Source organism: Adiantum capillus-veneris, chromosome 8, assembly GCF_014529385.1.
Source record: "Adiantum capillus-veneris isolate H3 chromosome 8, ASM1452938v2, whole genome shotgun sequence".
Taxonomy (NCBI): Eukaryota; Viridiplantae; Streptophyta; class Polypodiopsida; order Polypodiales; family Pteridaceae; genus Adiantum; species Adiantum capillus-veneris.
The window spans coordinates 122,042,329-122,186,507 of record NC_140938.1 but is presented as its reverse complement, the minus strand read 5'-3'; positions in this window follow the sequence as shown (position 1 = coordinate 122,186,507).

Genomic DNA, 144,179 nt, shown 5'->3' with positions numbered 1-144,179 from the left:
AGATACATGTCCCACAGTATGCATCTCTCCACTCTTAGGTAGACAAACATATCCCATATTTCTATGTAGTAAGATCAATGATGTGACTTAATCTAATCCTTGATGGAGTGTGTGGAACTCACAAACAATCTCAGATGCAGGCCAAATATCATATTTATCTACATCCAAGACAACACTAAGTCATCTAGTGATGAGCAATGATGTTTCTTTGGAGTTCAAAACACAAGAGTAACTAGTGTGTCACACAAAGATGAAGAGGGCATAAGCTATGTATCTCTCCACTCTCTGTTTGATGAACAGAACTCGTGTGTACGTGAAACAAAGGATAGGTTGAACTAGTGTGTCACACAAAGATGAAGAGAGCATAAGCTATGTATCTCTCCACTCTCTATTTGACGAACAGAACTCGTGTGTACGTGAAACAAATGGTAGGTTGATCAGATCTAAAATCGAACAGCCTATAGGTCACTCTGGAGTGAGAGGTGTAGCATCATCCCTACTGCACACCACCAATCGACCACTAAACCCTAAACTCATCCCTATGGTGAGAGATAGACAAATGCACCACACAAGTGAGAATCTAAGTCTATCCTAAAACCCTTCTCTGCAATGAGACAAGTGGTTCCACAACACGAGAAAAGTGACTAATTTCTACACACTTCTGGAGTGAGTCAGATGGCTACACATCACGAAGTGGCCTATAACCTGCAAGCCAACTCTCTGATGAGAGTAAAACAATTGCACCACATGAGTTTGGCACAAAACACAAAAACAAGTTAGAAAAGAGTAGGAAAAGTTGAAAATACTACCTCAAGCTCTGCCTATCCCAAAATCCTCCTCAAGCTCTAGCACTGCTTTCGATTGAAGCTGACTCAAGCTCTAGAACTGCTTTCGATCGAAGCCAGCAATGGTTTCTTATATAAGATATTTTTTTAATCAAAAGCCTTCTTGATCAAAAGATATTTGGATCACAATATCTTTCCATTAAAAAAAAAACGGATATACGGGATTTTGGCGTATAATGGAGTTTTATACATATAATTTTTTTGGTACGAGCATATAAATGCAACGTAGGTTCTAGACCATTCATTCTTATTAAGAGATTGTGTAATGGTATTCATTATTTTAGGTTCTAGAAACCCATTGTGCATAAACTTGTTGAACAATTTAGAGACTTCTTTGAAAGCTATGAGAAGGAGTTACTAGACAAATATATTATGAGGTGGAGTATTCCTAATCAAATATAGTCGCATTTTTATATGGGCAATTACCTTTTTATTTGATAAATTCAATAGTAGTGAATTGAAATTTACCTCGTTTCCAACTATATCTTGTTGTAAAGTCCCCTATATATGGTTCTAGTAACGTAATTTTTAGTGTAAAATAAGTTGTACTAGTTGTAAAGGGTTCTGCATTAAGTGAATTAGTTGCATCAAAGATATCTTCTATTTTAATCATATCAAGGGGATAAATGTCTTTAAGATGTTTGAAATTTATTGTTTAAGCTAAGAATATCATCTATATATCTTGTGGTATGCATGATTTGTGTGCGTTTTTCTTGTGCTTTAGAGTTATGTAATTGCCTAATATACCATTTGTATTCAAAGTAAGCTAGGTAAATATTACACAGTATCGATAAACAAGAGAATCCCACAGGAATTCCTTTTTTTGTTTAAAACATTCTACTCCAAGCTAAATAATGCTATTGTTGAGTAGCCATTGGAGATGTAGTATTAATTCCATCTGGTTAAAGTGAAGAGGAAGAGTCAAAAATCTTCCTGTAAAACATCTTCTTGATATGTGATTGTAATATTTTTAGGCAATTACCAGCCTGGTAGGCAAGAAAATCTTGAGTAGTAAGAAAGAGGCTCAAAACCAAATTTTATGCATTGTCTGTTTGTGAACAAAATTCTGGAATTATACTCACTTAAATCCCTTTTTATGGATTTTTTCCATAATGATAATAATTCCATTCTTAATACTGTTATGTTTGGTTGGAAGTACAGAGATCCACTAAAAAATGGTTGTACAATATTGACTTATTAAGGCAACACATCATACTTACTTGTAATTGCATTAATCATATTGAGTTTACATCTCAATTTGATAAATTTGCGTCGCCCATTTGCACTTCAAACCTAGACATTTGCAAGGATCATGAGATTCAAGCTTTGCAAGATTAAATCATACTCCTTTTCCATCACTTAACCCTCACTTAGCTTTTGTTTACCTTCTTGACTGCTTGATCGACTTGGTTAATAAACTCCAACTAAAGTCAAAGGTGCTCCATCCCCTCTCTCAACTACTGTTTTACACTTTCTCGAACAAGATAGTAAACTTGAACCCACTGTGGCTTAGCATTGCCACTACTTGGTATACTCTAAATATACTTACAAAAATTAGAGATCTCATATCTAAATTCTTTTATTGTGGGACTTGACAAGGCTGATAATACAACTACTATTATATGTAAACATCTAGTGCATTTAGCATCACTAGATAGAATGAATGTAGACGAATTCTCCATTACTTCTCTTAACCCAAATGATACAGGAAATCTACTTACAACACAACTTCAAGCACTAGGTTACAAACCTAGTAACAAAATATTATTTGTACTCTTTCCCACTTACAAAGCACACAAACATAAATTTAGATGGATCTCAGATGCCTCAAATGGAATTTATACAAAAATCAAAGACTACATGACTAAATAATGTCTTAATCTAATCCTCAAAAAACTAGAACACCATTGTGCAACTAGACTAAAAACAACTCGCAAGTTTCTTAGGATCAACCATAATCCATTTTGGATAATCAAGAATAGTATGGAGCTATTTTTAAACCTCCCTTAACAAATTATGTAGGTCTATAAGACATTAACAAAGCTACAAAAATATTCCCATTTTTGGACCTGTTGGTTTTCTCTCTTTTTTAGAAGAGCTGGTTGATCTCACCTTTAAAAATAGAGCAAAAACACATTACTTTGTTATTTATCTCATCAAACAACCAACTTGGGCTAAAAAATACACACAGATATTGTAAATTTTTTGGCTAAATATCGCTAATTCGGCTAAAAGCACAATTTGAACCCAGGGTTTTGGCTACAATTAGGAGTAAAATTTTATATATTATCGCCAAAAATATGAGCATTAGGTAAGATGTATAAACTTTTATAGCCAATTTGTAATGCTTTCTCTAGAGAACATATTGTAAATTAGAAAAAATATGCTAAGATTTAGAAAATTACCTCTTATAAATGAAAATCATACCACAATGTATTAATCATTTTGACTTAAATAGTGTTTGAGAAGCTAATTTTGACTTAAATAGTGTTTGAGAAGCTAATCTTGTTTCTAATGCTATTATAAGCCTTGAAAAAGTGAAATTTTTTTTCCAAAATTTATAGTTTATGGCCAAACAGTTGAGCAAAAATCTTAGGAATTTTCCCAAAAAAAAACAATGTTCCTCTACTGGTATATCTTTTAGTTTTTCCTCTCCCAAAGTTAGAACTAGAAGTAATAGAGGGAGTGAAAAGAGAAGTAAGCGAACTAGGAGCATTAGTCAAAGAAATAGGTCTTTTTAGGGATGGGGTAGATTTGACTCTTCCTCATGTATTGGGTTTAAGAAAACTAAGAAGAGTCTTCACTCCTTTGTAATTGCCATAGGATGTGAGAAAATGTACAGGTTCATCCTCTTTAAGCTCCTTGAGAACTTCAAGCATCATGTTGAAGAAGTAAATGAATGTAATCTCCCAAACCAAGAACCTATTAAGTGAAACTCTACAAATTTGTCAGGAAATAATAATTACAGGTGATTAAGTACGTACCACACAACATGATCAAACCAAATGATACTTGACTTGCATGAAAATTTGTAGTTGAGGAACTTACAAGGATATTTGATATATGGCCTATGAATATTCAAAATTGAATCTGAGTAAGAGTCTTTGTTTGACTTAGAGAAGGCCATCCTACCTTTTGTGCATCCGTAAATCCCAGTATTGGTGGAACATTTGGCAGGATCCAAAAAATTCATGGCAAAGGGAGCATTCATTAACTCCCATTTATCCAAGAACTTAGTGCTTTTAAGAATATGAATCTGACACTCATCCATGCAGGAAACATGTAAATTGGCTTAAAAAATCTAGGATTCAAGTGAGATAGGTGTGAAAAAACCATTGTTGGGGAGGGAAGGTACAAAGTTGATTGTCCACACTTGCTCCTTCTACCTCAACTGTTTTTGGAGGAAGAAAAGGAAAACACTTTGAGACTTTAAGAATCATCTCCAAAAGTGTAGCCTGTTGAAAATTCTTAACGGCTTCTAGCACTGCAAGATTGCGAGTAAAAATACTGCTTGACACATTGACAGATGGAGTTGCCAAGGCCGAGTTAAATCCACATAAATTTTTAAGAAAATTGGTTAACTCTGCACTTGATGAAAAAAAGGTTTTTTCATCAAATATATATACATTTGGAATGGAATTTTGATGTTTTAATTAAATCTAAGAAGAAAAAAATATAGCAGTAATAGTAGTAGTTTCCTGCTTAGTTCAATTGAACTGCTTTTGAATCCACAGATAAAAGAAGTCAAAATCCTTACCTACAGCCGTCATGAAAACAAAAAAAATAATCAGTATTTATTTTATTAATGGACTGCAAGTATAGGAAGGACCCGACAACTGTCATCCATGTCCCTCTTATCCATGCATTCAAATCTGAGTGACAACAAGAAAATCTGTCTAGAGCCATGTATGCCTATGGAAAAAGATAAGATTAAATACCTGGAAAGACAAGATTCTCAAAGCACAGTAATTTGCTAGGTATGAGCAGGAATAGTTTTTCAAAGAACAATACTAAGATAGGGTAAGAACAGGCCGAGTTAAGTCCACATAACTTTTTAAGAAAATTGGTTAACTCTGCACTTGATGAAAAAAAGGTTTTTTCATCGAATATATATACATTTGGAATGGAATTTTGATGTTTTAATTAAATCTAAGAAGAAAAAAATATAGCAGTAATAGTAGTAGTTTCCGGCTTAGTTCAATTGAACTGCTTTTGAATCCACAGATAAAAGAAGTCAAAATCCTTACCTACAGCTGTCATGAAAACAAAAAAAAAATTCAGTATTTATTTTATTCATGGACTGCAGGTATAGGAAGGACCTGACAATTGTCATCCATGTCCCTCTTATCCATGCATTCAAATCTGAGTGACAACAAGAAAATCTGTCTAAAGCCATGTATGCCTATGGCAGAAGATAAGATTAAATACCTGGAAAGACAAGATTCTCAAAGCACAATAATTTGCTAGGTATGAGCAGGAATAGTTTTTCAAAGAACAATACTAAGATAGGGTAAGAACACGCCGAGTTAAGTCCACATAACTTTTTAAGAAAATTGGTTGACTCTGCACTTGATGAAAAAAATGTTTTTTCATCGAATATATATACATTGGAATTGAGTTTTGATGTTTTAATTAAATCTAAGAAGAAAAAAATATAGCAGTAATAGTAGTAGTTTCCTGCTTAGTTCAATTGAACTGCTTTTGAATCCACAGATAAAAGAAGTCAAAATCCTTACCTATAGCCGTCATGAAAAAAAAAAAAAAATCAGTATTTATTTTATTCATGGATTGTAGGTATAGGAAGGACCCGACAATTGTCATCCATGTCCCTCTTATCCATGCATTCAAATCTGAGTGACAACAAGAAAATGTGTCTAGAGCCATGTATGCCTATGGCAGAAGATAAGATTAAATACCTAGAAAGACAAGATTCTCAAAGCACAGTAATTTGCTAGGTATGAGCAGGAATAGTTTTTCAAAGAACAATACTAAGATACGGTAGGAACAGGCCGAGTTAAGTCCACATAACTTTTTAAGAAAATTGGGTAACTCTGCACTTGATGAAAAAAAGGTTTTTTCATCAAATATATATACATTTGGAATGGAATTTTGATGTTTTAATGAAATCTAAGAAGAAAAAAATATAGCAGTAATAGTAGTAGTTTCCTGCTTAGTTCAATTGAACTGCTTTTGAATCCACAAATAAAAGAAGTCAAAATCCTTACCTACAGCCGTCATGAAAAAAAAATTCAGTATTTATTTTATTCATGGAATGCAGGTATAGAAAAGACCCAACTGTCATCCATGTCCCTCTTATCCATGCATTCAAATCTGAGTGACAACAAGAAAATGTGTTTAGAGCCATGTATGCCTATGGCAAAAGATAAGATTAAATACCTGTGATGAAAGACAAGATTCTCAAAGCACAGTACTTTGCTAGCTATGAGCAGGAATAGTTTTTAAAAGAACAATATTAAGATAGGGTAAGAACATGCCTATACTCAAGCCCACATGGCTATGAGAAACACCTCCCAAGCAAGGTTTTAGCATTGTGTTTAGATGAGTTAAGAACAAAAAAATGGCATTAGTTTTCATGGTTTTGGAGAAATTAAAGTAAAATTGAGTAGTCAACAATAAATTTTTTTATTTTAATCTATGTTGTTATGTTATTGGGGATCAGTGCCTCCTTCGTGCAACAATATCTTATTTGATAGAAAGATTCGCTTTCACACCATAGGCATAGCATTATGCTATAAGTGAACAATATGACCGGCATATGGTTGGTTCCACGGCAGTATGCATTAGAGACATTTCTAAAGTGCTACTATGAACGGTTACTTAAAACATACTTTCTTTGTCAAGAATAATTAATTAACAAAGATTTTTTGATATCTAAATAGAAAAACAAGCATGGGTTATTTATATTTATTTTCTTAGGAAGGAAAAACAACCCAGATTATGCAATATAAAGGAGACTATACACCTGAGAAGAGGAGGACAAGTCGACGGCTGCAATATCTGTTTGTTTTTCCGGCATGACAGTCGTCGATTTGAAAAATTTGTCGATAGACATGGTTGAAAATGTCTCAAAATGTACTATGGGCACCCTCCGTTCTGATTGAGGGGGGGAGTATATGTCTCATGAATTTAACGCATTTCTGGCTAGTTTTGGGATCAAACACCAATGTCCAGTACCTTATACACCTCAGCAAAATGGTGTTGCTGAGAGGAAAAACAGGTCACTTATGGAAATGGCACGATGTATGGTCAAAACTCAAGCTTTGCCACATGCATTTTGGCTTGAGGGCATCATGTGTGCCACTTATGTACTAAACATGTGTCCTACAAAAGCTTTGCAGTCTATTACTCCATATGAAGCATGGAATGATAGAAAGCCTTCTATTGAGCACATGCATGTTTTTGGCTGTTTGGAATATGATTTGGTGCCACAAACACAGCATTAAAAATTGGATGATAAGGCTGTCAAATATATTTCTGTTGGTTATAGTGCTGAAAGCAAAGGTTACAAGTTGTATCATTCACAAACAAAGCGTATTTTGGTTTCACGAGATGTTGTGTTTGTGGAAGATTCTGTTCAGCCCTTGCTGTCATGTACTAGAGACAGTAATGTAAGCTAACAGGACCTTATGACACTTTTTTTCCTCTTTTCAGTGGTGGAAGTACGAATGTAAATTCCAATGAGGCAAATGTACAGCCTATGGGGGTTTTAGAAAATGTTACAGATCAGCCAATTACTGATGTATATGTACATGATGAGGAAAGGGCTGAAAATGAGCAGGCTAGAGGTATGCCAAAATGGTTGGTGCATACATTGTGTGACAGTAAATTGGATGCACCTTTGTCTAGTCGTACTCATTCAGGTTCTTCCATGCCTCTTATGCATCAGAATGTTATGCTTTGGCTGTGTCTATCTTACATGATGTTGAGGAACCTCTGTCTTTTGATGAAACACAGAACTCAAAAAATTGGATGGCTGCCATGCAATCAGAATATGATGCACTTATAAAAAATGACACATGGACTTTATGTGACTTGCCTCATGGCAAAAAGGCCATTGGTACAAAGTGGGTTTACAAGTTGAAACACGCCGGATGGTGAGATTGATTGCTATAAGGCTCACCTTGTTGCAAAGGGTTATGCACAACAAAAAGGCATAGATTATGAAGAGAATTTTTCTCCCACTTGTTGTATGACTATTGTGAGTTTTCTATGTGCATTGAAAGCTCATTTTGGTTGGGATGTACATCAATCCAATATTGTTACTGCTTTCTTGAATTTTGACTTTTTTAAAGAAGTCTATTTTAACGCAGCCTTGCGATTTTGTCAAGAAAGGACAAGAGGATAAAGTGTGCAAATGTAACAAATCTTTGTATGGGTTGAAGCAATCTCCTTGTGCTTGGTATGAGAAGGCTGACACTCATTTGGTCAAACGAGGCTTTTGTAACAGTCAAACAGAAAGCACATTGTATGTCAAGCGTAAGGGCGATGTACTTCTCATTGTTGTTCTTTATGTGGATGATTTGCTGATCACTGGTCCCAATGAGGCACATATTTCTGAATTTAAGGCTGATTTGAATGCTACTTTCAAGATGAAAGATTTGGGACTGTTGCATCATTACTTGGGAATACAGTTTAAGCAGTGTGATGGTGGTATTTCCTTGTGTGAGAAAAGTTACATAGAGACATTGCTATGTAAGTTTGGACTTGAGGATTGCAAACCTATTGCCACTCCCATGGAAATAGGTTTGAAGTTAAGTCTACATGATGCTGGTGATCTTGCTGATGTCACTCTTTACCAAATTGCTGTTGGCTACCTCATTTATGTATGCAACACTAGGCCGAATATTCAGTTTTTGCAGTCTCACAGGTAGCAGATTTATGCATAGCCTAGGTTATAAGCATTGGCAGGCTATCAAGAGGATTTTCCGCTACTTGAGTGGCACTTTACATCTTGGATTGTTTAATCCCAAGGGGGGATCATTGCCGCCAGACTTACATGCTTTTTCAGACTCAGATTGGGATGGTTGTTTTGACATGTGAGTGTCCACAAGTGGTTTTTGTTTCATGCTTGGAAATTCATGTATATCATGGTTGAGCAAGAAGCAACCTACTGTGGCCACTTCCAGGTGTGAGACTGAGTACAAGGCAATCTTCAAAGCTACGGTTGAGTGCGTATGGCTCAGAGGCCTTATGGCTGATTTGGGTATTGGAGAGGACAATGCCAACACTATTTACACTGACATTTAGAGCACATTGGTAGTTGCAAGGAACCCAGTTTTTCATGCTTGCACCAAAGCACATTGAGATGCATTACCACTATGTCAGGGAGAGGCTCTCAACAGGAGAGATCAGCTTGGCTATGTGCCAACATAGGACAACCTTGCAGATCTTTTCACAAAGGCATTCTCTGGTGAGAAGTTTGAAGTTTTCCACAAAGATTTGGGCTTACTCCCCTTTGTGGACTGATCATGTCCTCTGAGCATGGCACTTCCCTTTACTCATGTGTCAGCCCTCGTTCACCACATCACTCAGGGGGGATTTGTTACCATATACATGTGGTAGTGATGTGTGTGAATACACTTAGGACCGCCGAGGCTTTTTTTCCCTCTTTAGGAGGTTTTTTCCCCGTGCATTGTATATACACCCATTCATTCTAGGGCTATCAATATTTCCATTGCACACTAAGTAATATACTCTCAATTGTGTGCGTTGAGCTTCCTTCGTCTTCTCCAAGCTGTGTACTTTTCTATGCAACCATAATTCAAACAATTTCTTGAGGAGAGCTTTGTGCCACTGTAAAAGATTCATGTTATGTTAGTTCCTTGATCCATTCTTGTAAACACCGCCACTCAACTAGCATATTAAGAGGTCACCTTGTATCATGACGGGTTAGATACATGTTCTTCAAACAAAAACATGTATGAATTCAACATTTTCTAGATGTATGATAAAGACACTTGCTAAGTATATGCTATACAAATTTGCAAGTATTTCCATCAAACTGGGAATAAACAATTCTAAAATATACATTAGGATGAGATTACCCACCTCTAATAAGCATGGATTTGAAGATCCTACCTACAAGATGTAACAAAGAAGGTTGTTTTAGAGGAAAAGTGGTGACACTTTACCTCTCTAACCTGCACCCTTTCACTATTTGTGCACAAAAGAAACCTTTGTGCCAAGCACTACAAAACAAGTAAAGAAAACACCTTACACTTCAAAGTCTATGATAAGAAGAACACAACCAAAAGTAAGAAGTATATTGTTACCTTGCACCAAGGGGTATTTCTTTCCAATATGTGATGGTATTGGCAAGCTTTATAATGTGCACATCCTTTTTCTGCAATTGTTGTTGGAGAGTTTCAACCTCCCTCTTTGAAGGGGTAATACTTTCTTATAATACCACTATTTTGAGCTGAAGATCTTGACATTTGTGCATCCACGAATGCAAAGAAGCACTTGCATCCATACACAACCAATTGCAATAGCCTAACAACCCTACTTCTCCCCTCCCAAGATATTGAAGAACCATCAACATTCATCTCACCAACAATACAACGTTCCTGGGATGACCTCTACTCACCCTCAAGTGCTGCCTTTGGTGCAAATGTCGTGGACAAGCGAATATGTACGCTTTTGTTGTGCGGAGTACATGGTGGTGGAGACATACGATTTGTGATGTTCGTGAGCACCATGGTAGTTTTTGTGTGAGGAAGCAAAGGATGAAAAGAGAGAGGGGGGAGGGAGAGGGAAGAAGATAGGAGGAGAGAAGGGAGCAGGGGGGGAGAGGGAGAGAGACGGGAGGAGAGAAGGGGGCAAGGAGGGAGGAGAGAGCAAAGGTTTTTTTTGGGGGAGGGGGGGATTTTTTTAAAAAAAAGTGAACTTAAAAATTTATTTTTTGATATGTATATATTGAGGCGGTCCGGGGCGGGCAACAAGAAGAGTGGCCTCTAGACACCCTTCAAGGCTCCCGTGCTGCTCAATGGGGCTGGGGCACAACACAACACAAACCAAAACAACAAATCCACAGCCAAATCCCAACTACACAAGGGGCACCACCTAGTTTAAGAGCGAACTAGGACGCAAAAGAGGAGAATCGTTAGAGCAACCCACAAACAAGCAAGGAATTTACACTAACCCTAACACCAATGGAATACTCTCACACCCTAAAACACGAGAGAGAGAGAGAGAGAGAGAGAGAGAGAGAGAGAGAGAGAGAGAGAGAGAGAGAGAGAGAGAGAGAGAGAGAGAGAGAGAGAGAGAGAGAGAGAGAGAGATAGTGCTCGGGCTGCTTTGAAACGTATCGGCAATGATCAAGCAAACACAACTATATATTTAAGAAAGAGAGAGAAAGGGGGAGGGGGTGCTTGTTGCATTAATACCTTCTTACAAATCTGTCATGACAAATCAAAGTGAAATTAGTATCTGTTCAACATAGCTTGCGTAAATTTCACCACGACACATCACAAGAAAAGCCACCCCAATCACTGTCTTAAAGCCAGGGGAGTCCTCTCCACCCTGTCGCCCTCTTACAGTATGTGGGATTTATGGCTAGGTTGATGACAACACCAGAGAACAAGCTATCAAGAACTTAACAAAAAACACCAAGACACTTACGCATCATTGTTGTTCATTACTTCACGTTGGAAGGGAGACAAAATATCCAAGCTTAGTCCAAATCCACCCTCCTTGATTCAACAAATGTTGGGCTTACACTAGTAGGAGAAATGATAGATTTCCTACTCTCAATTGAATGATCACTCTCTCTCTTACAATGGCATAGAGTTCCCTTGCTAATCCCCTATTACAACACATGCACATGCATAAGACAATGAGCTTCCACTCAAGAGCTCCTTCTAGAGAGGTTGAGCTTGGCTTCTCAAGCTATAGCATAGTGCTCTTGCTTATGGCTCCCCCTTTTGTGCTAGCTACACCCTCCTTTTATAGCAATTTTGAAGGCTAGGGTTACTCCTCTAACCATGGTTGGGTTAGATTTTCAGCAATTTATCTATTTTCTTTTGCTTGGAATTATCAAGAAGTTGGTGGGGAAAAGAGAGAGGAGAGAAATGGAGGTGATAGGACTTTTCATAGTGGGTTAGTGTTAGTAGAGTTAGTATTAATTTACAAATGGAATTGGATATTTACAATGGGAGTATCCATGTAGGATACAAATAAGGAAGAAAAACTCTCAAGAGGTAGGAAAAGGTGGATTTCTTACAAGGTTGATGCTCCAAGTGTCTTGAGTAGGGCCGATTTTGACGCTTGTTGACGGTCCACTAGCTTTGACGGTACATTTTTTCTCCACTCTTGACCTTCCTTGAGAGACAAGGTAATTGAAGCTAAGTAATCAACCACCATGATGCTGTCTTTTAAGAGAAGAGGCTGAATTTTGTGGTTTTTTTGATAGATATGGGTAATTTGGAGGAGGAAAAATGAGACTAGGTGGTCAATTTTGGAATGGAATTGGGTGTGGGAGGTGTGAGTTTACCATGGTTTCTCTTATTCTTCAAGGTTGAAGAGAAGGTGAGTAGGGTGCAGAGAGGAGTGGTGAGAGAGATGGGGATGATGAGTGGAGAAGTGTGTGTGAAAGAGGAAAATGATAAAGTGGAAGAGAGTGTGTGGCTGCATAGCATGGGAAAACTGGGGTCCACTAAAAAAATCATAGCTCACAGCTCGTAGCTCAAAAAAATATGAAAAAATTTGAGGCAAAAGTTCAGCCCACGAGCTACAACTTTTGTTTGTATCACCTTTTCAAATTCGGAGAGCAAGTGAACTTTAAAAATTCAGCAAAACCGACCATTTTTTTCCACTGCAAAGGTCTTTGTGGGATCCTTCTTTGGATGATTCTTTTGAATACCTCCAAGAGTGAGCCCTCCATAGTGCATGTATGCATGCCACCTACCCTTGACCTTATTTGGTAGGTCTATAATTGAAGATATTGTTGAGATCATGATATAAGTGAATAGTACAACTAAGAAAATCAAATATTGAGGGGTCTAAAAAATATGTACATGTCAAATATAAATAATATAGGTGGAAAAATATAAAGGGGTCAAAATAAATCTCTCTCATTATAAGTCTACCATAAAAAGATGAATATTTTTGGTGGTCTAATTTATGAGAGTAATAGAGAATATATGTAGGAAGGAAAAAATCACAATAGTGAAAAAAATATACACATAAATAGAACTAGTTTTTTTGGATTTTTGTTGGGATGGAGTTACACCAAAAATAAGAGAATCTTACATGAAAATATTTCTATATGGAATAAAGAGTATGAAAAATGGTAAGAAAAATTGTGGTAATGGTGAGGCAATGTACAGAGCATAAATAACACACACCTCGGTAGAAATATTTAAATAAATATCAAAATAATTATGAAAAAAATCTTTTATTTAGGCCCTATATACAAAGAAATATTTACATACGTATGGGCCATAATATACTTATTTTTTTAATTTTTTTTATTTTTTTTTATTTTTTTTGGCTCAACTAGCCCAATGACTAGCTAATTGAGGGTTTTTTAAGAAGATATGGGAAAAGTCCCGTGACTCACGCACGCCTATGTACAGTGAAATGGTAGGGATAGCCACAGTGTTTGGGTGATTTTGGTAGGGTGAGGTAACTCATTGTGGCAATTACAAAGAGCCGAAAAACGGCTATCAATATGTTGGGAGGGGAGTTTTAAGTCAAAATTAAGTAAAAAAGACACTTTCGGAAAAAAAGTCAAATTTTGCCTCTTAGTGACCCACATTTTTGCTGATGTATCCACACCCCTTTAGTCCCTTCACTTTCAAAAATATAGACAGAGAAAGTGACTTCCTAAATCCACATCCTACATGTGTCAAGAAAAAGGCTAGAAAAGCCTACTCAAAACTAGCTTTTTGAATGTCCTCATCCCCTTAACCCTACACAATATTTGTCTTAATCCCTAAAAATTAGGATTCCTTACAAGACCATATTTCTCCTAATGGGAGAGGCTCTTTGTAGGAGAGATCGATTTGGCATATGTTCCTATGCACGACAACCTTGTGTAATGTCAAGGGAAAGCCCAAGTGGGGTGTTGAAAGGACGCCCTTTCAACAACGTTTTCATTAAGATTCCTCAAAGATTCTAAAGATTCCACATGAAGATGGTGATGAAGTAATGAAGATGAAGATGGATGCTACAACATGAAGATACGAGTTCATGGACGTCATCGAATATCCCGTTATTATTATTTTGAGCCATTACGGCCACTTTTGTAATGTTCACGGGAACCTCATATTTTAAATCGGCACTTGTATTTTGGCCGCAGATGCTTGTATCATGAGTAAAGCCAACTCAGTTTCTTGTAATTAAGCTCTGTAGAAGCCTAGGGACAATTCAGGTCATTTGGCCCGACATTAGGTTTGAAGGCTTGGTATATAAGCTAAAACCTAAGGCTTTGTAAAAAAACACATTACTTTATCTCAATTAATATACAGTCGTGGGTTCTGCAGCACACAGTAGTGAGCTTCACGCACACACACCGTCGCGCACACTAATCACATTGCAGATATGAGAGTACGAGCGTGTTAGCATCGAGGAGCTCTCCGCGTCGACGCAATCAATGCAAGACGAGGACCACATCGCGAGCCCGCCTGCTACGAGCTATATTTGGTCGTAAGTACCTCAAACAACATCCGTTCTGAATGATCGAGTAGTCGTTAGAATTAGGGCGAGAAGCTCTTCGTGTTGATGTCTTTGTAGATTAGTTCCGGACACTTTGGAAATTGATGTTTTGAGTCTATCGCGACAGCGATTAGAGGTCTTACAGTTATGGTTTTCAGGGTTTAGGTGTTTGGCCACATAGGATATGTCCTTGTGAGTCTTACCCTCCGATTTCGAGTCATTCCGATATGATTTGAGACTGTTTCGAGCTTGTAGTGTTTCGTAGGATGCGTTGTCTGTTTCTTTGCTTTATGGTAGTGTTGTGGTAGGATTAGTGACTGTAGAGTGTTGTTCGTGTCTAGCTCAGGGTTGACAACCCAGAGATTGCCTCCATGTCCTAGTCGGGTCAGCTACGTCCTCGGATTAACAGTTTGTTGGTCTGTGTTCTCGCTGTGCTCCATCGTCCGTCGCGGCGTACCCGCTAACATTGGCGCCGTTGCCGGGGATGAAGCGCCTAAACTAGCGTAGACCGCATCACTCGTGTTTGACAGTATAACGTTTCTCTAGAGTTTTCTAGAGTGTTGTCACCATTTGCCTTCTTAGTGGGAAGTCAGAGAGAGGATCTCTTGACTGAGGGATAGCCAGGGAGCCTGCGTCTCGCCGAGGTGGTCCACCATGAGGTTGAGGTATGGTTATATTATTTTGTTGTGTGTTTAGATTAGGTTTTATGGTTTGTGTGTTTGGTTATGACTTATGGTTGTGAAGAACTTGAAAGAAAAAAAAACGCAAAGAAAAACGCAAAAGGTAAGCAGGAGGCTGTTTGCTTGCCAGAAAGCAAAAACAACCATTCAACCATCCAAAGTAGGACTTTAGGTAGTGTAGGACATGTGATGTTGATCTAGAGCAATTTTGACATGAAAATGTGCTTGAAAACACAAAAGGCGGAATTGTGCTGATTATGGTAAAAGTGCTCTAAAATGGTCGTTTGAAAGCCGATTTGAGTGCTTGTTTTTGCATTGGAGACCTTAAGGTAAGGAGAAAACACAGATTTAGTCCAATCCACAAAAAAAAAAAACCTAAAAAACCTAGAAAACAAAAATCTGAAACCAAATCTGCAATTTTCAAAAAACAAAAAGTTTGACCTCAAGACCTTGTTTTGCATATGTTCTAGAGCTTGTATGTGAAATTTCAAAGCATTTGCATCAGTGTTTGTGCATCTAAGTGGGTATTTTCTTTTTCTGAGTGTAAGGAGTATTTGGGTGAAATGCTTGAATCCAAAGGAAAAGAAGTCCAAATTGAATGAAACTTTGGGGATAAGCTTCTAAGGGCATTGGGAACCAAACTCTCCAAAAACAGAGAAAAAAATACTTTCCAGTGGCTCTCTGCCTAGTCTATCGTGATAGACTGATGAATTGAAGATAGACTCACAATCAGGCAAAACCCCTCATACCACAGGTAAAACACATCAATACAAGTCTGCTCCCAAAAGTTGAGTGTACTTGGACACCTGCTTGACCACTAAACCTCAAGTCTGATGTTTTGAGTCAGACTTCAGAGACAAATTGGATAAAGGGACTTGACCAAATTTCCAAACCTTGTGAAACTTGGTATACATGATCTACAGAGGGTAGGGAACACATCTGTGAAGAGAAAATTGGGAAAAAATGTCATTTTAGCATACTTGGTGAGTCTATCGCGATAGACTAAGAACCCAGTGATAGAAACTGAATTTTTTAAAAACCTCTGTGGCATAGCTTGGAAAGGTGCTATCAAGGACACATAAAAATTTTGAAGTCATTTGGACATCAGAAAGTGGGTCTAAGACCATTTGAGAGGATTCAGCTTGTAGAAAACACCAGATTTGGTCTAACTGACAAAGTAAAAGTCCAAACCACTTTAAAATTGGCAGGAGGACTAAGGAGAGGTATTGGAACACAGTGGTATAGTCAAAGTTCAAGTTTGACCTATAAAAGGGGTACTTGCTGAGTCTATCGCGATAGACTCAAAGCAGGGCCAAAGAAATTGAAAATTTCAAAACCCTCTGGAGCATAGCTTGTTTAGCCTCTCAGGAGGTTACACACAAAATTTGGTGCATTTTGGACATTGGGAAGTCATCCTATGTCTATTTTCTAGTGATTAGATAGACTCAGAATTCTAGAGTTGGAGTTAGAGACCTAAGAAAAACTCCAAAACAAGTGAAAATTGGTGAGCAAGGTCTACAGAGCATAGGGAACACAGTGGTAAAAAGAAATCTGGAAAAATTTCAAAACTGAAGAACTTGCTCAGTCTATCGCGATAGACTAGGGTTTTTGCACAAAAATTGAAAATTTTGAAAACTGACCTCAGGGCCTTGTTCTACATGTTGTTGTGAGCCTATGGTTAAAATTTGAGTAAATTTGGAGTATTGTAAGTGCATCTACGAGGATTACTTCATAAGATCAGAAAAGAAACCGTTGTTTGATGCAAGTTACAAAGGAAAAGTATTCCAAATTGGTTGAAACATGGTGAGTAGTATCTCAAGAGAAGGGGGAACTCAAATCTGTAAAAACAGATGAAAAATTGTATCCCAGTAACACTCTGGTGAGTCTATCGCGATAGACTCAGAAATTCACTGTAGGAAAATCAAAATTCAAATTTGACTTCATATTTGGGTTCAGAAGGCCCATTATACCCTATACACAAAGTTTGAGTGCATTTGGACATTTGCAAGGGGTACTTGGTGAGTCTATCGCGATAGACAAGTGAGAAATTTTTTTTGAAACCAAGTATACCATTGGGTTTATCATTTCCTAAGGAGTGCACACACCAATTTTGGGCTCACACTGACCACTTGCAAAACATCTTTATTTGTTGACAAGTATGGATGAGAATATAGAGCTGTAGAAAGCACAAATCCGCGAACCAAATTAGAGATGAGTGGATATTTGGTCAATGAAGGACCTCATATACATCTACAAAACACACGAACTTCTAAGAGAATTCCGAAGACGGGGCCACCACCTGGATTTCCTCCTAGAGCGATAACGAGAGATGAAACGATACCAGAGAGGAGTATGGTTCCATACTTTGCACCCCAAAGTATAAGACCATCTCAGCTAAGAAAATGGGTAAATAGAAAGTACAATGGCATAGGAGACCCATACGCCCATGTCTCGGCTTTCAAGCAAGTCCTACGAGCAGAACGAGTAGAGGACTTCCACACGCAGTATGAGGGTTTTGGACTTACATTGGAGGACAATGCACAAGCATGGTTTGAACTATTGAACCGAAGAGAGTTCACAACCATTGAGAAAATGTTGGATGAATTTGTTCAAGAATTCACCAAGAGGGGCATAACACATAACACCCTTCCTAAGATTCAGGAATTTAAACAAGGTGAAACAGAAACATTGCGACATGCAATACTGCGTTTCAAGCAATATGTTGCTAGATGTCCTACCCAAGAGTTACCCACGCCAGAATGTCAGATCCTATGCTTCATCAAAGGACTTATGAATGAGAATCTCCAAAAGGACCTATACATGAAAAGATACCAAACCTTGGAAGAGGTGACCAAAGCGGCAGTTGACCTAGTTGACAATTGCAAATTCTATGAAGATGGTTAGAAGAAGATGAATGATGCGAGTGAGAAAAAGAAACACTACAAGAGGTTGTGTGCTCTTGTGACGCTGTTAGCGACGGAAATACACTGGGTTTTTATAACCCCCGGCGTCGCTAAAACCGTCGCTACGAGCGTCGCTACGAGAGCGTCGCTATATGCGTCGCTATAGGAGTCGCTATACGCGTCGCTATACGCGTCGCTATATAGAGACGCTCATAGAGACGCATATAGCGACGCATATAGCGACGTTTACATAGAAGACTATAGCGACGTTTACACAGAAGACTATAGCGACGCTCATAGCGACGCTACAGAGCCATAAATAGCGACGCTTATAGCGACGCTCGAGAGATTTTTTTTTTGGTGGCAGGGCATTGAATGCCCTGCCACCCATCAACCATATTGTACTTGATTCACTTTTTAAAAAAAGTGCAAGGGTAGATAATAGACCCAAAATAGTCACCCACAAGACGCATTGTTTGCAAAATTGACAATTGTACACATCATGGGCAAAATGAATTGATTGGCAAATGTAATAATGACAATTGTACAACATCATAGGCATAAAGAATTGATTGGTAAAAGGAACTGCGGTGACAAATGTAATAATATACATGGTTCAAAAAGACGTATAAAATCCGTCTCATGATACATAAGCTATGAGAAACCCTAAACTAATGCTATCTAGCTACGGCTAAACTGACGTCGTCTAGTCAGACGTCTCATCGCGTCCAAGCGGCGTATCTGTCGGATTCTGCAAAAAAAGACAATAAGACAGCTTTCAGTAAGTATAAACATATAACAACATTTATAAAACAATACAAAAAATAAAAAAGAGCAATGAATTGAGTGATAGAAGAGGCAAGTCGAAAACTCAGAATTTTCAATCAAAAGATGTGAGCGCGAGTAGAAAAGAGCGTTATACACCATGGAAGGTACTTAGAGAGCCAGAGCTTTTACAACACGGAGCAAAATTGTTCAAATACAATATTTGTGGCTTTAAGAGATCTCTCTCTCATCCTCGCATAACTGAGCATAACTTCCTATATCTATATAGAGCTCTCCGTTTAAACACATATCCTCGCATAACTGAGCATAACTTCCTATATCTATATAGAGCTCTCCGTTTAAACACATATCCTCTGTTTCATTTTGTAGCTCCTCTGCATGCACCCCATATAGAGTAGTAGCATCTTGATGCTCGTCTGGCACCACCGCAGCGGCTTCTGATTGAGCATCTTCTCTGATCTCCTCCATCGATGTCGTTGTGATTAGCACATGGTAGCCTTCATACGTCCTTGCACTACGAGGGGCTACCTCTATGACGTACCACCAGTTTGATGTAGACTTTGTAGGATGAAATATTACCTGCCAGAGCCACATAACTTACACGAGAGCTTTCAAGCACATAACTTGTAAAAGGGGGATGTTAACTATTTACATACTTACTTGTTCACAATGCTCGGGTAGTACGAAAGTGTCTCTTAGGTCAGTCCATTTCTTAGTAGAATCCACCTCAAGAAAACCAGACTCTCCTCTACGCACAGTAGCGTTGCGACCCTCCATGATTATCTTGAACCATTTCACGTCGAACAAGTCGACAAAAAATCCTCTGTAATCGATCCTCAAAATCTCTTGCAGCGTGCCGAAGTAAGTGAGTTCCGCCACCACAGGATCTGCATCAGAGGAACGTCGTCGACTAGACTGTTCAAATTTTGCCATGATTCCACAATCTTGAGTAAAACGCTTTTTGTCGATTCGTTCCACCCTAAAATGTCGACCTTTACACCATGCTGCTCTGTATGACTTATACTACAACAAACAAAGATTATGAGTGGCCGTTCAAACGTTTATAAATAAAGTCACTTGCTAGTCGTACATTGCAAACTTACCTTGGTTGCACAACCCCGAGAGTACTCCCACTCTTCTTCAGTCACTTCGTCACCGCATTGTTGTGCGCTTTTCAATTGGTTGTGCAACCATCTTAAGCTCATGAAGGTTGGTAGGCTCTCCAGAACCGCTGGATAGTGCATCGGTGGTCGTCTTCCCCGTCTCCACTCGATTCGTGCCCTTTGTCGCTCTTGCTTTGCATCCTCATATTGTGAAATCCACTTTTGCATCACTGGATTGTGAAGCATGCAAAATCGGTTGATTTTAGCCTCTAGATCTTCCGTCATCTTCTTCTCAACACCGAGATTGCACATGACAATCCCAGATATGCGCTCATCATCTATGGTTCGCCATAGCGTGTCCCGGGATTTATCAAATCCGTCTAGCCACTCTCCAATGTACACTAGGGACTCTGATACCAACCAACCTTCTGCCATGCTACCCTCCGGACGTGCCTTTTGACGCACATATCCCTTAAGCGTTTTCATGAAACGCTCTAAGAAGAACATCCATCTGGAATGAACTGTGCCAGCTATTTCCACCTCATCAACTATGTGAACAAGAAGATTCACCTGAATGGTTAGCATTGTAGTAGGAAAATGTTTCTCAAACATGCACACAAGCTCCGCAGCATTTAGTTTGGCGAATGGTATGGAGTCTACGTTGATCTTCGTTTGTGAGATCCATTGCACCAGCTTTACAAGTTTGTAGATTGTGTTACGGATGTCGAGAGACAAACATCCCTCAATGGCAACCGGTAAAATAAACTGTAAAGTATGTGCAGCAATGATATTAAAGTCCACATTTTATGCAATGATATTAAAGTCCACTATGAACGTACCTGACACATTTTATGCCAATCGTGTGACTTCAAACCGGTAAGCTTTCCTTCTTTAGTAAAACACGTTCGGAGCGAGTGCATTACGCCAGTGGGGGTCCGCAAAGATCGAATGGTCTCTTTTACTTTGCGTTCTTGGGCTCTTGTGAAAATCCATGGTGCTTTAGGGAGTTTTATTGATCCATCAGACGTGTTTGCGGCCAATATTGCTCCATACGATCCACATTTCTAAGGTCAACTCTGGCTCCCAAAGTATCTTTCTTGCCGGTCAAATGGTCCCATAGTAGATTACCCACATTCTTGAATATGTGCATTGGATCGAGCAAGTGATTGATCATGAGTCGGGGCCAGTATGGTAACTCGTACCATAGAGATAGTCTCTTCATCCCTGGAGGCAATCCGTCATCGCACATCTCCTTCTGCTCTAACCATGCTTGTGCAGACATCCTTGGTGGCTCTCTTCCCAAAAAGCCGTCGCGTAACACATGATTCTCTGGAAGATACGCTTGATGACCTTCGTAGATTTGCTTCTTCAGTGAGGGTGCCCTACGTGCATTCAGTCTAGGTCCACATGTGACACATGCTCTGTATCCGCTTGTTTGAAGCCCTGCATGTATACACATGATAATAGATCAACTATGGGAAAAAACAAGATTTACAGTGTCTGAGTGAGGAGTGCCAATAGATCACCTGAGCATTCTGTTAGCCCGGGATAGTCATGCATGGTCCACATTAGAATGCCTCTGATCAAAGCATTCCGTCGTCCTGTGTGTCGGCTCATATCCACCACCTCTATGCCAATCCACAATTGTTGTAGCTTTTCCAATAGTGGACGAAGATACACATCCATATTCCCCACTTTATATCGCCCTGGCACAATCAAGCTTAGCCATAGGTGCCCCTTCTTCGTAGTCAACCACGGGGGAATGTTGTAGTTGACGATGACAACGGGCCATACACTGTAAGATGTTGATCTTTGACCAAATGGATTTACGCCATCCATAGCCAGGCCTAAGCGCAAATTTCGAGCTTCCCTGGCAAAATCCGACCATGTTCCATCTATATGTTTCCACGCTATGCAATCTGCAGGAATTCGTAGCACACCATCCGAAGATTTATTCTCCTCATGCCATGATGCTAGGGCGGCCATGGACTTACATTCGAAGAAATGCTTGATGCGAGGAAGCAGAGGGAAATGTCGCAAAACCTTTTGTGGAATTTTTGTCCCGTGGAGATCTACTTGATATCTTTCAGAATCACATTTCGGACACTTCTCCATGTCTATGTATTCCCCTCTGAAAAGAATGCAGTCATTAGGACAAGCGTGGATAGAATTGTAATCCATCCCCAAGTTTCGCAAAATCTTTCTTGCTTCATCTCGGGAATCTGGCATCACATTGTCAGCTGGTAGTATGTGCTCTTTCAGCAATCTACACAACATAAAAATATGATACAGTCGTGTAAAAATCTATCAGATCATTATACATTTAGAGTTCTATTAAAGTAAACTAATTGTAATAGATCACCTGAAAAGCGCTGTGACACTAGTGTCACTCCATCCAAACTTTGCCTGCATGTTGAGAAGAACCAGGAGTGCTTTCAATCTAGACATACGTGCTCCATTATACAATGGCGTATCGGCTTCACTTTTCATATCATCATAGATAAGCCTTTCTGAATCCATGATCGTCTCGATCATTTCATCAATCTCGGGCTCAAACATTGCCTTGTTGGGAACGTGCTCTGCATGATCATCCCCCGAGCTGTCAGAGGCTACATCTTGTGGCCTCACATATGATGCTTGACCAAAGCGCCTGCGAACACGTCTATTGGGTTGCAAGATTGCTGCTTGTTGGCCAGCGTCAGAGTCCGACGAGTTATAATTGGCAACAACTCGATCTATAATAGATGGATCGAACTCGCCAAATTCGCGAACGTGCTGCAAAGAAACACGTCTTGTCCGTCGCACAGCATGCTTGCATTGATTACAAGGACATAAGACCCTCGTTGAGAGATAGGTGTTTCGGTTGGACGGTCCCACATCCTCGTCGCTACTCATAATGAGGATAAAAAACTTATAACCTGGACAACAAATTTAATATTTTATTGGCATTCTTCGTCTTATCTCTCTCTCTCTCTCTCTCTCTCTCTCTCTCTCTCTCTCTCTCTCTTTACCTCACATTCTCTAGTCATGTCCAATCTCCGCACACCTCGGTCTAGAGGTGCACGGAGATCAGAACCACCGGGTTATAATCTCGTCTTTATTGGTCAATACCTATATTTGTGGGTACAAGAAATCTACACACCCACGTCTACATGATACTGCATGTAGTGGACAAAACCCCTTTGCCTCTTCTCTAGCTGTAGCACTTCACAGCATCTTAACATCTTTTCACAGTAGATCTTTTCAATGTTCGTCTAACTCTAAACCCTAAACCGTAAGTAATTCTTGCGTGGACTCGATCTAACGTAAATAAGCGTAAATCTAAATAAACGTAAATCTAACTAAAAATAAAGCTAAATCTAATTTAATGTAAGTCTAATGACTAGAGGTTGTCTAGATGGTCATTGTGTCGGGGATGTAGTGACTCTTGCCGCCCTGAAGTTCCACCTTCTTCCCTATCTTTTGAAGAAATTTCACCAGTACTTTTGGATCGACGGAGCCCACCATGAGTGAAGGCAGCAATACCCTATATTCCATTGAGGGCTTTCTTCACCCGCTTCATGCAGGCATCGCAGTCTATGGAGACCTAAATCTAATCTAATATAACGTAAATCTAAATCTAGCTTAAATAAACGTAAATCTAGTTAAAAATAAACCTAAATCTAATTTAATGTAAGTCTACATATAACCTAATCTTTAACGTCTTTTAAGATAGTTTCCTACGACGTTATAACTCTCTTCTTCTTGTGTGTGTGCGCGTGTGTGGATGTGTGTGCCAATAAAAAGAGATAAATGGTATAACCTTTCTATCACCCATGCCAAGTATGATATATTGATTATGCCATTTTCCTCTTGAATAATAGGTCTTGAGTTCAACTCCTCGTCGGCTAGATCTTTAGGTCTTTTAATTTTAATTAGTTTCCTACGACGTTAAATTAGTTTCTCTCTCTTTCTCTCTCAATGTGTGTGCGTTTTTTTGGATCGTATGCATGTTTTCTCTCTCTTTTCCTCTCTCAATGTATGCGTTTTTTGTTTATGCATGTTCTCTCTCTCTTTTCCTCTCTCAATGCGTGCGTTTTTTGTTTATGCATGCTCTCTCTCTCTTTTTCTCTCTCAATGTGTGTGTGCATTCTTTGTTTATGTATGTGTGTGTGCGTTTTTGTTTTTGTTTGTACTCTCTCTCTCTCTCTCTCTCTCTCTCTCTCTCTCAAAAACACTATGTGTGTGTGTGTATGTGTGTGTGTGAGAGAGAGAGAGAGAGGGAGAGAGAAAGAGGGGAAGGGAACATGAGAATGAGGAGAGGGAAGGAGCATACCTGGCTCTCCTTCCTCTCCTCGTGTGTGTGTGTGTGTGTATGTGTGGAGAAGAAAAAGAGAGAGAGAGAGAGAGAGAGAGTGAGGGAGAGCGTTACCTGCTCCTTGCTTGAGGGCGCCGAAAAACTCAGATCTGAGATCTGAGTTTTTGGGCGCGCTCGGTTATTTTTTTACCCCAGCTGGCGTCGCTATGAGCGTCGCAAATTTCTTTGTAAATTTGCGACGCTCATAGCGACGCCGAATTTTTTTTTTGAGCGTCGTGTGAGCGTCGCTAATATGAATAGCCTCTTGTAGTGAAAACCGATGATCTTGAGGATCAAAGAGGGAATCTAGGACAAAACCAAGTAAATGTTGAGGAGCAAATCATAGAGAATGTGATGCAACACATCAACCACTTTGACAGAGTACCAGCCTATAGAGTTCCTCAACAACGAAGGTGCATGACATGTGGAGGGGACCATCCGACGCAACATTGTCCTGACTGTAGACCTAAGACTCCACCAGGGTTTGAGCATGTTATGTCTCAACCGCCTAGATATCATCCTGTAGCGGAACAAGTGTTCTTAAGTGAAAGACCCATAGCTGCTAGAAATGCATATGTGAGTCATGAGCTTCAAATAGAAAGAAATGTGGTAGATCAGAGGCCACTTCAAGGTCAATATCAAGTATTTCCACAACAACCAATACGTCCATGTGACAGATGTGGTAGTAGTGATCACTTGATTAAGGATTGTCCACACCATGATATCATGATAAATGTATATTGTAATGAGTGTGCAATCACACATATGATTTTGGATTGTCCTAAGCATCCAAGAAAGAAAGGTAAAATGAACCACATGTTACCTTTCCTTTTACAAGCAAATTAGAGAAAGAACGAGCTGCAACAAAAGGAGAGACGACAACAACAACAGAGCAAGAAACAATTGCAAAAGAACATGTGCTTAAACAACAAGAAGATGAAAGTAAGCAAGTTTCTCCAGCAAACGTTGTCACAAGAGCACAAGCAAAAGTGCAAGAGCAGAAGCCTAAAGATGGAGAGACTAGTAAGAGTTCCAAAAGCCGTAGAAACTCTAGACGAGCAAGAAGGACTAGAATGAAAGCGAGACTAAAAAGGGAGAAAGGAGAAGAAAAGGCTGTTACAGCTGAGTTGGAAACAACTCAAGAGCAACAGAGCAAAGGGAAGTTGAAACCCTTAAACCAGCTGAAGCACCCAAGAGTGCTAGTTCAGGAGGATCTGTCCTAGTGGACAAAGTGAATGAGCCTTTAGACGCGATTTTACAGGCTTATGAGGATAGATTGGCAAATAGACAGACCTTAGAACAAAGATGGATGACCCATCCTTATCCCGAACTAGAGAAGCAGAGGCTAGAAATGTGTAAGCAGCTCATTGAAACTGCTCAAGCATTGCTAGAACCACCTCCACCAAAAGTGAAGGATAGGATAGTCACCCCAGTGCACAAAGATGAGAGCATTAAAGTAGACAAATTGCCTAGAGAAGAGGTGGATCATAGGGAGGAACCACTGCCAAGGTCACAAGACTCGAGGGTAGTCCAAAATACAACAGATGAATCAATGAGGGATTTCCCACCCTATGTTCCTATAGTTGGGGAGCAGTGGCCAGAGGAGTTATGGAAGGCTGTCTGAGATGCCCAAAAAAGAGAAGAGGATGCTGGACCAGCACCATGGACCAGCACCATTTCCTGAAATCACATTAGATATACCACAAATGAGTGTTGATGTAAGGTCATATTATGGTGATGTAGGATCGATAGCCTCCGAAGACAGTAGACCTGCATCGTTAAGAACTTTGCCACAGTACATGGGAGATTTTGAGGCAAAGTCTGAGATTGTGAGAGTTCCATCACAGAGGCTAGGAGGGACAAAAGAATTGGACACAAAAATTTTGACTAACTTGCTATCCGCGCCAGTGAAGTGCACAATTACGTTGGCAGAAATTTTGAAAATCAGGCCAAGTATGTGGACGGATATAGGAAAATGCTTGGAAAAAATTGGGATCAAAAGCCCGTTAAGGTTTCTGGAAAAAGAGCTAGATGAGATTGAGAAGCCTAGATCAAATGTAAGACCGGTACCTCTGAACAAAGTAGGAGAGTACTGTGAAGGAGAAGATGGTAATGCCACTTTTCCTGTCGAGTACAATGGGATTGAAACGAAAGCTATACTTGACAGCGGAGCAGGAATTGCCATAGCAACAAAACGAATATGGGAGAAATGGGCTAGGACTGCCTTTAGAACAACCAGAATAAAATTACAGTTAGCTGATGGGCATGTGGAAAGACCCATGGGATTGTTAGAAGCGATAGTAGTGTCTTCTTGTGGTATAGAGTATGCGCATACTTTTGCCATAGTTGACTTTGGCAAGAAAAATAACTATGAAATCATCCTTGGAAGACCATTCATGAGGCAACTCAAGATAGTACAAGATTGGGGTTATGATTATCTATACTTGAGACATGCTGAAACCACAACACGTGTAAATATGAGAAATCATAGTTACTAGGATGTAACTAGAATGCCCGTGGAAGATTTTGATTCTGCAACACAAACTGGATCAACAGAACATCCGTGGATGGGCAAAAAGAAAGAAATCTGAATGTGCGGAGCATTGGAGTGTAGTGACTTTGGGAGAAATGAGAATGCCTTAGAGAGGGTCTTAGAAGATGATGCTTACATAAGAGAACCTTTTCCGGAAGAGGCGTTAGAACCGCTAGAGTGGACTCAAATATTGGCTACTTTGGATGTCTGTGTTAATGAGACCACACCAACAAAATTTTGCGATGAGAATGGGTATGACATAGTCCCCTACTACATGCTAAGGGTTATGGGTGAGACAGATGACGAATCTGAGTATGAGTTCGAAATAGGGTTATCAGCTATGGGGATAACACAAAACCAGATACCTAGCCCGAATACTGGTCATATAGAAATAGGTGCTCTTTGTGATCAGTGTGCGATAACACACTTGATTACAAACTGTCCAAATAGAATGCATAGTACAAAGGAGGAGCCGCAAGTCAACGAAGCAAAGTTGCAGGAAGAAGGGCTAAGATACAAAGAAGATGCTTCAGGTCGAGCGCCTACAAACGAGCAATATGAAGACTTGGAATCAATCAAAGAAGAGGTGCAACAAGTGATAGGAAGTTCAGACACTATTGGTGACATTTCAACAACTGAAGTCGAGGAAGAAGAGCCTATGACTCTACAGGAACCAAATGCTGATTTTGTCTCTCCAAAAGACATATCAGAGGAAATGGTGGTCAAGCAGGAGCTAGAACACATAGATGAACTCACAAGTGTGAACAATGAAGAAGAAGATGACAAGGAGTCCAGGCCAAAGATTGCTCAAGTCACTCAAGAGAACACAGGCAATCTAATACCAAAGAAGATCAACTTTTTGCTAAGTGCACAAGACGGAGTCAAGATGAATTTTATGGCAGAAATTGATACAAATTCCACGACTAATGTCATGTCATATGGCATGTGGTTACTTCTAGGTAAGCCAAAGCTTTATGATATTCAGATAAAGGTAAATCTCTCACTTGAAGTAGATGTTATAAGTATGGGGATTGCAGAAGCTACTCTCCAACTACACTCACAGAATGTCAAAGAAAAATTCTTGGTGGTAGATTCTCGACAAATGAGAACACACTTGATTTTGTCCAAGCCATGGGCACAAGTCTTTGAAAACGAGCCCGAATCTTCAACAATGGTCATCACGACAAGCTATCAAGTGGCAACAAAGTTCAAGCCTACAACAGTTCAAAGATTCTTGGCTATTGAAAAAGGCAAAGCTAAAGTAAGCCAACAGTCTCTAGCCCAGCCAATGCAAGTGCAAGACAAAGCCTCTACATCAAAAGCCAAACCATCAACAAAACAATGGAAACCCAAGCAAAAAGTCTATCAACCGAAGTTTCCATCACCCAAAAGTCTCCAAAGGAAGTCAAAACAGGTCAACCAAGTGCTAGTATCCAAGGCACAGATTAAAGTTAATGATCCAATTTGGATACAATCACAGGAACAACCTCAACAAGCAAAGGTAACAGGATGGATCACATCAAGCGCGTCAATTATTGCACAAGGCTACAAGAAAGGAAATTCAGATGTTTGGGTCAACAAGCCCAAGATGATAGCCTGGTGATATCCATCCCATGACAACCACTCAGTCAGGAATCAACAAAGCCGTCAACGTCAATCACATAACTCAACCAAGAGAAAGGACAGGTACAAAAAGCAAAAGAGAAGGTCTTCCACTGGACAAACCATACGACAAGTCTGGGTAATGAAATCAGAATTCTACCAGACTACCCAACAAAGTCAAGTGAAGATCACCTCTAAGCAAGTCCAAAGATTCATTCCAGTCGAGTTACTCGAAGCACAAGGATTCTATGAGGGTAACTTTCAAATCTGGTTACCTAAGGTAGTAGCTTATCAAGGAATCACCCAGGAAAAGCAAGAAACATCAAGAAATCAAGAGCAGCCACCCGCTACACCCAAGAGTACTACAACCTATAGATGGATCCCTCGTCAATTACTACAAGAGCAAGGCTTTTACAAAAGTAACAGTCATATTTGGAAATTAAAGACAAGGTACCATCAAGTCAAAGAAGAAACAAGGCAAGTGGCAAAGGACATCACACCATGCCCAAGAACAATGTGGGTTCCAAAATCCGCGATTGAGGCTCAACAACAAGAAAGATACACAACTCCTTTACAGCCTCTTAACAACCAAAAGAAAGCAACGGTAAATGCGGAGGTCACAGTTTTGAAGAACACTATCTGGAAGAAGAAGACTTCATCAACCATTGCTTCAACATCAATACCTGTCTCATCAAGCGACCACAATTTGCTACCAAGGAATGAAAAGCAGATATATGCCAATGTATTGGACAACATGGCATCTCAAACAGAAACTAATGAGAAAGGCCTAAACATCAAAAGCATATGGAATTGGATTTCAGGCCACGATCAGGTTAGTCCAAGTTTCCATTAAACTTACATGGCATAAGCATCTAGATTCGGGCAGCTAAACCACTAAATGAGCGAAGTGTCAGACCCAAGCTTCAAGTTAATATTTTTATGTGGTCTATGAGTCTAGCTAATAGGTATAAGCTCAAGCTGGAGAGTTGAACATACATAAAGTCATGTCGCTCATGCTGGAAGAGGTGAGCATAAGAGTCAAAGTCCATATAATATATAAGGTGGAGAAGGCGGAGTAGTCCAAAAAAAAAAAAAAAACACTCACGCACTTGACACAGTGAGGAAGAGTGGAGAAACCTTGACAACGAAAACCCTTCTTGTGAGTAGTGAAATCTTTTGAAGCACTCCTGCTATATGTTTTGCTTGCTACACTAACTCCATGAAGAACCCATCAATACTCTTCTCTCGCACCGCATCTTGTTTAACATACATAACTCTGTGCAAGCATATAGATGTCCCATCATTGGACATATGCATTAGGCACTCTTTTTTATTCCACCCATGCACTTACACAAACTAATGACGATGACCAAGCGAAAACAGGTTTTATAAGCCTTTGCTCAACAACAATGACTTTGACTTCAAGCTACTAACACTTATCCATGTATATCAAGCCCATACTAGTAGCCATATGGCCATATGTACTTTAACTCAGCATAACTCTATAACATCCGAACCTAAGTACATATAGCCTCGCATTTAATTACGACTAAAGATATTTTTTCCCACTGGGTTTTTCCCTTTAGTCTTATCCAGGTATCTAAGACCTTCATTTTGTATATACGCTACATTTTACTTTTACTCTTTTATTTTTTATAACAACAAAAACAAGAAGAACCATGATATCCCCAAACTACTAATTGAAAATCTATTGACAAGTCAAAAGGGAGAGGCCAAAAAATAGTTTGGCAGAGCTTCAAGTCAACTTACAGGTACGACTTCTAGATAACAACCACAGGAAAATCAAACTCGAGCTACAATGACAACGAATTGCTTCACCAACAAGTCGATACAACCCCATGCAATTCAAGATACAACAACCAATCGGAGGGGGAGAGTTCCAGGCTTCAAATACACTACAGGTATAACTTCAAGGCAGCTTTAACATCATGCAAAGCGACCAACTACAGAAGAGGCTGCCACAACAACTTCAACCAACACCAAGACATCAAGAACTCGTCAAGGCCAGCAAAGACACAGGGTCTTGTCGGAGATGACAAGAATTCGGAGAGGGAGAGTGTTGAAAGGACGCCCTTTCAACAAAGTTTCCACAAAGATTCCATTAAGATTCCTCAAAGATTCTAAAGATTCCACATGAAGATGGTGATGAAGTAATGAAGATGAAGATGGATGCTGCAACATGAAGATACGAGTTCATGGACGTCATCGAATATCCTGTTATTATTATTTTGAGCCATTACGGCCACTTTTGTAATGTTCACGGGAACCTCATATTTTAAATCAGCACTTGTATTTTGGCCGCAGATGCTTGTATCATGAGTAAAGCCAACTCAGTTTCTTGTAATTAAGCTCTGTAGAAGCCAAGGGACAATTCAGGTCATTTGGCCGGACATTAGGTTTGAAGGCTTGGTATATAAGCTAAAACCTAAGGCTTTGTAAAAAAACACATTACGTTATCTCAATTAATATACAGTCGTGGGTTCTGCAGCACACAGTAGTGAGCTTCACGCACACACACCGTCACGCACACTAATCACATTGCAGATATGAGAGTAGGAGCGTGTTAGCATCGAGGAGCTCTCCGCGTCGACGCAATCAATGCAAGCCGAGGACCACATCGCGAGCCCGCCTGCTACGAGCTATATTTGGTCGTAAGTACCTCAAACAACATCTGTTCTGAATGATTGAGTAGTCGTTAGAATCAGGGCGAGAAGCTCTTCGTGTTGATGTCTTTGTAGATTAGTTCCGGACACTTTGGAAATTGATGTTTTGAGTCTATTGCGACAACGATTAGAGGTCTTACAGTTATGGTTTTCAGGGTTTAGGTGTTTGGCCACATAGGATATGTCCTTGTGAGTCTTACCCTCCGATTTCGAGTCATTCCGATATGATTTGAGACTGTTTCGAGCTTGTATTGTTTCGTAGGATGCGTTGTCTGTTTCTTTGCTTTATGGTAGTGTTGTGGTAGGATTAGTGACTCTAGAGTGTTGTTCGTGTCTAGCTCAGGGTTTGACAACCCAGAGATTGCCTCCATGTCCTAGTCGGGTCAGCTACGTCCTCGGATTGACAGTTTGTTGGTCTGTGTTCTCGCTGTGCTCCATCGTCCGTCGCGGTGTACCCGCTAACATGGGGTCACGAATGTAGGCCAAGGGCCGCCAAGGCCGGCTGCTAGTTGTGGACAAGGGATTCTAAGTATGGATGGACAAGGGTCTATACTATGGGTGTTAGGACAAAGAATCCTTTACGACAGTCTTGTCAGTCTCACACCGGTGTCAGATCTCAGGGGAGAGGGGAGCTATGGAGGAGGGAAGAAGCCTTGCAGCCTTGCATGAGTTTTGCATGCTGCATGCATGGTCTCTCTCTCTCTCTCTATCTCTCTCTCTCTCTCTCTCTCTCTCTCTCTCTCTCTCTCTCTCAAGTGGGTATGGTGATAAGTAGCAGGAAACACCCTTTGGTGGTGGCGCCAATCGAGAGTTACCTACGGAAATTGACTCTTGAGACAAGATCTCTGCTTGACCGAACTCCCCCAAATTTGATGTGTCCTACCTTGGAAGATGCACGTTGGAAGAGGGATATTTTTTATATCTGCACCATTCATGTTGGAGCATGCCACAAGGACTGGTCGACATCTCCATGGCTCACACAGATTGAAGCGGCCATCATTTTTTTTTCTCTCCTTCCCCATTTCTCTTTGGAGGTTCACCCTCCCCACACAAGGGCGGTGACCCACGCCGTTATCTCCTCGGCTAAGATGTTATGGGGTCAGAGAGCTACAAGATACATAAAAATCACCTTGACTGCAGCCTATGGGGAGATGATGCAAAGTATGCAAAGAGGTCGGTAATTCATGAAACATGCCAAACTTCTCCATGCAAGGCACGGTGTGGCATGCAACGAATTGTGTGTTGCATGCTCTATGTTTGCATGCATGCAAGGTGGCATGCAATGAATTGTGGCAACACGTCTCGGTTATCAATTTGATAATTTCTTCATATCACATGGAAATACATATGTTTTTGAAGGACCGTAAGCAAAATAAACTTGAAATTAATGTTTCTCATTCATCTTGATTTTGCAGAAGTTTTTGCATCGTGGAAGCAAGCTTCGAGACCATTGCTGATGGCAAAAGGGGAGCTTGTTCCAAGGGATGTTTTTCAAGGACAAATGTCAAGAACTAAGTATGGCCAACAATAAGAGAAAACAAGGTTGTTTAGCGGTACATGCAAGTACAAGAAAGGCCTGTGGAAAAATCGGTACACTTGTGACTTGGATGGGCAAAGTACTCAGCAAGGCCGCCCATTAACTACAATTTAAGAAGATGTCAAGCAAGTTGCATGGGTCTGACTTCTAGGCATGTTGTTTGCCCATGATGCACTCAGACAAGGATATGATCCACCCATTTTCAGGACTCACAAGCTTGAGTCAACGAGTTTTCATAGGTACTTGGCAACAAGTATATACAATATAGTATCGGGAAGGTACACTTTGTTTATGCGACTATTGTGCATATTTTTATGCTTTAAATGCAATATACTATTTGACAAGGTCATTAATTAATGAACTTTATTTTCTTTAAACTCTATTTAATCTACCTTGGCCATATGATACATTACGGGACCAAGGCACCCTACAAAAATGCCAAGAACCAATTTGTGTGTTACGTCGCTCAATATCCTTTTCATATGTTTTTTTGTACTATCAAGAGGAGTGGAAAAGCAAGGCTATTGTAGCTTGCCAAGGAGCAGGAAACATAAGTACACAACACACAAGTTGAATCCAATGTTGACCACCACACATACTGGATACTTTCAATGCCAAGCGCAATCGGTAAGTAAATTAACTTTAAGTCTCACTTTTGAACTTATTCACTTTTATAATAATTTTCACAATGCCAACTTGTTAAGCAGATTTTTCTTTGATCAAGTAGTATTTGGCAATAGATGACACTTGATAGCTAAGTTGTAGATGCTATCTCTACCAATATTGGGAAATCTAATGATTCTCAAAAAGAGTCGACAAGACCGATCCTCTGTAAAATTTTGACAATGTCGATTCTTTTTTGCTTTGACATATGCGTGTCACCAAGAGCACATGTTAACTATATTGAGCACTCAAGCTGCGTTCTTCTCATCTTTTTGATGAACTTATGCGAAGCAAGGCTTCAATTCAGGGCAATTGCATAGAAGTTTCCAAAATTTGGAATATGTTGTTAGCATATAGACTTCGGGGAACTTGACACCAAGCTGGAGCATCCCTTACGAGGCCTCATCATAGGACATGTATAGAGTGGTATAGGTGCTTTTGATGCCAAGTTGGCAGTCTCTGGTCAAATTGGCAATCTATGCACCTCATTTGGTCTCTATACAGTGTGCTTTTGAGAGGCATTTCCCTCTTGTATGCTTTGTGAGTGACATACTTGGTCATCTTGTCTCGTATTTTGGTTAGTCCCAAATACAAAAGAGACTGTTGAAATTTTCCCAGAATCTTTTGGTAATTTTGTCACCATGTCTACTAGCAAAGACCGTGACATTTATGACATAAAGAAGTTTAATGGCACTAATTTTCAGCTTTGGAAGAATCAAATGCATGATGTGCTCCATGCCTATATAATTTTCTTTTGGAGTTCTGTATGACCCAAGCCACGGTGGCAGGAAGGGAACATCCAATAGCCCTCAATTTATTAGCATACATGGCTATGAGCCAGGTTCAAGTGATGACCACTTGTCCGAGAGGGGCAACAAGGTTAGTCAATTTCTGGCTATACCTGTTTTTTCTGCAATTTAAACTTCCAATTCAAAAAATTTCTTTGTTGTGCAACATAAAGTGCTTTCCAAGCTTCATGTGAAGCAAGGCTTCTCTTATGGGCCAAGGTACTATCAATTGACTTCAGATCAAGGATAATGGCACAAATATTTGTCACTAAGTGGATATCACTTCACAGTTGGAGTTTGACAACAACGCACTATGATGTATCCATGTCAGTGTAATTGTGCAAGGCATGTATAGCAGTAGCTCAAAAGGTTAATACTATTATTGAAGTCAAGGGCCAACCAATACATTTTTCTGATATGCATGCATGGCATGTGAATGATCGTAGTATAGCCACCCCATGCTTGTGTACGCTTACACAATATCATTAGCTACTCTATCTACGAATATTTGAGACTGGTGGATGGCCTCTTGATCCTTGTATATGTACACAGTGGTACGCACTTTACATTATTGGCTCTATGCACAAGGTGCAACCAATCCCATTGATATTTTTATGGGTAGCAGGTAGGCATGGCCTAGCTATCAAACATTTGATTCATGGAGAGGCATGAATACATTAAAAGAGGCTCCATGTAGGTAGTCTCTTTGTAAACACCTGAGAAGATCTAGTATGACTATTTCTTTGAGGATATTTTTCATCTTTCTCTTCTCTTCATAAAGAAGATGATAATCTCATGACTTATTTGTGCATAAGCTTCCAACTGCAGAAGAAATGTTGCTTAGTTGTAGCATTGATTATGTCTCTAGGAGTGGTTTTGTCAGGAGTATGCTTTGCTTGATTTTTTTCAAGATGAATGACTAAGCTTGAATGCTTTCATTCATTTTTTCTCTTTAGAGAAATGAAAAGTTCATGTAAGAGCAAAAAATTTTGGGTCGTAGTGTCCAAAATACATTTATGCATTACGCAGTTTTGGACCCACTTGTAGAGTTTGATTTGGCACATGTTGTCACATGGGATACAACATGGTCTAGAAACTCAAGGATCTTGGTTTATCCAATGTGGAGCAAGGTTAATGAGGGTGCCTCTCATGCATGTTGCAGTGTGTTTTCAATTTACCTCCACACACAAGTACATCTCGTGCTTGAAGGATGTTTTTTTTCCCAAGACATCCTTCTTTTTGAGACATATTCCACATGTGGAGAATATGAGTATCTGAGAATGACATTGGATCCCTTTTTTTTCAATTATGTGTTGCAACAAAGTCCCTAAGTGCTGGTCAAATCCGTTTATAAGACCATTTTGAACACATCGTATCAGTAACAATTTTAGTGGCAAAAAATTGTTGCATACCTAGTCAGACTTACCAAGGTACATGTGTTGTTAAACAAGTTTGGGGATGGTTGTTTATACATGTAGCAAGGATCTGTTATTTTGATGAACATGTTTCATTGGTACCTAGGTGTGATTGATTTTCACATTCCATTATGGTCCAATGTTAGGGCAAGGGCTAGGTATAGACATGGATATGTAGGCTTGGATATCTTTTTTCTAAATGCATGCACACTAGGTGTTATGGGCCCTAGTTTTTAGAAAAGGTTGATTTGGAGTGGTATGCATATTCATGACATAGATCTAACACTCACGTGTAGAGGTCATGGCTCGGTTTGGGTACTTGTTGTAAAGAATGAGGATGCAAGAGAGCTACACAAGACAAGCACAAAGCACACAGAGATGGAAAGCTTCTTCTTCTTCTTCACAGAAAAGAGAGTACAAAATGACTAAGTGCTAAAGCTGAAAAGTAGCACATATGTACATGCGGTCACTAAGTGTGAACTCGCTAGAAGCGTACTAGGCTGGCACTATAAGTGTAGTCCAACTGTAGAATCACTGGCAGAGATCCTCCGTGTCGGTCACCTAACGCGCCAGTGAGTAAATGCCATAAGCGGCCAAGACCTGTAGTGGATGCCAGCTCAAGGTGTAGAGCTCGACATCTCAACACTCCCCCTCGAGCTCTGCATATCACAGAGTCCAAGCATAGTCCGGAAATGTCGAAGCTTCTCAGCTCCGAGGGCCTTGGTAAAGATATCCGCTATCTGCTCCTCTGTGGTGACGTAGACCAAGTCGATGTCGCTCGCCAACACTCGCTCTCGAACGTAGTGGTAATGGACCTCTATGTGTTTGGTCCTTGCATGGAACACTGGGTTCCTAGCCAACTGCATGCTGCTGAGGTTGTCACAATGGATGAAAATCTGCTGGTCCACCTGCACTCCCAAGTCCTCAAGTAATGTGCGTAGCCAAGCTACCTCGCACGCCGCAACTGCTGCACCTCTGTACTCGGCCTTTGTGCTCGATAAAGCAATCGTAGGCTGCTTTCTGCTACTCCAAGTAACAGCAGCACTCCCAAAAGAGAACATGAAGCCACTCGTAGATCTCCTATCAACAATGCTACCTGCCCAATTTGCATCTATATACCCATACAATGCTAATGGTGCATCTGCTGCATAGAATAATGCGTAGTCAAGAGTACCTTGCACATACCTAAGTGTGCGTCGTACTCCATCCAAATGTGGCTTCCTCGGAAGCTGCATGAATTGACTCTCCAAGCCTACTGTGTAGCTCAAGTCTGGCCTCATGATAGTCAAGTAGATTAGACTACCCACAATCTTCCTGTACATGTTGACATCCTCAACAACATCACCCTTCTCTGCACTCAGCTTTGCATTCACATCCAAGGGAATAGAAATTGGCTTACAATCAGCCATACCATACTTTGACAACATGTCCAAAGCATACTGTCTCTGTGATAGCCATACACCCTCTGGAGTCCTGATCACCTCAATGCCAAGAAAGTAGCGCAACTTGCCTAAATCTTTCATTTCAAACTCCTGTTTGAGAAGACCCTTCACATGGTCAGTCTCCATAGCATTGTCACCAACAATAATAAGGTCATCTACATATATGGTAATGACCACAATCCCCACATCACTCTCACGTACATAGAGTGAACGATCAGCATGAGCTCTCCTAAAACCAATACTGACAAGATACTTGGCAATCCTGTCATACCATGCTCTAGAGCCCTGCTTCAAACCATACAAAGCTTTGAGAAGTCTGTATACATAATCTGGGTAACTTGGATCGACATAACCAGGTGGCTGATCCATATACACTTGCTCTTGAAACTCACCATTCAAGAAGACATTCTTTACATCCATTTGATGCATAATCCATCCTCTAGATGCAGCCACTGCTATGACAGCTCTCACAGTCGTCATCTTTGCCACTGGAGCAAAGGTCTCCTCATAGTCTATGCCATACGTCTGTGCATAACCCTTTGCGACCAGCCTTGCCTTGTGACGCTCAATGTTACCATCAGCCTTATGCTTGGTTTTATACACCCATTTATAGCCAATAGCTTTCTTGCCACTTGGCAATGGCACCAACTCCCATGTGTCGTTTGCTTCCAATGCAGCCATCTCTTCATTCATTGCATCATCCCAATGCACATTTCCAACTGCATCCTCAAAACATGTGGGCTCCACATCCTGTATCACCTTAGCCATGTAGGCTTGGTGATGCACTAGATACCCATCATAAGTCAATTTCTGAACTGGATTTCTGACTCTATTAGATCTGCGCGGTCCTGGGTCACTCCTTTGCCCTCTATCATCTTCTTGTACTTTCCTTACACCAGGTGTCCTGACAGCCGGAATTCCAAATTCCTTATCAAGACTTTGTTCAGAACCATCTGAATCCATGTCTACATCTGAAAAACCTGATGATGCATCAGCCATAAAGGGAGGTTCATCAACCTTTTCCTTTCCTTTTCGTGATACATTCCCTGTACCTGTTGGTGGAGTAACCTGCGTACGTAGTCTACCATTCCATGGTTTCTCAACAGAGCCACGAGAAGAGGACTCTTGTGGTCCACTCAAAACCTGTGATTGTGGCCTCACATTTTGTACAACCACATCATCTTTTACATCAGCCCCAATAGTGCCATGTGCATTACTGTACCAGCTGCTCATCTCATCAAAGACTACATCTCTGCTCACTCATAATTCTCGTGTAGTAGGATTTTAGCACCTGTACCCCTTTTGTTCAAGGGAATATCCCACAAGAATACATTTCTCTGCTTTAGGATCCAATTTCCTACGCAACTCATTTGGTACATGCACGTAAGCTATGCGGCCAAACACTTTCAAGTGTGCCAAATCAGGCTTTGTACCTGTAAACTTTTCCTCAGGTGTTACATCATGCACCGCAGATGTAGGTGTCCTCTTCATAATGTACACAGCTGTATTTACGGCTTCAGCCCAGAAATGATGAGGCATGTTCTTCTCATTCATCAATGCACATGCAACCTCTGCAATGTGCCTGTTTTTCCTTTCTGTGACCCCATTCTGTTGTGGAGTATATCTGCATGTAAACTGCCTGCGTATACCATGCATTCGCAGAAAATCTAAAAAATCATTGGAGAAGTACTCTCCCCCTCCATCTGACCTCAATGTCTTGATTTGCATATCTGTCTCCTTCTCAATCATGACTTTGAAGTCTTGAAAGTGACCAAACACTTCACTTTTGTTACGCATGAAGTAGACCCATACTTTCCTTGTATGGTCATCAATGAAAGAGACATAATACCTGCAACCATGTATACTTGCAGTATCGGTTGGACCCCAAACATCTGTGTGCACCACCTCAAGTGGCTTTTTACATACATTGCGCTCATGTGGAAATGAGCCCTTTGACTGTTTTCCAAACTGGCATGTTGCACACACTTTATGCATACCATCCACCTTGAATTTGGGCAAACCTTTTACAATCTGTTTTGATTGCATGCTGCGCAATCTCTGCTCATTGACATGGCCAATGCGTTTGTGCCAAATGTCAACATCAGCCACAACACCTGTGCCCTGTGCAAATAATGCAGCTTTTACCTGAGGCATGTCTACATTCAACGTAAACATTCTGCCCACACATTTGCCCTCTGTGATCAGCTTACAGCCATTCTGGAAATCTTCTACATAACAACCATTTGGATTGAAGCGAACCTGCAAACCCTGCTCAACCATTTGTCCAACAGAAACAAGATTCTTTGTAGTGTTTGGGACATGAAGTACATCTGCTAAGTACTTTGATTTCCCACTCTTCGTATTCAGAGGTATGTCCCCTACATGAGCAATGGGGTGAGCTGTGTCATCTCCTGTCTGCACATAGCCTGACACATCTGGTTTGTGCATATCTCTAAACCACTCTCCACGAGACGTCATGTGATTAGAGGCACCTGAATCCACATACCAAACATCATCTTGGGTGGAATTCTCTGCAGTCATTGTATTCATTACATGCTGCATAAGAAACATGCGCTCGTTTTTGCTGTCATCTGCATCTCTGCTAGTAGATGCATAGTTGCCCTGTTCTCTCTTTCCACTTGCTTTTCCCTTTGGACAGTCACGTTACATGTGACCTCTTTCACCACAAGTCCAACATTCTCTGCTATCTGGAGTATGTTGCTGCCTGCTTGATCCTGCACCACGACCTCTTTGACTCCCCCTGCCTTGAGACTGGTTTCCCCTGCCACCTGTATTGTTTTGATTTGATTGGCCTTCCAGAAATTGTCCCCTGCAACCCCTTGGGCCTCGACCACGACCTCTACCTCTACCTCTGTTGGAGTTAGAATAGAAGGCCTGTTCAGAATTATTTCTGCCATGAGAAGAAGATGTGTCAAGTTTCTTCTCCTCAAGAATAAGCATAGAAATAAAATCTTGGAACACGGGGATGTCGTCTCTTGTATTCATAGAAGACCTAAAATGTACATACTCATCTCCTAGACCATCCAAGCATGCACGGACAATGTCATCGTCTTCCACTGAGACTTTAATAGATCCCAGAGCCTCAATGATACTCTTGATCTTCAAGGCATAATCATTGATTGAGAGGTTGTTCCTCTTAACCTGATTTAGCTCCGACTTTAGTTGAAGCTTCTTGGCCTTGGTGTTCACATTGAACACTCTGCCTAAGTTTCTCCATGCAATGGCGGGGGTTTCAACATCCTGTAGATAGCCCATCATGCCATCTGTGATGCTCATAGAAAGACAATACATCACTTTGCTCTGGCCTTTTTGCCAGACCCTCAAAGCTTTCCTTTGTTCTGCTGTAGCATTTGCCTCGGGAATCTCTGGTTCCTTTTCATTGTCTCCTTCTACATAGTCCCAATAACCTTTTCCTTTTAGGAAATTTGTTATTCTGAACTTCCATGCAGGGTAGTTATTTTTCTCAAGCTTCTCAGTAATAATCTGACTGAAACCGTCAGACATCTTGAAGCACAAAGACAAAATAGCTGCAATCTGCAAAAACCTGCAAATCTGCTGAACCTGCTATCGTGGTACCTGTAACGCTTTCTACACTCAACAAGTGTCCACAATCAAGCGTACATACAACCACTGTACTTGTACAGTAAATCTCTGTATACTATACTTTGGAGACCTGTTCAGAAACTTGTGCGAAAAACCCCTAAAATGTTTTTCACTGCGCGAGGCGCCTTCGACATCTGGTCGTGGATTGCGAACGAAGGGATTGTGATGCTCTTGCTCTCTTAGCCTCTCTTGCCTGCACCAGGCTCTGATACCATGTAAAGAATGAGGATGCAAGAGAGCTACACAAGACAAGCACAAAGCACACAGAGATGGAAAGCTTCTTCTTCTTCTTCACAGAAAAGAGAGTACAAAATGACTAAGTAAAGCTGAAAAGTAGCACATATGTACATGCGGTCACTAAGTGTGAACTCGCTAGAAGCGTACTAGGCTGGCACTATAAGTGTAGTCCAGCTGTAGAATCACTGACAGAGATCCTCCGTGTCGGTCACCTAACGCGCTAGTGAGTAAATGCCGTAAGCGGCCAAGACCCGTAGTGGATGCCAGCTCAGCCAGCTCAAGGTGTAGAGCTCGACATCTCAACACTTGTGGATCTTTCAAATTAGCCAAGATGGTTATTCATCACATTGTTGATTCTTCAATATTGTAGTACAACACTACGATACCTGTTTATCAGTCATTTTGAAAGACTGTCTATAAACCGTGGGGAAAAGCACCTTAGTATTGCCAATTATCCAAAGAGGATAGGAAGATCACAAGAGTAATCTTGTTACATTTATCCAAAGAGGATAGACAGATTACAAGAGTAATCTTGTGCTAAAGGATATGCAAAGCATGTACGTTAGCACCAAGAAATCCAATTAGAAAGCATGTATTTCTCTAGTTGGAGTTTTCTTACCATAAAGAAAATCATGTTTGTCACTAGGTTGGTCTCTTCATGATTAAATCAGGTTCTCAACCTTGAACACTAGTTATGGTGGGGTTGTTTACTGATGAAAATCAATAACAAGTCAAGGACTTATACTTTGCTAATGTTTTGCGTCAATCAGTTGCTTTTATGAAGAGTGAAAGAGAGGTACTCTTTGGGGGGCATCTTTGTTGTGATAACTCTTCGTTCAATTGTAGAAGAGGAGGCCTTTGTCTTCATATGCATTGGTTAGCATGTGATTTAAATCCGTGCTTTGATAGGGTTTTTCTCCTATGTCTTATGGTCCTTTGGGTGGGCGTGTGCTTGTAGATTCTCAAGGGATTATAGGCCTTCCGGTTGGGGTTTATTAATAGTGGTTTTGGTGATGAGGTTGAAGTTTTAATGCTCTTGGGCTATAAATCTATAGAGGTGTCCCATGTTTTCTTTTGCCCAATAGTGTTTTGGGGCCCTCCATCGAGGAATCTCTTCAAGCTACTTTCAGTTTACAAGTTTTGAAGGGCATGGGGTTTAGTTTTCCGGAGTTTAGTGGAAAATCAAGTGAAAGTGCCAAAGGTTTCATTGAATGAATGGAGTTTGCTTGCCTTCTTGCTGATGAGCAAGACCTAGTGTTGGTGCTACGAATCTTCTACATTTGTTTGAAGGGAGATGCTAGGGAATGGTTGGAAGGCTTTGAAAGGAGCTACAACTATCCCAACCTCCTCAAGTTATGACTTATGAAATGGCAAGCCATGCTTTTCTTACACACTTTTAGAAGGTGGAGGACCCACAAAAGGTATGGCAATCTATTTAAGGCTTGTTACAGGGTGAATTCCAGACCATAGAGGACTTTGTGAAGGCATTTAGTGCATTATGTACAAAGTGATGTACATTTTTGGGGGATGAAATTCCTCCAACCATGTTGAAGAAGGATAGGTTTCTTGCAAGTTTAAGCAATAGTCTACAATTGAAGGTGGAGCTTAAGCAATCAAGGACCTTTGAGGAGGCAATTGAAATTGCAAAGAATAAAGAGTGTAAAGAGGAGTGTGTTCATCAACTTGGAATTAATGTTGAGTCAAAGGTTTAAGTGAAAGTTACAAGAGATCATGACATGAGTGATGCAAGTCCCATCCATAAAAGAAGGAAACAGGTTGAAACATGTACATGTAAAGAGAAGAATAAGAGAAAACCCAAGAAACATTACAATGCATCCGACTTTCCTTTGAGATAAGGGCAGCCAAATTATAGTTTAAGGGTTGATTTTTCAAGTAGAAAGGTTGATGTTACCTTTGGGCAACTCATGGAGATGTGTACTAAGTTAAAGAGGCAATGGAAGTATGTAGTCAACCCCATGAAGAAAGGGCCTGCCAGGGGGTCTGTGAGAGTCCTGTCTTTGAATGAGCTACCTAATATATGACCTACTATGGATGCATGGCATAAGAGGTTGTGCATTGGAGAGGTGTATATTGATGGAGGTGCACACGCATGTGTTATTACTCAAGCTTGTGTATCAAAGTTGGGACTCAACATGGGGAAGAATTCAGGTTTTTGCATAAATCTTGCCAACCAATCAAGAAAGAAACTCTTGGGAGTTATCAAGGACTTGGAGGTGGATGTATTTGTCATAAAATCTAATATCTATCCAACCCAAATGATTTTATCATATTAAACGGACCATTTAATGTGGGAGAATAAATGGGAACAAGGGTTAGAATATAGACATGTGCTTTCAAATCTATCTCAACACGGGGCCAATGGTAAAGGGGCCCAAATCAGCGATGGTATGTCAAAGAGCAAGGCTAGCTAATGGAGCTCAAATACCTTAGGTTTATCTTCATTAAAGACCTCCAAAAGTTATTCTTAAAAAGTACTTTGACCTTAGGTAAGCTAGGGCTGAGGTTCAGGTGGGAACCCGGACCAAGCTTGAGGTGCTTGTCGTGCTTGATGATGACTGGGATGATTGAGGTGCTTCTCATGCTTGAGATGCTAGGGTTGTACTTGAGGTGGAAACCGGGCCCAAGCTTGAGGGGATTAAGGGCCAAGCTTGTGGTGGAAACCGGGCCCAAGGTTGAGGGACTTCAAAAAGTCAACAAGTATCCCTACAAGGAGGGGGCAAGCCCTACAAGTTGGGAGCATGAGAGAGAACACACACACCCACACTCAAGTCAAGCTTGAGGGGCTTAAGGGCCAAGCTTGTGGTGGAAACCGGGCCCAAGGTTGAGGGACTTCAAAAAGTCAACAAGTATCCCTACAAGGAGGGGGTGAGCCCTACAAGTTGGGAGCATGAGAGAGAACACACACACCCACACTCAAGTCAAACCTAGACCAAGGAGGAAACAAGGACACATGTCAACCTCCTCCTCTTGTTGCCCTCATGGTGTGCCTAAAGCCTATTGGTTGGCCTTCCAAGGGGTCCAATGATAAATTAGTTACTTTAATTAATTTATTTAGCATTTATCAAGTCCTCTCTCTCAAAGGGGAAAGGGGAACACTTGTCCCTACCCTTGTTGCTTGATATGCCCCTGTATGTGATTGGCTAGGCCTCGAGAGGTCCAATGATCTTCAATCATGAGCTACAAGGGGGGGTCGACTAAAGCAAGCTAGGGGGTTTCTTGAGGGGTATACTCTCCCACACACACTCACACACACTCTCATTATGTGAAGTGCAAAGTGCAAGAGCTCCATCTCCTTCTCCTAGCTAGTAGAGAAGTTGAAAGCCTAGACCAACACTCTTTGCTATGGAATGCAAATCCAAACAAGAGCCATGCTTCAATGCTTAATCTTGCCATCTTCTCCATCTTCATTACTATGCTATTACGTATGCTATCAAGAAGAGTGATGATAAGTGAGTAACTAATTCTTTCTCCTATGAAATGTTTCTTTTTCCTCTTCCCTACCCTCATTCCCCGCTAGCTCTCTCCACCTTCGAAGGTGTTTGAGGCTGATTTTGATGAGAAAAGTGATGAAGAAGAGTACTCGAGTGAAGAAGAAGACAATGGGGATGATGGCAGTGAGGTGGAAGATAGCAATGATAGTGATTTAGAAGTTTCCTCCTTGTTTCTTGAAGAAGAGCATGATGAAAAACAAAGATTTCTTGGCCTTATGGAGAATGAGTGTATATCTGGTCCTTATGAAAAAATTGAAGAGTTGATGCAACCCAAAGTTCAACCTAATGTCAAACAGGAGCTAATACAAGGTATGATGTCATAATAATCAATATCTAATTCTCCTAAATGATTTTCTCATATTAAACTGATCATTTAATGTGGGGAAGTGCCAGGGGAGAAAAAGCTAGAATATTGGTTAAGCTAGCAGACCGGCCACAGTAGGGATCCAAAGGAGGGAAAATAGGGATCCAAAGGGGGGGCCATCTGCAAAATATCCATGTGTAACAATGCGCTAAAAAGACCCTAAGGTTCAGCCCATTAAGACTTCCAAAATGCTAAGGTTTCAAAATTCAAAGGTTGTGTCTAAAGGTTAACCGTAAGGGAATTGGATGCTTTGTGTGTGACCAAAAAATTCTTTGTACATCCCTACTTGGGAGGGGGCGAGCCTTTCTTCTACGGGATGAGAGAGAAAGCCACACACACACACAAGCTCCCTTTACACAAAGGGAATGAGGGACACATGTCAGCTCCCTAGGCCAGATGCCCACAAGGTGTACCCAATTCCTATTGGATGGCCTTGGAGGTGGACCAATGAGAATTAGGCTAGAGTAAATCTAGTTTAATTAATTTACAAACACTTAATAAAAGAACCAATGAGAATTAAGTCTCTTAGATGACTAGTGGACAGTCTCCCAAGGGGTCCAATGAGCATTCAACAGCCCAATGGCTTGCCTGATTCCTATTGGCCAGGAGGCAAAGGGGTCCAATGAGAGTTTAGTTTAATTATTAAATTACCTAAAGGTCTCACAAAAGGGGAAAGGGGGACACATGTCAGAAGGCTATCACTTATGCTGCTTAATTGTGATAGGCTAGCCCTCGGGAAGTCCAATGGGGAGCCTGCAAGAGCAAATAGCAAGAGGGCTCGCCCAAGAGAGAGAGGGGGCTGATTTTTGCAAGGAATTATCACACACACACTCACACAATCTCATGTGTGAAGAAAGAGAAGACTATCTCTTCCCAAGCTTTAATGGAGAGCTCATCACCTACTCCAAGCTTTTGAGATAGAAGCCTACATCGACATACTCTTGGCATGTGGATGCAAATCCAACCAAGAGCCAAGCTACAATGCATGCTCATCTCCTCTACCATGCTAATTACTAAGCTAAGCTATGCTAATATGAGTGATTATGTGAGGAGATGTACATCTTTCTCGTAAGATACTCCTTCTTCCTCTCAATCTACTCTCATACCCTACTAGCTCTCACCATCTTCGAAGGTGTGTGAGGTCTTGGGTCTGAGACCGGGGACAATTAATGTTGTGTTTGCTAAGTGTTTTGCTTAGTGCATGAATCTTTCATCTTCATTGCACTAGCTAGTCTTGAAGGAACACAAAGAATTGTATTGTACAATGTCTCTCTTGATGGGAGAACCAATAATACAAAGCCTTTTGGAGGGGGGAACGGCTCCATGCAAATCCGGTACTCAACTGTTGTCAATAGCTTAATTTCTCTCTCTTTTGAAAGTATTGTTGACGCTATCTAGCTAGGTGTTATGATTTTTGTTGCTCTCTCCACCCAAGCACTCTTGTAATTCTCATTAGGAATCTATTCTAATGAAATGCCCACTATGTTCATGCTAATTTCCGCTACACACAAGTTATTAGGCCATTAAATGTTACATTGGTATCAAAGCACAAGGTTTCTCTTTTCTTGCTCAAGAAAGGAGGTCCTCAAGCTAACTATAAATGGTTGGTATTATTAATTGCCTGTGAGTAAGTAGAATAGGTATTTTTCAGCCTTGTAGTGTGCTGCCTTTGTGCAATTAACAGGGCATCACCATCGAGAGCTATGGTCTTAATAGTGGAGTCCTACGGGGCTTAACCACTATTGAGCTATTAGAAGCTTGACAGGAGCCGATGCTATTTTGGTTTTGAACGACCCTCTCTTCTATTCCTTGCAATTAATGGTATTCGAGCCGCGGGTACAATAGCTTAAGTGCTTTTTCTAAAGGGGTAAAGAGGAGTAGCAACTAGGGCTTGAAGTGCCGAAGTACACCTAAAAATTTTACAGAGAAAAGTTGTTAGAATGGCTGACAATAGTAAAGAGAGTGAAATTAATGTTGATAACTTTGATTTTGCTAATGAGTAAGCTACTAATGATGCTTCAATGCTTGTTAACTATCTTGTTTCTAGGCTTCAACAAGCCATGGGCAATCCATCTCTCCAAAGTGAAGTGCAACGGCAGCTCCGTGCTCACGGGATTCTCCAAGCTTATCACCATGACGAGAGAACACCTAGGAATCCTCCTTGTGAGACTACCAAAAGAGGTCTCTCTCCGATTCAGGAAGAAGAAGAGAATCCGTACGAATGGATCAAGAATTTACTTCTTGATGTTGCATCTCCTTTCCAAAGGAGAACTCAAGAGCCTCCACCGAAGGAACGAGAAATAAGTGAGTCTCCCGCCACCTCGATGGAGATGGCTCCACAAAGACGGCGGGCTAAAGGCTCTCCATCACCCCCAAAGCGGAGAAGACCATCACACTCTTCTCCACGCCATAATTCAAAGAGGGATGATAAAAAGCAAGAGAAGAAAAAGGAGATAAAGAGGATCCCCTCTTCTCCATCTTCTTCATCCTCTTCCTCGTATGAAAGTGATGGTAAAGACGACGAAGATCAAGACAAGAAAAAGGTGAGAAAGAGGTCACCCTCTTCTCCACCTTCTTCAAATTATTCACCTTCTGAAGAAAGTTATGGTGCAACCTTTGAACCATAAAAAGGAAGAGGCCATAGGAAATCCTATGCCACATGGAAGAGGTCATCCAAGTTGAAGAAGTTCAAAGAGGGAGGGAAGAGCATCTCTTTCATTACCTATGATGGGTACAATCCTACGAGATGGGAGATGTCCTACCCCCGCAGACAGTGCCTTCAAGGGGCAAGAAGCTTCAGTCACTCCCTTAATCGGGAAATTGAGGCTTCAGGTCATGGACTATGTGGACAAAGAGGACTTCTTTGTCTCTTCTCTCAAGCATGAGGATGTAATCCTAGGGGCACCATGGTTTGACCGCCTGGCTGCCGATGTTAAATTTCATGAAAGGAGAACGTCCTTTAAGTTCAGGGAAAAAGACATGTATATAGATGCTAAGGAAATGGGTAACACTATCCCCATTGTACATACACCAGCTTTCAATAGGTCAATAAAGAGCTCTATTTCTGTGTACATGATTTCTGTTAAAGATTCTCAAAATGAACGTAATGCTTTAGCAAAAGAAGATAAAAGCAACCAAAAGGAATTAGAGTTATCCAATTTTCTCAAGGGGTTTCAAGATGTTTTTATTGACGACATCCCTTGTGAGCTACCTCCTAAACGAGGTAATGATGACCATGCAATTGAACTTCTTCCAGGAAGTTCACCGCCTAACAAACCTCCTTAGAGAGTTTCTCAAGCTCAACAAGAGGAGATTATGTGGCAAGTGAATGAGTTAGTTGAGAAGGGTATGGTTAGGCCTAGCTCATCTCCATTTTGCTCACCTTTGCTATTAGTGCAAAAGAAAGATGGCACATATCGTATGTGTGTCGACTATAGAGCTCTAAATAGGATCACTATCAAGAATAGGTTTCCCATTCCACGGGTAGAAGACCTATTTGATAAGCTACAAGGATCGACCTACTTCAGTAGGATTGACCTAAAAAGTGGATATCATCAAATAAGGATAGTTGATCAAGACATTGTAAAGACCGCATTTCGCACCACATTTGGTCTTTACGAATACATTGTCATGCCTTTTGGCTTGACCAATGCACCAGCCACATTCAACCGCTTGATGGAGAAGCTGTTCAGGCCTCATCGAACCTTCACTGGAGTGTTTTTTGATGATTTTATCATCTACTCTAAATCATTAGACGAACACAAGCAACACCTCCAGGTAATATTTCAAGTTTTAAGAGAGAATAAACTTTATGTTAATCGAAATAAAAGTGATTTTTTCTTGCAAGAGATTCAGTATTTAGGTCACATTATCTCTCAAGATGGCATCCAAATGGATCCATCAAAGTTAGAGGTAATAAAAGGATGGCCTAAATCTTAAGGAATCTTCATGAACTAAGAAGCTTTATAGGTATGTGTGCATACTATAGACGCTTCATAGAAACGTTCTCACAAATTGCGGGACCATTACATGACCTAACAAAGAAAAGTGTTAGGTATACATGGTCTGCTAAGGAGAACAATGCTTTCTAAAAGCTTAAACAAAATCTTATCTCTCAACCTGTGCTTACACTACCGGATCTCTCAAAACCATTTGAGGTCCAATGTGATGCTTGTGGTGATTGCCTTGGAGCTGTTTTGCTTCAAGAAGGGCACGCCATAGGCTATGAGAGTCGAAGGCTCGACCCTGTTGAGCAAGATCTAGGCATATATGAAAAACAACTCCTTGCAGTTCTACATGCCTTAGACTCATGGAAGCACTATTTATTGGGGACTCCTTTCATTCTACGAACGGATCACCAAAGTCTTAAGTACTTCATGACGCAGACCAAGCTCTTCGACAAACAAATGAGGTGGGCAAATTTCCTTTCGCAATTTCATTTTCATATTGCTCACATTGCTGGCAATCATAATCAAGTAGCTGATGCACTCTCAAGACGACCGAGAGTGAATGCGGTTTCCATAGCAACTCACAATGATCTATCTTCAATGATAGATGAGTATGCTATTGATCCCGATTTTAAAGATGTGATTTCAGCCCTTGCATTAGGGAAGAAAGAAGAACCATTTACTTTACAAGATGGTTATCTTGTCTACGGCAATAGACTATGTGTTACTAACTCACTACGTGAGAAAGTAATGTATGAATCTCATGCTCCACCTTATGCGGGGCACAGAGGGATTCGGTCTACCTTAAAGGGAATTGAAACATATTTCTATTGGCCTACCATGAAAGTGAGCATACAAGAGTATGTTTCTAAATGTGTGGTATGCCAAAAGACAAAATTTGATAGATGGAAGCAACATGGATTGCTTCAACCTTTGCCAATCCCTAATTCACCATGGGAGAGCATTGTTAGGAAATAAGACGTAGCTAAATAGATAATTGAGTAGATTACTTAATGGAGAGAGACAGATTTATATACACGAGATTATAGAGTAGAGAGAGAGAGAGAGAGAGAGAGAGAGAGTACACACGATATACGTGGTTCACCCAATGTGGGCTACGTCCATGGGAAAGCAGCCACTCAATGGCTTTAGTACTTCAAAACAAGAAGTAGTTTACAAAAGGATTATACCCTTAATGGAGCTCCCGCCTTGCTTCACTCTCACCACCTCACACTCACCTTGTTGCATCAACTTCACACTATGAAATGTGTGTAGAAATGGCCTCCTTTTATAGGCCAAAAGGGTTGTCCTCTCTTATGAGAGACAACCATGTGTAGCCGCCCTTGTGAGAATAAGTCCAAATCGGACCCTCCAATCCACCCATGTGTGGCCGCCCTTGAGAAGAAAAATCCGCTTTTGAATTCGGCCACCGGCTACCGGCCATTGACTTCCGACCACCGGCCATCGGCCATTGACTTCCGACCACCGGCCATCGGCCATTGACTACAGGCCACCGGCCAACTGACCGGTTGTTTTCCGATCGCTTTTCGACCGCCGTCCGCCGGCCGCCGTCCGGCCATAATATTCCGACGAAAAAGAATATTCCGGCAAAAAAAAAGTCTCAGGGGCCTTCGTCTCCGAGGCCTTTAAAGTTGCCCCTGATTCTTGTCCGTGAAAATTTTGGTTTCTGGTGAGTGATTTTCCTTCATGCACGATGGCTTCTCCTCATAATGGGGGCCTTACAAATGTGCGCTTTTACCACAGAAAATTACAAGGGTAAATCAGGCTCCATACTTAACAATCTCCCACTTGGAGACTGATCTCCAAACCAAACCTGTGACTGCTTTCCATTCTGGCTTCTTATGCTTGAATGCCGATTGAAGATGAGCAAAAGCTCAACTTCTCCTTGTTGACCACCTTTGTAAACATGTCTGCAGGATTTTCACTTGTATGCACCTTTCGTGGCTTTAGTTGTCCCTCTTCCAAAACTCACCTCAATGTGCTTTGTCCTTGAATGAAAGGCTGAGTTCTTCGCAAGATGGATAGCGCTTTGGCTATCACTGTACAAGACACAATTGTCTTGTTTGAAAACAAGCTCTTCTAAGAATCTGTGAAGCCACAGAATTTCTTTGCTTGCCTCCGTCATTGCTACATACTCTGCTTCCGTGGTAGAAAGTGAAACCACTTTCCGCAGCTTTGAACCCAGCTTATTGCTGTGCCTCCAACCGTGAACACATAGCCAGTAGTGCTCCTTCGAGTATCTTTGTCACTTGCCATATCTGCATCAGCATACCCTTCTAGAAAAATATCAGTTCCTCCAAAATACAAAGCATTTGTTGTTGTCCCTTTTAGATACCTAAGTATCCACTTCACAGCTTGCCAATGCTCTTTACCTGGGTTGTCCATGAACCTACTCACAACTCCCACTGCATGTGCAATGTCTGGCCTTGTCCAGACCATAGCATACATTAGAGAACCTACCGGTGCAGCATATGGAACTTTAGACATATAGGCTATCACCTCTTGTGTCTTTGGACACATATCCTTCGTTAGTTTAAAATGACCAGCCAAAGGTGTAGAAACTGGTTTTGCATTTTTCATTGCAAACCTTTCTAGTACCTTCTTGATGTAATCTTCTTGAGATAGCTTTATTGTCTTCTTCGTCCTGTCCCTTGATATTTTCATACCAAGTATCCTCTTTGCAACACCTAAATCTTTCATTGAAAAAGATTTGGACAGCTCCTCTTTTAGGTCTTTGATGTCCTGCATGTTAGCACTTGCAATCAACATGTCATCAACATACAACATTAGGATGATGAATTTCCCATCTCCCAAATTCTCCGTGTAGACGCAGTGATCCGAGTTGCATCTTGTGAATCCATGATCCAACATCCATCGATCAAACTTCAAGTACCATTGTCTTGATGCTTGCTTTAAACCATACAAGCTCTTCTTTAATCTGCAAACCATTTTCTCCTTACCTTTTACTTCATACCCCTTTGGTTGAAGCATGTAGATTTCCTCCTCTAAGTCACCATGAGGGAATGCCGTATTTACATCCATTTGCTTGAGATTTAGATCATGAGCAGCCACAAGGCTTAAGACAAGGCCTAATTGAGTTCATTTTTACAACAGGAGAAAATATTTCATTGAATTCAATACCTTTCTTTTGAGAAAAACCTTTTACCACAAGCCTAGACTTGTACCTTTTCTTCCCACCTTCTTCTTCCTTTAGCTTGTACACCCATTTGTTTTGAAGTGCCCGCTTACCTTTAGGCAACTCAACCAACTCCCATGTTTGGTTGCGATGTAGTGAGTCCATCTCCACTTGCATGCTCTTCGTCCATTCTTCTTTGGATTCATGTTGCATAGCTTCTTCATATGATTCCGGCTCTCCAGAATCTAAGATCAAGAGATGGTTGAAGGAAGGAACAAACCTTTTTGGAGGTCTACTTGCTCTTGTAGATCTTCGGGGAATAGGTTGAGGCTCCTCATTTGGTTGACATTGTTGCACATTGTCACCGTTTGCAGTCCTTGAGTCTTCACCATTCTCAAGCTCCATGTACTCATCACCTGTTTCTTTTGTTTGTTTTCTTTCCAAGTAATCTTTGTACATATTTTGTTCGTTAAAAATTACATCCCTACTCCTTAAGATTTTACCATCTTCAGGATTCCATAGGCGATACCCAAAGTCTCCTTCTCCATAGCCAATGAAGAAACACTTTTTGGACTTTGCATCTAACTTTGATCTTAGGCTTCTATCTATGTGCATGAAAGCCTCACACCCAAACACTTTGAGAAATGCATAATTCACCGGTTAACCTGTCCATGCCTCTTCTGGAACTCCCCCATCCAATGCCGTTGAGGGTGACCGATTGATTAAGTACATAGACGTACTTACAGCTTCCGCCCAAAGCTCAAGCTGTAGGCCTGCATGTAGCCGCATGCTTCGTGCTCGTTCCATGATTGTCCTGTTCATCCTTTCCGAAATCCCATTTTGTTGAGGTGTCCTTGGGGTTGTCCTTTGCCTCCGAATGCCATTGCTAGCACAAAAGCTTTCAAAAGCTTGGCTGCAATATTCGCCTCCATTGTCGGATCTGAGGCATTTAACCTTGGTACCTGTTTCATTCTCCACAAAGGCTTTCCACCTTTGAAATATGGAAAATACATCGGATTTATTCTTCATGACATAAACCCATGTTTTTCTAGTCGCATCGTCTATGAATGTTACATAGTACAATGAGCCACCAAGTGATGGTGTACTTGCAGGACCCCAAACATCAGAATGAACCAACTCAAGGTTTTTATTTTTTCTTTCATTTCTTGATTTTTGAAATTTTACCCTCTTTTGTTTACCATAAACACAATCTTCACAGAACTCTAAGTCCACTTCTTTCAAACCTGGTAGAAGCTTCTTTGTTTGAAGGATTTGCATTCCTTTGGCACTCATATGCCCAAGTCGGTAGTGCCACACCGCACTGTCAACTTCTGTAGTTGCTGCACAAGCTGAAGATTGCGTGCTAACAGTACACAAGTAAAGTGTTCCGACTTTTTCACCCTTGGCAACCACCAAAGATCCCTTTGAGATCTTCCACCGTTTGTTTCCGAATGCAATGTTGTGACCTTCATCGTCCAATTGTCCTGTAGAGATCAAATTTTTGCGAAGAGAAGGAACATGCCTAACATCTTTAAGCTTCCATTCATTTCCGTTAGTAGTTTTGACAGAAACTGTACCTTTGCCGACAATCTCACAAGCTTCATCATGTCCCAAGTATACATACCCAAAATTACCTTTGGTGTAGTCTTGGAAATGTTGCTTGTGTGGTGTCGCATGGAATGAAGCCCCGGAATCTACTATCCAGGAATTAGACACATTGTCTAATGAGAGAATTAGAGCATCTTGCTCTACTTTACCTGCCACATTGGCCTCCGATGTTGGCTTGTTGTCTTGAGACTGTGTCTCCTTCTTCTTCTTGGACCAGCAATCCTTCTTGACGTGGCCCTTCTTGCCGCAATTCCAACATTCAAGAACTGACTTTGTACGTGACTTGCTCCGCCTTGAGCGATCACGATCCTTTTGGTTTTTAAACCTCTCCTTAAGCCTTCCTCTTGTTTCCACTGATAGTGCAGTACTTGATGATTCTCCTGTGCTTCTCCTTCGCATTTCCTCGCTTAGGAGAACACCCACAACATCATCAAACTTAAGAGTATTTGTGCCAGAGATAGAATTACTTACAGCCATCACAAGGCTGTCCCAACTATCCGGGTAGAGATGATAGTATAAGGAGAGCTCGCACTTCGTCATTGAAATTGATTTTAACTGATCGAAGTTGACTTATGTTTGTGTTAAAGTCATTTAGGTGTTTTGCAACTGAACCATTCTCTGCCATCTTTAGATTGAACAAGCGCTTCATAAGAAATACCTCATTGGATGCCGATGGTTTCTCGTAGAAGTCATCAAGTGACTTCATCAAGTCCTCCGTGGTCTTCATCTCCGAAACATTGAAGGCCACCGTTGACGCCAAGCTTAACCGGATTGTTCCCAGTGACTTTCGATCAAGGACAATCCATGCTTCATCTGCCATTGTTGCGGGCTTCTTCGCAAGACCGCCTAGTGGCAAATAGAGGTCCTTCTGGTAGAGATAGTCTTCAATCTGCATCTTCCAATGTTGGTAGTTTTTGCCGTTGAACTTCTCAATATTGAGCTTCCCTTCCTCCACCATAACTCCCACTCAATTCAAGGAATCATTTCCTTGATATAATTTAGCTACGAGCAAACCTTGCTCTGATACCAGTTGTTAGGAAATAAGACGTAGCTAAATAGATAATTGAGTAGATTACTTAATGGAGAGAGACAGATTTATATACACGAGATTATAGAGTAGAGAGAGAGAGAGAGAGTACACACGATATACGTGGTTCACCCAATGTGGGCTACGTCCACGGGAAAGCAGCCACTCAATGGCTTTAGTACTTCAAAACAAGAAGTAGTTTACAAAGGGATTATACCCTTAATGGAGCTCCCGCCTTGCTTCACTCTCACCACCTCACACTCACCTTGTTGCATCAACTTCACACTATGAAATGTGTGTAGAAATGGCCTCCTTTTATAGGCCAAAAGGGCTGCCCTCTCTTATGAGAGACAGCCATGTGTAGCCGCCCTTGTGCAAATAAGTCCAAATCGGACCCTCCAATCCGCCCATGTGTGGCCGCCCTTGAGAAGACAAGTCCACTTTTGAATTCGGCCACCGGCCATTGACTTCCGACCACCGGCCATCGGCCATTGACTACCGGCCACCGGCCAATCGACCGGTTGTTTTTCGACCGCTTTCCGGCCGCCGTCCGGCCATAATATGCCGGCAAAAAAGAATATTCCGGTGAAAAAAAAGTCTCGGGGCCCTCCGTCCTCGAGGCCTTTAAAGTTGCCCCTGATTCTTGTCCGTGAAAATTTTGGTTTCCGGTGAGTGATTTTCCTTCATGCAGGATGGCTTCTCCTCATAATGGGGGCCTTACAAATGTGCACTTTTACCACAGAAAAATTACAAGGGTAAATCAGGCTCCATACTTAACAAGCATATCCATGGATTTTATCTTTGGATTGCCTAAGTCTATCCATGGGAATACGAGAATATGGACGATAGTAGACAGGTTTAGTACACAAGCTCATTTTATACCTGTCAAAAAGACTATCAAATCCCATCAAATGGCAACCCTCTTCATTTCACAAATTTTCAAGTACCATGGCTTGCCAATGTCCATAGTGTCGGATAGAGATCCTAGAATGACCAGTAATTTATAGAAGGGTCTCTTTGAGATTTTAGGAACAAGGCTAAACTTCTCTTTGGCCTATCATCCACAAAAGGATGGCCAAAGTGAAATAGCTAACCTAACCATTCTCGATCTACTAAAAGCCTATGTGACAGAAGTAGATCAAAGATCCCAATGGGAGAGGTACTTACCCTTACTGGAGTATGCTTACAATAACACTGTACATACTTCCATGGGAAAAGAACCTTTCAAGGTAATTGAGGGGAGATCAAAAAGTCCCTTGCTACTTAAGGTACATGGGAAGATCTTCGCTGCAGATGAGTATAGCCGAGACCTACAAGAATCTTTTCAAAAGATTAAGGATGCTATCTCTATCTCACAACAAAGGCAAAAGGCTGCTCTGCTGACAAGCACAGAAGAGCCCAAGCCTTTAAAGAAAATGATTGGGTCTTATTAAAGTTTCCCAAGGCTTGATTAAGGCACACGAAGGGTAAGAATCCTACGGGACACCAAAGGTACTATGCTCAACTAGCAAAAAGGTACTATGGTCCCTTCCAGATTCTTAGGCCGACGATCAATGAGATGGCCTATCAACTCAAGTTGCCCAATCATTGGCTCATACACAATGATTTCCATGTGAGCCTATTAAAGCCTTACAAAGGAGAGCCACCTCAAGAACCAACTATTGAAGACCCACCGGAGATCGAGAACCAAGAGGAGGTGCTGCAGCCCGAGTCCATTCTCCGACATGAAGACAAGGTACTATGAGGCAGTAAGACTATCCGACGATATCTTATTAAGTTTAATAATTATCCTTTTGAAGATGCTAGATGGATGCAAGAAATACAATTAAAGGATAACCTAAACCTTGTCAATGCTTACAATGCTTCCCAAGAGTAAGCAAATGTACAAAATGTTAAAAATGAACAAAGTTTTTCTCTTATAAGACTCTCTTTTTCTTTATTATGCACAAAAATGAAGTAGTATGCATGCTTAAATCATGTTTGCGGAGACGACGTCTCCCAAACACCAAGTAGAGCTTGTCACTCTACTATGGAAGATTGATAGGACTAATGTGCAGACATGCTTGCGGTAGCCTCAGGCTCTCAAGCACCAAATGGACTAGTCATCCATTATGGAATGATGTCGTAGGGTAACATAGGGATCCTCTACCCGCTAAGAAAAGGACTCATGAATATGCTTTATCTTCTCTGCACCATAGTCGAGGACGACTATGATTTCAAGAGAGAGGTAATGTTATAATAATCAATATCTAATTCTCCTAAATGATTTTCTCATATTAAACTGATTATTTAATGTGGGGAATTGCTAGGGGAGAAAAAGCTAGAATATTGGTTAAGCTAGCAGACCGGCCACAGTAGGGATCCAAAGGAGGGAAAATAGGGATCCAAAGGGGGGGCCATCTGCAAAAGATCCATGCGCAACAATGGGCTAAAAAGACCCTAAGGTTCAGCCCAATAAGACTTCCAAAATGCTAAGGTTTCAAAATTCAAAGGTTGTGTCCAAAGGTCAACCTTAAGGTAATTGGATGCTTTGTATGTGACCAAAAAAGTCTTTGTACATCCCTACTTGGGAGGGGGCGAGCCTTTCTTCTAGGGGATGAGAGAGAAAGCCACACACACACACACAAGCTCCCTTTACACAAAGGGAATGAGGGACACATGTCAGCTCCCTAGGCCAGATTCCCACAAGGTGTACCCAATTCCTATTGGATGGCCTTGGAGGTGGACCAATGAGAACTAGGCTAGAGTAAATCTAGTTTAATTAATTTAAAAGCACTTAATAAAAGAGCTAATGAGAATTAAGTCTCCTAGATGACTATTAGATAGTCTCCCAAGGGGTCCAATGAGCATTCAGCAGCCCAATGGCTTGCCTAATTCCTATTGGCCAGGAGGCAAAGGGGTCCAATGAGAGTTTAGTTTAATTATTAAATTACCTAAAGCTCTGAAAAAAGGGGAAAGGGGGACACATGTCAGAAGGCTATCACTTATGCTGCTTAATTGTGATAGGCTACTAGCCCTGGGGAGGTCCAATGGGGAGCCTGCAAGAGAAAATATCAAAAGGGCTTGCCCAAGAGAGAGAGGGGGCTTATTTTTGCAAGGCATTATCACACACACACTCACACAATCTCATGTGTGAAGAAAGAGAAGACTATCTCTTCCCAAGCTTTAATGGAGAGCTCATCACCTACTCCAAGCTTGTGAGATAGAAGCCTACATAGACATACTCTTGGCATGTGTATGCAAATCCAACCAAGAGCCAAGCTACAATGCATGCTCATCTCCTCTACCATGCTAATTACTAATCTAAGCTATGCTAATATGAGTGATTATGTGAGGAGATGTACATCTTTCTCGTAAGATACTCCTTCTTCCTCTCAATCTACTCTCATACCCTGCTAGCTCTCACCATCTTCGAAGGTGTGTGAGGTCTTGGGTCTGAGACCGGGGACAATTAATGTTGTGTTTGCTAAGTGTTTTGCTTAGTGCATGAAGCTTTCATCCTCATTGCACTAGCTAGTCTTGAAGGAACACAAAGAATTGTATTGTACAATGTCTCTCTTGATGGGAGAACCCATAATACAAAGCCTTTTGGAGGGGGGACCAGTTCCATGCAAATCCGGTCCTCAATTATTGTCAATAGCTTAATTTCTCTCTCTCTGTTGAAAGTATTATTGATGCTATCTTGCTAGGTGTTATGATTTTTGTTGCTCTCTCCACCCAAGCACTCTTGTAATTCTCATTAGGAATCTATTCTAATGAAATGCCCACTATGTTCATGCTAATTTCCTCTACACACAAGTTATTAGGTCATTAAATGTTACATTGGTATCAGAGCACAAGGTTTCTCTTTTCTTGATCAAGAAGGGAGGTCCTCAAGCTAACTATAAATGGTTGGTATTATTAATTGCCTGTTAGAAAGTAGAATAGGGATTTTTCAGCCTTGTAGTACGCCTGCCTTTGTGCAGTTAACGAGGCATCACCGTCGAGAGCTATGTTCTTAATAGTGGAGTCCTACGGGGCTTGCCTACGGCTTAACCACTATTGATCTATTAGAAGCTTGACAGGAGCCGGTGTTGTTTTGGTTTTGAACGACCCTCTCTTCTATTCCTTGCAATTAATGGTATTCGAGCTGTGGGTATAGTAGCTTGAGTGCTTTTTCTAAAGGGGTAAAGAGGAGTAGCAACTAGGGCTTGAAGTGCCAAAGTACACCTAAACATTTTATACCTAAAAGTTGTTAGAATGGCTGACAATAGTAAAGAGAGTGAAATTAATGTTGATAACTTTGATTTTGCTAATGAGTAAGCTACTAATGATGCTTCAATGCTTGTTAACTATCTTGTTTCTAGGCTTCAACAAGCCATGGGTAATCCATCTCTCCAAAGTGAAGTGCAACGGCAGCTCCGTGCTCACGGGATTCTCCAAGCTCTTCACCATGATGAGAGAACACCTAGGAAGCCTCCTTGTGAGACTACCAAAAGAGGTTTCTCTCCGATTTGGGAAGAAGAAGAGAATCCGTACGAAGGGATCAAGAATTTACTTCTTGATGATGCATCTCCTTCCCAAAGGAGAACTCAAGAGCCTCCGCCGAAGGAACGAGAAAGAAGTGAGTCTCCCACCACCTCGACGGAAATGGCTCCACGAAGACGGCGGGCTAAATGCTCTCCATCACCCCCAAAGCGGAGAAGACCATCATACTCTTCTCCACGCCATAATTCAAAGAGGGATGATAAAAAGCAAGAGAAGAAAAAGGCGAGAAAGAGGACACCCTCTTATCCATCTTCTTCATCCTCTTCCTCGTATGAAAGTGATGGTAAAGACGACGAAGATCAAGACAAGAAAAAGGTGAGAAAGAGGTCACCCTCTTCTCCACCTTCTTCAAATTCTTCACCTTCTGAAGAAAGTGATGGTGCAACCTTTGAACCATCAAAAAGAAGAGGCCATAGGAAATCCTATGCCGCATGGAAGAGGTCATCCAAGCTGAAGAAGTTCAAAGACGGAGGGAAGAGTATCTCTTTCCTTACCTATGATGGCACCTTTGGTGCTACGGACAAAGTCATGGCCTTTATCCAGCAATTCGATGCGGCGTTTGGAGATGAGGGATTCACGGAGTCCTCGAAGCTACCCCATGTAGCTATGCACTTTCAAAAGTCCGCCAGGCAATGGTGGTCTAGCCTACGAGCCAACGGTGAAGCTCCACGAACATGGAAAGCTTTAAGAGCTTCCATTATGAAGGAGTTTTTGGCCACTGATGCCAAAGACAAAGTACTCACCGAATGGCGAAGTTTAAAGCTCTCTCCCTATGAATCCATCCACAAATATGTAGACACGTTTTGGGACCTACAACTCAAAGCCACTGTCTTCAAAAAGTTGGATTTTGGAGAGAAAAAGCAACAATTTTGTGCGGGCTTTAACCGAAGAAATGGCGGAGTATGTCAACTCCCAAAGGCCACGTACCATATCGGCGGTAATACACCATACTATGGTGGCCTCTCGAATCAATTTCCAACGGGTGCTAAAAGAAATAATAAGCCCACGGAAAACAAGGGTTCCAATGAGCCTAAGGGAAAGGACAATGTCCAAAAGTCTCCTAAGGGCAACTCCAACAAAGCTAAAGAGAAGGGAGTTTACAAAGGTAAGAACAAACTCTCTCTTGAAGAGCTTGAGTGTTATCGCAAGGATAACCGGTGTTTCAAGTGCGGCGAACAAGGGCATGCGTACCACGCTTGTCCCCAAAAGAACAACCGCCAAGATCCTCCTAGAGCTACCTTGGTTGAAATCCAAGAGGAGGAGACTCACCAAACTCACCACAAAGGATCTCCTCTATGCCATGCTTGGGGAAAGGTAAGAGAACATGATGCTTTTATTCTCTTTGACCATGGTTCTACTCACAATTTTATATGTATAGAGTTGGCCACCAAGCTAGGCATACAACCTACGAGATGGGAGATGTCCTGCCCCCGCAGATAGTGCCTTCAAGGGGCAAGAAGCTTCAGTCACTCCCTTAATCGGGAAATTGAGGCTTCATGTCCAAGGCTATGTGGACAAAGAGGACTTCTTCATCTCACCTCTCAATCATGAGGATGTAATCCTAGGGGCACCATGGTTTGACCACCTGGCTACCGATGCTAAATTTCTTGAAAGGAGAATCTCCTTTAAGTTAAGGGAAAAAGACATGTATATAGATGCTAAGGAAATGGGTAACACTATCCCCATTGTACATACACCAGCTTTCAACAAGTCAATAAAGAGCTCTATTTCTGTGTACATGATTTTTGTTAAAGATTCTCAAAATGAACGTAATGCTTTAGCAAAAGAAGATAAAAGCAACCAAAAGGAATTAGAGTTATCCAATTTTCTCAAGGGGTTTCAAGATGTTTTTATTGACGACATCCCTTGTGAGCTACCTCCTAAACGAGGTAATGATGACCATGCAATTGAACTTCTTCCAGGAAGTTCACCGCCTAACAAACCTCCTTAGAGAGTTTCTCAAGCTCAACAAGAGGAGATTATGTGGCAAGTGAATGAGTTAGTTGAGAAGGGTATGGTTAGGCCTAGCTCATCTCCATTTTGCTCACCTTTGATATTAGTGCAAAAGAAAGATGGCACATATCGTATGTGTGTCGACTATAGAGCTCTAAATAGGATCACTATCAAGAATAGGTTTCCCGTTCCACGGGTAGAAGACCTATTTGATAAGCTACAAGGATCGACCTACTTCAGTAGGACTGACCTAAAAAGTGGCTATCATCAAATAAGGATAGTTGATCAAGACATTGTAAAGACCGCATTTCGCACCACATTTGGTCTTTACGAATACATTGTCATGCCTTTTGGCTTGACCAATGCACCAGCCACATTCAACCGCTTGATGGAGAATCTGTTCAGGTCTCATCGAACCTTCACTGGAGTGTTCTTTGATGATTTTATCATCTGCTCTAATTCATTAGACGAACACAAGCAACACCTCCAGGTAATATTTCAAGTTTTAAGAGAGAATAAACTATGTTATTGAAAGAAAAGTGAATTTTTCTTGCAAGAGATTCAGTATTTAGGTCACATTATCTCTCAAGATGGCATCCAAATGGATCCATCAAAGTTAGAGGTAATAAAAGGATGGCCTAAACCATAAGGAATCTTCATGAACTAAGAAGCTTTATAGGTATGTGTGCATACTATAGACGCTTCATAGAAAAGTTCTCACAAATTGCGGGACCATTACATGACCTAACAAAGAAAAGCGTTAGGTATACATGGTCTGCTAAGGAGAACAATGCTTTCGAAAAGCTTAAACAAAAGCTTATCTCTCAACCTGTGCTTACACTACCGGATCTCTCAAAACCATTTGAGGTCCAATGTGATGCTTGTGGTGATTGCCTTGGAGCTGTTTTGCTTCAAGAAGGGCACGCCATAGGCTATGAGAGTCGAAGGCTCGACCCTGTTGAGCAAGCTCTAGGCATATATGAAAAACAACTCCTTGCAGTTCTACATGCCTTAGACTCATGGAAGCACTATTTATTGGGGACTCCTTTCATTCTGCGAACGGATCACCAAAGTGTTAAGTACTTCATGACGCAGACCAAGCTCTCCGACAAAAAAATGAGGTGGGCAAATTTCCTTTCGCAATTTCATTTTCATATTGCTCACATTGCTGTCAAGCATAATCAAGTAGCTGATGCACTCTCAAGACGGCCGAGAGTGAATGCGGTTTCCATAGCAACTCACAATGATCTATCTTCAATGATAGATGAGTATGCTATTGATCCCGATTTTAAAGATGTGATTTCAGCCCTTGCATTAGGGAAGAAAGAAGAACCATTTACTTTACAAGATGGTTATCTTCTCTACGGCAATAGACTATGTGTTACTAACTCACTACGTGAGAAAGTAACGTATGAATCTCATGCTCCACCTTATGCGGGGCACAGAGGGATTCGGTCTACCTTACAGGGAATTGAAACATATTTCTATTGGCCTACCATGAAAGTGAGCATACTAGAGTATGTTTCTAAATGTGTGGCATGCCAAAAGACAAAATTTGACAGAGGGAAGCAACATGGATTGCTTCAACCTTTGCCAATCCCTAATTCACCATGGGAGAGCATATCCATGGATTTTATCTTTGGATTGCCTAAGTCTATCCATGGGAATACGGGAATATGGACGATAGTAGACAGGTTTAGTACACAAGCTCATTTTATACCTGTCAAAAAGACTATCAACGCCCATCAAATGGTAACCCTGTTCATTTCACAAATTTTCAAGTATCATGGCTTGCCAATTGTTGAGATGTCGAGCTCTACACCTTGAGCTGGCATCCACTACGGGTCTTGGCCGCTTACGGCATTTACTCACTAGCGCGTTAGGTGACCGACACGGAGGATCTCTGCCAGTGATTCTACAGCTCGACTACACTTATAGTGCGAGCCTAGTACGCTTCTAGCGAGTTCACACTTAGTGACCGCATGTACATATGTGCTACTTTTCAGCTTTAGCACTTAGTCATTTTGTACTCTCTTTTCTGTGAAGAAGAAGAAGAAGCTTTCCATCTCTGTGTGCTTTGTGCTTGTCTTGTGTAGCTCTCTTGCATCCTCATTCTTTACATGGTATCAGAGCCTGGTGTAGGTAAGAGAGCAAGAGCATCACAATCCCTTTGTTCGCAATCCACGACCAGATGCTTCTGAACAGGTCTCCAAAGTGCAGTATATAGAGATTTACTATACAAGTACAGTGGTTGTATGTACACTTGATTGTGGACACTCGTTGAGTGTAGGAAGCGTTATAGGTACCACGATAGTAGGTTCAACAGATTTGCAGGTGTTTGCAGATTGCAGCTATTTTGTCTTAGTGCTTCAAGATTTCTGACGGTTTCAGTCAGATTGTTACTGAGAAGATTGAGAAAAATAACTACCCTACATGGAAGTTCAGAATAACAAATTTCCTAAAAGGAAAAGGTTATTGGGACTATGTAGAAGGAGACAATGAAAAGGAACCATAGATTCCCGAGGCAAATGCTACAACGAAACAAAGGAAAGCTTTGAGGGACTGGCAACAAGGCCAGAGCAAAGTGATGTATTGGCTTTCTATGAGCATCACAGATAGCATGATGGGCTATCTACAGGATGCTGAAACCCCCGCCATTGCATGGAAAAACTTAGGCAGAGTGTTCGAGGTGAACACCAAGGCCAGGAAGCTCCGGAGCTAAATCAGGTTAAGAGGAACAACCTCTCCATCAATGATTATGCTTTGAAGATCAAGAGTATCATTGAGGCTCTTGGATCTATTAAAGTCTCAGTGGAAGACGATGACATTGTCCGTGCATGCTTGGATGGTCTAGGAGATGAGTATGTACATTTTAGGTCTTCCATGAATACAAGAGACGACATCCCCGTGTTCCAAGATTTGATTTCTATGCTTATTCTTGAGGAGAAGAACCTTGACACATCTTCTTCTCATGGCAGAAATAATTCTGAACAGGCCTTCTATTCTAACTCCAACAGAGGTAGAGGTAGAGGTCGTGGTCGAGGCCCAAGGGGTTGCAGGGGCCAATTTCTGGAAGGTCAATCAAATCAAAACAATACAGGTGGCAGGGGAAACCAGTCTCAAGGCAGGGGGAGTCAAAGAGGTCGTGGTGTAGGATCAAGCAGGTAGCAACATACTCTAGATAGCAAAGAATGTTGGACTTGTGGTGAAAGAGGTCACATGTCACGTGACTGTCCAAAGGGAAAAGCAAGTGGAAAGAGAGAATAGGGCAACTATGCATCTACTAGCAGAGATACAGATGACAGCAAAAACGAGCGCATGTTTGTTATGCAGCATGTAATGAATACAATGACTGCAGAGAATTCCACCCAAGATGATGTTTGGTATGTGGATTCAGGTGCCTCTAATCACATGACGTATCGTGGAGAATGGTTTAGAGATATGCGCAAACCAGATGTGTCAGGCTATGTGCAGACAGGAGATGACACAGCTCACCCCATTGCTCATGTAGGGGACATACCTCTAAATACAAAGAGTGGGAAATCAAAGTACTTAGCAGATGTACTTCATGTCCCAAACATTACAAAGAATCTTGTTTCCGTTGGACAAATGGTTGAGCAGGGTTTGCAGGTTCGCTTCAATCCGAATGGCTGTTATGTAGAAGATTTCCAGAATGGCTGTAAGCTGATCACAGAGGGCAAATGTGTGGGCAGAATGTTTACGCTGAATGTAGACATGCCTGAGGTAAAAGCTGCATTATTTGCACGGGGCACAGGTGTTGTGGCTGATGTTGACATTTGGCACAAACGCATTAGCCATGTCAATGAGCAGAGATTGCGCAGCATGCAATCAAAACAGATTGTAAAAGGTTTGCCCAAATTCAAGGTGGATGGTATGCATAAAGTGTGTGAAGCATGCCAGTTTGGAAAACAGTCAAAGGGCTCATTTCCACATGAGCGCAATGTATGTAAAAAGCCACTTGAGGTGGTGCACACAGATGTTTGGGGTCCACCAACCGATACTGCAAGTATACATGGTTGCAGGTATTATGTCTCTTTCATTGATGACCATACAAGGAAAGTATGGGTCTACTTCATGCGTAACAAAAGTGAAGTGTTTGGTCACTTTCAAGACTTCAAAGTCATGATTGAGAACGAGACAGATATGCAAATCAAGACATTGAGGTCAAATGGAGGGGGAGAGTACTTTTCCAATGATTTTTCAGATTTTCTGCGAATGCATGGTATACGCAGGCAGTTTACATGCAGATATACTCCACAACAGAATGGGGTCGCAGAAAGGAAAAACAGGCACATTGCAGAGGTTGCACATGCATTGATGAATGAGAAGAACATGCCTCATCATTTCTGGGCTGAAGCCGTAAATACAGCTGTGTACATTATGAACAGGACACCTACAGCTGCGGTGCATGATGTAACACCTGAGGAAAAGTTTACAGGTACAAAGCCTGATTTGGCACACTTGAAAGTGTTTGGCTGCATAGCTTACGTGCATGTACCAGATGAGTTGCGTAGGAAATTGGATCCTAAAGCAGAGAAATGTATTCTTGTGGGATATTCCCTTGAACAAAAGGGGTACAGGTGCTACAATCCTACTACACGAGAATTACGAGTGAGCAGAGATGTAGTCTTTGATGAGATGAGCAGCTAGTACAGTAATGCACATGGCACTATTGGGGCCGATGTAAAAGATGATGTGGTTGTACAAAATGTGAGGCCACAGTCACAGTTTTTGAGTGGACCACAAGAGTCCTCTTCTCGTGGCTCTGTTGAGAAACCATGGAATGGTAGACTGCGTACACAGGTTACTCCACCAACAGGTACAGGGAATGTATCACGAAAAGGAAAGGAAAAGGTTGATGAACCTCCCTTTATGGCTGATGCATCATCAGGTTTTTCAGATGTAGACATGGATTCAGATGGTTCTGAACAAAGTCTTGATGAGGAATTTGGAATTCCGGCTATCAGGACACCTGGTGTAAGGAAAGTACAAGAAGATGCTAGAGGGCAAAGGAGTGACCCAGGACCGCGCAGATCTAATAGAGTCAGAAATCCAGTTCAGAAATTGACTTATGATGGGTATCTAGTGCATCACGAAGCCTACATGGCTAAGGTGATACAGGATGTGGAGCCCACATGTTTTGAGGATGCAGTTGGAAATGTGCATTGGGATGATGCAATGAATGAAGAGATGGCCGCATTGGAAGCAAACGACACATGGGAGTTGGTGCCATTGCCCAGTGGCAAGAAAACTATTGGCTGTAAATGGGTGTATAAAAACAAGCATAAGGATGATGGTAACATTGAGCGTCACAAGGCAAGGTTGGTCACAAAGGGTTATGCACAGACGTATGGCATAGACTATGAGGAGACTTTTGCTCCAGTGGCAAAGATGACGACTGTGAGAGCTGTCATAGCAGTGGCTGCATCTAGAGGATGGATTATGCATCAAATGGATGTAAAGAATGCCTTCTTGAATGGTGAGTTGCAAGAGCAAGTGTATATGGATCAGCCACCTGGTTATGTCGATCAAGGTTACCCAGATTATGTATACAGACTTCTCAAAGCTTTGTATGGTTTGAAGCAGGGCTCTAGAGCATGGTATGACAGGATTGCCAAGTATCTTGTCAGTATTGGTTTTAGGAGAGTTCATGCTGATTGTTCACTCTATGTACGTGAGAGTGATGTGGGGATTGTGGTCATTACCATATATGTAGATGACCTTATTATTGTTGGTGACAATGCTATGGAGATTGACCATGTGAAGGGTCTTCTCAAACAGGAGTTTGAAATGAAAGATTTAGGCGAGTTGCGCTACTTTCTTGGCATTGAGGTGATCAGGACTCCAGAGGGTGTATGGCTATCACAGAGACAGTATGCTTTGGACATGTTGTCAAAGTATGGTATGGCTGATTGTAAGCCAATTTCTATTCCCTTGGATGTGAATGCAAAGCTGAGTGCAGAGAAGGGTGATGTTGTTGAGGATGTCAACATGTACAGGAAGATTGTGGGTAGTCTAATCTACTTGACTATCACAAGGCCAGACATGAGCTACACAGTAGGCTTGGAGAGTTAGTTCATGCAACTTCCGAGGAAGCCACATTTGGATGGAGTACGACGCACACTTAGGTATGTGCAAGGGACTCTTGACTATGCATTGTTCTATGCAGCAGATGTACCATTAGCATTGTATGGGTATACAGATGCAAATTGGGCAGGTAGCATTGTTGATAGGAGATCTACGAGTGGCTTCATGTTCTCTTTTGGGAGTGCTGCCGTTACTTGGAGCAGCAAAAAGCAGCCTTCGGTTGCTTTATCGAGCACAGAGGCCGAGTACAGAGGTGCAGCAGTTGCGGCGTGCGAGGTAGCTTGGCTACGCACATTACTTGAGGAATTGGGAGTGCAGGTGGACCAGCAGATTGTCATTCATTGTGACAACCTTAGCAGCATGCAGTTGGCTAGGAACCTAGTGTTCCATGCCAGGACCAAACACATAGAGGTCCATTACCACTACGTTCGAGAGCGAGTGTTGGCGGGGGACATCGACTTGGTCTACGTCAGCACAGAGGAGCAGATAGCGGATATCTTTACCAAGGCCCTCGGAGCTGAGAAGCTTCGACGTTTCTGGACAATGCTTGGACTCTGCGACATGCAGAGCTCGAGGGGGAGTGTTGAGATATCGAGCTCTACACCTTGAGCTGGCATCCACTACGGGTCTTGGCCGCTTACGGCATTTACTCACTGGCGCGTTAGGTGACCGACAAGGAGGATCTCTGCCAGTGATTCTACAGCTGGACTACACTTATAGTGCCAGCCTAGTACGCTTCTAGCGAGTTCACACTTAGTGACCGCATGTACATATGTGCTACTTTTCAGCTTAATCACTTTGTCATTTTGTACTCTCTTTTCTGTGAAGAAGAAGAAGAAGAAGCTTTCCATCTCTGTGTGCTTTGTGCTTGTCTTGTGTAGCTCTCTTGCATCCTCATTCTTTACACCAATGTCCATAGTGTCAGATAGAGATCCTAGAATGACCAGTAATTTCTGGAAGGGTCTCTTTGAGAATTTAGGAACAAGGCTAAACTTCTCTTCGGCCTATAATCCACAAACGGATGGCCAAAGTGAAATAGCTAACCTAACCATTCCCGATCTACTAAAAGCCTATGTAATGGAAGTAGATCAAAGATCCCAATGGGAGAAGTACTTACCCTTATTGGAGTATGCTTACAATAACACTATACATACTTCCACGAGAAAAGCACCTTTCGAGGTAATTGAGGGCAGATCAAAAAGTCCCTTGCTACTTAAGGTACATGGGAAGATCCTGCAGATGAGTATAGCCAAGACCTACAAGAATCTTTTCAAAAGATTAAGGATGCTATCTCTATCTCACAGCAAAGGCAAAAGGCTACTGCTGACAAGCACAGAAGAGCCCAAGACTTTAAAGAAAACGATTGGGTCTTATTAAATTTTCCCAAGGCTCGATTAAGGCACACGACGGGCAAGAATCCTACGGGACACCAAAGGTACTATGATAAACTAGCAAAAAGGTACTATGGTCCCTTCCAGATTCTTAGGTCGACGATCAATGAGATGGCCTATCAACTCAAGTTGCCCAATCATTGGCTCATACACAATGATTTCCATGTGAGCCTATTAAAGCCTTACAAAGGAGAGCCACCTCAAGAACCAACTATTGAAGACCCACCGGAGAAAGAGGACCAAGAGGAGGTGCTGCAGCCCGAGTCCATTCTCAGACATGAAGACAAGGTACTAAGAGGTGGTAAGCCTATCCGACGATATCTTATTAAGTTTAAGAAATATCCTTTTGAAGATGCTAGATGGATGCAAGACATACAATTAAAGGATAACCTAAACCTTGTCAATGCTTACAATGCTTCCTAAGAGTAAGCAAATGTACAAAATGTTAAAAAGGAACAAAGTTTTTGTCTTATAATACTCTCTTTTTCTTTATTATGCACAAAAATGAAGTAGTATGCATGCTAAGATCAAGTTTGCGGAGACGACGTCTCCCAAACACCAAGTAGAGCTTGTCACTCTACTATGGAATATTGATAGGACTAATGTGCAGACATGCTTGTGGCAGCCTCAGGCTCTCAAGTGCCAAATGGACTAGTCATCCATTGTGGAATGATGTCGTAGGGTAAGATAGGGATCTCTACCCGCTAAGAAAAGGACTCATGAATATGCTTTATCTTCTCTACACCATAGTCGAGGACGACTATGATTTCAAGAGAGAGGTAATGTCATAATAATCAATATCTAATTCTCCTAAATGATTTTCTCATATTAAACGGATCATTTAATGTGGGGAAGTGCCAGGGGAGAAAAAGCTATAATATTGGTTAAGCTAGCAGACCGGCCACAGTAGGGATCCAAAGGAGGGAAAATAGGGATCCAAAGGGGTGGCCATCTGCAAAAGAGCCATGTGGAACAATGGGTTAAACAGACCCTAAGGTTCGGCCCATTAAGACTTCCGACTTGACTAGTCATGAGAAGGGTGAGTACCTACATATGATACAACAATTTCCCAATTTATTCATCACTTCTTATGAGGAAACTAGAGTCTTAAAAGGAGAGGAGATCCACATTCCAATCAAGGAAGGAGCTCAGCCCTGATGCCAAAAGCTAAGGAGAATGGGACATGTAGTGACGTTGCCCTATTATGGTAGTGATGTATGTGACCACAATTAGGAATATTGGGGCACTTTTTCCCTCTTTAGGAGGTGTTGTCCCTCGTCTCATATATATGCTTGACTCATTCTAGGGTTCGTTAACTTTGTACATTTAAAACTAATAACATACTCGGTGTTATATGCTCTTAAGCTTCTTCTCCTTCTTCAAGCTTTTTGTGTGCTTTATTGAAACCCTAAATAAACAAATTAGTTTTACCCCCAGTAAATAATGGTGAAATAAATGGCCAAAATGTAGGTGGGCGTTGGTAGCAGCATATGGGACCCTAAGTGCCCTCTTGTGATAAAGATATTTCTATGGAAGATGTTACGGGTGGAAAGGGGACCTAAAAGATAGTGACCAAGGACCTCTATATAGGGGAGGTTGGGTGGAGAGTCAAGGACACCTCTCACTAGTATTCACTCGGTCGAGCTAGTGTGCAAGGTACTCGGTTGCTTAAGCATCATCTCTCTCTAACATTTTCAAAAATTAAAGGATAGATGTCAAGACACGAGTCCTAATTGTCCTACTAGATAGGGGCCTTGGGACTAAGTTAAGGTTAGACTAGTGTCTTTAAGTAGGGCTTAAAGGCTAGTCCTAAAGATTAGGGATGAAGGGGTGATTTGAGCCAAAAGTGGTCCTAAAAGATAGGAGCTAGTGGCCCCATATAGGTACGATTAGGTTGAGAGCTAAGGACCCACTCTCTCACTAGTCAAAGGTCATATAGTAGTAAATTGCACTAAAGTTTAATCATTGTATGATGTACCACTAAAACAAGGTGACAAATTAGACAATGAATAACATGAATTATATGATTTCATTCCATAATTTTGATATATAGTTTGAAATTCAGTCAAAGAAATACTTATAGGATTTTATATTATGGACTTTTTCGAATGAGCCTATTCAATAATTGAAAATTCTTTTGATAATGTAACAACTAGAATGTTGTTTCCCGGTTCTACATAGTTGTAAGTGTGAGAACCCATCTTCCCTAGTCTATATAACAAAGGTTTACTACTTCTATAGAAAATAGTTTAGGTTTCATAATGAAATTTCATCTCTCTCTTGTACGTACAAATTTCATCCGAGATATGCATAATTTATACAAGGACTTTCACAACAAGACCCTATATATCTATGTTCAATCATTTATTAGTAATATTCATAAAAGATACCTATATATACATAAGAAAAATACATATAATAACTTTAGGAGGTGACCTTTTCCTATAATATTATATAAAGGTAGAGCAAACTATATATATTTTCAATGGATGGGATATTCCCCTTGAACATGCACCATCTTGAGCTCCAAGTGGCAACTATGACACATCGTCTTCTCACAAAGAACTCCTTTGTATACGCATGTCTTAATATCAAGATATGTGCAACTCAAGCCATGAGAGTGGTGAGTGTCCATGCAAACTTAGGTGCACCAAATGAGCTCATCATCAGTAATATACACAGCTTTATGTGCTCTACCATCCTCTATAATAGCTCAAAGTGTATGAACGTGAATAGTAGAGGAGGAAAGAAAGTTTCTTATTTGGGGTATAAAGTCATTAGGAGAAACTTGGACTCAATTTTGGGCCCTGTAAGAAACGCCAACTCAGCATAGAGAGAGGTAATTATGAAAAATGCAAAAGTTCTTTTTTGGAATTCTATTTCTCATAGTACATGCATAAAAGTTTGCTTAATCACTTAAATGCATGCTCGTACAAAATTCTTTTCGAGAGCCCAACTTAAGTGTACACAAAAATCCATGTCTATGAATCTTAATGAGTGATGTGATGTGAGATGAGAGAAAACACATAAGAGTTGTTTTCAAAATACAAAAATAATGGCACGGATGCATCCAGAACATCCAAAAACCTTAGGATAGCTCTTTAAAACGCCGAAATCTGACGTCTCTAGCTCAAGATATAGCATTTTTAAGCCTAGGGCCTCATGAGGTCAGTACCAAGCGAATAGAGGCCCTTGAGGAGTCTCAAGGGCCTCTATTTGCTTGGTACTGACCTCATGAGGCCCTAGGCTTAAAAATGCTATATCTTGAGCTAGAGACGTCAGATTTCGGCATTTTAAAGAGCTATCCTAAGTTTTTTGGACGTTCAAGATGCATCTTTGGGCTTAAAAAATGCAATATCTTAATCCTAGGGCCTCATGAGGTCATAACCAAACGAATAGAGGTCCCAGAGACCCCTCAAGTGCCTCTATTCGCTTGGTTCTGACTCCTTCATAGTTTTAAATAGTACCTATCAATCACTATCAAGTACGATCTTTTCAAATTTTTAAATTGCGAGTACTTCATCAAAAGATGGTTGATACTTATGGGAGATGCACAAGTATAAGTACTTCACTTTATAGGATAGAAACAACGGGTCATAAAAAGGCGTTCGGTGCTTGTGCAAGATGTCATTATCAAGCACCTTACTTTTCTGATGATAGTGACAATTTCACCAAAATGGTTTTCATGGACATTTTCAAAATGAGAAAAAAGGTTTTTTCAACGTAACGTTAGCCTTCTTCTATTGGCTAAGGAGCATTCTCTCACTAGAGCTAAAAGGCCCAAAAATGAATCCATTTCTTTCCTAATGGTAATGCTAGTAGCCAGAGAGGAAATTGGTCTTTGGCCCTCCACCCAACTTTCCTATATAGGGCCCCTGGCTCTTACCTTTTAGGACCCCTTTCCACTCAAACTTCATCCTACCCTAGGGACCATCAAGACCCTTGTCCTAACACTACTCATGTCCATCTTTCCAGTTGACAAGAACTTGACGACGTACATGATGTAGTGTGCACAATATAGTGATTCCCTCTTGTAAAGGAAGGAGGAATTTTGTACAAGGCCATAGAAATTGAGTGAAATGTACATGCGTGGATCAAGGATAGGGAACGGTGAATTGAGGAGAGCTTGAGTCCATTTGTGGGAATTTCATAACCAATATGGGTGGGCATACATAAGGACAACAATAAAGTGATGCTCTTAGAGGCTACGAGCTCACACGACCCACCCCCGACGGGTCTCGCTCGCTCTTACCAAGGGGTCTTGTTCGCTCTTAACAACCCGGAGCTCCTTGGCCCTACCCAATTTGGGCATATCCCACCACGGGGGATTCACTAGTAGTAAGTAGTAATAGGGGGATGCCACCTGCGTGCAACAAAATTTCCTTTTTAATCCCTATATACGGGACCCTCCTATGTCCATTTAGCCTTAGAAAACCCCCCTATTGTGCACTCATGTGATACCATATGGTAACCCTTAGTGAATCCCCCGTGTATACCACCCTCAGTGCATTCCAAGAGACTACATCCTAGAGAGGAAGCTCCTCAACTACGTTTGTGCTTTATGAAGTGCACCACATTTGGCATGCATGTCGACCAAAGCAGTGCCAAACACGATGTTTTCTTTCAAAAACCACCCACTAACAATATCATCGTGATTTTTTTTGCCATATCAACACCTTAAGTCACCACAACTCCTGCTCTTCTTCCATCCATTTGACTGAAAAATTTCTCTTAAAGACCGAACATAGACATATTTCATTATGCCATCGGGCTGTTATTTCTACACGGTATTGCCATTTGGGTTGTCAAATGGACTATCCTTCTATCAGGAGAGAGCAAATTGGGTATTGGAACCATTCATTGGTAGTTGTGTTAAAGCTTTTATGGATGACTTCTGTGTCTACAGCAGTAGGGCTGAACACCACGAGAAGTTGCAGATGGTATTGGCTCGATATGATCAATTTGGAGGACAACTAAATCCAAAGAAATGTCATCTAGCACAATCAAGGGTGAATTTATTGGGCCAAATGGTGTCAGAAAATGGCATCGAAGATGATCTAGACAAGGTTGAGTCTATTATTCTTCTTCCATCACCTACGAGTACAAAGCAATTGGCAACGTTTATACGCAAAGTGAAGTATATGGCACGGTTTATTCCATGGTCTTCATAGCTCCTTTATCCATTACAAAAAGTGGCAAAGCATGATCCATTGCAATGGTATGACAAGTGTGAAGAGGTATTTCAAGAGGTCAAAGAGCTGTTAGTGGGGTTGTCAGCCATGCAGGCTCTTGATTGGGAGAAAGTGTTTTATGTAAATCCATCAGTAGGGGATGATGCCATTGGAGCCATGCTATTGCAAAAGGGGAAGGGCAGCCATTATATGAGGCCAGTGTATTATGCAAGCCAAGTGAAGTTGGTAGCAGAGAGAAAGTTCTCGGAAGTAGAGCTAGTGATGGCTAGTGTAATATTTGCTAGTCGACGATTTCATCATTACTTGCTACCACAACCTTTGTTTTTCTTAATGAGTTATGCCTTTTTGATGCTTTTAATTAATGGCACTAACATGTCAAATGTGGTCAATAAATGGGTAATCGAGCTGCAAGAGTTTGAGTTCTCTTTTTCAGTGGAAGACAGTACTAGAGCTACCCTAGTTGATTTGTTGACTTACAAGGAGAATCCCCTTCTTGTTAAGGAAGAGGAGGTGAGAAAGGTAGTTGAAGAAGTGCCACAGATCAACAATGCACATGTGTTGTTCTTCGGTGGCTCATACAGAAAGAGCCATGATGCAGCTTCAGGGGGTATAACACTTTATGATCCAGAGGAGAAGCTAGTATGCAAGAGAGGGTTCAAATTGGATGCTCATAGTAGCAATGAGGCTGTGTATGCTACATTGGAAGCCGGATTACACATTTGTTTGAAGCATGGGATTAGAAGGTTGAGCATAAAAGGTGATGCCTTGTTAGTTGTGAAGCAAGTGTTGGGTGTGTGGAAGAGCAAGAACAACTCATTGAAGGAAATGTGTTTCAGAATTAAAGGCCTGTTAAAAAAGTTTAAAGCATGGGGCATCCGACACATTGAACGCGCTCTAAATGGAGAGGCACATGAAGCAACTCAAAGCATGATTGGGGAGCTATTTGTGGTGAGGACCAATTTACCTCTTTATGATGGTTGGGAAAGTTTGGCTCAAGAAGAGTAATTTTTGCTAACAGGAATCATTCCGAAGGACATTCACAAGCCTAAGAAGTACGGTTTTTTGTGTAGAGCATTCACGTACAAATTGATTGGTGATGTCTTTTACATGAAAGGGGCTGATCTCGTGTTGAGACGTGTACCTTGGCGGGAGGAGCTTTATAGGGTGTTGGAAGAGAATCATGAAGGCGCATGTGGTGGCCATTTTGCTCTAAAGATCAACTTGCATAAGATCTTGCAAGAGGGGTATGTATGGCCTAGTTTGCACAAGGTTGTTCCCATTGGTGTAGGTCTTGCAATAGGTGTCAAGCATTTGGGAAGAGAGTGTTCAAGCCAGAGCTGCGAAAAACCATTATGGCGTTTGATGTGTTTGAAAAGTGGGGGATTGATGCAATAGGCCCATTACCTATCACAAGCAGGGGTAAAAGCTATATTTTGAATGCAGTGGACTATCTCTCTAGATGGACAGAGAATATAGTAGTACTACAAAACACTGCAAAGGATATGGAAAAATTTGTGTATGATGAAATATGTTGCAAGTTTGGGATGCCACTAGAGCTACTTTCGGATAAGGGGCCAGGATTTAGAGCTAAACTGCTAGACTTCTTATGCACAAAGATGAAGATTAGGCACCAGCATACCAATCCTTATTACCCACAGTGTAATGGATTGAATGAAAGATTCAATGGTGAGTTGGTACAAATTCTTTCGAAAGTGACAGAGCAGCAAGGAAAGAATTGGGATTTGGAGTTGCCTAGTGCATTATGGGCTTACCGTACTTCGGTGAAGACAAGTATAGGGTTTACTCCATTTCATTTGGTGTATGGAAAGAAAGCACTATTGCCTGTGGAAGTAGAGTTTCTTGTAGTAAAGATGCTAGAGAAGTTTCTTGGGCCGCCTAGTGATGCATTCAAAGAGAGGCTCTTACAGTTACAAGAGGTTCAGCTGGATAGGATGAGTGCATTGGAACATTATGGGAAGATGAAGGATAAGTCTTTGGCAAAGATACATGAAAAAAGGTCAAAAGTAAGGGTATCAAGAAGCATTACTTGGTTTTGTGCTACAACAATAAGCTGGACAACACCTTCCAAAAGAAGTTTCAAATTAAGTGGGAAGGCCCTTTCAAGGTAGTGGAGTGTTTTTCGAATGGTACATATCAGTTGGCTAACCTGGATGGGATTCTGCATAAGTCAAGGGTCAATGGATGTATCATGCTAGATTGATGATGGTGAAGCAAGATGAGCTATTTGCAGAACAAATAATGTCTGTGAGGCATGAGGTGACGCGGCGAGTCTCATATCTCTTTTCGCTGCTCTGCTGATCATGAATGATCTAGCAGGCTAGGGGATGGGAAAGTTATGTTAGGCGTCTTTTGGAGCAAGGGATTGTGCATATGTATATACAACATAAAATAAAGAATTTCCCATTTTCTAGAGCTAGGTGGTTACGTGGGGCCCACATGTGTACAGGTAGGTCAACATGTACATAGTGCGTCGATTTTTACTATCACTAGTACCAGTGTGTTTTTTCTATAATAATGAGGATTTGGTAGCGTGTAAAACTTCTCAAGGAAGCTACCCGCGGGCCAACGACATGAGGTAAGCAAGTGCGTCAGATGGCATCTAGTGGCGTCAGGAGGTTGAATGGGGTCAATATTTGCACGTGGATAAGTACGGACACGACATGGGTGTTTCCTTGTGATAATTATGCAAAAAGGTCATCATGAGAACTGTATTTGGGGGCCACTTCACGTGGTTGCGGGATGCATTATTGGAAAAAGTTGAGTGCCAGGTGTGCGGATGGATGCAGTAGGGTGACAACTATGCACTGCAAGGACACTTTTTGGCCTGTTCAGGGTCCGTTTGAAGTCAACTAAAAGGCCAAAGGTGCCCAAGTAATAAAGCTAAGTGTGAGAAGTAAAAGACCTGAGAGAAGACAGAAAAAACTTGGAGAGAAGAGGAGGAACAGCTGCAACTGTGTTTTTGCTATTTTTGTAGCCTGTTTTGGCCATAAACTGTGAAGGAGTATGAGAGGAAGTGCGACGCGAGAGAGAGAGTGCGAGAAGAAGAGCACGACGATATGGTGAACTCGCTCTACTGTAATGTGTAGAGCATAGTGAGTTCTTATTAGGTTTTTAAAAAAGAATATGTGTACATACCTCGCGGCCCGCCCACTTACCTAGGCGACCACATTGGGCTTTATACTCCAACAACCTCCCACTTAAAGTCCAATGTGGTACTTTAAGTGTGAGAGAAGCTACTATACAAGCTAATATACAAGAGATGTAGAGAAGTGATGTACTACCCTACACCTAACTGCTTGCAAAAATGCGCAAAGCTCTCTGAGGGAAGTCCTTTTGTAAGTAGATCAACAGGATTTTCTGTGGTGTGAACTTTGACAAGCTGAAGTTTCTTATCCTCGAGCATTTCCCTGATGAAATGATACTTCACATCCACATGCTTTGTCTTTGAGTGATAAACTGGATTGCGAGCCAATTGTATAGCACTTTGACTATCACAATATAACACAGGCATCTCTTCTTTGATTCCCAAATCTGTTACTAGCCGATTAAGCCAAATTGATTCTTTGCATGCCTCTGATGCTGCAACATATTCAGCCTCTGTAGTAGACTGAGTAACACAATCTTGTAATCTAGAACGCCATGATACTGCTCCACCAGCCAATGTAAAGACATACCCTGATGTAGACCTTCGGTTGTCCAAGTCACTTGCATAATCTGAGTCTATAAAACCGTTTACACTTAGCTCCTGACTCCCATAGCATATACGCATACTCTTTGTAGCTTTCAGGTATCTCAATATTCCTTTCACTGCCTCCCAATGTTTCTTGCCTGGGTTTGACATGTATCGACTTACTACTCCCACTGCAAATGCAATGTCTGGGCGAGTAACAATCATTGCATACATCAAACTACCCACTGTAGACGCATATGGAATCTTATCCATTTCAGCCTGTTCTTCCTCAGACACAGGACAATCTTGTTTGCTAAGTTTCACATATGGTGGCAATGGAACACTCAGTGCCTTTCCCTTCTCCATATTGAAACGTTGCAAAACCTTGTCAATATACTCTGTTTGAGATAACCAAATCAACTTCTTTGATCTGTCTCTCTCAATGCGCATACCAAGTATATGAATTTCCTCACCCATGTCTTTCATGTCAAACGATTTTGCCATCTTTGACTTCAAAGCTGAAATTTCTTCCAAGTGCTTGCCAGCAATCAACATGTCATCCACATACAAAATAAGGATCAGCCAACTACCATCCGTAGCCTTCTTTGTATATAGACAGTGATCGAACTCACTACGTTTGTAGCCTTGAGAAAGCATAAACTTGTGGAATTTATGGTACCATGCCCTTGGTGATTGTTTTAAGCCATAAAGACTCTTTAACAACTGGCATACCCAATCTTCCTTGCCTTTCTCAACAAACCTTTTTGGCTGCTGCATGTAAATTTCCACATCTAAATCACCATGCAAGAATGCTGTCTTGACATCCATTTGGTGCAACACCAAATCTAATATGGCAACCAATGCAAGAAAGCATCTCAATGTAGTCATCTTGACCACCGGAGAGAAGACTTCCTCAAAGTCAATGCCTTGTTCTTGCTTAAAGCCCTTGGGAACAAGCCTTGCTTTGTACTTTGGCTGACTATCATGAGCGGTGATATTATACCTGTAAACCCATTTACAGGGTAGAGCCTTTTTTACTTGTGGTAATTTAACTAGCTTCCATGTCTTGTTTTTATGCAGAGCTGTCATCTCTGACTGCATGGCCAATTGCCAATTCCTGGAGTCCTTCATTTGCATTGCTTCCTTGTAACATGAAGGCTAATTGCAATCAGTCAACATGACATAGTTCATAGATGGAACAAACCTATCAGGAGGTCGCGTGACACGTCCAGATCTACGCACAATAGGTGGCTCAGGCTCAGCCACAACCTATTGTTCCACTCTATCCTGTCGTTGCTCCTCTTGAGCCCTGGCATTTTGTCTTGCACGTGCATGTCCATCTTCTTGGAAGACAACTCTTCTAATCTCCTCAACCCTCTCTGGTTTAGAATGATATTTGGATTCATTAAAGTGAACATCATTGCTTCGGACAACCTTTCTGGATTCGGGATCCCAAAGTCTGTACCCCATCTCACCAGAATTACCATAGCCTAGAAAGATGCACTTTCTACTCTTTGGCTCAAGTTTGTTCCTAAATTCCTTTGGAACGTGAGTATATGCCTCAGAGCCAAAGACTCTGAGATGCTTGTATGAGGGCATTTTGCCTGACCATACCATCTCTGGCACTGAATCCTTCTGCAAAACCTTGCTAGGAGATCTATTTACAAGATGAACAGCTGTTGATACAGCTTCAGCCCAAAACCCATTTAACAGCTGTGCATTAGACAACATACTTTTGACCTTCTCTTGTATGGTCCTATTCATCCTCTCAGCAACACCATTTTGAGGAGGATTGTAAGGAGCAGTAAGTTCACGTTTTATACCTTTTGACTCACAAAAGTCCTAAAAGGCCTTTGAAACATACTCTCCACCATTGTCAGTGCGTAAGCATTTAAGCTTCTTGCCACTCTGATTCTCCACAAGTGTCACAAACGTTTTGAAAACACTAAATGCTTCATCCTTGTGCTTGAGAAAGTAAACCCATACTTTCCTCGAGTAATCATCTATAAATGTCATAAAGTAAGAAGCTCCCCCTAGAGATAGGTTAGGCATAGGTCCACACAAATCACTATGAACAAGTGCCAATTGTGTATCTCTTCTACTGCTTCTATGCTTATGTGGATTTTGTGTTTGCTTACCATACAAACAATGTTCACAGAATTCAAAATCATTAAATGAAAAGCCAGGCAAATAACCAAAACGAGACAAGATTTCCATTCCCTTCTTGGACATATGTCCTAACCGGCTATGCCACAAAGAAACGTTCGGTTGCTCGGTTACATTGATTACATTTTTAGAGACATTTGATACATAAATCATGTAAAGTCCTCCAGACTTTACTCCATGTGCTACTGTCATAGAACCCTTGGATATCTTCCACATGTTCTGTCCAAAAGTGGTGACGTAGCCAACATCATCAAGTAAACCTGTGCTGATCAAGCTCTTTGTAATTGCGGGAACATGTCTCACATTCTTTAGCGTGAAAGAAGAGACATTCTGAAACTTCAATTGAATATCTCCAACACCTAAGATCTCACATGTCTGCCCATTTCCTAGCCGAACATGATCTTTAGTGGTCACATAAGAGGTAAATCACTCCTTGTTTGGAGACACACGAAGTGATGCCCCTGAGTCTATAATCCAGTCACTTAGTGCATTTCCATCAGATGATGTAAGAAGAGCCAAGTCCATTGTATTCTTCAAGAAGTAGATGTCTCCTGACACTAGACTGTCATCCTCTGCAACAGTGTTTGTCACATTTATTTCTTGAATCTTCACTGAGGACTTGTTCTTCTCACCATGGTCTTCAGATTTCTCTTCGCCTTTTTCTGCTTTCCATTCTCTGGAGTCTCTTTTCATGTGACCCTTCTTGCCACAATGGTAGCATTCTATGTCACTCTTACCTTTAGCAGTGCGGGACTTGCTACGAGACTGATTCCTCTTTCCACCTTTGTACTTTTCTTTGGTCCTTCCCCTGACAACTAAGGCTGTTCCTTTGCCTTTGTCCATTGTCTTTCTATTGGTTTCTTCAGTAAGCAGACTTCCTTCTACACCTGCTATGTTCAAACCATCTGGAGGTGCAGAATTGCTCAAAGCTGTGCGAAAAGTGTCCCAACTTTCCGGCAATGTGATCAACAGGAACATAGCTCTAACAGGTTCATCAAACTTGACACCTTGAGCTGACAACTGACTATAGATTGTGTTGAATTCATTCAGATGATTGGACATAGGTGTCCCTTCTTTCATCTTCAAGTCAATAAGCTTCTTAAGCTAGTATACCTGTGAAGCTGCACTCTACTTCTCATAAAGATCACTCAGCTTTAAACATGCTTGATAAGCCGACATCTTGTCTGCTACATTGAAGTAAACGCTTTCTGCCAAAGTCAGCATAATGGTAGAAAGTGCCAATTCATCCATTTCGCTCCATTCATCTTCGTCCATATCTTTTGGTTTTATCCCCTTGAGCTTTATAGGTTTTATCTGCTTCTTTTATACCAACACGTGCCAAATCTGCTTCTTCCACAATGGGAAATTGGTTCCATCCAGCTTCTTGATATTGTAAAGAGCAGTGTCCTGTGATCCAGCCATAACTACGCTTCACAGTAGTTTACTTTCCTGGGAAAAATTCGGCAGAGTTTCCCATGTAAAATGACCTCTGAACCAATATCAACCTGTCAAATGAACCAAGAAAGCTTCAGATTTTGCAGAAATTTTGGCAGAGTCTTCTTTGTAAAATGGCTCTGGTGTACTAAAAACAGACCAAAAAACAGCTCAAAAAACCACTATCTCTCTAACCCTGTAAGCTGTGGGTAAACCTGTCCTGCACCTGTACTGTCTCTGACTGTCCTGTCACTGTCCTGTAAGCATAGACTGCGACAATGCCTCAACGGCAGTAAAGCAAAGATGCAATCCCAACCATCTAACTCACAGTCAATACATCCTAGCTGCCTATCTAAGGGTGCTCGAGGGATCGCTCCAAGACGTGTATCACCGAAAGGATCTCAACATTCGAGAATCCCCCAGCTCAATAAAACCTCACTCGACCCTCAACAAAGGCTGCAGTAAGTCTAACAGTACATAGACTTCCCACAAAGTCATACATCCACAAATTTCCCACTGTATACTGTAACCGCTGCGGCGGTTGTTTGCTGCGTGACTGACAGCCAGCAAACCCTCAATAGACATACATCATCTCTGACAATACATCACATGTAGAAGTACCTGAAATGTCAGGATGAAATCTGGAATATCAAGCAGAAAACACAAGCTACCTGATGAACTAGTGGATGTCGCCTATAGTCTGTGTGTAGATGCGCCCGTGTCGTATGTGACACGCCTCCAAGAACTGTGAGCCGTCCTTCGATGTGTAGACAGCAACAAATCAACACTCTGGGAGTGTCGATATCCTCAACACCTGCAGTCGTAGGCCGAAAACCCCAAATTTGCAGAGTTGGATCTGCACCCGATGAGACCACGTAGTCGAAAATGGCTTGCGCAGAACTTTGTCGAAGCCCAACGGTAACCGAGATGACCGAGATGTCCCACAAGATTTGGGGCTGTGTCTTTGCCTGTCGAATTTCACTCCAATCTCAGCTGATGACTCTAGCCTCCTGCAGTGCTGCCTCGAGCCTCGATCTGAGCTCTGATACCAGTTGAAGGAGTACGAGCGCAAGTGCGACGCGAGAGAGAGTGCGAGAAGAAGAGCACGACGATATGGTGAACTCGCTCTAATGTAATGTGTAGAGCATAGTGAGTTCTTATTAGGTTTTTACAAAAGAATATGTGTACATACCTGGCGGCCCGCCCACTTACCTGGGCGACCACATTGGGCTTTATACTCCAACAAACTGCTCATCCGGGGTCGGATTTGAGCACTTTGACATTGCCAAGACTGGGGTTTGGGCCGTTCCGGACGCAATGGCACTGTCCATTTTGCCAAATTATTCACTGTTTTTTTGCTGTTTTGGCTATGTAAGTTTCTCCTATGAGCGAAGCCTCTGCTCTAGTTTGTGATTGTATCTGGCATATTTTACCCATATTGTGTGAGCTATTTGCCCCATTGGTGTTGGCCCAAGCTCAATTGTATCTAAACATCAGAAATTCTCCTCTTTTGAGCTGAGTTTTTTGGGTGTGTGTGTGTGTCTCTCTGTGTGGAGTGGGTAAATTGGTGGTCTCTCTCCTCTCACTCCATCGGTGTGTTCGGTGTCTCAGCCAGGTGGGTTGTGTAAGCCGAGTGGTGCCCCATAGTGTGTGTGTGTATCATCCCAAGAGTGTGTGTCAGGTCATTATAGAGGCATTGTGTGTGTTTCCTTCCCGCTCACAATGGCCTCAAGTGACGCGCCCTCAAATCTAAAAAAATCAACTCGACTCGCCTTCGTTGTTGTGACTGTTTTCTAACCTGAAACTGGGCGTATCTCAACACGTATGTTTCCAAACATCGAGCCGCAAAATTCAGCCAATTCCCTATGTTACATACAAATTTTTAAAAGCCTTGGCGAGCCCAAAAAAACCTCTTTCCAGTGCGCCTATTGAGGCGTTCAAGTTGGCACACACACGATCCCCGACAAATATTCCACATGCCATAACTTTCTCGTTAGAAGCCCGATTGACAATCCAAAAAGACCGGAATGCTCCACAACTTGAGCCTTATACGCTTATCTCCACTGATTCGAGTTTTGGCCACCTGTCTGTACTTGCCATGCTCGTCGAGGATATGCAAAAGCATTTCATCTTCGGACAATCATAAATTTCACACCGGGACTCCGTTTGAGGAGCTGTTGGTATAGCCAAAGAGTGTGGACTCTAGAAGGTGGTGAAGCGGTCCAGGGCGGGCAACAAGAGAGGCCACCTCTAAACACCCCTCAAGGCTCCCGTGTTGCTCAATTGGGGCTGGGGCAACTACAAGCACAACACAACAACAAACCTACATCCAAATCCAAAAAAGATAGGGGCACCACCTAGTTATGGTATGCGAACTAGGACGCAAGAGAGATTTTGTCACAACCAAGAAGATACACCACAAAAAACACACACAAGCAACCTCACACCAAGACACACAAAATGGACTAGAGAGATCTAGAGCAAAGGGAAGAGAGAGGAATGGATCTTGCGTAATACCTTATTTGTGCCTTGCAAAGATGGTTCATTATGTTGCTATCGTAGAGCTTGTGCAAAAACTCACTCAATGCTTAGTGAATGCTAAACATTGCCAAAACACACACACACACACACACACACACACACACACACACACACACACACACACACACACACACACACACACACACACTGTCTTAGGGTGTGGGAGACTTCTCACCACAATACCCTCTTACAATGGACATAAAATTGACAATGAAAACACACTAAAACACTTCCTAAAACAAGATAAATGATAAAACTCAAAGTACACAAGTCACCTTGAATTCACTAAACCGTATCGCACAAGTGGAAGGACGAAGATGTGAACATCGAATCACGCCTTTGATGCACCAAACGTCAATTTATTGATGATGGAGGAACATATACACAATAGTGGTTTTGAGATATTGAACTCACTCTCTCTCGCTTGCAATGTGTAGCTTGAAAGCTTCTCTCACACCAAGAGTGAAGCTCACAAAGTGGTTGCTACACCTAAGTCTCTCCTCACGCATAGAGTGTTGGGGTGCTATGTGAGATATTGGAGGTTGTTTTACAAGAAGGAGAGGGGCCTATTTATAGGTTGGAGACCTCTCATTATGATTATTGGAGATCCTAATTTTCAAGCTAACAAATCAGGATTATGATTTTTTTTGAATATCAAAACATTGCGAGCCTTCTTTGTCTGCTTGAGTCATGGATGTGGGCTCAAAAGAGAGCATTATTGATGGTAGATAAGGTGAAAGTAAGTAAGGAGAGAGAGAGAGAGAGAGTTACTATACACATGTCTTGAGGTGAGGTGTCTTTTATGGTTAGGTCAATGGCTATTTTGTGTTAGTATGTTAGTGGTTAGTGTTAGTAATCACTAGAAAGTTAATGATGTATTTACAATGGGTAGAATGGGGTGGATGGTTGAAGTAAGATGGTTGATGAAGTGAGGAAATCCTTGTGATGGTGAAGCTTGAATAAATTTTTGACTTACTTGTGTAGGTTCCCAAAATGACTATTGATCCTCTTCTTCGTCTTCTCTTCTTTACACCACCACCGCCAAGGTTGATTATCGCGATGAAAAGGGCAATTCGGTTGATGAGATCACTTAATTTGTAGAGGTTAAGCATGGTACACATGCTGAATTTTATGTATATAGAGAAAGGGTAAGACGGAATTATACTTTGGAAGTAATAGAGAGAGGCATAGAGATGGTGTATGTACATAGAGAGCTCATATGAGAGCTATGGGAGTAAGAGGGGAGGTTAATGGTGAAGAAGGTGAGAGAAACCATTGAAGGTGCAGGTTTGAGTGAGGGATTGAGAGAAATGAGTGTATGTGTGTGGAAGTGGGAAAGGAGGTGAGAGAAGACTATGGGTTACTTTGTGAGAAAAGTTGGCAGACTGGGGTCCACTCAAAAAATCATAGCTCACCGGTGGTTGCTCCAAAAATCACCAAAATGTTTGAGGTGATTATTCAGCTTTTGTTCCACATTTTCTCTTTTGACCACCGCTCCAAATTTGGAGTGGAGATGGGTGCAAAAAATCTCACCAAAATGTCTATTTTGTATGCCTGCTAAAGTCTTTTAGTGGCCCCCTCCTTTGTTGAATTTGTACAATGCATCCAAGAGTGAGACCCTCTTTTGTCATATCATAATACAAAGCATCCATGTTGCCCTTTACACATGCATGGAGGAGGATTATTGGTGAATAGAGCAATCTATACATGGTGGGACTAGTGTATGGACTATTCATGGATTTTAGCTCAATGAGCACATGGTGTTAGAATAATGAGAAACAAATAAAATAAAAAAAGTGTGGAGAAATTAAGGATATGGAAAGATATTGGAATCATTTGATATGGTCCCTCTTTGTATTATTTGGGTTAAAGAGGAGAAGGTATGCAAGTAAATAATATAATAAATGTGACTAAGAGAGTAGAAATCAATTTTTGTTTTCACGAGAGTGAGGGTTAAAATATGGGGGTGATTTGTATAAAAGAAAAATATGAGGTTAGAGTATGTACACATTGGCAAAGAATATGCTTATGGTGTAAGAGGATGAAAGAAGGCATACACAGGTTTAATAAAACACACACCTAAGTATAAATATTTAAATAAAATACAAAAATAATTATAAAAAATCTTAAATTTAGGCCATATATACAATGCAATATTTACACACAAATGGGCCATAATATATTTTATTTTATTTATTTTATTTATTTATTTTTGGCTCAACTAGCCCAATGACTAGGTAGCTGAGGGTTTTAAAGAAATATGGGGAAAGTCCCCTAACTCACACACGCCTATGTACAGTGAAATGGTAGGGAGAGCCACAGTGTTTGGGTAATTTTGGTAGGGTGAGGTAGCTCACTATGACAATTATGGAAAGCCGAAAAGCGGCTATCATTAGCCCCCCCCCTAGATAATGATTCATTCATGTACCATTTATCCGATCATACAACATGTAGATTGTGTAACATCTGTCTTTGTCTGCTCTCATCTTTGAAGAACCTTTGTTGTATGATTAAGAAACCTTGTGTGATATGAAAGGTTCTTGGAGCCAATAGCAGGATGTAATGAAGTGACTGAGTAAACCTCCTCCATTGAGAAAGTTTCCATAAGCACCCCCCAGGATCAAAGATCTTGAAATATCTTTCCCAAAGAGAGATGTATGGTATGGAATCACTTACTGATTTCGGTTGAAGAAACTTGTAGATTTTATTGTTGTCCATCATTGCATCTATCACTATGAATGTGATATAAAAGATTGGTTTCTCTTCCTCCTGTGTAAAGTTGATGTATCTGCTACGATCTTCAAGAGCTTGTATGAGCAAATTCCTGAACTGTAGCTCATAAAATTCATCCAACCTGGGTAGGCTCATCAAGTCAAAAATTCTATGACCTTCATGATTTAGGAAAGCTTGATCCATGCTTCCAACTTCTATTGGAAGATATTGCAAATAGTTTACCACATAAGTAGATAATAGACGAAGGTTTCTATTGCTTCCAACACATTGGAAGAGAATAGATTTTGGTACTGATTGATGAAATATCCACATGTAGCAACAATCAACAAGTTTTTCATCTATGATGAAGACTAGAAGCGTCACAATGTGCGACCTCCATACACCAAAGAACCAAATGAAGAAGGTTTGGAAACATCCGTTCATCACGAAGTATTCATGTCCTCTTCCACTTAAGAAGGTATGGTGCCCCCAATGAAAGGTATATGTGAAGAGAGGAGAAGTTGACTTCGAAGAGGTGAAACCCAATGTGAAGATGATTGGGGCTTCAAAAGCTTGGATTTTCTTGCTAAGAGATTCTCCCATGAACGAAGAGCCACCCACTAAAACACCATTGGAGAGAATGATACCCTTCTGATAGTTTCCTTTTATGATTTTATTTTTTACTACTCTCCCATGTTCTTCATCTCCTTCTAAGCCCCCCCTTTGGCAAGGTTGTAACTCCTCACATTGTACCACCTCAAAGGTTGATGGATTACTGTTTGATTTTGTGAAAACTTTTTCTTCTTGCATGATAGGTTCCTCCATGCTTAACATACATGGGTCATACCAATGCTTTTCAACATCCTCAAACACTTCTTGAAGACTATCCTCACATGGATTCAACTCACACTCTTCTACTTTGTTTTGGAGTTGGCATTCCATGTACACAATCATCTCTTTATGATCAATGTGGTCTATTATCTCCCCAACTATGATTTCATCTTCTTCTTCACTGTCTTCTTTTAGACAAGATACACTCTCAGAACATTCCATAAGATCAAGGTTACCTTCAAGGTCTTCATTCTCCATAGAGTCATGTTGCACAAAAGCTTCATCTGCTCGGACTAAAAATTGATCCTCCGCAAAAAGGTTGGATGTATCTATTATTGAATCATCAATGCCATTTGAGATATCTTGTGTCGATTTCTGCATGCTTGTGATAAAGGTAGAAGAAAGAGATTCCACATTTGAATCTTGGCCACATACTTTAGCACTTGAATAATCAACTGGCATGTAAGTAACTTCTTCAACATTTGTCGGAGTAGAAGGAGACAAGTATGGCAAAGGAGATGACTCCTTGATAGAAACACTTTCATGATGGTTGGTTCTTCCAGCATGATGGAAACCATTTTTGATGTAGAAGTACTTGTGAAACTTCCTTCGGGCAATAGTGACCGCTTCTTCAAAGGTAGAGGGTCCACTACAAGTAACCTTAGTCTTTAGGAAAGGAGACAAACCCGAAATAAATTGCTCCATTTTTACATAATTTGGAAATGTAGAACTAAACCCACATCCTCCCCATTGACGAGAAAAAATATTCTCATAAGAATAGTAGTCTTCACCATGTTGTTGAAGTCTCCCTAATGAAGCCCATGCTTTCTCCGTTGTTGGAAATTTAGAGAATTTGGTCTTCAAAGCTTTGGAAATTTGGGTATACCCATCTTCAATCTGAGAAGACATACTCCAAAACCATTGCTCAGCGTTGCCTCTAAGGCATAGCAATAGAAAATCCCCTTTTTCAATGTCATCCCTTTTACCAAGGATACGACAAACCATTCTAAAATCAGCAAGAAAATCATCAACATCTTCTTCTAGATTTCCGAAGAAGATTGGGATATCATCAAAGGTATAGCGTGTCATAGTCTCTCAATGCTAGAACCACACAAAGATTAGTTCCAAATAATCATTTTCTCTCATGACATCAACTAACTACACAAAGTTTTGAAAGGTCTTTCAACATGAATTCTAGATTCTTATGTGAATTTGTTTTTCCCTTTCTTATGTTATACTAATCCAAACCATATTCTAGATCAATTTTTGTTGCCTTGAAATTAAACTCGGTCATACAAGTTTTCACGATTCCTATAATCTACTTGATTATGCTAAAATTCAAGAATTCATGCAATATAACAACAATAAGCACAAAGTCATTCCTCTGTGGGGGCACCAATTTGAGGCGGTCCGGGGCGGGCAACAAGAGAGGCGACCTCTAAACACCCCTCAAGGCTCCCGTGCTGCTCAATTGGGGTTGGGGCAACCACAAGCACAACACAACAACAAACCCATAGCCAAATCCAAACAAGATAGGGGCATCACCTAGTTATGGTATGCGAACTAGGACGCAAGAGAGATTTTGTCACAACCAAGAAGATACACCATAAAAAACACACAAGCAACCTCACACCAAGACACAAAAAATGGACTAGAGAGAGCTAGAGCAAAGGGAAGAGAGAGAGGAATGGATCTTGCGTAATACATTATTTGTGACTTGCAAAGATGGTTCGTTATGTTGGTATCATAGAGCTTGTGCAAAAACTCACTCAATGCTTAGTGAATGCTAAACATTGCCAACACACACACACACTGTCTTAGGGTGTGGGAGACCTCTCACCACAATACTCTCTTACAATGGACACAAAATTGTTGAGATGTCGAGCTCTACAGCTTGAGCTTGCATCCACTACGGGTCTTGGCCACTTACGGAATTTACTCACTGGCGTGTTAGGTGACCGACACGGAGGATCTCTGCCAGTGATTCTACAGCTGGGACTACACTTATAGTGCCAACCTAGTACGCTTCTAGCGAGTTCACACTTAGTGACCGCATGTACATATGTGCTACTTTTCAGCTTTAGCACTTAGTCATTTTGTACTCTCTTTTCTGTAAAAGAAGAAGAAGAAGCTTTCCATCTCTGTGTGCTTTGTGCTTGTGAGTTGTGAAGATAGATCATTGTGAGTTGCTATGGAAACCGCATTCACTCTCGGCCGTCTTGAGAGTGCATCAGCTACTTGATTATGCTTGCCAGCAATGTGAGCAATATGAAAATGAAATTGCGAAAGGAAATTTGCCCACCTCATTTGTTTGTTGGAGAGCTTGGTCTGCGTCATGAAGTACTTAAGACTTTGGTGACCCGTTCGCAGAATGAAGGGAGTCCCCAATAAATAATGCTTCCATGAGTCTAAGGCATGTAGAACTGCAAGGAGTTGTTTTTCATATATGCCTAGAGCTTGCTCAACAGGGTCGAGCGTTCGACTCTCATAGCCTATGGCGTGCCCTTCTTGAAGCAAAACAGCTCCAAGGCAATCACCACAAGCATCACATTGGACCTCAAATGGTTTTGAGAGATCCGGTAGTGTAAGCACAGGTGAGAGATAAGCTTTTCTTTAAGCTTTTCGAAAGCATTGTTCTCCTTAGCAGACCATGTATACCTAACGCTTTTCTTTGTTAGGTCATGTAATGGTCCCGCAATTTGTGAGAACTTTTCTATGAAGCGTCTATAGTATGCACACATACCTATAAAGCTTCTTAGTTCATGAAGATTCCTTACGGTTTAGGCCATCCGTTTATTACCTCTAACTTTGATGGATCCATTTGGATGCCATCTTGAGAGATAATGTGACCTAAATACTGAATCTCTTGCAAGAAAAATTCACTTTTCTTTCGATTAACATAAAGTTTATTCTCTCTTAAAACTTGAAATATTACATGGAGGTGTTGCTTGTGTTCGTCTAATGAATTAGAGTAGATGATAAAATCATCGAAGAACACTCCAAAGAAGGTTCGATGAGGCCTGAACAGCTTCTCCATCAAGCGGTTGAATGTGGCTGGTGCATTGGTCAAGCCAAAAGGCATGACAATGTATTCGTAAAGACCAAATGTGGTGCGAAATGCGGTCTTTACAATGTCTTGATCAACTATCCTTATTTGATGATATCCACTTTTTAGGTCAATCCTACTGAAGTAGGTCGATCCTTGTAGCTTATCAAATAGGTCTTCTACCCGTGGAACGGGAAACCTATTCTTGATAGTGATCCTATTTAGTGCTCTATAGTCGACACACATACGATATGTGCCGTCTTTCTTTTGCACTAATAGCACAGGCGACCAAAATGGAGATGAGCTAGGCCTAAGCATGCCCTTCTTAACTAACGCATGCACTTGCCGCATAATCTCCTCTTGTTGAGCTTGAGAAACTCTCTAAGGAGGTTTGTTAGGTTTTTTAGGTCAATCCTACTGAAGTAGGTCGATCCTTGTAGCTTATCAAATAGGTCTTCTACCCGTGGAACGGGAAACCTATTCTTGATAGTGATCCTATTTAGTGCTCTATAGTCGACACACATACGATATGTGCCGTCTTTCTTTTGCACTAATAGCACAGGCGACCAAAATGGAGATGAGCTAGGCCTAACCATGCCCTTCTCAACTAACGCATGCACTTGCCGCATAGGCGGTGAACTTCCGGCAAGAAGTTCAATTGCATGGTCATCATTACCTCGTTTAGGAGGTAGCTCACAAGGGATGTCGTCAATAAAAACATCTTGAAACCCCTTGAGAAAATTGGATAACTCTAATTCCTTTTGGTTGCTTTTATCTTCTTTTGCTAAAGCATTACGTTCATTTTGAGAATCTTTAACATAAATCATGTACACAGAAATAGAGCTCTTTATTGACTTGTTGAAAGATGGTGTATGTACAATGGGGATAGTGTTACCCATTTCCTTAACATCTATATACATGTCTTTTTCCCTGAACTTAAAGGAGATTCTCCTTTCATGAAATTTAACATCGGCTGCCAGGCGGTCAAACCATGGTGCCCCTAGGATTACATCCTCATGCTTGAGAGAAGAGACAAAGAAGTCCTCTTTGTCCACATAGTCTTGGACATGAAGCCTCAATTTCCCGATTAAGGGAGTGACTGAAGCTTCTTGCCCCTTGAAGGCACTGTCTGCGGGGGTAGGACATCTCCCATCTCGTAGGATTGTACCCATCATAGGTAAGGAAAGAGATGCTCTTCCCTCCCTCTTTGAACTTCTTCAGCTTGGATGACCTCTTCCATGCCGCATAGGATTTCCTATGGCCTCTTCTTTTTTATGGTTCAAAGGTTGCACCATCACTTTCTTCAGAAGGTGAAGAATTTGAAGAAGGTGGAGAAGAGGGTGACCTCTTTCTCGCCTTTTTCTTGTCTTGATCTTCGTTGTCTTTACCATCACTTTCATACGAGGAAGAGGATGAAGAAGATGGAGAAGAGGGTGTCCTCTTTCTCTCCTTTTTCTTCTCTTGCTTTTTATCATACCTCTTTGAATTATGGCGTGGAGAAGAGTGTGATGGTCTTCTCCGCTTTGGGGGTGATGGAGAGCGTGTAGCCCGCCGTCTTCGTGGAGCCATCTCCATCAAGGTGGCTGAGACTCACTTCTTTCTCGTTCCTTTGGTAGAGGCTCTTGAGTTCTCCTTTGGGAAGGAGATGCATCATCAAGAAGTAAATTCTTGAGCCCTTCGTACGGATTCTCTTCTTCTTCCCGAATCGGAGAGAGACCTCTTTTGGTAGTCTCACAAGGAGGATTCCTAGGTGTTCTCTCGTCATGGTGATAAGCTTGGAGAATCCCGTGAGCACGGAGCTGCCGTTGCACTTCACTTTGGAGAGATGGATTGCCCATGGCTTGTTGAAGCCTAGAAACAAGATAGTTAACAAGCATTGAAGCATCATTAGTAGCTTGCTCATTAGCAAAATCAAAGTTATCAACATTAATTTCACTCTCTTTACTATTGTCAGCCATTCTAACAACTTTTCCGTGTAAACTTTTTAGGTGTACTTCGGCACTTCAAGCCCTAGTTGCTACTCCTCTTTACCCCTTTAGAAAAAGCACTCAAGCTATTGTACCCGCGGCTCGAATACCATTAATTGCAAGGAATAGAAGAGAGGGTCGTTCAAAACCAAAATAGCACCGGCTTCTGTCAAGCTTCTAATAGCTCAATAGTGGTTAAAGCCGTAGGAAAGCCCCGTAGGACTCCAATATTAAGACCATAGCTCTCGATGGTGATGCCCTGTTAACTGCACAAAGGCAGGCACACTGCAAGGCTAAAAAATCCCTATTCTACTTACTCACAGGCAATTAATAATACCAACCATTTATAGTTAGCTTGAGGACCTCCTTTCTTGAGCAAGAAAAGAGAAACCTTGTGCTCTGATACCAATGTAACATTTAATGGCCTAATAACTTGTGTGTAGCGGAAATTAGCATGAACATAGTGGGCATTTCATTAGAATAGATTCCTAATGAGAATTACAAGAGTGCTTGGGTGGAGAGAGCAAAGAAAAGCATAACACCTAGCTAGATAGCATCAACAATACTTTCAAAAGAGAGAGAAATTAAGCTATTGACAACAATTGAGTACCGGATTTGCATGGAGCCGTTCCCCCCTCGAAAAGGCTTTGTATTATGGGTTCTCCCATCAAGAGAGACATTGTACAATACAATTCTTTGTGTTCCTTCAAGACTAGCTAGTGCAATGAAGATGAAAGATTCATGCACTAAGAAAAACACTTAGCAAACACAACATTAATTGTCCCCGGTCTCAGACCCAAGACCTCACACACCTTCAAAGATGGTGAGAGCTAGCAGGGTATGAGAGTAGATTGAGAGGAAGAAGGAGTATCTTACGAGAAAGATGTACATCTCCTCACATAATCACTCATATTAGCATAGCTTAGCTTAGTAATTAGCATGGTAGAGGAGATGAGCATGCATTGTAGCTTGGCTCTTGGTTGGATTTGCATCCACATGCCAAGAGTATGTCGATGTAGGCTTCTATCTCACAAGCTTGGAGTAGGTGATGAGCTCTCCATTAAAGCTTGGGAAGAGATAGTCTTCTCTTTCTTCACACATGAGATTGTGTGAGTGTGTGTGTGATAATGCCTTGCAAAAATCAGCCCCCTCTCTCTCTTGGGCGAGCCCTCTTGCTATTTGCTCTTGCAGGCTCCCCATTGGACTTCCCGAGGGCTAGCCTATCACAATTAAGCAACATAAGTGATAGCCTTTTGACATGTGTCCCCATTTCCCCTTTTGTGAGAGCTTTAGGTAATTTAATAATTAAACTAAACTCTCATTGGACCCCTTTGCCTCCTGGCCAATAGGAATCAGGCAAGCCATTGGGCTGTTGAATGCTCATTGGACCCCTTGGGAGACTGTCCACTAGTCATCTAGGAGACTTAATTCTCATTGGTTCTTTTATTAAGTGTTTGTAAATTAATTAAACTAGATTTACTCTAGCCTAATTCTGATTGGGCAAGTCCATCCAATAGGAATTGGGTACACCTTGTGGGCATATGGCCTAGGGAGCTGACATGTGTCCCTTATTCCCTTTGTGTAAAGGGAGCTTGTGTGTGTGTGTGGCTTTCTCTCTCATCCCCTAGAAGAAAGGCTCGCCCCCTCCCAAGTAGGGATGTACAAAGACTTTTTTAGTCACACATAAAGCATCCAATTCCCTTACAGTTAACCTTTGGACACAACCTTTGAATTTTGAAACCTTAGCATTTTGGAAGTCTTAATGGGCTGAACCTTAGGGTCTTTTTAGCCCATTGTTACACATGGCTACTTTCTTGGCATTGAGGTGATCAGGACTCCAGAGGGTGTATGGCTATCACAGAGACAGTATGCTTTGGACATGTTGTCAAAGTATGGTATGGCTGATTGTAAGCCAATTTCTATTCCCTTGGATGTGAATGCAAAGCTGAGTGCAGAGAAGGGTGATGTTCTTGAGGATGTCAACATGTATAGGAAGATTGTGGGTAGTCTAATCTACTTGACTATCACGAGACCAGACTTGAGCTACACAGTAGGCTTGGAGAGTCAGTTCATGCAGCTTTCGAGGAAGCTACATTTGGATGGAGTACGACGCACACTTAGGTATGTGCAAGGTAATCTTGACTACGCATTATTCTATGCAGAATTGTATGGGTATACAGATGCAGATTGGGCAGGTAGCATTGTTGATAGGAGATCTAGGAGTGGCTTCATGTTCTCTTTTGGGAGTGCTGATGTTACTTGGAGCAGCAAAAAGCAACCTACGGTTGCTTTATCGAGCACAGAGGCCGAGTACAGAGGTGCAAAAGTTGCGGCGTGCGAGGTAGCTTGGCTATGCACATTACTTGAGGACTTGGGAGTGCAGGTGGACCAGCAGAATTTCATCCATTGTGACAACCTCAACAGCATGCAGTTGGCTAGGAACCCAGTGTTCCATGCCAGGACCAAACACATAGAGGTCCATTACCACTACGTTCGAGAGCGAGTGTTGGCGGGGGACATCGACTTGGTCTACATTAGCACAGAGGAGCAGATAGCGGATATCTTTACCAAGGCCCTCGGAGCTGAGAAGCTTCGATGTTTCCGGACTATGCTTGGACTCTGCGACATGCAGAGCTCAAGGGGGAGTGTTGAGATGTCGAGCTCTACACCTTGAGCTGGCATCCACTACGGGTCTTGGCCGCTTACGGCATTTACTCACTGGCGTGTTAGGTGACCGACACGGAGGATCTCTGCTAGTGATTCTATAACTGGACTACACTTATAATGCCATCCTAGTACGATTCTAGCGAGTTCACACTTAGTGACCGCATGTACATATGTGCTACTTTTCAGCTTTAGTACTTAGTCATTTTGTACTCTCTTTTCTCTAAAAGAAGAAGAAGAAGCTTTCCATCTCTGTGTGCTTTGTGCTTGTCTTGTGTAGCTCTCTTGCATCCTCATACTTTACAAAAATTGGCAATGAAAACACACTAAAACACTTTCTAAAAAAAGATAAACGATAAAACTCAAAGTACACAAGTCACCTTGAATTCACTAAACCGTATCGCACAAGTGGAAGGACGAAGATGTGAACGTCGAATCACGCCTTTGATGCACCAAACCTCAATTTATTGATGATGGAGGAACATATACACAATAGTGGTTTTGAGATACTTAACTTACTCTCTCTCACTTGCAATGTGTAGCTTGAAAGCTTCTCTCACACCAAGAGTGAAGCTCACAAGGTGGTTGCTACACCTAAGTCTTTCCTCACGCATAGAGTGTTGGGGTGCTATGTGAGATATTAAAGGTTGTTTTACAAGAAGGAGAGGGACCTATTTATAGGTTGGAGACCTCTCATTATGATTATTGGAGATCCTAATTTTCAAGCTAACAAATCAGGATTATGATTTTTTCTGAATATCAAAACATTGCAGGCCTTCTATGTCTGCTTGAGTCATGGATGTGGGCTGAAAAGAGAGCATTATTGATGGTAGATAAGGTGAAAGTAAGTAAGGAGAGAGAGAGAGAGAGAGAGAGAGAGAGAGAGAGTTACTATACACATGTCTTGAGGTGAGGTGTCGTTTATGGTTAGGTCAATGGCTATTTTGTGTTAGTATGTTAGTGGTTAGTGTTAGTAATCACTAGAAAGTTAATGATGCATTTACAATGGGTAGAATGGGGTGGATGGTTGAAGTAAGATGGTTGATGAAGTGAGGAAATCCTTGTGATGGTGAAGCTTGAAGAAATTTTTGACTTACTTGTGTAGGTTCCCAAAATGACTATTGATCCTCTTCTTCGTCTTCTCTTCTTTACACCACCACCGCCAAGGTTGATTATCGCGATGAAAACGGCAATTCGGTTGATGAGATCTCTTAGTTTGCAGAGGTTAAGCATGGTACACATGCTGAATTTTATGTATATAGAGAAGGGGTAAGACGGAATTGTACTTTGGAAGTAATAGAGAGAGGCATAGAGATGGTGTATGTACATGGAGAGCTCATATGAGAGCTATGGGAGTAAGAGGGGAGGTTAATGGTGAAGAAGGTGAGAGAAACCATTGAAGGTGTAGATTTGAGTGAGGGATTTAGAGGAATGAGTGTATGTGTGTGGAAGTGGGAAAGGAAGTGAGAAAAGACTATGGGTTACTTTGTGAGAAAAGTGGGCAGCAGACTGGGGTCCACTCAAAAAATCATAGCTCACCGGTGGTTGCTCCAAAAGTCACTAAAATGTTTGAGGTGATTATTCAGCTTTTGTTCCACATTTTCTCCTTTGATCACCGCTCCAAATTCGGAGTGGAAATGGGTGCCAAAAATCTCACCAAAAAGCCTATTTTGTATGCGTTCTAAAGTCTTTTAGTGGCCCCCTCCTTTGTTGAATTTGTACAATGCATGCAAGAGTGAGCCCCTCTTTTGTTATATCATAATACAAAGCATCCAAGTTGCCCTTTACACATGCATGGAGGAGGATTATTGGTGAATAAAGCAATATATACATGGTGGGACTAGTGTATGGACTATTTATGGATTTTAGCTCAATGAGCACATGGTGTTAGAATAATGAGAAACAAATAAAATAAAAAAAATGTGGAGAAATTATGGATATGGAAAGATATTGGAATCATATGATATGGTCCCTCTTTGTATTATTTTGGGTGAAAGAGGAGAAGGTATGCAAGTAAATAATATAATAAACGTGACTAAGAGAGTAGAAATCAATGTTTGTTTTCACGAGAGTGAGGGTGATTTGTATAAAACAAAAATATGAGGTTAGAGTATGTACACATTGGCAAAAAATATGCTTATGGTGTAAGAGGATGAAAGAAGGCATACACAGGTTTAATAAAACACACACCTAAGTATAAATATTTAAATAAAATACAAAAATAATTATAAAAACCCTTAAATTTAGGCCATATATACAATGCAATATTTACACACAAATGGGCCATAGTATATATATATATATATATAATTTTTTTATTTATTTTTGTCTCAACTAGCCCAGTGACTAGCTAGCTGAGGGTTTTAAGAAAATATGGGGGAAGTCCCCTAACTCACACACGCCTATGTACAGTGAAATGGTAGGGAGAGCCACAGTGTTTGGGTGAGGTAGCTCACTATGACAATTATGGAAAGCCGAAAAACGACTATGAGTGGCATGGGCAGATATGTAGCTTGGCAAAAGGCCGAAGCATCTAGGAAGATCATGGATTGACAAGCAGCAGCGGGAATGTATGCCTGATGTGTTCTATAGGCCAAGGAAGGCTCCATGAGTGGCTAATTGGGGAAGCAAATGAAGGAGATGCAAAGTGTAGCTTTTTGGTCCAATAATGTAGAGTTTGAAGTGCTGCAGGTCCAAAGGGCTCATCAAATTGAGCTACGGAGCCCAAGTTCTTGAAGGATGAAGGTTCAGGGTGTTGCAGATTTTTGTCGGATAGGGTAGCTATGGACAAGTGGCGTGGGTAGGTGTCAAAGGATATATGTGTAGTGCTCAAGCTACGTAGCATACCTATCTTCTCAGATTACAAATCGGAGCTTGAGTTAGCAAGATATAGTCAATTGAAGTTTTTGCGGGGGCCAGTTCTGAGCCCACTTGCCCGCATTGGTAAATGCACCATCTAGTAAATGCCCCCAGTTCTGAGACCACTTGCCCGCATTGGTAAATGCATCATCTGGTGTTTTCATGAGCTCCCCAAGTGTTTGGTACATAGTATGTAACGTATGATGCTAATAGGAAGTGACTGCACATCAAACGAAGTCCGAAGTAGGGAGATACTGGAGCTGGAAGATAAGGTGCACTTCTCTAGATTGGAGTGCAGATTATTTGATCACCTGTTTGCGGCCTTGATTTGAGGGATTAGAGAAACTGAAAAAACGATGAAGTCGGAGGGGTTTGCAGTTGACAACGTGGAATCATGCCCGGGATTTGCAATCTGGCAACCCGAAACTAGCGCCATAAATGGCAGGCCTTGCAAACTCGAGGGAAGAAGGTTTTGGTTAAAAAAATAGATTTGATTGTTTTTCAAAAAGCCTTAAAACGTTGGAGTGAAGAAGTCCTGCCACGTGGCCATTCAAAGGGCATCAAGGAGGGGAGAAACTCCCGTGTGGTGTGAGCTATGGTGGACCCCCGAGGAGGCGCAGCTCTGGCGGTTTGCAGAGGCGTGGGGCAGCCCGTGGGCGCGCATGTGGCAGTTTTGGACAATGTGATGGCACCGGTGGTGCGCGCTGCTATTTTGCTAGGTGATGATGTGGTAGGCCACCCAATTGGGGACCCGTGCCCGCAGCCTTACAAGGCTTGATTTTTGAAGTTAGAGGGAGAGAGCAATATCTACCTCGCTATTGCCTCCCCCTCCCCGGTGCATAATAAGGGTTGTGTCCCAGAGCAGATAGAGAGAAGAAGGGTGGTAAGTGTAAGACCAGACAAGGGGGGGAATCCCACCAAAAGGTAGCAAGGGGGAACTTGAAAGCCTCAAGGTGAAAATCCAAAATGGGAGCCCACCACAAAGGTGTCAAGAAAGATTAAGAGAGGAAAATACAAAAGGATAGAGCCCAAAGATGAGCCGAGCAACTAAATTGAATAAGTATGCACCATGCAGATTCCAAACACCAAGGAAATGCCAAGTGGTAGCCATGGAATGCAAATTTCTAAAAGAAGCCCCAGTTAAGTTGTACGAGATAGATGGCTCATGTTTTTTTCATTTTTAGCCTTAGCGAAGCTTTATAAAAGGACAAAGGAGTGATCTTTCAAGGGCTTTTTTGCCAGAGGGAGTGATTGAAGGTTTTCAAGCTTGTATAGTGCAAAGCTTGCCATTGGAGTTGCATACTCTACTATACTACCCCCCTATGCAATAACACCAAGTATTAGCCCCTACATCTTGTGTTGCTTCTCCCCATACCCCCTCCTTTTCTCTTGCTCCTTGTGTACTTGCCGGTTTTTGTAGAGGGTTTCCCTGCAACTTGAAGGGTGTCGCTAAGAGGGTAGAATTGGGGTGTTTTGTGAGTCGAAAAGGGTGAGTTGAGCTGTGTGTGTGTGTGTGTGTGTTTTTGCTGAAGGGTGTTTCTTGCAAGGTGCGAGGCGGTGGTTCGGTATTCTAAAGTGGGATCCATAGTGCAAATTAGCCAATTTGAAGGTGTTATTTGAGAGGTTAGGGGTGTTGTGGAATCCTTGGGCTATAGAGAGGTTGTTCCCCCTCTCCATCTTCTGGTGCTGTATATTGCTTGTTCCCCCTCTCCATCTTCTGGTGCTGCCACGGAGGAGCAGCTGATTGCTCGTTATTGCTGATCAAAGACGGTTGTTTCTAGCAAGGAGAGATGACAACGCATGGTTATGGACGAGTTTTCACCGGAGAAGAAGATCCGGAAGATTGGATAGAATATTTTGACTTGTATATGGTATCATTGCATATGCCAAATGAAGATAGTAAGATGCAAACAATTCCGTTGTTGATGTGAGGGAGAGCAAAGACATAGTTCTATGCTTTGAAAGGAGATCCAAAACTTGTGTAGCCAATGTTGCGGTCCCGTTTTCTACAAGATTTTCAAAAAGAGGTATCTCCTGTTGATTTGGATGCACGATTGAAAAATTTGAAGCAAGACGTGAACGAGGAATTTGGTGTCTTCCTCTCCCGCTTCGAAGAGTGCTGGAGGGACTTTGCAGTGGCCATGCAGTTGGTCGGTGAGTACTTTAAATTGGAAAAGCTTATGGCTTGTTTGCATCCCAAAGTTCGTGAAAAGGTGGATTTTGAGGGCCCGAAGAATTACAATGGGGCTGTTGCTATTACCGAAAAATAAAGAAGAAGATTGAACAAGGTGCGTTGGGATGCAAAGCGATGGTTCCCAATCCGACTTGAAGTCCGAAGGAAGAAGTTCAAATGGAGAATCAACCCAATCGAGGGGTAGCAACCGTTACTCAACAATGGGTACGTACAGTTCAAGATTTGTCTGAGCAAATGCAAGAGTTGCATTTAAGTGTTATGAATAGAGGTCAAGCAAGGGTAGGAAGAGGGAGGGATAGGCAATTTCCTGGCAGGTGTTACAATTGCGGAGAGAAAGGTCAGTATGCTCCAGATTTCCCTCACCCACCAAGGGAAAGGGGTGGCATGTATCCTCTATTTGGTCGAGGCAGGGTCAGGCACAATTTAATGGCCAAAGGGAGCAGCAAGCAGTTGAAAACCAAGCACAAGCGGCTCCATCAGGTAATGATGAAGTACAAAGGCTAAACATTATTGGTGTTGACAGGTAGGAGGTGGACATTATGGCCAACAAAAGAGCATGAGGTAAAAGAGAGACCGAGAGGAAACATTGTCAAAAAGTAAGCGGTCTTGCTAGGAAGGCATCAGGCCTCTTGCTATGAGAGTTTGTGAGGAAGCTCAAGGGTTATGAGAAAGAGCTAAGATGTAGATAACATAGCTTCTAGAGCTAAAGAAGAAATGTAGCCAAAGAAGCCGCTCACTTTTCCTTACAAACACACACGTGATGGAGAGAACTCATGAAAGATAGTCAGAACAAAACAAAAATGAAAACATCGAGATTACGATCGTATCATGGGTAGGATAAAAGGGTTAATGGATGAGTTAATGATATTTAATCTTTGTTGTCCAAATAAGCTGTGGATTGCTCTTTAGAAACTGTAGCTTTGTGCTTACAATAATGTATATGTTTTGTCTAGCGATTGGGACTAGTTGTGAGTACAAATCCTCTTGATTCATAATAAAATAACCACATTCACATCAAAAGAGAATTCATAGTCAATAATAGGTAGTATGATGGGATCTGGTGAGAGAAGTATTTCGTTGAGCCTTTCAGGACCAAATAGAAACACTATGCGTTGTTGAAAGTGAATCTTTTGACTAATCCAAATGTTGACACTAATAGATTGCACTGAATGGAATTGAAAGAAATTACCTCTATGTGGATTATGGTTATTCATCAATGATATACTTAGTATGCTCAAAGATAAAGGTGTGAAAGAAGTGAAAGGAGAAGAAGAAGAGAGTTTCTCTCCCAAGCCCTATTGTTGCCCTTAGGCAATAAGGATACTGCGGGGAGAGAAGTACCTGTAGCAAGGAGATTCTAGAGTTTGTGGAAGAGAATGAGAACCTTAAGAGAGAGAGATGCTTGTGGAAGATGAAGATATGGTTACTAACCTTGTGCACATAATTGTTTCCCGCAAGAAGGTTGTACCCATTACATTGACAAGGTTGCTGCTTGAATACCTTCCGATGAAACAATTAGGACACAACAAGAGAGATCGAAGGAGGACTAAGATAGAATTAGAGATAGATCTAAGTGTGGTGGTGGTATTAAAGGTAGATAATGAGAGATAGAGATAGAGTTAGAGACAAGTATTGGACTAGATATGCAAATGAAAATAAAACTAGGAACATATATCTTACATGAGAGCAATTGCCACCACCTTAATGGAGAGAGAAGATGAGGCAAGACTTCAGCCTTTCTTCAAGAGAAAGTGTGACACTAAGATGAGTGTGTCACTATGGAATTGAGCTATTCTCACTCACTCATAACTTTCCCCAATGAAGAGAAGGTTGCCCTTTTTATAGGTGAGGGAGCCATGTTTTACATAATCACTTGATTAAGCTAAAGAGTTAGCCCAAATCAAATGTTCTTTGGATATTTCTTAAAATGGGAAATATTAGGACTCAAAATATCATGAAATTCAGCATTTTTGGTCGTTGAGGCTGCATGTGGGTGCATGATGTATGTGGGCCCCACCTAAGTATCTTCTGTGTGGCTCCAGCAGGGGGTCCCAACTTGTGTGTCTTGTCCTTCAAGGCATCTTTGAGGTGTCACATTCACATGCTTGTGTATTTTATGCTCTAAACATATTATTGTATGGAAAAAGACCAAGATTACCTCTTTTCACTTGATTCACCTGTTTACCATCTCTTCTTGCAGTGTAGTTGTGAGAGGATTTTTCACTCTTTTCCCTGTAACTTTTGACCTGTAACTCGGATTGACATGCTTCAAAAGGCAAAATTGGCCTACTAAAAGAGCTTGAATTGGTTTTGGCCTTTTTTCCACACCCTTAGGTTGGGATTTTCAAATTGGGATGGTCCAAGAAGCTTTGGATCTTCCTTTTCATAAAGTCTTCTAGTAGGCCCTTCCCTCTTGTATGTATCCAAGAAGGTATGCATTATTAACACTAGGTTGGTAACCTAACAGGACATAAAAGTGTCCTTTCAGGGTTTTGAAAAAAACCTCCAAAACCATAGTAGATCCAGTCATTTTGTAAAATCCTTTTATGAGGTTATAGTTCAAGGCCTACTACACATGGAAAAAATAAGAAACTTGTAAAATTTCTCGTTTTTTGGTCACATCAAGCCGCCAAAGTTGATGGACCAGTACATTTTCATCAAAACAGTGATTTCTTACGTTTTGTTGCATAAAAATAAGATTAGGGATTTTTGTAGAACTTGAGATAAATTCCCTAGTTAACTTCAATGGGTTGGTGATCAGAACATATGATTGCTTCTCACTCACTATTTTTTGTTTTGCCAAAAGAAATAGGTACAAAAAAGTTGAATTTTTACCATTCTACAAACCTATCATCAAAGTTTCTAAAGCCACGCTCAATACAAATAATATATGCATGTTTTCTTAGTTCCCTATTGTCCTTTAGGTTCATAAGCAGCCATGGGGCATGTCAAAAGACTAATACATCTCTTACCAAGGGGAATCTTGGGGACAAAGATGAAGTGCTAAATACAGCAAACATGAAAAAACTGGGTTCAACATTATGAGTTGTAGAATCCCATAGAAACTATTCAATATCTAGCCAAATTTGATCCTTATGACTAGATATGGTTACTACCTACAAAATGCATGTAGTTTTCACAAGAAACTAACAATATTGAAAAAGCTATACTTGATATACTAGAATGTTTCGTTTTCTTCTATAATTGAAAAAATTTACCATCATTGTCTACTATGCAAAATAGGGTATTAGGTGCCCCAAAACTCAAGGAATATTAGCTTTATGTTACAATATGCGACATAAAAAATCAAAACTGCATTAGGATATCATGAAAGCCACCAAAAAAATCATAGAAGAGCTAAAATTGGCTAAAAAACAGGATTTGACAATTTTTGTAATTTGGTCATAACTTACAACTTTAACATTTATTTCTCCCTAGAAGCATCAGCACATGTTGAGGACTACTAAAGATAGTTCTCTAGCATTATAGACCTCACAAACATGAATTTTAGAGTGGTATAGTTGCAAAAAGTTGAAGAAAAACCAAAAATAGGACCCGTTTTTTCACATAGTTAAGGTTGTGAAATGTTGTGCAAGGACAAGGCTAAAGATGGAATTGATATTCCAAAAAAATGTCGAGTTTTTTTCAACTCATGAGACAACTTTCTAGACAGATAGCACCTCAAAATCCACTTTGAAACTCTTGACATAATTCAAGGAAAATGGTCACTTAATAGGACATAAAAATGTCCCAGGACATAAAAGTGTCCTATTACCAACCTAGTGTTAAAGGGTTATATTATTAGATAAATGTGAAAAGAAGAAAATAATTTATATATGGTAGGGTATAGTTGAGATATTAGAAGAAATATACAAATGCTTTTCTCCCAGACAAAAAGAGGCACAATCATTGATACTTCTCTTGCACTACTTTCTAATAGTAATGTACATTTATATTACTTCAAAGGTAATACTAAGGTATGGTAGAAAGCTTTTATTTATGCATATGAATATTATATGAAGTATACTTATGCGTCAAAAGTCACAAGATAAATCGTTTAATGCCCGTTCCCACTATATACTGATAGCCGTTTTTTGGCTTTCCATAGTGGCCATAGTAAGCTACCTCACCCTATCAAATCACTCAAACACTATGGCTATCCCTACCATTTCACTATATATAGGCGTGTGTGAGTTAGGGAACTTTCCCCATATTTTCTTTAAAACCCTCAGCTAGCTAGTCACTGGGCTAGTTGAGCCAAAAAAATAAAAAAATAAAAGTTATAAGTATATTATGGCCCATTTGTGTGTAAATATTTCATTGTATATAGGGCCTAAATAAAAGGATTTTTCATAATTATTGTGGTATTTATTTAAATATTTCTACCTATGGTGTGTTATTTATGCTATGTACATTGACTCACCATTACCATATTTTTTCTTATCATTTTGCATACTCTTTATTCCATATAAAAATAATTTCATGCAAGCTTCTTTTATTTTTGGTGTAACTCCATCCCAACAAAAATCCAAAAAAACTAGTTCTATTTATGTGTATATTTTTTTCACTATTGTGATTTTTTCCTTCCTACATATATTCTCTATTACTCTCATAAATTAGACCACCAAAAATATTCATCTTTTTATGGTAGACTTATAATGAGAGAGATTTATTTTGACCCCTTTATATTTTTCCACCTATATTATTTATATTTGACATGTACATATTTTTTAGACCCCTCAATATTTGATTTTCTTAGTTGTACTATTCACTTATATCATGATCTCAACAATATCTTCAATTATAGACCTACCAAATAAGGTCAAGGGTAGGTGGCATGCATACATGCACTATGGAGGGCTCACTCTTGGAGGTATTCAAAAGAATCATCCAAAGAAGGACCCCACAAGGACCTTGTGCAGTGGAAAAAAACAGTCGATTTTGCTGAATTTTTAAAGTTCACTTGCTCTCCGAATTTGAAAAGGTGATACAAACAAAAGTTGTAGCTCGTGGGCTGAACTTTTGCCTCAAATGTTTTCATATTTTTTTGAGCTACGAGCTGTGAGCTATGATTTTATTAGTGGACCCCAGTTTTCCCATGTTATGCAGCCACACTCTCTCTTCCACTTTATCATTTTCCTCTTTCACACACACTTCTCCACTCATCATCCCCACCTCTCTCACCCCTCCTCTCTGCACCCTACTCACCTTCTCCTCAACCTTGAAGAATAAGAGAAACCATGGTGAACTCATACCTCCCACACACAATTCCATTCCAAAATTGACCACCTAGTCTCATTTTTCCTCCTCCAAATTACCCATATCTTTCAAAAAAACCACAAAATTCAGCCTCTTCTCTTAAAAGACAGCATCATGGTGGTTGATTACTCAGCTTCAATTACCTTGTCTCTCAAGGAAGGTCAAGAGTGGAGAAAAAATGTACCGTCAAAGCTAGTGGACCGTCAACAAGCGTCAAAATTGGCCCTACTCAAGACACTTGGAGCATCAACCTTGTAAGAAATCCACCTTTTCTTACCTCTTAAGAGTTTTTCTTCCTTATTTGTATCCTACATGGATACTCCCATTGTAAATATCCAATTCCATTTGTAAATTAATACTAACACTAACCCACTATGAAAAGTCCTATCACCTCCATTTCTCTCCTCTCTCTTTTCCCACCAACTTCTTGATAATTCCAAGCAAAAGAAATTATATAAATTGCTAAAAATCTAACCCAACCATGGTTAGAGGAGTAACCCTAGCCTTCAAAATTGCTATAAAAGGAGGGTGTAGCTAGCACAAAAGGGGAGCCATAAGCAAGAGCACTATGCTATAGCTTGAGAAGCCAAGCTCAACCTCTCTAGAAGGAGCTCTTGAGTGGAATCTCATTGTCTTATGCATGTGCATGTGTTGTAATAGGGGATTAGCAAGGGAACTCTATGCCATTGTAAGAGAGAGAGTGATCATTCAATTGAGAGTAGGAAATCTATCATTTCTCCTACTAGTGTAAGCCCAACATTTGCTGAATCAAGGAGGGTGGATTTGGACTAAGCTTGGATATTTTGTCTCCCTTCCAACATGAAGTAATGGACAACAATGATGCGTAAGTGTCTTGGTGTTTTTTGTTAAGTTCTTGATAGCTTGTCTCTGGTGTTGTCATCAATCTAGCCATAAATCCCACATACTGTAAGAGGGCGACAGGGTGGAGAGGACTCCCCTGGCTTTAAGACAGTGATTGGGGTGGCTTTTCTTGTGATGTGTTGTGGTGAAATTTACGCAATCTATGTTGAACAAATACTAATTTCACTTTGATTTGTCATGACAGATTTGTAAGAAGGTATTAATGCAACAAGCACCCCCTCCCCCTTTCTCTCTCTTTCTTAAATATATAGTTGTGTTTGCTTGATCATTGCCGATACGTTTCAAAGCAGCCCGAGCACTATCTCTCTCTCTCTCTCTCTCTCTCTCGTGTTTTAGTGTGTGAGAGTGTTCCATTGGTGTTAGGGTTAGTGTAAATTCCTTGCTTGTTTGTGGGTTGCTCTAACGATTCTCCTCTTTTGCGTCTTAGTTCGCTCTTAAACTAGGTGGTGCCCCTTGTGTAGTTGGGATTTGGCTGTGGGTTTGTTGTTTTGGTTTGTGTTGTGTTGTGCCCCAGCCCCATTGAGCAGCACGGGAGCCTTGAAGGGTGTCTAGAGGTTGCTCTTCTTGTTGCCCGCCCCGGACTGCTTCAATACGTGCCACAGCACGACATCCACCCCCTCTAAACCTGCACATCCTCCGGTATGTGCCACATTGTCTCTTTGTAAGATCAGACCTTTTCTACATCTTCCTTGCTTTCTTCTTCACTGGATGATTCCAGAGCTTCATATTCACTTTGATATTCACGTGTTTTCCTCTTCTTCCTCATCAACATCTTCTAGATCATTGTCTCCTCTTCTCTTAAACATTTTGATCCTTTTTCCTGCAATGAGAATCTTTACTTCTATATCATCTAGTTCAAAGAAGCTGTAAGTAGCATTTTCATGCACATGCTTTACAACCTACGGTCCAAACCATCTTTTTGAGAACTTACGCATGACTGTGTGCTGGTTATCAAGGCTACTATCATACACTAAAACCCAATCACCTTTGTCAATTGCTTTGCTCCTGAGTCGATGTCGCTTATCAAAGTAGTCCTTGTTTTTTAACCTTGCATTTTTTAGTCGTTCTTTTGCAGCTTCAATGTCTCCAAGTCTTCTCTCTAGTTACCTTATACGCAGTGCAAGGAGATCTTCCCTGCTAAGCCCCTCTTGCCAAGGTAATACATTCCATGCGGGAATTGTATCTTCAATCGACATCACTGGCTTTTGACCATACATTAGCTCCGCAGGCATGTAGCCAGTTACTAAGCTATGTGTTGTACGATCAGCCCATAAAGCATATGGTAACAGTTTTGGCCACTCACCAACTCTTCCTTCACAAGCCTTGGCCAAAGCTTTGATGATAGGAGGATGCCCTCTTTCACTCTTTCCATTGCATTCAGGGTTGTAAGTTGTAGTAAGAGAAAGATTGATTCCTAATCTAGAAAAGAACTCCCTTGCTTCTTCGGCATCCAGTTCACCTCTATCTGTAGTGATTTTTCCCACACAACCATAACGACAAATCACCTCTTCAAGAAGGAATTTGCACACAGCTTTTGTGGTTTTAGCTCTTAATGCTCTTCCTTCAACCTGATTAGTTAGGTCTTCTCGTGCAAGAACCAAGTATCTCATCTGCCAGAGTCCTAAAGGCATTGTGACTAGATCCAGAACCCATTTATAGTGCATGGCTAGTGGATATGTAGGGTGCAATCCATCACGATGTCGGACATTTGAATACATTTGAAAAGTTACACATGACTCTACAAATTGAGATACATCTTTATACATACCCTTCCACCATTATTTTTCTTTCAACTTGGAGAAGGTTGCCCACACATCCCTGTGTCCAGCCCATAGACTCTCATGAAACTCTTGCATGAGCTTTACTTGAGTCTCTTTTTTACATATAACCCGTTGTGGTGTAGCACCATTTTGTTTAGGATGCTTCCACAAGTAACCATCCCTCAAAAATTACCCATATGCTTTCCTGCGTATCCTCTTGAATTCTTGTTCAGACCAATCATCCTGTTTTGTTAGAGTACTCAAGTAGCTTCCGATAAGAAGCCAATCACCTTCATAAAGCTCTTTCAAGAATGATTCAAGTAGATTAGTCATGCAGACATTGTTACCTTTGACATGAGAGATAGAATAGAACTTTGTGCCTACATCATCTCCCTCGTCAATCATTTGTGAATCATCTTCATACCTTGCCCTTGATAGAATATCTGCCACTGTATTGTCTTTACCTACAACGTGCTCAGGATTTAAGGACTTAATGTAGGCAATCGACCGCAACATAGCAATGTCTGGCGTTGAGCAGCTTGTAATCATCCCAAGAAGTGGTAGACAATCTGTTTCTACAACGACAAATGCACCAATTAGGTACTCTTTCCCAATTTTCAAGGCTGTAACCATACCCCATAACTCTCTCTTTATCTGTGGATAGCTTCTTTGGCGAGAACTTAGTACCTTTGCTCCAAATCTTACCACATACATGTGTCCTTCTTTGTCATCTTGCCCTATTGCCCATCCAATCCCTATAGGACTGGTGTCTACTGTCACAATTATTGGCCTTTGACACTCGTAGTCTACCTTTCTCAAAGTTGTTGCTGACTGGAGCAACTCCTTTAGCTTTTTCATGGATTTTACATGTGCTTCTGTCCATTTAAACTTCTGATTCGTTCTAAGCAGCTGATAAAGAGGATCAGCTACATGTGCATAATGTGGAATCCAAATAACATAGAAGACACATGCCCCCAGAAACCTTCTAACCTCACTGATGCTAGTGCATGTTTCTTTCATTCTTTGGATGGCATCTACCTTTGTTGGACAAGGTTTCCTACCATATGGCCCGCACATGTGCCCCACAATGAGCACTTCATTGACACCAAACATAGACTTTTTCCCTGACAATGTAAGATTCACTTCTTCCAACCTAGACAAAATTTTATCACAATCATTTATGTGATCTACCACAAACCTGCGACATCCCTTGAGATCCAAAGCTTCATCTTTGTCACTTTCTTCACATCCTTTGATAGGAAAATCATCAATGAAAGGCATTGTGATTTGAGGAATAAAGTCACGTACGACCTTATTCATCCCATTCATCATATGTGCAACCGAGTTGCTTGCTCCCTGTGGCAAGGTACACATCCTTACCAAACCCAAAGGTGTCCTCATGGTTGTCAAGTCTCTGCTTTCGATTGCAAGCTGAAATTGATCATACCCTAGGTAGAGATCCCCCATTGAGTAGATTGCCCTCCCTGCAAACACCTCTACAAACTCATCCACAATTGGACCTGTACCTACATTTCTAATTGTCACCTTGTTCACTGGTTGCATATCTTGGATGAAGCGTAGAGAACCATTCTTCTTTGGAATTGTGAACCACCTGTTTGAGTATGGAGCACAAGAAGGCTCCAAGATTGCCATTTTGGTTTTCTCATTCAGTAGCTTTACTAACTTTGGCAAATGAGCCTTTGGAACCGGAATAGGCCACAGATTCCAAGGCACATGAGGTATTGTGAAAATTAGTGAGGCGGTCCGAGGCGGGCAACAAGAAGAGCGGCCTCTAAACACCCTTTGAGGCTCCCGTGTTGCTCAAATGGGACTGTGGCAAGCACAATCAGAGACAACAACAACCCATAGCCAGAAACCAAACAAGAAAAGGGGCACCACCTAGTTGTAGATGCGAACTAGGACGCACGTGATATCTCCTTGTACTCAAACGCACAAAGAGAGGGGAATGCAAGATAGCCACACACACCAAACACAAACCTTCACCACGTCAGAGAGAGGTAAAGCGCACAAATCAACTTGAGCAACTCATTCTTAGCCTTAAAGACTAAATGCACACAAAGCTTGATGAGAAATAGAGAGACAACACAAAACTTGACCTTGTTGCCAATACACAAATTGTCTTAGGGTCACGGGAGCCCTCTCACCGAGCACCCTCTTACAATTGACCTTTTAGGAAAACAATTCAACAAGCCCTCAAACCACCAAGCATGAAATGACACAACAAACTTCAAGGACAATATACCTTCAACCACCTGATGATCCAACTTATCAAGTCAATTTGGAGAGAAGAGTCGTAGTTGCAGCATACAGTTGCACCCAAAACTATAAATCTTATTTATGCACAAGAGTAGGCTACAAGTGTGGTGAAGAGTATGGCATACACTCCACTCCTCTAGATGGCATAACTAACTTCAAGCTTCTCCATCCACCTATGTGTAATGATGGAATAGAGCACTCACGATGCACACACTCTACACAACTAGGCTTGAAGAGTGTTGTGTTATGTGTTGAGAATGGTGTGGTGTAGTGTGATCATGTGATCATTTACAAGGGAGAGAAGGGCTCTATTTATAGGTTTTAGAAGCCCCGATTAGGATTAGGCCTAATCAAGTTTATTTGAAGGAATAAAAGATTATGCATTTTTATTTTTATTTTTTTTTAATGAGGGAGGGTCTCTCTTGTCCTTTGAGTCACATGGATGTGGGCTCAAGGGAAGAGAATTATGAGGATGAAAGGAGAGAGGGATTGAGTGAATAATTTGGGAGGGCCTACTCTAGTAGAGGGTGCATTTTACAATAAGGTTAGTGGTTAGTAGTTGTAATTATCACTAAAACATATTTACAAAATCATTCACCAAATGGTGAGATATATGATGAGAAAAGTTAGAGAAGGGATGATCTTGTAAAGAGAGGTTGAAGCTTTGGAGAAGTTGACATTCACCTCTTTACAACACCGGTAGAAGAAGCGGTCAGCATGGCGAAGTAACGCGTGTCGATGAAGCTATGTTATCTTCACACCTTGGAAAATTCATGATAAAAGCCTTCATTTGCAGAGGTTATCTTTGGATTTTTGCTGATTTTTTTGAAGTTCTTTACAAAGTTTAAGAGAGTATGGTAATATGGACATATATGTAGAGAGAAAGGGGGACACATAGTGTGTAGAAATGGAGGATGAAGGCTATGGAGGTGTGAGAGATGTGGCAATGGTGAAGAGGGTGAATTAGGACATGGGAGTTGCAGGTTTGGGAGTGCGAAGGAGAGGGAGGAGTGTGTGTGAAAGAGGAAAATGATAAAGTGGAAGAGGGAGTGTGGCTGCATAGCATGGGCAAACTGGGGTCCACCAATAAAATCATAGCTCACAGCTCGTAGCTCAAAAAAATATGAAAACATGTGAGGTGAAATTTCAGCTCACGAGCTACAACTTTTGTTTGTATCACCTTTTCAAATTCGGGGAGCATGTGATCTTTAAAAATTCAGCAAAACCGACTATTTTTTTCACTGCACAAGGTTCTTGTGGGGTCCTTCTTTGGATGATTCTTTTGAATACCTCCAAGAGTGAGCTCCCCATGGTGCATGCATGCATGCCACATACCCTTGACCTTATTTGGTAGGTCTATAATTGAAGATATTGTTGAGATCATGATATAAGTGAATAGTACAACTAAGAAAATCAAATATTGAGGGATCTAAAAAAATATGTACATGTCAAATATAAATAATATAGGTGGAAAAAATATAAAGGGGTCAAAATAAATCTCTCTCATTATAAGTCTACCATAAAAAAATGAATATTTTTGGTGGTCTAATTTATGAGAGTAAAAGAGCATAGATGTAGGAAGGAAAAATCACAATAGTGAAAAAATATACACATAAATAAAACTAGTTTTTTTGGATTTTTGTTGGAATGGAGTTACACCAAAAATAAGAGAAGCTTGCATGAAATTATTTTTATATGGAATAAAGAGTGTGCAAGATGGTAAGAAAAAATATGGTAATGGTGAGTCAATGTACATAGCATAAATAACACACCATAGATAGAAATATTTAAATAAATACCAAAATAATTATGAAAAATCCTTTTATTTATGCCCTATATACAATGAAATATTTACACACAAATGGGCCATAATATACTTATATTTTTTATTTTTTTGGCTCAACTAGCCTAGTGACTAGCTAGCTGAGGGTTTTTAACACTAGAATGGTAACCTAACAGGACATAAAAGTGTCCTTTTAGGGTTTCGGGAAAAAATATTCCAAAACCATAGTAGATCCACTCATTTTGAAAAATCCTTTCATGAGCTTTTAGTTCAATAACTACTACATATGGAAAAAAATGAGAAACTTGTAATTTTTCTAATCCCTTGGTCACTACAAGCCTCCAAAGTTGATGGACCTGTGCATTTTGCCCAAAACACCAATTTCTTACGGTTGATTGCATATAAATAAGAGTGGGGATTTTTGTAGGACATGAGATAAAATGCCCTGTTAACTTCAATGGGTTGGTGACCAAAACATATGGTTGCTTTACCTTACTAATTGTTTTTTGGGAAAAAAAAAAAGGTACAAAAAAGTTGCATTTTTGCCATTCTGCGGACCTATCATCAAAGTTTCTATAGTCATGCTCAATACAGATACTATATACATGTTTTCTTAGTTCCCTTTGGGCCTTTGGATTCAAAAGATTCATGGAGCATGTCAAAAGGATAATGGATCTCTTACAATTGGAACCTTGGGGGCAATGATAAAGTGCTAAATACAGCAAACATGAAAAAACTGGGTTTAACAATATGACTTCTAGAAACCCATAGAAACTACTCAATATCTAGCCAAGTTTGTAGTCTATGATTAGATATGGTTACTACTGAGGCGGTCCGGGGCGGGCAACAAGAGAGGCGACCTCTAAACACCCCTCAAGGCTCCCGTGCTGCTCAATTGGGGCTGGGGAAACCACAAGCACAACACAACAACAAACCCACAGCCAACCCAAACAAGATAGGGGCACCACCTAGTTATGGTATGCGAACTAGGACGCAAGAGAGATTTTGGCACAACCAAGAAGATGCACCACACAACACACACAAACAACCTCACACCAAGACACACACAAACTGGACCAGAGAGAGCTAGAGCAAAGGGAAGAGAGAGAGAAAAGGATCTTGCGTAATACCTTATTTGTGACTTGCAAATGGAGATGGTTCGTTATGATGCTATCGTAGAACTTGTATAAAACTCACTCAATGTTTAGTGATTGCTAAACATTGCCAAAACACACACACACTGTCTTAGGGTGTGGGAGACCTCTCACCACAATACCCTCTTACAATGGATACAAAACTGGCAATGAAAAACACACTAAAACACTTTCTAAAATCAAGATCAACCGATAGAAACTCAAAATACACAAGTCACCTTGAATTCACCAAACCGTATTACACAAATGGAAGGACGAAGATTTGAACGTCGAATCACGCCTTTGATGCACCAAACCTCGATTTATTGATGATGAAGGAGCATGTACAATAGTGGTTTTGAGATTTGTGGAACTCACGCTCTCTCACTTGCAATGTGTAGCTTGAAGGCTTCTCTCACACCAAGAGTGAAGCTCACAAGTGGTTGCTACACCTAAGTCTCTCCTCACGCATAGAGTGTTGGGGTGCTATGTGAGATGTTGGAGGTTGTTTTACAAGAAGGAGAGGGGCCTATTTATAGGTTGGAGACCCCATATTAAGATTATTGGAAATCCTAATTTACAAACTAACAAATCAGCATTATGATTTTTTTGAATATCAAAACATTACGGGCCTTCTTTGTCTGCTTGAGTCATGGGTGTGGGCTCAAAAGAGAGCATTATTGATGGTAGATAAGGTGAAAGTAAGTTTTAAGGAAGGGGGGAGAGAGAGAGAGAGAGAGAGAGAGAGAGAGAGAGAGAGAGAGAGAGAGAGAGAGATACATGTCTTGAGGTGAGGTGTCTTTTATGGTTAGGTCAATGCTATTTTGTGTTAGTATGTTAGTCGTTAGTAATCACTAGAAAGTTAATGTTACATTTACAATGGGTAGAGTGAGTTGATTTGATGAAGGAAGAGGGGTGAATTAAAAAAGAATCATTGAGATGGTGAAGCTTTGAAGAAGCTTGAACTCACCCTTGTGTAGATTGTGGAAAAAATGACCGCTGGTCTTCTTCTTCTTCTTCGCTTCTTTACGCCGCCGCCACGGTTGACCACCACGATGAAAAGAGGATTTGTTGATGAAAAATCCTCAATTTGCAGAAGTTATCATGGTTAAGATGCTGAATTTTAGATATTTTAGGAGAGGTAAATGAAATTGTAACATAGAAGAAATAGAGAGAGACATGGAGAGGGTGTATGTATGTAGAGGTTCATAAAAGAACTATAGGGATGAGAGAGAAGGGTAATGGTGAAGAGGGTGGGAGAAGCCATGGAAATTGCAGGTTTGAGTGAGGGAAGGAGAGGGAGGGATGTGTAAGAGTGAGTAGGTGTGTGAAAGGGTGAGAGAAGACTAAGGGCTACTTGTGAGAAAAGTGGGCAGACTGGGGTCCACTAAAAAAATCATAGCTCACCGCTGGTAGCTCCAAAAATCATGAAAAAATTTGAGGTGATTATTCAGAGCGTGGGCTACATTTTCTCTTTTGACCACCGCTCCAAATTCGAAGTGGAGATAGGTGCCAAAATTCTCACCAAAAAGCCTGTTTTTTATGCCTGCAAAAGTCTTTTAGTGGCCCCCTCCTTTGTTGAATTTGTACAATGCATCCAAGAGTGAGCCCCTCCTTTGTCATATTATAATACAAAGCATTCAAGTTGCCCTTGACCCATGCATGGAGGAGGATTATTGGTGAAATAAGAAATATATACATGGTGGGACTAGTGTATGGACTATTCATGGACTTTAGCTCAATGAGCACATGGTGTTAGAATAATGAGTAAAAATAATAATAAAAATATGGAGGAGTTATGGATATGGAAAGATATTGGAATCATATGATATGGTCCCTCCTTGAATTATTTTGGGTGAAAGAGGAAAAGGTATGCAAGTAAATAATATAATAAAAGTAACCAATGAGTAGAAATCAACACTACAAGAGGTTCTTCATATTAGCGACGCTCACACAGCGACGCTCGAAAAAAAATTTCCCGGCGTCGCTATGAGCGTCGCTATAAGCGTCGCTATGAGCGTCGCAAATTTACAAAGAAATTTGCGACGCTCATAGCGACGCCGACTGGTGTAAAAAAATAACCGAGCGCGCCCAAAAACTCAGATCTCAGATCTGAGTTTTTCGACGCCCTCAAGCAAGGAGCAGGTAACGCTCTCCCTCACTCTCTCTCTCTCTCTCTCTCTCTCTCTCTTTTTCTTCTCCACACACACACACACACACACACACTCACACACACACACACACACACACACACGAGGAGAGGAAGGAGAGCCAGGTATGCTCCTTCCCTCTCCTCATTCTCATGTTCCCTTCCCCTCTTTCTCTCTCCCTCTCTCACACACACACATACACACACACACATAGTGTTTTTGAGAGAGAGAGAGAGAGAGAGAGTACAAACAAAAACAAAAACGCACACTCACATACATAAACAAAGAATGCACACACACATTGAGAGAGAAAAAGAGAGAGAGAGCATGCATAAACAAAAAACGCACGCATTGAGAGAGGAAAAGAGAGAGAGAACATGCATAAACAAAAAACGCACACATTGAGAGAGGAAAAGAGAGAGAAAACATGCATACGATCCAAAAAAACGCACACACATTGAGAGAGAAAGAGAGAGAAACTAATTTAACGTCGTAGGAAACTAATTAAAATTAAAAGACCTAAAGATCTAGCCGACGAGGAGTTGAACTGAAGACCTATTATTCAAGAGGAAAATGGCATAATCAATCTATCATACTTGGCATGGGTGATAGAAAGGTTATACCATTTATCTCTTTTTATTGGCACATACATCCACACACGCGCACACACACAAGAAGAAGAGAGTTGTAACGTCGTAGGAAACTATCTTAAAAGACGTTAAAGATTAGGTTATATGTAGACTTACATTAAATTAGATTTAGGTTTATTTTTAACTAGATTTACATTTATTTAAGTTAGATTTAGATTTACGTTATATGAGATTAGATTTAGGTCTCCATAGACTGCGATGCCTGCATGAAGCGGGTGAAGAAAGCCCTCAATGGAATATAGGGTATTGCTGCCTTCACTCATGGTGGGCTCCGTCGATCCAAAAGTACTGGTGAAATGTCTTCAGAAGATAGGGAAGAAGGTGGATCTTCAGGGCGGCAAGAGTCACTACATCCCCGACACAATGACCATCTAGACAACCTCTAGTCATTAGACTTACGTTAAATTAGATTTAGCTTTATTTTTAGTTAGATTTACGTTTATTTAGATTTACGCTTATTTACGTTAGATCGAGTCCACGCAAGAATTACTTACGGTTTAGGGTTTAGAGTTAGACGAACAGTGAAAAGATCTACTGTGAAAAGATGTTAAGATGAAGTGAAGTGCTACAGCTAGAGAAGAGGCAAAGGGATTTTGTCCACTACATGCAGTATCATGTAGACGTACGTGGGTGTGTAGATTTCTTGTACCCACAAATATAGGTATTGACCAATAAAGACGAGATTATAACCCGGTGGTTCTGATCTCCGTGCACCTCTAGACCGAGGTGTGCGGGGATTGGACATGACTAGAGAATGTGAGGTAAAGAGAGAGAGAGAGAGAGAGAGAGAGAGAGAGAGAGAGAGAGAGAGAGAGAGAGAGAGAGAGAGAGAGAGATAAGACGAAGAATGCCAATAGAATATTAAATTTGTTGTCCAGGTTATAAGTTTTTTATCCTCATTATGAGTAGCGACGAGGATGTGGGACCGTCCAACCGAAACACCTATCTCTCAACGAGGGTCTTATGTCCTTGTAATCAATGCAAGCATGCTGTGCGACGGACAAGACGTGTTTCTTTGCAGCACGTTCGCGAATTTGGCGAGTTCGATCTATCTATTATAGATCGAGTTGTTGCCAATTATAACTCGTCGGACTCTGACGCTGGCCAACAAGCAGCAATCTTGCAACCCAATAGACGTGTTCGCAGGCGCTTTGGTCAACAAGCAGCATATGTGAGGCCACAAGATGTAGCCTCTGACAGCTCGGGGGATGATCATGCAGAGCACATTCCCAACGAGGCAATGTTTGAGCCCGAGATTGATGAAATGATCGAGACGATCATGGATTCAGAAAGGCTTATCTATGATGATATGAAAAGTGAAGCCGATACGTCATTGTATAATGGAGCACGTATGTCTAGATTGAAAGCACTCCTGGTTCTTCTCAACATGCAGGCAAAGTTTGGATGGAATGACACTAGCGTCACAACGCTTTTCAGGTGATCTATTACAGTTAGTTTACTTTAATAGAACTCTAAATGTATACTGATCTGATAGATTTTTACACGACTGTATCATATTTTTATGTTGTGTAGATTGCTAAAAGAGCACATACTACCAGCTGACAATGTGATGCCAGATTCCCGAGATGAAGCAAGAAAGATTTTGCGAAACTTGGGAATGGATTACAATTCTATCCACGCTTGTCCTAATGACTGCATTCTTTTCAGAGGGGAATACACAGACATGGAGAAGTGTCCGAAATGTGATTCCGAAAGATATCGAGTAGATCTCCATGGGACAAAAATTCCACAAAAGGTTTTGCGACATTTTCCTTTGCTTCCTCGCATCAAGCATTTCTTCGAATGTAAGTCCATGGCCGCCCTAGCATCATGGCATGAGGAGAATAAATCTTCGGATGGTGTGCTACGAATTCCTGCAGATTGCGCAGCCTGGAAACATATAGATGGAACATGGTCGGATTTTGCCAGGGAAGCTCGAAATTTGCGCTTAGGCCTGGCTATGGATGGCGTAAATCCATTTGGTCAAAGATCAACATCTTACACTGTATGGCCCATTGTCATCGTCAACTACAACATTCCCCCGTGGTTGACTACGAAGAAGGGGCACCTATGGCTAAGCTTGATTGTGCCAGGGCGATATAAAGTGGGGAATATGGATGTGTATCTTCGTCCACTATTGGAAGAGCTACAACAATTGTGGATTGGCATAGAGGTGGTGGATATGAGCCGACACACAGGACGACGGAATGCTTTGATCAGAGGCATTCTAATGTGGACCATGCATGACTATCCCGGGCTAACAGAATGCTCAGGTGATCTATTGACACTCCTCACTCAGACACTGTAAATATTGTTTTTTCCCATAGTTGATCTATTATCATGTGTATACATGCAGGGCTTCAAACAAGCGGATATAGAGCATGTGTCACATGTGGACCTAGACTGAATGCACGTAGGGCACCCTCACTGAAGAAGCAAATCTACGAAGGTCATCAAGCGTATCTTCCAGAGAATCATGTGTTACGCGACGGCTTTTTGGGAAGAGAGCCACCAAGGATGTCTGCACAAGCATGGTTAGAGCAGAAGGAGATGTGCGATGACGGATTGCCTCCAGGGATGAAGAGACTATCTCTATGGTACGAGTTACCATACTGGCCCCGACTCATGATCAATCACTTGCTCGATCCAATGCACATATTCAAGAATGTGGGTAATCTACTATGGGACCATTTGACCGGCAAGAAAGATACTTTGGGAGCCAGAGTTGACCTTAGAAATGTGGATCGTATGGAGCAATATTGGCCACAAACAGCGTCTGATGGATCGATAAAACTCCCTAAAGCACCATGGATTTTCACAGGAGCCCAAGAACGCAAAGTAAAAGAGGCCATTCGATCTTTGCGGACCCCCACTGGCGTAATGCACTCGCTCCAAACGTGTTTCACTAAAGAAGGAAAGCTTACCGGTTTGAAGTCACACGATTGGCATAAAATGTGTCAGGTACGTTCATAGTGGACTTTAATATCATTGCATAAAATGTGGACTTTAATATCATTGCTGCACATACTTTACAGTTTATTTTACCGGTTGCCATTGAGGGATGTTTGTCTCTCGACATCCGTAACACAATCTACAAACTTGCAAAGCTGGTGCAATGGATCTCACAAAAGGAGATCAACATAGACTCCATACCATTCGCCAAACTAAATGCTGCGGAGCTTGTGTGCATGTTTGAGAAACATTTTCCTACTACAATGCTAACCATTCAGGTGCATCTTCTTGTTCACATAGTTGATGAGGTGGAAATAGCTGGCACAGTTCATTCCAGATGGATGTTCTTCTTAGAGCGTTTCATGAAAACGCTTAAGGGATATGTGCGTCAAAAGGCACGTCCGGAGGGTAGCATGGCAGAAGGTTGGTTGGTATCAGAGTCCCTAGTGTACATTGGAGAGTGGCTAGACGGATTTGATAAATCCCGGGACACGCTATGGCGAACCATAGATGATGAGCGCATATCTGGGATTGTCATGTGCAATCTCGGTGTTGAGAAGAAGATGACGGAAGATCTAGAGGCTAAAATCAACCGATTTTGCATGCTTCACAATCCAGTGATGCAAAAGTGGATTTCACAATATGAGGATGCAAAGCAAGAGCGACAAAGGGCACGAATCGAGTGGAGACGGGGAAGACGACCACCGATGCACTATCCAGCGGTTTTGGAGAGCCTACCAACCTTCATGAGCTTAAGATGGTTGCACAACCAATTGAAAAGCGCACAACAATGCGGTGACGAAGTGACTGAAGAAGAGTGGGAGTACTCTCGGGGTTGCGCGACCAAGGTAAGTTTGCAATGTACGACTAGCAAGTGACTTTATTTATAAACGTTTGAACGGCCACTCATAATCTTTGTTCGTTGTAGTATAAGTCATACACAGCAGCATGGTGTAAAGGTCGACATTTTAGGGTGGAACGAATCGACAAAAAGCGTTTTACTCAAGATTGTGGAATCATGGCAGGTATGGATGATGAGGAGTTTCTTTCTTCTTTGTCACCGCAGCAGAGACAGTGGTACGTGGAGCGTCATCGCTCTGGCGCATCATCGCGCGTTCCTACACCATCCGCATCTCCCTCTCTGTCGGAGCATTCGGCGCGCTCCGAAGCTTCGGCGTCGACGAGACGAGCTTCACACTCGTCTAGACATCGGCGCTCTAGTGGTGGCGGTGGCGGTTGTTGTGGGGATTCCGCCACCGATGCCTCCACACCGCCTCGTGTTCGACGAGGCTCTTTACCCTCCCCTTCTTTGCCCGCCCCCACACCAGCCACAGCATCGCCATCTACGCCAGGTTTTGCACGGCTGACTGTTCCTAGAAGCTACACACCTCTACCTACTCCGCCAGGAGCCACCCCACTCGACACTCCTCGCTTCGGGGCCCAGACGCCGGTGGAGACACCTGACGTCCGTACCCCCATCGACACGCCGCTAGAGACCCCTGCCGGGACACCCAGGTTCACGCGTCACCGGCCAGAGGGCTTGCCTTACTCCGTCGACATCAGCGGCGGCATCATCATGGATGATGACGGCAAGAAGGTGATCTCACGCATGCGTGGTCTTTGCTCTCAGCTGTTTAGACACTATATACTAAACAAATGGAGTGAAGTACCAAGTGATTTAAAAAACAGAGTCATCAGCATACTTCATGATGAGTTTCCCGTTCCAACACGGGATCAGCGCTTCAATGAAGACCTGATGAAGATTCGAATGCGCGAATACTGCAAACACAAGCGTTCCGAAGTGCAAAAAGCAATCAAGAATGGGTGGAATAGGCCAGATTGGCTGGCCAAAGAAGATTGGAAGAATGCGAAGAAAGCAGCGCGCGAGAATCCCGACAAGTGGAAGCAACAAAAGGATGCAGCCAGAGCGCGAGTAGAGGCAGGGAGCTCGCACCACTTGGGGAGCGGTGGATGGGCATCATTTGAGGCCGATTTTGTAAGTCTTTTCACATTGCTCTTTATGCATGTTCGATAGTTTAGGGTTTATGAGTTTTTTTAATTCTAACATAATGAGATCTTTGTATGTTTTGACAGTGGTCAATGACAGGACGTGATCCCACACCGTACGAGCGCGAGTACGCAGGCAGGAAGGGCTTAAACGCCCTGATGGACATTCTCAGTTCTCGCGGCGGCATGGTTAGTATTAGGGTTTACTCTTTTTTATTTTTTGTATTGTTTTATAAATGTCGTTATATGTTTATACTTACTGAAAGCTGTCTTATTGTCTTTTTTTGCAGAATCCGACAAATACGCCGCTTGGACGCGATGAGACGTCTGACTAGACGACGTCAGTTTAGCCGTAGCTAGATAGCATTAGTTTAGGGTTTCTCATAGCTTATGTATCATGAGACGGATTTTATACGTCTTTTTGAACCATGTATATTATTACATTTGTCACCGCAGTTTCTTTTGCCAATCAATTCTTTATGCCTATGATGTTGTACAATTGTCATTATTACATTTGCCAATCAATTCATTTTGCCTATGATGTGTATAATTGTCAATTTTGCAAACAATGCGTCTTGTGGGTGACTATTTTGGGTCTATTATCTACCTTTGCATTTTTTTAAAAAAGTGAATCAAGTACAATATGGTTGATGGGTGGCAGGGCATTCAATGCCCTACCACCAAAAAAATATTCTCTCGGGCGTCGCTATAAGCGTCGCTATTTATGGCTCTGTAGCGTCGCTATGAGCGTCGCTACAGTCTTCTGGGTAAACGTCGCTATAAGCGTCGCTATAGGCGTCGCTATATGCGTCGCTATATAGCGACGCATATAGCGACGCCTATAGCGACGCTTATAGCGACGCTCTCGTAACGACGCTTTTAGCGACGCTTTTAGCGACGCCGGGGGTTATAAAAACCCAATGTATTTCCGTCGCTAACAGCGTCACAAGAGCACACAACCTCTTGTAGTGCAATTTTTTGTTTTTACGAGGGTGAGGGTGAAAATGTGGGAGTGATTTGTATAAAGGAAAAATATGAGGTTAGAGTATGTACATATTGGCAAAAAATATAATTATGGTGTAAGAGGATGAAAGAAGGTGTACATAGGTTTAATAAAACACACACCTAAGTAGAAATATTTAAATAAAATACCAAAATAATTATAAAAAATCCCTATATTTAGGCCATATATACAATGAAATATTTACACACAAAGAGGCCATAATATACTTTTATTTTTTTTATTTTTTTTTGGCTCACCTAGCCCGGTGACTAGCTAGCTGAGGGTTTTTTAGAAGATATGGGAAAAGCCCCCTAACTCACACACGCCTCTGTACAGTGAAATGGTAGGGATAGCCATAGCGTTTGGGTGAATTTGGTAGGGTGGAGTAACTTACTATGGCAATTATGGAGAGCCGAAAAACGGCTATCATTAGCCGTCCCCCAGGATGATGGTATATTCATGTACCATCATAGAGCATCTTTTCCAAAGAGAGTGCTTTAGAGTCCTTGACGAGATCTTCATTGTTTGGCCCCTCAGAATTTTGGCTGGAGTTACACTCATGCTTCATGTAACAATACTTACATGAGACAGCGGCCTTTGGACAGATCTTTGGTAGATCCTTTGGTAGAAGGCGACTCAAATAGGGCTTCAAGCGATACCCGTTTACCTTCCTGGAGTGCTCTTTACCATTCAAGTCCATAAGCTGATAGTAACTAGAATTGAAAGCCTTCTTGACTATGTATGGCCCTTGCCATCTAGTTTCAAACTTGGCATCAAAACGATTGTCAAGTCGATTGTCATACCTTAGCACAAGATCTCCTTCCTTGATGCCTTTGTCCTTCAGTTTCTTGTCGTGCGTTTCTTTTGCTTGTGTGGCTTTCCTCTTGTAGCACTCATATGCTGCTTCTCTTTTCCACTCAAGCTCCACTAACGTAAGAAGTCGATCCATCCATACCTCTTGATCATCTTGCGCTCCTTTGCCATGAAGTCGCATTGTTGGAATGTTGAGCTCGATAGGCTGCAAAGCCTCTTGACCATAGACCAAGTGAAATGGTGTGAACTCCGTGGCTTCCCTATATGTGGTTCGATATGCCCACAAGGCACCATCCAAGAAGTCATCCCATAATTTTGTCTTGTTTTGCACCATCTTTCTAATGATTCCTGCAATGACACCATTAGCCCTCTCTACCAAACCATTTGATTGAGGATAGTAGGGTGTGCTATGCCGATGTAGAATGTGAAGCTCATTACAAACTTCTGTGAGCAAGCCCTTCCGAAATCCTGGACCATTATCAGAAACGATCTCCAAAGGTGTGCCAAATCTGCAACAAATGTGAGTGTACACAAACTTGCTAACTGTCCTCTCATTCACTCTTGCCACACTTTGAGCTTCCACCCACCTAGTCATATAGTCTACAGCCACTAGAATGTAGAGTTTACCATTTTTTGTCCTAGGCAGAGGACCCATAGCATCAATGCCCCACTTTTCAAAGGGTCCATTTGCAAGAACTATTTGCCTCGGGCCATGCACCAACCTTCTATTTCCATTTATCTGACAATTGTGACAGCTTTTACACCAATGTTGAACATCCACATGCAAGCTTGGCCAAACATACCCCGCAAGCAAAATCTTCTTCACAGTTGATTCTTGGGAAAAATGACCACCACATGCCTCTTCATGCAAACCTTTTAGAATGGCTGGAATTTCCTCGATAGTTGGTACTCTTCTGCACACTTGATCCTTCCCTTTTTGATAGAGGGAGCCTTCTAGGAAGAGATAGAAACTTGCCTTCTTCATGAGTCTCCTCTTTTGAGCCTTCGTGAAGTCTTGTGGAAACTCACCCTCCAAAATGTAGCCAATAATGGGAGCCAATGACTCCAATCCCTGGTATCTCGGTTGCTTGACAGCTGTTGCCACCATGATGACCTGCACTTCTCTCTCAACACATGTAACTGCTTGTTGTGCAAGTAAATCGGCATCTTCATTTTGTTTCCTCGGAATATGATATAGTTGCACTTCTTCAAACTGATTAAACATCCTACGAATGGCATGAACTTTTGTCCTTAAGCTTTCATTCTTGCATGCCCAAATGCCTAAAATCTGTTTAACAATGAGAAGTGCATCTCCTTTTACCATGAGACGTTTTATCCCTTGGCCAATGCACATCTTCAAACCATGAAGTAGTGTGTCATATTCTGCTTCATTGTTGCTAGTTGAACCTGGTAGATTGACCTTCTCTTTCGTGACCACCTCTCCACTTGGGTTGAGCAACACTAGCCCCCCCCCTGCTTTCCCTGTGGCTCGTCGAAAAGCTCCACCAAAGAACAAGGTAAAAGCATTAGGAATACTTTTTGGTGGTGGCAATGGTAGGGTCTTTACTTGAGGCACCTTAATTTCCTTCTCATGTACCCTATAAGTGAGAATCCCTGCCAATTGTGCACGCACACTATCTTCTACCTTGAAAGAGTATTGGAACTCTTGCAACTCCATAATCCACTTTGAGATCCTAGTACTAAGATTCATTTGAGATGACACCCAAGGGAACAAATTTTCTGCAGTGAGAATTACAAAAGGTTTTGGTAGTAGGTAGGATCTAAACTTTCTCACCGCAAACATGAGAGAAAGCATCATGAGTTCTGCTTCTGTGTAGTCTCTCTCCAAAGCATTCATGACCCTACTAGCAAAGTAGATGGGTCGCATCCTTGTACTGTGGGGATCTTGTTGTAGCAACACAGCACCAATTGTTTCTTTCCCAGCACTAGAGCTAACAAAGAATGTGTACTCCCAACAAGGAGGCATGAGTGTTGGTAGCTCTGACAAAATGACTTTAATGTTACAAAAGTACTCTTCAAACTCATCAGACCATGCAAATTCTACTTGTTGTGTCAACTTTTGCAAAGGGTGAAGTAACTCCGAGGCTAAGTGAATGAAGCGTGACATATACTTCACCTTTTGAATGAATGAGATGACCTCCTTAAGACTCTTGGGTGATGGTAGCTCAATAAGAGCCTTTGCCTTCGAAGGATCCACTTCAATGCCTTTGTAAGAAACTTTATGACCAAGCAAGATTACTTCATCCTCACCTATATGGCACTTATCGGGGTTGAGTTGACCTCCCATGTCGTAGAGCTTCTTTAAACCTTCTTCTACCCTTTGTAGATGCAATGATTTTGAGCTATAAATACAGAAATCATCAATGAACACCCTAATTGACTTTCCAAAGAATGCTTGAAACACCATATTCATGAAGCGTTGGAAAGTTGCAGGAGCATTTGTCAGGCCAAATGGCATGACTCTAAAAGCATAACAACCCCAAGGAGTGATAAAGGTTGTTTTCAATTGATCTTCCAATGCGATACCTATTTGAAAGTAGCCCGAGTAGCCATCACACACAGTGTACTTCTCATGACCAGCTACTTCATTTAGTATCTCATCCTGAAATGGGAGGGGAAAGTGATCTCTTTTTGTTGCCTCATTGAGTGGACGGTAATCCACACACACCCTCCACTTTCCGTTTTTCTTAGGAGTGACAACAATGGGAGAGACCCACTCTGAATTCTCCACTGGATAAATGAAACCTGCTGCTAGAAGCTTTCTTACCTCCTTGAGTAAAGCCTGCTCCTTGATGACTCCTAGCCTTCGTAGCTTCTGAGCCTTAGGTGTGGCCTCTGGCTTCAACTCAATTTTGTGTTGAACAGCATCTACTCCATGCACATTGGTGTAGTCTTTAGCGAAAAGCCTAGGAAACTTCCTTAGCACACATTTGAACTCCTCTCTTTCATCCTTTGTAAGTGTTGTTGATAGCATACCTTCCAGCATCCCTTCATCTTGAACACCTTCGTTCTCTTGAGGACCTACCTCCTCCAAGCCTTGACAAGAGGTCTCTTGGTTGCTTGGCTTAAACCTTACCCCCATGACTTCGATGGAAGACTCCTCTTCAGTAATGCTGCTGCTACTTTCTTCTTCTGAAGTGCTATCGGTCCAACCTTCTTCCGTCTCACTTTGAGATGATTCTTCATGGAGCTCCTCTTGGCGTTGCTCCTTCATGTCAAACACAACCTTCTTATGATTGTCATTCCTGCAAATTAATTTCCCACTCTCCCAATCCTGCAAAGCTCGCATTTTCATTAGCCATGGTCTTCCTAGGATAAATGGATAACCACTTCCCTTGGTCGACATAACATAAAAATCCACTGCCTTCTTAATGCCAAAGGCCTCCACAAAAACATTTTTACAAATTCCTACACACCTAGCCTTGCTATTGTTTGCCATTTTCACTTTGATTTCAGGTGTCTCATGGATGTGCATGCCTAGTCTTTGCATGAGTCCCTCTGTCATGATGAAAATTTGTGCACCCCCATCCACTAGACCTTTCCTAACCAATCTCCCTTTGATGTAACAGTCTAGCACCGGTGTAATGTCCTCATTCATTTCAGCTTGTGCAATTTTTACAACAGGCACACTCTCTTTTACCTTTCTCCTAGTGCTAACTGCCCTTGTTAAATCCCTCCTAACTTGTGGACATAATGCAAGAAATTGAGGCCATGAAATATCAGGACCCTTACCTCTCATGTCTTCCAACAAGTTGTACGGAGCCATACCATATCCAAGAGGGAAGTCTTGGAGGTTGATATGACGTCGAGTCCTCTTGGTTTCCTTGGTTTCCTTTGCCTTCTTGCCTTGTCCATGGTCACTCTGTGATGTGACTCCTTCTTTCTCTTTACCTTTTCGTCGGCCACGCTTAATGCCATTGGCTTCCATGTCAACCTCATTTGAATTTGTCACCTCTACCACATGCACATTTGGATCTGGCAAAGGTGGAACTCCTTCTACCCCTTGTGGAGGTGGTATTGGTCCATTTGGCCTTTGTAGAAGCCTTGGTTGTTGACTAGTTCCTTCGCCTGCATTCATCACTGGGTAATTCAAGTTAGGTCTCCCTGGCTCCCCACGGGGCCAAGGACAATTATACATCCCATGTCCAGACTCACCGCAATTCCAACATTGCAAGACTCTCCTAGGTCGTGGGTCTCGCTCTTCAGACTTCTTTGCTTGTCCCTTTGGACCTACGGCTTGTGCAAGGTGAATTGACAAGCTGCTTAAAGATTCATTTAACTTCTCAATCACTTCCGCCGTTACCTCAGGAAGCTCCTTAGATGTTGATGCTTGTGACTTACCTTTGGGTCTAAGACCTTCTATTGGAACCTCCCCCCTTAAGCACTTGAGTTTCCTATATTTCTCAGCAGCCCTAGTTTCAGCTGCATCAAAGGTAGCAGGTGCACCCGCCTCAACTTTTACCTTAAGGTCAGGAAAGAGTCCGGCTATGAATCTCTCCTTCTTTAGGAACTCTGCACCATCACCAGGGTTAGCAACATTTCTCACCCATACAGCCCAAAGACGTAGAAACTCTTGCTTGTACAAGTAGTAGTCATCTAAGTCTTTTTGCTTATGAGAAACAATGTCTTGCCATAACTTTTGAGTGTTTTGGGGATCAAAGAAGTATCTCTTGAAATGATTGACAACTTCTATGTAATTTTCTTTAACTTCCTCAGGCAAAGAGTCAAACCAAGTGCTAGCATCTTTCCTAAGGACTACCTCAAACATTTCTACACGTTCTTGATCAGTTACTATCCTCTTGATACGACAAGACATCTTGAAATTTGCCAAAAATAATTCTGCATCCTCTCCAGGCTCTCCAAAGAAAAGAGGATATCCAGACATTTGGCGTTGGTTCTCCATTGAATTGATTTCAAAGTGACGCGTTTTGTTTTTTCTTTCTTTAAAAGATCTACACAATAATATTCTCTAAATTGCAATCTATTCTACAACAAAATAAAAATATTCACATCAAATGACCTATGATAATCAATGAGAGGTAGGATGACAGGGTTTGGTGACGCGAGAATTTCTCCTACTCTTTGGGCACCAAACATGAACACCATACGTTGTTGAAAATGGATTTTTCTACTAATTGCAATGTTTATTCTAATGTGTGGAGTGACATGAAAGGGGAAAACCTCTATTCTTGGGCCATTATCCATTGTCTATGCATGACCTTATGCTTAAAACAAAACAAAAATATAGACGTTCAAACTAAGGTCGTACCTAATGAGAGGCAAAATAAAAGGATTTACTGATGCGTTTATCTCTGCCAACCTAAGAGGACCTAAAATTCTACGAATTATACGTTGAAATTGCAACTTAGTACTAACAATTATGTGTACCTTTTGCCTTGCAATGGGAATGAAGGGATTATACAAATTCTCGTGATTCATGCAAGCTACTTGATTATGCTAAAGGTTGAGCCTTCACAAAACATACGCAAGCCTGTCCTCCGTGGGGGCACCAAAATTGAGGCGGTCCGGGGCGGGCAACAAGAGAGGCGACCTCTAAACACCCCTCAAGGCTCCCGTGCTGCTCAATTGGGGCTGGGGCAACCACAAGCACAACACAACAACAAACCCACAGCCAACCCAAACAAGATAGGGGCACCACCTAGTTATGGTATGCGAACTAGGACGCAAGAGAGATTTTGGCACAACCAAGAAGATGCACCACACAACACACACAAACAACCTCACACCAAGACACACACAAACTGGACCAGAGAGAGCTAGAGCAAAGGGAAGAGAGAGAGAAAAGGATCTTGCGTAATACCTTATTTGTGACTTGCAAATGGAGATGGTTCGTTATGATGCTATCGTAGAACTTGTATAAAACTCACTCAATGTTTAGTGATTGCTAAACATTGCCAAAACACACACACACTGTCTTAGGGTGTGGGAGACCTCTCACCACAATACCCTCTTACAATGGATACAAAACTGGCAATGAAAAACACACTAAAACACTTTCTAAAATCAAGATCAACCGATAAAAACTCAAAATACACAAGTCACCTTGAATTCACCAAACCGTATTACACAAATGGAAGGACGAAGATTTGAACGTCGAATCACGCCTTTGATGCACCAAACCTCGATTTATTGATGATGAAGGAGCATGTACAATAGTGGTTTTGAGATTTGTGGAACTCACGCTCTCTCACTTGCAATGTGTAGCTTGAAGGCTTCTCTCACACCAAGAGTGAAGCTCACAAGTGGTTGCTACACCTAAGTCTCTCCTCACGCATAGAGTGTTGGGGTGCTATGTGAGATGTTGGAGGTTGTTTTACAAGAAGGAGAGGGGCCTATTTATAGGTTGGAGACCCCATATTAAGATTATTGGAAATCCTAATTTACAAACTAACAAATCAACATTATGATTTTTTTGAATATCAAAACATTACGGGCCTTCTTTGTCTGCTTGAGTCATGGGTGTGGGCTCAAAAGAGAGCATTATTGATGGTAGATAAGGTGAAAGTAAGTTTTAAGGAAGGGGGGAGAGAGAGAGAGAGAGAGAGAGAGAAAGAGAGAGAGAGAGAGTTACTATACATGTCTTGAGGTGAGGTGTCTTTTATGGTTAGGTCAATGCTATTTTGTGTTAGTATGTTAGTCGTTAGTAATCACTAGAAAGTTAATGTTACATTTACAATGCGTAGAGTGAGTTGATTTGATGAAGGAAGAGGGGTGAATTAAAAAAGAATCATTGAGATGGTGAAGCTTTGAAGAAGCTTGAACTCACCCTTGTGTAGATTGTGGAAAAAATGACCGCTGGTCTTCTTCTTCTTCTTCGCTTCTTTACGCCGCCGCCACGGTTGACCACCACGATGAAAAGAGGATTTGTTGATGAAAAATCCTCAATTTGCAGAAGTTATCATGGTTAAGATGCTGAATTTTAGATATTTTTAGGAGAGGTAAATGAAATTGTAACATAGAAGCAATAGAGAGAGACATGGAGAGGGTGTATGTATGTAGAGGTTCATAAAAGAACTATAGGGATGAGAGAGAAGGGTAATGGTGAAGAGGGTGGGAGAAGCCATGGAAATTGCAGGTTTGAGTGAGGGAAGGAGAGGGAGGGATGTGTAAGAGTGAGTAGGTGTGTGAAAGGGTGAGAGAAGACTAAGGGCTACTTGTGAGAAAAGTGGGCAGACTGGGGTCCACTAAAAAAATCATAGCTCACCGCTGGTAGCTCCAAAAATCATGAAAAACTTTGAGGTGATTATTCAGAGCGTGGGCTACATTTTCTCTTTTGACCACCGCTCCAAATTCGGAGTGGAGATAGGTGCCAAAATTCTCACCAAAAAGCCTGTTTTTTATGCCTGCAAAAGTCTTTTAGTGGCCCCCTCCTTTGTTGAATTTGTACAATGCATCCAAGAGTGAGCCCCTCCTTTGTCATATTATAATACAAAGCATTCAAGTTGCCCTTGACCCATGCATGGAGGAGGATTATTGGTGAAATAAGAAATATATACATGGTGGGACTAGTGTATGGACTATTCATGGACTTTAGCTCAATGAGCACATGGTGTTAGAATAATGAGTAAAAATAATAATAAAAATATGGAGGAGTTATGGATATGGAAAGATATTGGAATCATATGATATGGTCCCTCCTTGAATTATTTTGGGTGAAAGAGGAAAAGGTATGCAAGTAAATAATATAATAAAAATAACCAATGAGTAGAAATCAATTTTTTGTTTTTACGAGGGTGAGGGTGAAAATGTGGGAGTGATTTGTATAAAGGAAAAATATGAGGTTAGAGTATGTACATATTGGCAAAAAATATAATTATGGTGTAAGAGGATGAAAGAAGGTGTACATAGGTTTAATAAAACACACACCTAAGTAGAAATATTTAAATAAAATACCAAAATAATTATAAAAAATCCCTATATTTAGGCCATATATACAATGAAATATTTACACACAAAGAGGCCATAATATACTTTTATTTTTTTTATTTTTTTTATTTTTTTTTGGCTCACCTAGCCCGGTGACTAGCTAGCTGAGGGTTTTTTAGAAGATATGGGAAAAGCCCCCTAACTCACACACGCCTCTGTACAGTGAAATGGTAGGGATAGCCATAGCATTTGGGTGAATTTGGTAGGGTGGAGTAACTTACTATGGCAATTATGGAGAGCCGAAAAACGGCTATCACTACCTACAAAATACACACAATTGGACTAAGAAACTAGCAATGTTGAGAAAGTTATACTTGCTACTCTAAAATGTATCTTATTCTTCAGCAATCAAAAAACTCAACCATCATCATATACTATGCTATATAGAATATTAGGTCCCCCAAAACTCAAGGAAGATTAGCTTTATGCTATAAATTACACTTACACAATCAAAATTGAATTTGGATATCAAGAAAGCCACCAAAAAACTCATGAAAGTGCTAATTTTGGCCAAAAAACAGGATTATGCAATTCTTGTAAATCGGTCATAACTTTCAATTTTAACACTTAGCTCTCCCTACAAGCATGAAAACATGTTGAGAACTATGAAGGCCTGACCTCTAGCCATCTAAACCTCACAAACATGAAGTTTAGAATGGTATAGTTGCCAAAAATTGAAAAAAAAACCAAAAACAGGACCCGTTTTTTCACACAGTTTAGGTTCAAAAATGTTGTGCAAGAGTAAGGTTAATGGTGAGATCGATACTCCAAAAAAAATGCTAAGTTTTTTTCAGCTCATAAGGCAACTTTGTGGATATATAGCACATAGAAATTCATTTTCATACTCTTCAAATAATTCAAGAAAAATGGTCACTTAATAGGACACAAAAGTGTCCAAGGACATAAAAGTGTCCTATTACCATAGTGTTAAGAAGATATGGGAAAAGTCCCCTAACTCACACACACCTATACACAGTGAAATGGTAGGGATAGCCACAGTGTTTGGATGATTTTGGTAGGGTGGGTTAACTCACTATGGCAATTACGGAGAGCCGAAAATCGGCTATCATTACCATTGGAGCTACAATAGAAGGATCAACACATCCTATCTCATGTGGCTCAAATACAAAAGCCTTACCATGCTTTGAAAGCATTTCTTTGAAGCACTTTGTCTCCTCCTGTGTTAGAAACTCCTCGCAACCAATCTGCAACTCTTGAAAAGACTCCTTTGTGAAGGTATGCCCAATCTTTTTAGGATTCCTCAAACTTGGTTGTAAAGAAGCCTGCTCAATCTTTTCCCTGTTGTTGGGTGGTAAGGGTGAAGCTACTGGCATTAGGCAAAATTTGGACTCACAAAGGGGCCCTTTAAGGAGTTTGACTTTACCTCTCTCTACCAAAACAGGCGCATGGATAAATTTTTGCAAACAAACTCCAAAGTTGGCAGAGGTTTGACAGTTAAAATGTTTTCTTCAAGCTCTATCTACTTATATATAGCACGCCATGAGATTCCTCATATTTTAGAAGATTCTTTTTTTATTCACCTATGATGTGACAACTCTGTCGGAATCTAAGTGAATCAAAAAAAGAATCTTCTAAAATATGAGGAATCTCATGGCGTGCTATATATCAGTAGATAGAGCTTGAAGAGGACATTCTAACTGTCAAACCTCCGCCAAATTTGGAGTTTGTTTGCAAAAATTTATCCATGTGCCCATTTTGGTAGAGAGAGATAAAGTCAAACTCCTTAAAGGGCCCCTTTGTGAGTCCAAAATTTGCCTAATGTTTCACCTTCTTTGCTTTACTTTTGTATTTAGTTTCAACATGGACTTCTGGGCCAACTGTTTGGCTTTCTTTAAAGGATTCTATTACTTGATACATTTCCATAGAGCAAACTTCCACAACTTCATTTTCAAGATGCAAATTAGACCCCATTATAGCATCAAGCTCACCCATAGTATCTATAAAAGAAACTTGTTCACACAAACCCAAAACATTTTCAGTAGGCTCTAGCAACCCACTCTTTTTCATGCCTATTTGTACATTATGCACATATTGCCTCTCACATCTCTTCAAATCTTCAAGTTTTGTAAAACATACTGATCCATTCCTTGTTACCAAGGAGCCCGTTGAAAAAGTTTCACCTATTTTTGGATCAGGCGAGACCCTTTTTCTTTGTGTACCACTGCAATATCGCTTTACAATGGTACTTGGCCAAAACCCATCATTTCTCTATGATCATGAAACTCTTTTCTCACCTTTGGTAGAGGATGTTCTCTAAGGTTGTCACGATTTCTTTCATGGTTTACACAATTTGTGAGAAATTGGACAGCTCGTTTACCATCTTTGCTGCGTATCCTAGCATATGCTGAACCATCGTCCATTACCTTTGTTTCCATTCGAACTCCCACAATGTAGGGTTGTCTAAGGATGAGATGATATGAATATGTATCCTGTACAAAGAAGTTTTGGTCAATCTTTACATCACCTATTGTCACTTTCACACCTGCACATGCTGCATACAATTCACCGGATGAATTGTTTGCCACTTTCACCATCCAACCATGATCTGTGTCCATCGGCCATTTGCACTTGTTTTAGAGACTCTTTGAAATTATATTTATTTCTGAACCATGGTCAATCAAGGAAACAAATGGCTCTTCAAGGTCACCTACGTTGACCAAGTTTCTGTAGTAGCCCTTGCCCAGTGACTTCGTGAATAGAGGCTCCTAGGAATATCTTCAACTTCTTCATCATCATTTGAGAAATGCACTTGCTTCACTCTCCCACTAGATTGGTAGCATCCTACCACAGCTCCATCATCCTCCTTATTTTGCAGATGCATCCTTTGTGTCTTCGAGGTTTCCCCTTCAACCTGTGGACGAGAAACTTTAGCAAGGGTTTGCCTCTTCCTCTTGATGATGTCAATGATCTCCTCATGGAATTCACGCTTTGCAATGCCAAGAACTTCTCCCAGAGTAAACTCAATCTTGCTATTCAATATCCTTTCCTCCAAGACTTTCTTTAAATCTGTAGCAACCTCAATATTAGATTGTAGTTTATAAGTTGGGCCTTTTGTCTTACCTTTTGTTGGCTCTTTCTTCTTTCCTGTTGTAGACTCCTCCTTGAGTACTTCAGGTGGAGACACTCCTTGGGTTGAGGGTCTTTGGGAAGACATTGAGTCGCTTCTTCCCCCACTTCTGGAAGCTCTTTTTGATGGTCCTTCATCAACATTCTCACGTCTGCGCTTCTCTTCTACAATCGCCTCATTTTGTTGGCATTTTGTAATGTAGGCATGCACTGACAATGAGTCCACTGGATCATTCCATCCTATTTCTAGACGTATGCAATCACCTGCTTCATGTAGAATCTCTTTTGTAAGATTTCCCTTTTTAGCTAATTGCATGACATTTGGCCAAATTTGACCATGATGGTCACTCGCCTCTTCATCATTAAGGTGCTCAATTTTTACCCCATAAGTAGCTGCCTCCACTGAAGAGCTGGCACGGTTAGTTGCCATATCTTCAACTAAGGTTTGCATTCCCCCCTTCCCAAAGTTAGTTCTCAAGGGTAGACCCGTCTCTCTTAAGTGGATTTTACCATCCTTAAAAAAGACAACATCTTTTGACAAAGCATCACTAAAATCATCACAATCCCTTCTTACATGGTCTGTACTATCACACCAAATACATCTATTAACAAACCCTTCTTTGGGCTGTTGTCTTTGCCTAGGAAGTGGCCCTGATGGTTGGCCTTTTTCTTCAAGCTTTGCAAGCTTCACCTTCAAGTCACCATTCCGTTCACAAGCTCATCTAGCATGGACTCATCAAACTTAGGAGCGATAAAAGTAGGCTTTACCATTTTGTCAGGAGATGAGGTGGATGGACTTGTAGTGTTTACTACCATCTTGTCCCCCCTTCTTCTTTGTCGTTTGGCAAGCAGTGAGACAGCACCTTCAACCTCATTCTAGTCGGTCTTTAGTCCTTGCTCAGCATCTTTATCTTCAAGAAGAAGCTCCAAATTTTCTTGAAACTCTTTACCTGCAGCTTGTAAGAAAAGATCTGTCTTCTCTGCATCTAGTGTGGCCCTTTCTGTCCTTGTGAGTTGTGCATAGCACTACTCAAATTCCCTAAGTAGCTCGGTTATTGATAGTCCTTGATTTGGCTTGATTACCCATTCTAAGAATGTCCTTTTGGTAACTCTCTCCGAGTCCTCCATGAAATATTCCTCCTTTAAAGCTACTTTGAGTTCTTCCCAATTTCTCCCATGCTCATCTTTAATTGCCCTAACATGCTCCCTAATTTCTGGAGTAACAACTAGCTCAAAGCTTTGAATCATCTCACCTTTTGACACGCGATGCATCTCCATCCCCTTCACATACTCGCGTAAGTACTTGGTTACAGCTTTGCCATTGAATTGATCCATTCTGTTGACGACTGCTTGTATGGCCTTTGTTGCTGAAATCTCCCTCCTTTCAGAAGCATGTTGTTGTTGCATGAACATTGCAAATTCTTGAAACATTTGCATTGTTGCGGGGTCAAAATGCATACCCTGTTGCTCAACATGATCACCCATGGTTATGCGCAAACTCTCACCCTGGCAGTTTCGCGTTGCGTTCACCAAAAAGATGTCAAAAAGTAGGCGGTCTTGCCAGGAAGGCACCAGGCCTCTTGCTGTGAGAGTTTGTGAGGAAGCTCAAGGGTTATGAGAAAGAGCTAAGATGTAGATAACATAGCTTCTAGAGCTAAAGAAGAAATGTAGCCAAAGAAGCCGCTCACTTTTCCTTACAAACACACACGTGATGGAGAGAACTCATGAAAGATAGTCAGAACAAAACAAAAATGAAAACATCGAGATTACGATCATATTGTATCATGGGTAGGATAAAAGGGTGAATAGATGAGTTAATGATATTTAATCTTTGTTGTCCAAATAAGCTGCGGATTGCTCTTTGGAACTGTAGCTTTGTGCTTACAATAATGTATATGTTTTGTCTAGCGATTGGGATTAGTTGTGAGTACAAATCCTCTTGATTCATAATAAAATAACCACATTCACATCAAAAGAGAAGTCATAGTCAATAATAGGTAGTATGATGGGATCTGGTGAGAGAAGTATTTCGTTGAGCCTTTCAGGACCAAATAGAAACACTGTGCGTTGCTGAAAGTGAATCTTTTGACTAATCTAAATGTTGACCCTAATAGATTGCACTGAATGGAATTGAAAGAAATTACCTCTATGGGGATTATGAGTTATTCATCAATGATATACTTAGTATGTTCAAAAATAAAGGTGTGAAAGAAGTGAAAGGAGAAGAAGAAGAGAGTTTCTCTCCCAAGCCCTATTGTTGCCCTTAGGCAATAAGGATACTGCGGGGAGAGAATTACTTGTAGCAAGGAGATTCTAGAGTTTGTGGAAGAGAATGAGAACCTAAAGAGAGAGAGATGCTTGTGGAAGATGAAGATATGGTTACTAACCTTGTGCACATAATTGTTTCCCGCAAGAAGGTTGTACCCATTACATTGACAAGGTTGCTGCTTGAATACCTTCCAATGAAACAATTAGGACACAACAAGAGAGATTGAAGGAGGACTAAGATAAAATTAGAGATAGATCTAAGTGTGGTGGTGGTATTAAAGGTAGATAATGAGAGATAGAGATAGAGTTAGAGACAAGTATTGGACTAGATATGCAAATGAAAATAAAACTAGCAACATATATCTTACATGAGAGCAATCGCCACCACCTTAATGGAGAGAGAAGATGAGGCAAGACTTCAACCTTTCTTCAAGAGAAAGTGTGGCACTAAGATGAGTGTGTCACTATGGAATTGAGCTATTCTCACTCACTCATAACTTGCCCCAATGAAGAGAAGGTTGCCCTTTTTATAGGTGAGGGAGCCATGTTTTACATAATCACTTGATTAGGCTAAAGAGTTAGCCCAAATCAAATGTTCTTTGGATATTTCTTAAAATGGGCAATATTAGGACTCAAAATATCATGAAATTCAGTATTTTTGGTTGTTGAGGCTCCATGTGGGTGCATGATGTATGTGGGCCCCACCTAGGCATCTTCTGTGTGGCTCCAGTAGGGGGTCCCAACTTGTGTGTCTTGTCCTTCAAGGCATCTTTGAGGTGTCACATTCACATGCTTGTGTCTTTTATCCTCCAAATATCTTATTTTATGGAAAAAGACCAAGATTACCTCTTTTCACTTGATTCACCTGTTTACCATCTCTTCTTGCAGTGTAGTTGTGAGAGGATTTTTCACTCTTTTCCCTGTAACATTTGACTTGTAACTCGGATTGACATGATTCAAAAGGAAAAATTGGCCTACTAAAAGAGCTTGAATTGGTTTTGGACTTTTTTCCATGCCCTTAGGTTGGGATTTTCAAATTGGGATGGTCCAAGAAGCTTTGGATCTTCCTTTTCATAAAGTCTTCTAGTAGGCCCTTCCCTCTTGTATGTATCCAAGAAGGTATGCATTATTAAAGGGTTATATTATTAGATAAATGTGAAAAGAAGAAAATAATTTATATATGGTAGGGTATAGTTAAGATATTAGAAGAAATATACAAATGCTTTTCCCCCAGACAAAAAGAGGCACAATCATTGATACTTCTCTTGCAGTACTTTCTAATAGTAATGTACATTTATATTACTTCAAAGGTAATACTAAGGTATGGTAGAAAGCTTTTATTTATGCATATGAGTATTATATGAAGTATACTTATGCATCAAAAAGTCACAAGACAAATCGTTTAATGCCCGTTCCCCCTATATACGTGCCACAACACGACAACATGAAACTAGAGCAAAGAAGGGGAAAGAAAAGGTGAATGAAGGTAGAGAGTAGCTAGAGCCAAGCAGAAGAAGGCGAAGGCAAAGAGTTACTCAGAAGGATTTTCAGTTGGGACATGGTAATCCGGAGTATGATTTGGTAAGAGATGTTTAAAATCTAAAGGCTAACATCACATTTGGGTAGCTGCTTGCATTAAACCCTAAGTTAAGAAGGCAGTGGTCAACCAGTGTGAGTGTGAGGCTTCCTTGAGTAGGAGGAGATGTGCATGCGGTACAGAATCTAGCCTTAAGGGTGGGGAGTCCGACCGATGTGCTTCTAGTGGTGGATGTTTTTCTTGAGAAGAAGAAGCATGTCCAAGCCTACATTGATGGTGGTGCCCAAGTTTGTGTGATTACTGAATCTGCTATGAGGGATATTAGCATTAAAGTTGTTGTCATGTACAATGTGTAAATGAGGATGGCCAACCATGCAAAGCTCAGTGTTTAGGAGTGGCACAGGATGTGAAGGTAAAGGTTATGGGAGTTGAATGCTTAATCAAAATTTTTGTCATGAAAGCAGGAGAAAATTCTTATCCAATTATATTGGGGAGGCCATGGTTGTTGGCAATTGGGGCCAAGCAAGACTGGGAGATAGGGGTGTTTACTTTGTTGGATCTAGAAAATAGAGGACAGATTGTGTTGGATCTAAAGACCAAGGAGAGCTGTTTTCATCCATCAGCCAAGGGAGATAATCGAGACTTCAGTACTAGTTATGAGAATGGAACTAAGTCTACTTATGATGAAGGGTTGACCAGTGTCGAAGAGGAGGAGAGTGACAAGGATTAATTGAAGTTGGATACAGATTTATTCGGAGTCACACAGTAGACTCTACCGTTGCAACGAAAGGTATGCAAGCTCCTGTTTGTAGTCTGAAGGTTAAAGAGTTGGAGGATATGCTCGGTACATATTTAACAAAGCATGTTAGGGAAGGCTGTATGGACCTATGTACATCCTATCCCAACTTATTTGCAACCGAGTATAAAGATCTGAAGGGAGCTAAAGGAGTGGAGCATCAAATCCTACTTATAGAAGGATACATGCCAAAAGCACAGAAGCTCAGGAGGTTGGGAGATATTTAGAAGGAGGCTCTATGGCAAGAGATAAACAAGTTACTCGAGGCAAGTATTATATATTCAATGAAAGAGTCTGAGTGGTTTCTCCTATTGTCATTACCTCGAAGAAAAATGGAAAATGGCGAGTATGTGTACACTATAAGCCTTTGAATGCTGCGACTAAGCGGAATCATTACCCTCTGCCATTCCACGATGAGATTTTAAACCAGGTGGCCGGACATGTGCGCTATTCTATTACGAATGGTTTTTCAGAATATTTTTAGACCAATAGCACTTTGGAGGACCAGCTAAAGACTACCTTCATTTCTCCATGGGGTTGCTTTGCCTACCCGCAGAATGCCTTTTGGACTGGTGAATGAGTATGCGACATTTCAAGATTGGATGAACAAGGTGTTCAGGCCATACTTGGGTAAGTTCATCAGAGTTTTTTTGGATGATATTGCTTGCTATAGTTCCAGGGTAGAACATTTGTCGAAGTTAAGGCTATGTTTTCAAAGGCTAGATGAAGAAGGAGGTCAATTGAATCCAAAGAAGTGCAAGTTAGCAAAACCAAGGGCTCATTTGTTGGGTCATGTGGTATCACAGAACGGAATTGAAGCAGATCCAAAAAAGGTGAAGGCATTGGCTCTTATGGAGCCTCCAACCAGTGCAATGGGATTGGCATCATTCGTGCATAAGTTGAAGTATTTATCCCACTTCTTTTGGATGTTGTCTCAATATGTATACCCTCTTCAGAAAAGGGCTCAACAGGTGCATGGATTTCAATGGGATGAGGAAGCTCAAAAGGCATTTGACAAAGTGAAAAATATTCTATGCCAGCTACCTACAATGTGCCCTCCTAACCATGAGGATGATTTTTATATTTCTATGACAATGAGAATGGTGGCTATTGGAGAAATATTGCTACAAAAGGTGGGGAGGAGTTATAAGCCTATTTACTTCAAAAGTTTAAAAGTAGGGTCATTAGTCCAAGGGAAGCTACTTATACGGAGATAGAACAGTGGGTGATGGCTTTGGTCTTTGCCTGCAAAAAGTTCAACGTGTATTTGATTGTTCAAAAATTTTATGTGTTAACTACAAACAATCTTTTACCTGAAGTGGTGCTACACTTGAAGCCAGGGAAACGAATCATGAAGTGGGTGATAGAGCTTCAAGAGTTTGAGTTTGAGTTCAAAGTGGATCACACGAGACGATCTCATTTGGCAGATATCCTAGTCAATAAGGATATTTAATTACCAATTTATCCAAGAGTGGTACGAGAGGAGGAGAATGAGGAGCCTGATTTGGAAGGGGCCTTCACTATGTGGTTTGATGGTGCTTACAGAAGGGTAACACAAAAAGCAGGTGGAGGTGTGGTCATTCAAGATCCGCACGACACAGTTATTTTTCCCAAAGCTTATGACTTGGAGGAGGTGCATACCAACAATGAGGTGGAGCATCTTACGCTACATCTAGGACTCAAGCAGTGCATTGAGTTTGGCATATCAAGGTTAGTAGTAAAAGGTGATGCTCTACTAGTTGTCGAATAACTTTTGGGCTAATGGCAGGTAAAGAGGGATTCTCTCAAGAATTGGTTTTTCTCCATAAAGAAGCTGTTGAAGTTTTTTGAAGCGGTGCAGTTCAAACATGTGAGAAGAGAGAAAAACTAGGAAGCATATCGGTTGGCTAGCAGTCGTGTTCAGGCTCATGTGTCGAGTTTGTATGTGGGACCGGCTACTTATGCAGGTAGCCGGTCCCACTTATGCAGGTAGAGTTTTAGACTTTGAAGGATATTGATGATCTCTTGAGTACAGGTCAATGTTCTGAAGGGATTTCCAAGATACAAAAGAGGAGAGTTGTTCAAAGAGCTAAAACGTTCACTCTGATTGGAGAAGATCTTATGATGCATGGTAGAGATGGGGTGCTACGTCGAATCCTTTACAAGGAGGATATTGGTATGGTATTGGAGCAATTCCATGAAGAAAGCGGTCATTAGGGTAAGAGTCAAGTCTTGTTTCGTATCTTAAGAAGTGGGTTTTGGTGGCCTTTTGTTGTGCGAGATGTGCATTATTGGTGCAAGACGTGTCATTAGTGTCAAGTGATCAGGGATTTCAAAATGACGCGATCACACTATAATTATAGGTTAATAACAATAGAAATGCAAAATAACAAATATTTTTTCAATTGACATTCATCTTTTTTGACCTCCAGGGAGACCTGGAGACCGGCTCGTAGGGCCCACCGGGCTAGTGAGTCTTCCCGGCGGTCACGCCAGGTAAAGCTATTTGCCCATCGGGCCTGCTGTAGCTCAGTATGCTATCTCTTCTTTCAAGTATTATTCAAACCAAACATTAGTGTTATAATCAATATCACACACAAGCGTAGTAGTGAAGTCTGAAGGGAATAAACCTCAATCTACCCAAACATGAGCAAGCAAATACAACAGTGAATCAAATATGTGATCAATCCATCCCAAAAGTAGAGATATCGACCCAAAGATTCACCTTCCTACCTCCTTTCATGAATCATTCCAGTCCAAAAAAGAACTAATGACCCATGATTGGAGCTCTAATCGAAATAGCAAGAAAATACAGCGGTGAATCAAACATGTGATCAGTCCATCCCAAAAGTAGAGATATCGACCCAAAGATTCACCTTCCTACATCCTTTCATGAATCAATCCAGTCCAAAAAAGAACTAATGACCCATGATTGGAGCTCTAATCGGAATAGCAAGCAAATACAACGGTGAATCAAACATGTGATCAGTCCATCCCAAAAGTAGAGATATCGACCCAAAGATTCACCTTTCTACCTCCTTTCATGAATCAGTCCAGTCCAAAAAAGAACTAATGACCCATGATTGGAGCTCTAATTGGAATAGCAAGAAAATACAACGGTGAATCAAATATGTAATCAGTCCATCCCAAAAGTAGAGATATCGACCCAAAGATTCACCTTTCTATCTCTTTTCAAGAATCAGTTCAGTCCAAAAAAGAACTAATGACCATGATAGAAGTTCTAATCAATATACCAATCAATTTAGCAAATATAACAGTGAACCAAACATGAGATCAGTCCATCCCAAATGTAGAGATACCGACCCAAAGATTCACCTTTCTACCTCCTTTCAAGAATCAGTTGAGTCCAAAAAAGAACTAATGATCCATGATCAGAGTTACATTAAGTTTTAAATTTTTTTATAGACTATTCATTTTTTTACCTTTAGTTTTTCTTCTAAATTTTAAAGGATGACCAAATTTAGAGTAAGAGGTGATGTGATGTGATGTGATGTGAAGGGTTATATAGAGCCGCCAAATATGGAGGGGGTACACGACAAGCCCGGCGGGATTCTTGCTTGTCCCGCCGAGCCCGCCGGGTTTAATATGAAACCCGGCGGGCCTGCCGAGATTGTTGGTTGTCCCGCCAGTTTTACGTTTTCTACTGGTTTTCGTAGGTCATGACATTAGATATGTTATTAACATGAAAACAATAGTGATAATAACAACAATAATTAACATTTAACAAAATGTGTCATCGTGTAATTAAAATCCCTGCAAGTGATGGGTGAAAGATGACTGGTAGCCGAGCAGCAAGGGGCTATCATAGCACATGATGCTTTTGAAAAGTGGGTTTTGGATGCAATTGGTCCATTGCCCAAGTCAGCAAGTGATAAGAAATATGTGGTAGTGGCCATAGACTACCTTACTCGGTGGGTCGAGGCAGCAGCGGTCAAAGCATTAGGAAAAATATGGACTCAACATGGGCCTCTTTGATTAAAGGGTGTTTAGGAACTGTCCAATGAGGTGAGACTTGGGATATCACCTAGTGCCTACAAAATTGTAGGTGTGTCATGGCTTTGTTCCCTCCTTCACTAGTTTTCCTAGGCCAAATCCACTTTTTAGTAGCCAGGTGGTGGTTTTCTTTTGTAGAAAACTGGTTATCTTTGTATAGCTGTCATACTCAAGATACCCCATGTTAATTTTCAAGGTTGCACCGAATGGAATAATGGCCATCTAAATTTAATGCTATGTTACTCATTATTTGAAATTCAAATGTACGAAGGGTGGGACAAAAGAGACGAGGCCAGGCGTATGTTGCTGATTGGACGCACTTGGTTATAAGCAGTGCTTTGCCAGGCTTGAAAACGCGGGGAGTAGCGCCATTCATTGTGAGGCTTTAACGCGTGCCAGGCGACTCCATACATGCAGTGAGCTTGGCCTATTATAAGATGCCACATCATCGTAAGGATGCCGCCCTCAGACGTGCCTACTGCTAGCGCAGATGCCACCTTTTATTCTCTGCTCGACGCCACGTACATCTTTATGAAGACATGGCTGTCACAACTGTACATTCCTGCCAGCATTCACCCATCGTTATGTGCCCAGGTGAACTTGATTTGTTTTTAAATATTCGCTATCACTCAAAAAGATGACCTACTTTTTGAAAAATATTCGATTATGCTTATGAAGCCTTTCCAAAAATAAGGGATAACACTCAAAAATTTGAGTATTCGTGATGAAAAAGGCTCCAAAACCCTTTTCTTGGAAATACAAGAATAAAATGGTTGTGTGCAGAAATTTGAAAATACAAGATTTTATATATCTCTAATGTCTCTACATGCATTCAAGAGGCTCAAAACCGCTTTGCAGCCTACTAGTAGTTTTTGTGTCCCCTGTAGTGCTAACAATTGAAGCTCTAATCCCTTGAAATTAGGGATTCTTACAAGGCCCATGGACAATCCATTTTTTTCCTAATGCACTAATTAGTGTGTGTTAACACACACTAGTTAGTGTGTGCACAAGCCAATGCACACACTAATTAGTGTATGTTAACACACAGTAATTAGTGTGTGCACAAGCCAATTACACAAGCCAATGCACACACTAATTAGTTTGTGATTAGTGTGTGCATTGGTCAATGGGATTGGCTAATGTACACACTAATTAGTGTGTGCACAAGCCAATTACACAAGCCAATGCACACACTAATTAGTTTGTGATTAGTGTGTGCATTGGTCAATGGGATGGACAATGCACACACTAATTAGTGTGTGTTAACACACACTAATTAGTGTGTGCACAAGCCAATGCACACACTAATTAGTGTATGTTAACACACACTAATTAGTGTGTACACAAGACAATTACACAAGCCAATTGACACACTAATTAGTTTGTGATTAGCGTGTGCATTGGCCAATGCACACACCAATTAGTGTGTGCACAAGCCAATTACACACGCCAATGCACACACTAATTAGTGTGTGCACAAGCCAATTACACAAGACAATGCACACACTAATTAGTGTATGTTAACACACACTAATTAGTGTGTGCACAAGCCAATTACACAAGCCAATGCACACAGTAATTAGTGTACCCTAAACACACACTAATTAGTGTGTGCACAAGTCAATCACACAAGCTAATGCACACACTAATTAGTGTGTGATTGTCCAATGCACACACTATTTAGTGTGTGATTAGTGTGTTCATTGGCCAATGCACACACTACTTAGTGTGTCTTCATGTCAATTACACACTAAGTAGTGTGCGTACATGTCAATTACACACACTAATTATGTTAAATTAAACAGTAATCAACACAAAAACATAAACATACCTCCATGATTAAGTTGTAGGTGACGTATTAGGCCCCAATGGCCGTCCAAGTGATCGCGCAATCGGTCACACTAATCATAAACACAATAATCTCTTATTAGTCAATACACACACTAATATCTTATTAGCACTCAAGGCTTTGCAAGACTCTTTTATAGGTTGTAGACACACCTTGGATTCTTTCAACATTGGATACTATAGAGAATCCAATGTTAAAAAAATCCAATGTTTGAAAAAAATCAATATGTAAATTTTTAATCAGATATTCGAATTTTAATACCCTAG